The following is a 143,374-nucleotide window of genomic DNA, read 5'->3' as shown; positions in this document are numbered from 1 at the left end:
GGACATGCAGCATAAGGTGATGACATTATAAGCGCTGCTTTGTTGAAGTACATTCATTCATTCAATCGTACTTATTAAGCACTTACTGTGTGCAGAGCACTGTACTAAGCGCTTGGGAAAGTACAATAATGAACAGTGATATTCTCTGCCTGCACTGAATTTACTCAAATCTAGGGTGTTTTTCTTGGGAGGTGATTCCCCCCCCCCCCCCACTTGCTCCAAAGCCTTTGGGTTTCCCACACAGACTCCTCTGACCATTGAACACTCCTTTCTTCTTCTCCTCCCACTCCCTTCTGCATGGCCCTGACTTGCTCCCTTGATTCATCCCCCCTACTCCCAGTCCCACAGCACTTACTGGTTCCTTCCCCTCTGCCTTCAAACATGCCCATGTCTCTCCCATCCTAAAAAAACCCTCTCTTGACCCCACCTCACCTTCTAGTTATCTCCCCATCTCCCTCCTACCATTCCTTTCCAAACTCCTTGAACGAGTCGTCTACACGTGCTGCCTTGAATTCCTCAACACCAACTCTCCCCTCGACCCCCTCCAGTCTGGCTTCCGTCCCCTACATTCCATGGAAACTGCCCTCTCAAAGGTCACCAATGACCTCCTGCTTGCCAAATCCAAAGGCTCATAATCTGTTCTAATCCTCCTCGACCTCTCAGCTGCCTTCGACACTGTGGACTACCCCCTTCTCCTCAACACGCTATCCAACCTTGGCTTCACAGACTCCGTCGTCTCCTGGTTCTCCTCATCTCTCTGGTCATTCATTCTCAGTCTCTTTTGCAGGCTCCTCCTCCCCCTCTCTATCCAAACCGCAACCTTGCTCATTCAAGCTCTCATCCTATCCCGTCTGGATTACTGCATCAGCCTCCTCTCTGATCTCCCATCCTCGTGTCTCTCCCCACTTCAATCCATACTTCGTGCCGCTGCCCAGATTGTCTTTGTCCAGAAACGCTCTGGGCATGTTACTCCCCTCCTCAAAAATCTCCAGTGGCTACCAATCAACCTACGCATCAGGCAGAAACTCCTCACCCTTGGCTTCAAGGCTCTCCATCACCTCACCCCCTCCTACCTCACCTCCCTTCTCTCCTTCTCCAGCCCAGCCCGCACCCTCCGCTCCTCTGCCACTAATCTCCTCACCGTGCCTCGTTCTCGCCTGTCCCACCGTCGACCCCCGGTCCACGTCATCCCCCTGGCTTGGAATGCCCTCCCTCCCCACATCTGCCAAGCTAGCTCTCTTCCTCCCTTCAAGGCCCTACTGAGAGCTCACCTCCTCCAGGAGGCCTTCCCAGACTTAGCCCCCTGCTTCCTCTCCCCCTCCTCCCCACCCCGCCGCCTTACCTCCTTCCCTTCCCCACAGCACCTGTATATATGTATATATGTTTGTACGTATTTATTACTCTATTTATTTATTTATTTTACTTGTACATTTTTATTCTACTTATTTTATTTTGTTAATATGTTTTGTTTTGTTCTCTGTCTCCCCCTTCTAGACTGTGAGCCCACTGTTGGGTAGGGACCGTCTCTATATGTTGCCAACTTGTACTTCCTAAGCGCTTAGTACAGTGCTCTGCACACAGTAAGCGCTCAATAAATACGATTGATTGATTATGCACATATCTGTAATTTACTTATTTACATTAATGTCTGCCCCCCCCCCCCCCCGCCAGACTGTAAGTTCTTTGTGGACAGGGAATGTTTCTGTTATATTGTTCTATTGTACTCTCCCAAGCACTTAGTACAGTGTTCTACATACAGTAAATGCTCAATAAATACGATTGAATGAATGAATGAATGAGAATGAAAGCAGCCAGTGCATGCAACTTGTTGGAAGAGTTTGGACAGAAATAAGAAGAGGGAGATGGGATGATAGCTGGTAGTGTGAGGCTACCGTGAGATCCAGAGAAGGGTTTTGGGTTTGTTTTGGGTTTTTTTCCGGGATAGGGGTGGGCTTGTTTGAAGGGAATAGAAATCAGTATACCTGATCCCTGTCCTCGAGGAGGTTACAAAGGAGCAGGGGAAATAGACTCTTAAATAGAGGCTTAAGTGCTCAAGTGGTGGAGAAGTACTGAAGTGGCAGTTGGGAAATTTAGAGAGGGAAGATTGCAGATTAATCAGGGAAGCATTCTAGAGGGTGTCCCAAGCTGATCCAGAGCACCCACCATCTCAAGGTCAAACACCATCTCGTGACTGTCTGAGCCAGCAGAGCAGAACTTGGAAGCGCGGGTGGGATACCGAAACTGCTAGATAGACATCCCAGGCCAGAAATACAGAAGGTGTCCCCCGCCCCTGTGCCAAGCAACCTTTTCACTGTACTTCATTCTCATCTCTCCTAGCAGTTGACACCTTAGTCACGAGCAACGTATGTGACGCTTACTTATTTGGTTCTTCCCAAATGCCCAGCACAGTGCACTAGATCAAGTGGGTGATCAATAAATGCTACTATTACTACTACTAGTACATCCTCCTCCATGTCTGGAGCTCCCTCCATCTTCAAATTTGTCAGAACACAGCCCTCTCCACTTTCAAAGCTCTTCTGAAATCATTCATTCAATCTTATTTATTGAGCGCTTACTGTGTGCAGAGCACTGCACTAAGCACTTGGAAAGTACAATTCGGCAACAGAGGCAATCTCTACCCAACAACGGGCTCACATCTCCTCCAGGAAGCCTTCCCCATTTCATTTCAAATCTTCTTTATATCCTCCCACTATCTCTCCCATACTTCTGCACCAGCTAACCACTTAAACACTCGTAACTTCATGAAGTTATATATACCTTACACACCTCATTATGTAAGCCCTAATTTAGATCAACAAATACCATCATTATTATCCACATACACTTTTTCTTTTTCTGCCTTCCTGTAAGGAATTTCCGTGCCTGTCTCCTACTTCATTCTAAACTCGTTTGAGGGCAGGGTTCAGGTCTGATTCAATTTTACTCTCTCGAGTGCTTAATATAGTGCTGTGCACTCAGTGGGCCCTCAATAAATATTGATTGATTCTTATCCAGCTCTCTACTATCCCTGGTAAGAGCCAAACATTAACAGCTGCATGTAGCTCCAGGTTGGATTCCTGAATTCAATCAGCAGTATTTACTGAACACTTCTTCTGGACAGAGCTTTATATTAAGCTCTTCGAGAGTACAACAGAGTTAGTAAACAAGATCCTTGCCCTCAAGGACCTTAGAACCTAGTGGGTAAGACAGATGCTAAAATAAGTTACAGGTAGTGGAAGCAATGGGGTTTAAAGAAATGCACACAAGTTCTCTGGGGGTGGGTGGCGTGAATTTTGAAGTGCATAGTTGAAGGCAAGTGGTAAAATGGTAGTTGGGGGGAGGTGAGAGATTAATCAGGGAAGGCCTCCTGGAGATGTGATTTTTTAGGAGGGCTTGAAGATGGTAAGAGTGATGGTTTGTAGAGGGAAAAGAGCTGCACTTATGTATATATCTGTCATTTTATTTATTTGTATTAATGTCTGTTTCCTCCCCTCTAGATTGTGAGCTCATCATGGGCAGGGAACATCAGTGTTTATTATTGTATTGTACTTTCCCAAGCACTTAGTACAGTGCTCTGCACACAGTAAACACTTAACAATAACGATGATATGGTAAGCGCTTACTACGTGCCAAGCACCGTTCTAAACTTAATAAATACACTTAATTATACGCTTAATAAATACGGTTGAATGAATGAATGCCTTAAAGCTGAGGGTCAGGAGGTTCCGCTTGATGCAGAGCTCACCTCCCCCAGGAGACCTTCCCAGACTGAGCCCACCCTTTATCTTCCCTCCCCATCGCTCCCTCTCCCTCCATCTGCCCTCCCCCTTCCCCTCCCCCACAGCACTTGTATATATTTCTACATATTTCTCTATTTTATTAATGATGTGTATATTACTATAATTCTATTTATTCTGATAGTATTGACACCTGTCTACTTGTTTTGTTGCCGTCTTTATATGTTGCCGATTTGTGCCCTGCACACAATAAGAGCTCAATAAATACGATTGAATGAATGAATGAAGAGGAACAGGCAACAATTGGAGAGTTGATGAATTAGGATTATGACTGTTTATAAGTGCTAAACTCCTGATGCATTAGTAATAATAATGATGATGATGATGGTATTTGTTAAGCGCTTACTATGTGCCAAGCACTGTTCTAAGCGCTGGGGTAGATAGAAGGTAATCAGGTTGTCTCACGTGGGGTTTACAGTCTTAAACCCCATTTTCCAGATGAGGTCACTGAGGCCCACAGAAGTCAAGTGACTTGCCCAAAGTCACACAGTTGATCAGTGGTAGAGCGGGATTAGGACCCACAGCCTCTGACTCCCCAGCCCGGGCTCTTTCCCCTAAGCCACACTGCTTCTCTCTGCTGTTAACTTTTGTGGAAATGAGCTAATTCCCCTTACAAAATGAATACCACAATTTAACGCCAAATATTTTATGCGCGTGGCCAAGCAATTCCTCACCCGTTTTATGGCCTTCTATATGATGTGTGGTCCCTAACGGCACCCGCCGCCTAAAGCGACTCTCGCGCTTTCGTCCCCAACCCGCTCCCCTCTTTGAGGGCGGGGGAGGGGGGCGGTGGACGGCGCGAGCGTATTCTGAATGACGCAAAGCCCCGCCCCCTTCCCTCGCGGAGCGCCGCCTGCGTGATGACGTAGGCGGGCGGTTGATTCTGGCTGTGTCACCATGGCGGCCTTGAGGGGCCTGGTGTCCGCCCTGGAGTCCTATCGGGAGCGCGATCGGCTGGTGAGGCTCGGTCCCCTCCGTGCCCCCTCGCCGCTTCCCGTCGGAGGAGGGGACGGTTGCGAGAAACGAGGGGTCTTGCTGCCGACCCCCGGCCCACGTCCTACCTCTGGCCCGGAATGCCCTCCGTCTTCACATCCCGCAGACAATCGATCTTCTCCCCCTTCCACGTCCTGCTGAAGGCGCACCTCGTCCAAGAGGCCTTCCCAGACTAAGCACCCTCCTTTCCTCAGCTCTCCCTCCCTTCCTCGTCACCTCAGTTCGTTCTCTTTGCTGTACCCCCGCCTCCCCTCCCCACAGCACTTGTGTGCCTCAATTACCTCATCTGTAAAATGGAGATTAAGATTGTGAGCCCCACATGGGACAACCTGATCACCTCGTACCCTCCCCAGCGCTTAGAACTGTGCTTTGCACATAGCGCTTAACAAATACCAAAATTATTATTATATATGGACATATCTATAATTCTATATAATATTGAAGCCCGTTTACTTGTTTTGGGGTCTTGCCCCCCCCCCCCCCACCCCCAGACTGTAAACCCGTTGTGGGCAGGGATTGTCTCTTGCTGTGTTGCAATTTCCAAGCGTTTAGTGCACTGCTCTACACACAGTAAGCACTCAGTAAATAGGATTGAATGAGTTTAAAGGAGGAAGTAGTCGTTCCTCCTCAGCCTCCTTCGTGCTCCAGGGCCCCGTCTACCGTTGCCCTCGGCAATTCAGAGAAACAGGGTGGCTTAGTGGCAAGAGCCCTGGTTTAGGAGTCAGAGGACTTGGTTTCTAATCCCATCTCTGCCATTTATCAGCTGTGTGACTTTGGGCAAGTCACTTCATTTTCTGGTCCTCAGTGACCTCATCTGGAAAATGGGGATTAAGACTGCGCCCCATGTGGGATAACCCCAGTGCTTAGAACAGTGCTTGGCACATACTAAGTGCTTAACACACACCCTCATTATTTATTATTGGTCGGTTCTGCATTCCCCCTTGGCCAATCGGCCCCCCTCTGGCCCCACTATTTCCACTCGCCCCCTCCCCAATTTGGAGTGGCTTAGACCAACACTTTTAGTCTAAAGCATGAACTTCCACTATGAAGAACCCCTTTTACAGCAGGGCCTAGTGGAAAGAGCATGAGCCAGGTTGTCAGAGGTAATGGGTTCTAATCCAGACTCCACCACTTGTCTACTGTGTGACCTTGGGCAAGTCACTTTGCTCTCTGGGCCTCAGTTACCTCATCTGGAAAATGGGGATTGAGTGTGAGCCCCACGTCGGACAACCTGATTACCTTTTTTCTACCCCAGCGCTTAGAACAGTGGTTGGCACATAGTAAGCGCTTAACAAATACCAGAATTTTTTTTCCCACTAGGGTCTGTAGCCCTGCCGTCCAGCCCACTCTCGACTAGGGCAGCCACCTCGGCCCCTAATTATAATTCTGGTATTTAAGCACCTACTATGTGCCAAGCACTGTACTAAGCGCTGGGTGGATACAAGCACATCGGGTTGGACAAAATCCTTGTCCCACCTGGCGCTGATAGTCTCAATCCCCATTTTACAGATGAGGTAATTAAGGCCCAGAGAAGTGAAGTGACTTACCCAAGGTCACACAGCAGACAAGTGGTGGAGCCAGGATTAGAACCCATGATCTCTGACAGCCAGGCTCGTGCTCTTTCCACTAGGCTCTCCTGTAAAAGGGGTTCTTCATAGGGGAAGTTCAGGCTTTAGACCAAAAATATTTCATGGTCTTTATTATCAATAATAATAATATGGTACTCAATAAGTCCTTACTATATGCGAAGCACTGTTCTAAGCACTGGGGTAGATACAAGTTAGGTTGAACACAGTGCCTGTCCCACATAGGGCTCACACTCAATCCCCATTTTACAGATGAGGTAACAGGCCCAGAGGAGGGAAGTGACTGCCCAAAGTCACACAGTAGACATGTGGTGGAGCTGGGATTAGAACCCATGGCCTTCTGGTTCCCTGGTCTGTACTCTATTCATTAAGCCATGCTGCTTCTTTTGAGACTTGCAACTGTTAGCCATGTTGTTAAATAACATCAATAATTGGGATTTATACAGCCTCTTTTCTCCAGAGACCCCCCAAACCCCAAATGATAGACTGGGTAATGATCTCGAGTATATACATAAGTTTAGACTTGCATATTGCATATGCTGAGCAAGGAATGATCATTTTCATTGCACAAAGTGAGAAATGAAGGTGCAGTGATTTGCTCAAATTCCTGACTCACTGAGTAACCCAGCATTGTGTTCAAATTTGAGAAAGGGTTACCCGTAACTGTGGGAAGCCATAAATTTGAGCTGAAGGATTCCTGGAAAAAAAATGACCCAAATGATGTTTTGTTTTTTTAAAAATAATTATTGTGGATTATTGTTTAAAAGGTATTTAATTCTAAATTGTAATCACATAATAGTAGAGATAACATAACAGTTGGGGCAATAAAACTTCCCTCTAAACAGGAGAGGAAGTGAGTAAGGAACATACTTATTCCTAAATTTTATGCTTTTTTATCTAATGCTGTCTTTGGTTTGTTCCAGATCAGGACTTTGGGTTATGGCTGTCAGCTTATTGGCGGTATCTTGCTCGAGAAGTCTCATGCCAAATCTGAAGTGGGGAAAAGTCTCCTGGTTTTCTCCGAGCAGCTCAGCCACTGTAGGACAGTACTGCGCTTGTTTGATGACCTGTCCATGCTGGCTTATACCAAGCGGTATGGCCTGGGCACTAAGGTAACTATGTCACTATTAACCAAGAAAAACTGGGCTGGGCAGGGTTTTAGTCATTCTCTACTTCTGGGAAAAATCCTAGAGATTCAGGAAAGGTGTTTATGTCTGAGTATCAGTTTGGAAGCTCTCTTCCCTTGAGCTGTTATGCAGTGTCAGATTTTCTTAACCCCTTGAGAAAAAACTGTAACTGAATCATGAGCTTGAATTTTTGTATGGTATTTGTTGAGCTCTTACTATGTATCAGGCACTGGGGTGGGGGTAGATACAAGGTCATCAGGTTGGACACAGTCCCTGTCCCATGTGGGGCTCACGGTCTTAATTCCCATTTTACAGGGGAGGTCACTGAGGCACAGAGAAATAATAATAATAATAATGGCATTTGTTAAGCGCTTACTATTTGCAAAGCACTGTTCTAAGCTCTGGGGAGGAAACAAGGTGATCAGTTTGTCCCACGTGGGGCTCACAGTCTTAATCCCCATTTTGCAGATGAGGTCACTGAGGCACAGAGAAGTTTAGTGACTTGCCCGAAGTCACACAGCTGACAACTGGCAGAGCTGGGATTTGAACCTTTGACTCCTAAGCCCGTGCTCTTTCCACTGAGCCATGCTGCTTCTCTTGCAAAATGAAATTTCTCTTTCTTGAGAAATGAAGTGACTTGCCCAAGGTCATACAGCAGACAAGCGGTGGAGCCAGGATTAGAGCCCAGATCCTTCCGACTCCCAGGCCCTGACAAACGGCTGCTTCTTTGCAGCCATTTAAACAGCAATTCACATTAAAAGATTGGGATTAAAAAGTGCTTAGTACAGTGCTTTGCACACAGTAAGGGCTCAATAAATATGACAGGTTGATTGAAAAATCCCATAGCACATGTAGCTCCTTTTGGTTCTAGAGGCCGGCCATATTGAGGAGATGACAAGCATAATGCTTGCTACACTGTGCATGATGAAGTGGATAGAGCATAGGCCTGGGACTCAGGAGGTAATGGGTTCTAATCCTAGCTCCGCCATTTGTCTGCTGGGTGACCTTGGGCAAGTCACTTCCCTTCCTCTGTGCCTGAGTTACACCATCTGTAAAAGGAGGATTGAGACTGTCAGCCCCACTTGAGACAGGGGCTGGATCCAACCCTATTTGCTTGTATCCACCCCAGCGCTTAGTACAGTGCCTGGCACATAGTAAGCGTGGGTAAAAATAAACAAGATGGAGGAGTGTGGGAGGAAGAGTTGCTGTGCGTTGTCTAGGCAGAGTCCTATACTAGAGGGACCTGGTCAGGGCCAGTGAATCACAAAAGTTTCTTTTGCCACTGCTTCAGCTAGACTCCCACATTGATAAAGAGAGGTGAGAACTGTGTCAGTAAAATAAGCCACTCTTTATTTGATAGTACACCTGGTTCTCCTGTTCATGGGGAGGGTGGGGGTGTGTTGCATTCTCGCAGAAACCCACATTAAGGAAAACGCACCTCGCTGCACTCACCTGTGCCCGATGTCATGCTCTGCTATTTCCATACAGGCGCCTGTTTTCGGAAGAACCCTCCCTAATTCTGCCATCACGTTCTACCCAAAAAGCGTAGTGAACCCTGCGTTCTGGTAAAATGGAGCGTAGTGTATTAACCGTATCCTCGGTTGTGGCGCGATTCAATTAGTGGTTCGCTGCAGTTTTCATTTCCATCTCCATCCTGAAGAATCGGCTTATTTGGCTGTGGAAAAGAGAAGTGTGCTCCCTGGAGATGGTAGAGTTTACCATCGAGGAGAACATGGGAGAGGTCCTGGTATTGACATCTCTGGCAGCAGCATAGAAGCAGTGTGGCCTGGTGGAGAGGTCACAGGCCTGGGAGTCAGAGGACCTGGGTTCTAATCCCGGCTCTGAAACTTGCCTGCTATGTGACCTTGGGCAGGTCACTTCACTTCCCTGTTCCTCAGTTCCTCATCTGTAAAATGGGGATTCAGTACCTGTTCTCCTTCCCCTTTAGACTGTGAGCCCCTTGTGGGACAAGGACATTATTATTGTATTTGTTAAGCACTTATTATGTGCCAGACGCTGTACTAAGCTTTGAGGTGCATACAACCTAATCGTGTTGGACACAGTTCCTGTTTCACATGGGGCTCACAGACTCAATCCTCATTTTACAGATGAGGCAACTGAGGCCTAGAGAAGTGAAGTGACTCGCCCAAGGTCACACAGCGGACAAGTGGCGGAGCTAGGATTAGAGCCCATGACTTTCTGGCACCCAGGCCTGTGCTCTATCCAGTACGCCATGCTGCAATCACTACACCTGATTGCTTGCTTCTGCCTCAGTGCTGAGTACAGTGCTTGGCACTTAACGTGTGTTATCATTATTATTATTATCATCATCATCTGGCTCCCTATTATCGGTGCTGTAGGAAGAAGATGCCATCCTACGTTGGATGTCTGTTTTCAATAACCTGGCCGATCAGCTCTACTATCCCTGTGAACATGTTGCATGGGCTGCTGACGCTAAAATTATTTGCACAAACTCTGCCAAGTGGTGGACATTTACCACCTCTCTCTGGGGTATTTCTCTTCTCCTAGGAATCGGACGGTAAGAACCATTTGGATCAGATTATTGTCTGTCCTTGTGTTTTTCCGCTTTGATTTGCCCTGACTAGAGCAAATATTAAGAAATATGATTTAATAATGGTGATGATGCATTTAGAATCATAGATTTATTTTTGGGTTTTTTTGCCTCCCCAAAGAAGAACAGTCCAGTTTGCCTCAATGCTGGGGCTACAACTTGAACCATATGCTGGTACATTTTCAGGTTTCTTTCTTCTCGGCCAAACCTGTGGGTCTCAAGGGAAATGATTTTTCTGAGCGTCAACAATTGAGTTGACAATTTCTGTGAGTGAGACCACTCGGTGAGGGGTGAGCCGCATGGAACCAGAGCCCAATCTTTCTCCCATTGTCCGGGTCCAACTAGTAGATCTCGTTACCCCAGCAGGACTTCAGGACTAGATTTGTAGGTGGCCAAGTGTACCCCCAGCTTTCCCATCTGGGGACTGCAGTTAGTGGATCATTTGCTTGCTTGCTTCCGGGGGTAAGAAAATCAGCCTGCTACTTTTGTACCCCATGGATGAGAAACCACCCCCCGAAACCTGCTGGGGATTTGGTTCAGAAATGGATTGTGCCAAAGAAGAACTTTGTTTTTTTCCAAGTTGCTTGCTCCTTAGTCCTGAAATTGGTTTTTCATTGCTAATTGCCCCATCTGGAACTCATTCATCAGGGTATTATTTTTGAAATGACTGTTGGAGAAGGGGAGAAAATCATTTAATAGTCGAGATCAGAGGATTTTTGCCAGAAAGACATTTGGTCTAACAAGGGAACAATCTCCTATAAAACTAATGACGCTTTTTACGGACACATGCACAGCCTTTTATCCCAGGTCTTGGGGAGCTTTACAGATATTCACTTCTTAATCCAGGCACTGCTTCTGTGAGACAGGGTCTGGCAGCGTCCCAACATGTTCAGTGCTATCCTTTTGCCTCTTTGAACAAAGTGGATTTCATCATTGTCTTTCTGTTTTTTTCAGATCTCTGAGGACTGTGCTTAAGCTGAGAAGAAAGCTGAGGAGCCCAGAGGGAAACTTCACTGGGTACGATTTCATCCCACTTCACGTAGTCCTTTAGGGTTCCTCTCCCAGGGAAATGAGTATTTCTCTAAGTAGCCCATCTGCCATTCCAACACATTTCTCATTTCAAATGAGAGGAGCCAATGGAGACGGAGGTAATTATAAGAGCAGTTAAAAGTTCTGGAGGTAAAAGAGGAGGAGGAGGAGGTAAGTCTTAGAGCCCTTAGAAGATAATCGTTTGCCAGGACTCCATGATGGGGGATGTTCATTCTGTAAGTGTTTGGGAAGGCCTTCAAAGTTATTTTAATGCAGCACCTACCCAAGGAATGATGGTGATAGTGCAGGCATAGTGAAAGTGAAACCACAGGCTTCTAAGTCCAGGAAACTCCTAAACTCCCAGGGGCACCATTGCTGGGGCCAGGCTGGGTTGTGAAGAGGTGGAGCGGTTTGGCCTCATTGGCTGTGTGGAAGAGGAAGCAACTGATCTTTGAACTCTTTTTGTTTTCTCTGAAGGATGGGAGACCCTTGCTTTTCATTTTCAGAAGGTTAACACCTTCCCAGCTCTGCTGCTCGCCTGCTGTGTGACCTTGGGCAAGTCACTTACCTTCTCAGGGCCTCAGTTCCCTCATCTGTAAAAGGGGGATTAAGACTGTGAGCCCCATGTGGGACACGGACCGTGTCCAATCTGATTAACTTGTATCTACCCCAGAGCTTTGTACAGTGCATTGGCACATGGCTGAACAAGTATCATAAAAAAAAAGACATCTTCCATTTCATATGGGAAGATTGGTGATGGAGAGATCCATCTGCCCCGGTTTTTGTCGAATGTCAGTCCGTTGCTCGTTAGCACCCAGCCTCTGATTGTGCCACTAACATGATGTCAAACATGTTCTTTGGTGTATTCATGGACCTGTGACATGCCCAGGCCACGATCTTGCGCTGAATTTCAGGGGTTGCCCAGGGCTCTTTCTGTGATTATATGACTGCGCTTTTCTAAAGTATGAAAGACTGAGCAATTAGTATCTCTCTATATTCCTCCTTTCACAGCCAACCTTCCAAGAGGGATCAAAAGGCTATTGAAGGTCAGATGAAGTCAGAAGTTCTAAATCTTCTCAGCAATTTGGCCGATCTGTGCAATGCGGTCCACTGGTTGCCACCAGGGTTTCTTTGGGCTGGAAGATTTCCTCCGTGGTTGGTGGGTCTGATGGGCACCCTCTCCTCCCTGATTGGTCTGTACCGAGTATCCGATGGAGGAAATGCTGGCACTCTCTGAAATGGCCACACCTGGACACTGATGATTCGGAAGTTTAAGGTGCAATACTAGAGTCACCGGAGCAGGAACGAAGGCTCTCGGAAAAAGTAGAAGTTAAGGGGATCTTAAGCTTTCAGGCAGGGACCTGCTCTCTGCTTTGCACAGAGCAGGCTTTCAATAAATACTGTTAATTTGATTAGTACTGAAATTATTCCTGACAGGGAAAATGCTCCCTACAAGTCTGTGAAGCAAAATAAGAGGTGTAATAAATGTGGAAAAGTAAGATTAAAAGATGAAAAGGATGGACTCTGTGGTATTTTCAAATTGATGGCAAAAGTGGGGCCAGGTAGAGTCATCCTATCCATCTCATTACCTGAGCCCAAACACCTGATGTCAATGGAGTGCTTTGCTTGAGCTCACGCTGATGCCGGCCACCAGAGGAAAGTGCCCCGGAGCCCATTACTGGAGAGAGAAGAAAGAGAGGTGGTGACATAAGTGTGACATAGGGATTTGGCTTGGTGAATGGTTGGAATATTTTGCAGAGAGAGAAAGAAAGGGAACAGCCACCGTTGCTTAACCTTTCTTTAAATGGAGAGCATTACTATATCATGGTAGACTTGCTCTATAGGGACAGGCAGTCCAGTGATTTTGTGATGAGAGCCTTCTCTCTGCATTTTCTGGCTTGTGAATGATTCCCCCAGCCTCTGTCCTTTGGGGAGGAGAGACAGAGGGACAGGGGATGTTTTTGTCAGTTTGGTCACTGTGTAATCTAATCATCATAAAGGGATATGAATATCATTCCACAGTGAAAACTATTTAACCTGGCCATGACCTCCTGAGACTTTTCCCCAATTTCCCATTTTCTGCCCCTTTTCATGCATTGTCGTATTTACTGAGCGCTTACTGGGTGCAGAGCACTGTACTAAGCACTTGGGAGAGTACAGTAGAACAATAGACATGTTCCTTGCCCACAATGACCCGACAGTCTAGAGGGGGCTCACTTAGTGACCTGAATCCCACCCTGAGCCTCAGGATGGGCAGGCCACCATCTTTGGGGATGATTCACTCTAATTAGGTGCTCTCAAAGGGGAGGTGTCAGGGTGGATAAATTGGGACCTGAGCCCCTCCACCATCCCTTCTCTTCTGGCCTGGGCCCCAATCACCCTAAAGTTTGGATGGGGAGGAATCAGAGACTAACTGGTTTTTGATGTCTTTGTCCAGAAATGCTCTGGGCATGTTACTCCCCTCCTCAAAAATCTCCAGTGGCTACCAATCGATCTGCGCATCAGGCAGAAACTCCTCACCCTCGGCTTCAAGGCTCTCCATCACCTCGCCCCCTCCTACCTCACCTCCCTTCTCTCCTCCTACAGCCCAGCTTGCACCCTCCGCTCCTCTGCCGCTAATCTCCTCACCGTGCCTCGTTCTCGCCTGTCCCGCCATCGACCCCCAGCCCACATCATCCCCCTGGCCTGGAATGCCCTCCCTCTGCCCATCCGCCAAGCTAGCTCTCTTCCCCCCTTCAAGGCCCTACTGAGAACTCAGCTCCTCCAGGAGGCCTTCCCAGACTGATCCCCTTCCTTCCTCTCCCCCTCGTCCCCCTCTCCACCCGCCCGTCTTACCTCCTTCCCTTCCCCACAGCACCTGTATATATGTATATATGTTTGTACATATTTATTACTCTATTTATTTATTTATTTATTTTACTTGTACATATCTATTCTATTTTATTTTGTTAATATGTTTGGTTTGTTCTCTGTCTCCCCCTTCTAGACTGTGAGCCCAATGTTGGGTAGGGACGGCCTCTATATGTTGCCAACTTGTACTTCCCAAGCGCTTAGTACAGTGCTCTGCACACTGTAAGCGCTCAATAAATATGATTGATTGATTGATTCTGACCTCAACTACAGGGTAAGTTTGGGCCGCCCCTTGGAGGTTGTGGTGAAAGTGACCTCAGAGATTGAGGTCAGAAGCGGGACATGTGGCATTGCTGAATGAGCAGCAGGGAAGGCATGGACATGACATAATAATAATAGCAGTTAACAATTATAATAATATCTATTAAGTGCTTATTATGTGCTAAACTCTGGGATATAGATACTATATACATAATAGAAGCGAAGCATTCATTCATTCAATGGTATTTATTGAGCACTTACTGTATGCAGAGCACTGTACTAAATGCTTGGGAAGTACAAGTCGGCAACATATAGATATGGACGGTCCCTACCCAACAACGGGCTCACAGTCTAGAAGGGGGAGACAGACAACAAAACAAAACATGTAGACAGATGTCAAAATCGTCAAAATCATGCTGTCAAAAGCAGCATGGCCTAGTGGAAAGAGCATGGGCCTGGGAGTCAGAGGCTTTAGGTTTTCATCCCGACTCTTCCACTTAGCTGCTGCATGACCTGGGGCAAGTCACTTCACTTCTCTGTGTCCTAGTTCCCTCATCTGCAAAATGGGGATTCCATACCTGTTCTTCCTCCCACCTTAGACTGTGAGCTCCATGTAGGATCTGATGATCTTGTATCTACCCCAGTGCTTAGTACAGTTCTTGGCACGTAGTAAGTGCTTAGCAAATACCATTATTATTATTATTATTATTATTTTGGATAGAGCCCCTGTTCCATACAGGGCTCACAGTCTAAGAGGGAGTGAGAACAGGCATTTTATCCCCTTTTTGCAGATGAGAAGCAGCATGGCTCAGTGGAAAGAGCACGGGCTTTGGAGTCAGAGGTCATGGGTTCAAATCCCGGCTCCGCCAATTGTCAGATGTGTAACTTTGGGCAAGTCACTTAACTTCTCTGGGCCTCAGTTCCCTCATTTGGAAAATGGGGATTAAGATTGTGAGCCCCACATGGGACAACCTGATCACCTTGTATCCCCCCAGCGCTTAGAACAGTGCTTTGCATTCATTCATTCAATCGTATTTATTGAGCGCTTACTGTGTGCAGAGCACTGTACTAAGCGCTTGGGAAGTACAAGTTGGCAACATATAGAGACGGTCCCTACCCAAAAGTGGGCTCACACATAGTAAGCGCTTAACAAATGCCATCGTTATTATTATTATGAGGAAAGTGAGGCCCAGAGAGGTCAAGTGACTTGTCCAACGTCACACAACAGGCAATTGGCTGATCGGGCACTAGAACCCAGGTGTCTGACTCCTAGTCCCAGTCATTTTCTACTAGGCCACACTGTCTCCCATGCAACCCTGGCCAAAGTGGGATGTAATTCGGGTGATGGAGGGAGTCACTGTAACTTAGCAAGCAGGCCTAAGCTTCCCAGGACTGTTTCTGTTTTAACTATTGTCTATGTAATGCTGCTTAACAGTCTCAGTTGCCTCATGGCTCCATCTGCAGGCCAATCAAGGCAAGAGAAGACCAAACCTAGGCATATAATTTTTAGGTGATAAATGCCCAAAGCAGGGGATAGCCCCAGGGATCCAATTTGTGATCATTCAATTAAATTCTCTGGGATCTTTGGGAGGGCAAATTGGGAAAGGGGGTAGGGCTGTATTGGCTAAAATGAGGAAAATGTACAGAGGAAGAAAGACAGAAAATGACAAGACAGAGACATGGAGAGGGCAGGAGAGAGATGGCTGGGGGGGGGCGGGGCGGGAGGAGGGGACGGGACATAAAAGAGGAATGAGGCAGATGGGGGTGACACAGCTACAGTGACAGCTACAGGCGCGTGAACTCAGGAAGAAGAAGGGAAATAGGTAAACAGTCCTGTCAGTAGAGTTCTCCACCCCCAAGAAGCAGCATGACCTGGTGGAAAGAGTAATAATAATAATATAGTATTTGTTAAATGCTTACTATGTGCCAAGCACTGTTCTAAGCGTTAGGGTAGATATAAGGTAATCAGATTGTCCCACGTGGAGCTCACAGTCTTAAGTCTTAATCTTAATAACAGTCTTAATTGTAAAATGGGGACGAAGACTGTGAGCCCCCCGTGGGACAACCTGATCACCTTGTAATCTCCCCAGTGCTTAGAACAGTGCTTTGCACATAGTAAGCACTTAATAAATGCAATCCCCATTTTCCAGATGAGGTAACTGAGGCACAGAGAAGTTAAGTGACTTGCCCAAAGTCACACAGCTGACAAGTGGCGGAGTCAGGATTAGAACAAGTACAGGTCTGGGTCTGGGTCAGAGGACCTGGGTTCTAATCCCAACTCTGCCACATACCCTCTGTGTGACCTTGTGCAAGTCACAAACCTTCTGTGTGCCTCACTTGCCTCATTTGTAAAATGGAAATGAAAAACTTGTTCTCCCTCTTAGACTGTAAGCCTCACAAGGAACAGGGACTGTGTCTGACCTGGCTATCTTGTATCTACTCCGGTGCTTAGCAAAATGCTGGGCACACAGATGCTGGCGGCAATGTCAGCCATCTGGCCACCCTTCGATGCCAGGGATGGTCCCTGGGATGGGAGAAGCAGTGTGGCTTAGTGGATAGAGCCCGGGCCTGGGAGTCAGAAGGACCTTGGTTCTAATTCCGGCTCTGCCTTGCCTGCTGTGCGACCATGGGCATGTCACTTCACTTCTCGGGGCCTCAGTTACCTCAACTGTAAAAGGGGGATTAAGAACGGGAGCTCCATGGGGGACAGGGAGTCTGTCCCACCTGATTAACTTGTAACTATGCTAGTGCTTGGCACATAATAAGGGCTTAACGAGCATCAAAGTTATTTTCTGTTTCCAGCCATGCCAGCACCATGCCTACAGTGACCGTTGCCACCATCGTTACCACCACAGCAGAGGGGTTCTGTTCTACCACCCCAGGCAAATGAGGGGCCAGAATGTGTCTGACCTTAGAGGTGACAGGACAGAACCCCAAGAAGCAACACAACTGATCACCTTAGTTAGATTCAACCTGCCCCTGTCTTCTCCTCTGAAATGTATTTTGTGTGGGCACATGGAGTCTGAGGTTTGGCCTGGAATAGATAGCACAGCCCCTAGGCTTGTGCTCCCAGAAATGCTGGCTGGTCCACACTAATAGTAATAATAATAATAATTGTGGTGTTTGTTAGGTACTGACTATGTGCCAGGCACCATACTTGGAAGCAGCATGGCTTAGGGTTAGAGCACGGGCTTGGGAGTCAGAAGGTTGTGGGTTTTAATTCCGGCTCTGCCAGTTGTCTGCTTTGTGACTTTGGGCAAGTCACTTCTGTTCTCTGGGCCTCTGTTCCCTCATTGGTAAAATGGGGATTAAGACTGTGAGCCCCATGTGGGACAGGGGCTGTGTCCAACATGATTTGCTTGCATCCACCCCAGTGCTTAGAACAGAGCATGGCACAAGCGTTTAACAAATACCAGAATTATTATTATTATTATTATTATTATTATTATTATTATTATTATTACTAAGCGTTGGGGTGGATACTTGTACATATCTATTCTATTTTATTTTGTTAGTATGTTTGGTTTTGTTCTCTGTCTCCCCCTTTTAGACTGTGAGCCCACTGTTGGGTAGGGACTGTCTCTATATGTTGCCAACTTGTACTTCCCAAGCGCTTAGTACAGTGCTCTGCACACAGTAAGCGCTCAATAAATACGATTGATGATGATGATGATGGATACAAGCAAATCAGGTTGAACACAGGTCCTGTCCCACGTGGGGCTCACAGTCTCAATCCCCATGCTGAGAAGTGGATAGAGCACGGGCCTGGGAGTCAGGAGGTCATAGATTCGAATCCCTCCTCCACCATGTGTAGGCTGTGTGACTTTGGGCTTCTCTGTGCCTCAGTTGCCTCATCTGTAAAGTAGGGATTGAGACTGTGAGCCCCACATGGGGCAGGGACTGTGTCCCACTCGATTTAGTTGTATCCACCCCAGCGCTTAGTACAATGCCTGGCACATAGTAAGCGCTTAACAAATACCACAGTTATTACTAGTATTTTACAGATGAGAGAACTGGGGCTCAGAGAAGTGAAGTGACTTGCCCAAGGTCACACAGCAGATAAGTGGTAGAGCCAAGATTAGAACCCTTGACCTTGTGAGTCCCAGGCTGGTGCTCTGTCCACTATGCCAATCACTCCTTACCTACCCAACTCTCTGTACATTAACCAGAAACCCGCTTAGCCTTCTCAGGATGGCGTACATTCCATAGGGCCTGAGTAGGGTTGCTGGAAGCTCCATCTGGCCTTCCCTTGTATTGCTGGACAACATCCAATTGGTGGCATTTATTGAGCATTTAAATGTATGCAGAGCACTGTATTGTTTGGGAGAGGACAGCACAATGGAGTGGGGAGACACGATCTCTACCTCAAAGGAGCTTACAGTCTACAGGGGGGAGATGGACGTTAAAATAGATTCTTGCCTTATGCCGTCAAATCGTCGCTGACCCATAGTGATGCCATGGACGCATCTCTCCCAGAACGCCCCACCTCCATCTGCAATTGTTCTGGTAGTGAATCCATAGAGTTTTCTTGGTAAGAATACGGAAGTGGTTTGCCATCGCCTCCTTCCGCACAGTGAACTCAAGTCTCCACTCTCGACTCTCTTCCATGTTGCTGCTACCCAGCATAGGGGAGTTTTGACTTGTAGCAAATTGCCTTCCACTTGCTAGCCACTGCCCAAGCTAGGAATGGAATGGATATGCTTCTACTTGACTCTCCCTCCCATAGTCAAGACTGGTAGAGTACTGGAAACTCTCCAGGTGCGACCCTGAGGGGTAAAATAGATTAGGGATAGAGGAAATAGTAGGAAATCAACAAGAAAGAAAGAATGGGAAGCAATCAGGATACAAAGCCTTATTGAAGGCACTTTTCCTCCAAGAGACCTTCCCTGACTAAGCCCTCCTTTCCTCTTCTCCCACTCCCTTCTGTGCCACTCTGACTTGCTCCCTTTATTCATCCCCCCCAGCCCCACAGCACTTTATGTCTATATCTGTAATTTTATTCATTTATATTAATGTCTGTCTCCCTCTCTAGACTGTAAGCTTATTGTGGAAAGTGTCTTATTTTGTTATATTGTACTCTCCCAAGAGTTTAGTACAGCGCTCTACACACAGTAAGAACTCAATAAATACGATGAACTGACTGACAACTGAAGTGCTGCAGAGCCAGTGGGTCAGAGGCCTTTGGGGCCCCCCTCCCCATTCTCTCTCATTTTCCCTACCAGGAGAGGGGCAGAGATGTACCTCCTTGGGCCTGATAGAAAGTCATGGGTTCTAATCCCGACTCCACCACCTGTCTGCTGTGTGACCTTGGGCAAGTTACTTAACTTTTCTGTGCCTTAATTCCCTCATCTGTAAAATGGGGATTAAGACTGTGAGCTCTGTGTGGGACAGGGACTGTGTCCACCCCAATTATCTTGTATCTACCCCAGTGCTTAGAACTGTGCTCCGCACACAGTAAGCACTTAACAAATACCATTATTATTATTATTATTGTTATTATTATTATCCTAGCTCCCCTGCAGGGATGTCCCATGAGGTAGCAGTGGTCGGGTGGGCCAATCTCCACCCTGGAGCCCTAGAGAAAGGGCATGGAAGGTGTCCCCATATACCTCTTTAAGACAATCTTCCCCCATCTCTCAGCCTGTCTCACAAACCTATAACCTTGGCATTATCCTCGACTCGTCTTTCTCATGCAACCCACGTATTCAATGTCACCAAATTATCTCCATTCTACCTTCACAACATCGCTAAAATCTGCCCTTTCCTCTCCATCGACATTGCTATTCCACTGACCCAAGCACTTAGCTTATCCTATCCCACCTTTACTGCATCTTTCGCCTCTCCCTTCTCCAGTCCATACTTCACTCTGCTGCCTGCATCAGTTTTGCTAAAAAAAACCATTCAGTCCAGGTGTCCCCACTCCTCAATAACTTCCAATGGTCGTTCATCTACCTCCATGTCAAACAAACTCCTTACCATTGGTTTAAAAGCACTCAATCAGTTCACCTCTTCCTAAGTTACTTCCCCCACCGCCTACTCACTTCGCTCTTCTAATATCAGCTTACTCACTGTGCCTCACTTTCATCTAACCTCTTTCCCACATCCTCCTTCTGGCCTGGAACTCCCTCCCCCTCCTTATTCCCCAGATCACCAGTCTCCGCACCTTCAAAGCTTTATTCATTCATTTGTTCGTTCATTCAATCATATTTATTGAGCACTTACTGTGTGCGGAGCCCTGTACTAATCGTTTGGGACCTTAGTACAATCAACAGACACATTCCCTGCCCACATTCCCTGGGATCTCTTCCCAAAGCCTCCGACCATCTTGCACCAGTCCAAAACCAAAAACAAACCCAAACCCAGAAATCTTGGCAAGTCACTTACCCTCTCTTGGCCTCAGTTCCCTCAGTGTAAAATGGGGTTTAAATACCTGTTCTCTCTCCCACTTAGGCTCCGAGGCCAATGTGGGATGGGGATTGTATCCAACCTGAAGATCTTGTATCTACCCCAGAGAAGGAGCATGGCTCAGTGGAAAGAGCACGGGCTTTGGAGTCAGAGGTCATAGGTTCGAATCCCGACTCCACAACGTTTGCTGTGTGACCTTGGGCAAGTCACTTAACCTCTCTGAGCCTCAGTTACCTCATCTGTAAAATGTGGATTAAGACTGTGAGCCCCACGTGGGACAACTTCATCACCTTGTATCCCCCCCCAGCGCTTAGAACAGTGCTCTGCACATAGTAAGCACTTAACAAATGCTATCATTATTATTATTATTACCCCAGGATTTACCACAGGGCTTGTCACATAGTAAGCACTTAATACTATAATGATTAACAAATACCGTAACAATTGTGGTATTTGTTAAGCAGTTGCTAAGTGCCAAGCACTGTGCTAAGCTCGAGGGGAGATATAAAATAAATCAGGTTGGACACGGTCCCTGTCTCACATGGTGATCACAGTCTAAGTAGGAGGGAGTAGTATTTAATCCCCATTTTACAGATGAGGAAACTGAAGCTCTTACCCAAGGTCACACACCAGCAAGCGGCAGAGTCGGAATTAGAACCCAAGTCCTCTGACTCTAAGGCCCCTGCTCTTTCCACTAGGCCACACTGCTTCACTAGTATTGTTGTTATTATTATTATAAGAATAAATGGGAAGTAAGTCTTCTATATTTTTCTACATTGGCCAGACCTTTATTAGAGGTCCCCACATTATTTAAAAAATCCTTAAATAATTTGAAGAGAACCAAGAGAGGGACTTCAAATACGAGAAAAGGTGGACATGATTAGAGTTGTTGAGCCTGTAGAAGAGACGACTAAGACTGATAATAATTCTCCAAATATATGAAGGATCTTTATGAAAAGGAGGCTGACCAATTGGTTCTCCATCTCCACTTAGGCTCAAACAAGAGAAAATTGGTTCAAATTGCAGGAAGAGAGAATTCCTGATAGTCAAAGTGGTTAAATGTGGAATGGGCTACTCTGGGAGGTTGGGAAATCTTCTTCAGTAGATCTTTTTTTAAAGGAAAAGGATAAATACCTTTCTGCCTTGGAAGGAGTATTCATGCGCCTGCCTGGAGACAGGAGGTTTGACCAGATGACCTCTTGATGACCTTTCTAGCTTTTGTGTTCTATATTAGCAAGGGTGTTTTGGCCCTTGGTTTTGGCTTGGCTGAAAAAAAAGCCGAACCGTTAACTCTGCAGTCAAATATGCAGTCAGAGGCCAACTTTTCTTACTTCAGTGTTTCTGAATTTTGTTTTAAAAATATTTGAGTTAATGTTAACCATTCAGAGGAGCATATCACAGGGATATTAAGGAGTAGATGATACTAGTAAAATGGAAAATAGAAAAAACTAGTATGCCTGATTAGTGTGACTGATGACCTCCAAATTTCAAACTCCCCCTCTAGAATGCAAGCTCATTGTGAGCAAGGAACTTGTCTACCAACTCTGTTGTATTGTACTCTCCCAAGTGCTTAGTCAGTGGAAAGAATGCGGGCTTGGGAGTCAGAGGTCATGGGTTCAAATCCCGGCTCCGCCAAAATTGTCAGCTGTGTGACTTCGGGCAAGTCACTTAACTTCTCTGTGCCTCAATTCCCTCATCTGGAAAATGGGGATTAAGACTGTGAGCCCCATGTGGGATAACCTGATTACCATGTATCTCCCCCAGCGCTTAGAACAGTGCTTGGCACATAGTAAGTGCTTAACAAATACCAAAATTATTATTATTATTATAGTGCTCTGCACACAGTAAGTGCTCAAAGCAGCATGGCCTAGTGGATAGAGCACGGGCCTGAGAGGCAGAAGGTCATGGGTTCTAATCCTGGCTCTGTCACTCGTCGGCTATGTGACCTTATACTTCTCTTAAGATTGGGGTTCTAATTCCAACTGTGGCTCATGGATGATTATTTGACTGTAGGCAAATCACTTAACTCTTCAATTTCCTCATCTGCAAAATGTGGATTCCATACCTGTAACTTCCTTCTTAGACGGAGAGCCCCCATCCCCCTGCCCCGCCTCACATTCCACCACCTCTTTCTCCCTAATCTCCTCCTCCCAGCTACTCCTACCCGCTTCCTCCACCTCCCCATCTCCTCCACACCTCCCCCTGCCTCTTTCCTCCACCTCCTTCTCCCCCATCTCCTTCCTCCTCTACACTTAGCCCCTTCCTCCCACTTCCTCCTTGCCTCACTTCTGCCTCCCCATTTCCTTTCCATCCATGGAGAAGCAGTGTGGCTCAGTGGAAAGAACACGGGCTTTGGAGTCAGAGGTCAGGGGTTCAAATCCCGGCTCCACCAATTGTCAGCTGTGTAACTTTGGGCAAGTCACTTCACTTCTCTGTGCCTCAGTTACCTCATCTGTAAAATGGGGATTAAGACTATGAGCCCCCTGTGGGACAACCTGATCTCCTTGCAATCTCCCCAGTGCTTAGAACAGTGCTTTGCACATAATAAGAGCTTAATAAATGCCATCATTATTATTATTATTATTATTGTTACCTTGGGCAAGTGACTTCACTTCTCTGTGCCTCAGTTTCCTCATCTGTAAAATGGGGATGAAGACTGTAAGCCCTATGTGGGATAGGGACTGTGTCCAACCTGACAATCTTGTATCTACCCCAGCGCTTAGAACAGTGCCTGGCACATAGTAAAACCTTAACAAATACCACTGTTATTAATAAGTACCACGGATTGATTGATGGTTGGATTCTAACTGACCATGTGGCGTTTGCAGTAATGTCCACCAGATGGCAGCATTGGAAGCACCCAAACTTAGGCATTACTTTATAGTTGGGCCAATATGCTTATTGTATTTTTAAAAAAAGGTCATTTTTTGGTCATCATTTCACTGAAAAGTGATGAAGCTAATAATGAGGGTGGAATTATAGTTCCCTTTGAGAGGTTTCACTCACCCAAAGGACACTGTCCAATCTTTAAAGTCACTGCTGGACTGTAAGCTCATTGTGGCAGGAAACATGCCTAACCAACTCTCTTGTACTCTCCCAAGTGCTTAGTTCAGTGCCCTTCATACAGTAAGCACTCAATAAATATGATTGATTGAATGCCTCTGGGTCATGGGAATGAAGAAAAGGCCACACCTCTTGGTGGTTTGAATACTTAGTGGAAGCAGCACAGCATAGTAGACAGAGCATGAGCCTGGGACTCAGAAGGTTCTAATCCCGGCTCCACTACGTGTCTGCTGCGTGGCCTTAGGCAAGTGACTTCCACTTCTCTGTGCCTCAGTTCCCTCATCCGTAAAATGGGGACTAAGCCCTGTGTAGGACAGGGACTAAGTCCGATCCAATTTGCTTGTATTGACCCCAGTGCTTAGTACAGTGCCTGGCACATAGTAAGTGCTTAACAAATACCAGAATTATTATTATTATTATTATTATTATTATTATTACTTTGAGTGTGTCTTATTTGTCCCCCCTGCTTGGATAAACTGCTGTTTGTGGCCATCTAGCAAGCAGCTCCAAGAAGTTTCACTCTATTTCATTATTGTCTCCCCTTCAAGTCCCCCATCACAGACCCCTTGCTCACTCCCTCCCCCCTGCCTGGAACTCCCTCCCCTTTCATATCCTACAGACCACCACTCTCCCCATCTTCAAAACCCTTCTGAAGTTCCAGCTCTGATTAATCTCTTATCTCTCCACTTTCTACCCCCCAAATGCCACTTCAGCCCTTCTGGGCCACCTAAAGCCTAAGCAATTAAAGTACTGATGGGGGTCATGAGTGCTTATATGCTGGATTACTTCCTCCTATCTGCGATATATTTCAGCGCAAGTCCCTCCCCTGGAAGACTGCCAACTCCTTGAGGGGAGGGATCGTGTGTACTGATTTCTGTTATATTTTCCCAAGCCATTCATACAGTACTCTGCACCCACTCAGTAACTGCTATTGATTGATCCTGAAGCAAGCCCAGGTGCTGTTTTGTACTGGCTACACAGCTAGGCCCACACGGAGGGTGGAGCCCAGGGCCTCCAGAAGGAGCAAAGGGCATTATGGGAGGGATGGTGGCTCAGCTTCTCTTCTCTGTGCTTGGGTCAGAAACTCCTGGAATTGCCTCAATTAAACTCTCCAAAAGGCTCACACCCATGCAATGCCAAAGCTATCTACTCCTGGCTGGCACAAGCCTGACCTTTCCCCTAGCCTTAACAGCCAAAGCTTGTGAAAATGCCAGGGCCTTCCACCTTCCACGCTCCTTCACTTAATTCAATCGTATTAATTGAGCGCATACTGTGTGCAGACATTCCCTGCCCCTAATGAGTTTACAGTCTGTGGGGAATGTTTCCCAGTGAGAGCACCTCAAAGTAACTCAGGTAAATTGCCATCACTCATCCCATTGAAAGTTTACTTCCCTTGGCCTCCTCTCCATCCTGCCACCCCTGAACCACCCTATAGCCCTGCTGGCAACCAGAGCAAAATCAAAAGACTAGGAATTCAAGACCAGTCACAAAATGCAAACCTTCCCTGGTGGTATCCTTTCTCCCTGAGCTTGAGTTTAGGTTCTTCAAGCTTTTGTTAATTCATTAATTCATTCAATGGTATTTATTGAGTGCTTACTGTGTGCAAAGCACTGTACTAAGCACTTGGGAGAGTACAATATAACAGCAAGCAGATATATTCCTGCCCACAGTGAGCTCGCAGTCTAGAGGGGGAGACAGACATTAATATAAATAAATAAATTACAGATATATACATATGTGCAGTGGGTATGGGAAGGAGGATGAATGAAGGAGCAAGTAAGAGCTGTGCAGAAGGAAGTAGGAGAAGAGGAGAGGAGGGCTTAGTTAGGAAAGGCCTCCTGGAGGAGATGTGCCTTCAATAAGGCTTTGAAGGAGGGGAGAGTCATTGTCTGTCTGATATTAGGAGGGAGGGCGTTCCAGGCCAGAGGCAGGATGTGGGCGAGAGGTCAGAGGTGAGATAGATGAGGTCGAGGTACACTGAGAAGGTTAGCTTTAGAGGAACAAAGTGTGCCGGCTGGGTTGTAGCAGGAGAGCAGTGAGGTGAGGTAGGTGGGGGCGAGGTGATTAAGTGCTTTAAAGCCAATGGTGAGGAGTTTTTGTTTGATGTGGAGGTGGATGGGCAATCACTGGAATTTTCTGAAAAGTGGGGAAACGTGGTCTGAACATTTCTGAAGGAAGATGATTCAGGCAGCAGAATGGAGTAAGGACTGGAGTGGGGAGAGACAGGAGGCAGGGAGGTCAGCAAGGAGGCTGATACAATAATCAAGGTGGGATAGGCTAAGTGCTTGCATTAATACTGTAACAGTTTGGACAGAGACAAAGGAGTGGATTTTGGTGATGTTGTGAAGGTAGAACTGACAGGATTTAGTTTTTGCTTGATTTGTAGGTTGACAGGCAGCCACTGAAGATTTTTGAGGAGGGGAGTTATATGCCCAGAGCGTTTCTGCACAAAGATGATCCAGGCAGCAGTGTGAAGTATAGATTGAAGTGGGGAGAGACAGGAGGACAGGAGATCAGAGAGGAGGCTGATACAGTAATCCAGTTGTGATACAAAGAGAGATTGAACCAGCAAGGTAGCGGTTTGGTCGGAGAGGAAAGGGTGGATCTTGGCATGGGGCTCTCAGTCTCAATTCCCATTTTATAGATGAGATAACTGAGGCACAGAGAACTGAAGTGACTTACCCAAGGTCACAGAGAAGACAAGTAGCAGAGCCGGGTTTAGAACCTATGTCCTTCTGACTCCCAGGCCCGTGCTCTATCCGCTACGCCATGTGGCTCTCTGTCTGAACTTCAAGAAGGCCGAAATTCTGCTCTCCTAACCACAGTACCCAACAGCTTTTATTGTATTTTATTTTTGCATTTATCTCCATCCTCATCTTTTACGTCGATTGCATGTCCTTTTCAAGAGGCCTGTCCCCATTTAAAAGTCCAGTTCAGATCTTACAGTTCACATATTTTAGAGCTATTGGCGCAAAGCTCGAATTTTAGCTCCAAAAGCTCCAGTCCCTCTCGTGGGGTGTTGATTAGAACATGCTGTTTGTTCAGAAAGTGGTAAAAATCCAGAAGGGCTCTCTTGATGAGTTGGTGGGAGGGGAGGGGAGGGGAGGAGGGAGGAAGTGTTCTTTTTTCAACTCTTAGTTATGTCCATATGGTGGCAGCAACGCAGCTTAGATTTCAGTCTTTTTGAAGCAGGCAAACAGAACAGGATGTATAATTCGTTTTGAAAAATTTTCCGGAGTTGACCGGAATCAAAATTGAATTTCAGCATGAGGCAAATTTGGAAGAGGGATTCAGGCCTGAAGACAAAAAAAAAACAACCTCAAAAGGATGAGAAGACCTGGGTCAGTAGCAGGAAAGGGAGAGAAGGGGAAGGGGTGAGTCTTACGGTACAATCGTTGAGTTAAGTTATTGTGCATGTGGAGGAGCCAAGTGGCCTAGTGGAACGAGTCTGGGCTTGGGAGTAATAATAATAATAATAATAATAATAATGGTATTTATTAAGCGCTTACTATGTGCCAAGCACTGTTCCAAGTGCTGGGGTAGATACAAGGTAATGAGGTTGTCCCATGTGGGGTTCACAGTCTTAATCCCCATTTTACAGATGAGGCAACTGAGGCACAGAGAAGTTAAGCTGACAAGTGGCAGAGCAGGATTCAAACCCACAACCTCTGATTCCCAAGCCCGTGCTCTTTCCACTAAGCCATGCTGACCTGGGTTCTAATCCTGTCCCTGCCAGTTATCTGCCATGTGACCTTGGGCAAGTCACTTAGCTTCTCTGGGCCTCAGTTTCCTCAAATGTAAAATGGGGATTCAATGCTCGTTTTCCCTCTTATTAAGACTGTGAGCCCCATGCGGGACAGGGACGGTGTCCGATCCAAAATACTTGTGTCTACCCCAACACTTTTTTTTATGGTATTTGTTAAGCGCTTACTATGTGCCAAGCACTGTTGTAAGAGCTGGAGATAAAAATAATAATAATGTTGGTATTTGTTAAGCACTTACTATGTGCCAAACACTGTTCTAAGCACTGGGGCAGATGCAAGGTAATCAGGTTGACCCACATGGGGCTTACAGTCTCAATCCCCATTTTACAGATGAGGTCACTGAGGCACAGAGAAGTTAAGCGACTTGCCCAAGGTCACACAGCTAAGTGATGGAGTTGGCATTAGAACCCATGACCTCGGACTCCCAAGTCTGTGCTCTTTCCACTAATCCAGTAGATACAAAACAATCAGGTGGGACACAGTCCAGGTCCCACATGGGGCTTACAGTTTTAATCCCCATTTTACAGATGAGGTAACAGGCACAGAGAAGTTAAGTGACTTGCCCTAGGCCACACAGCAGACAGGTGAAGGAGCCAGTATTAGAACCCAGGTCCTTCTGACTCCCAGGCTTGTGTTCCATCCACTAGGCCATGCTGTTCTCTAGAACAGTGCTTGGCACAGAGTGTTTAACAAATGCCATCATTATTACAGTACTCTGCACACAGTAAGTGCGACTGAATGAATGAAAGGTCGTCTGTTGATTATTTTCCCAATGAGCGGATCACATCAGGACTTGAAAATGAAAGTCCTCAGACTGTCAATGTGTTTCCACCCCTAATTTAGAGCTATTCAAATCTGATGCTTTCTGGTCTTCACATAACTGTCTGTCAGTTACTCATCCAGGCCTCATGACGGTAGTATTAGCTACTGCAAGGAACAGATAGCTCATCACTTCCTGGAACTGCCATAGTCTTATTCTACCATCCAAGTCCTCACCAGTCCCTGGCGACTGAGCTGTGAGTGAGCCCATTGTTGGGTAGTGACCGTCTCTATATGTTGCCGACTTGTACTTCCCAAGCACTTAGTACAGTGCTTTGCACACAGTAAGCGCTCAATAAATATGATTGAATGAACGAATGAATGAGTCTCTCCCTATAAACCTGGTCTCAGTGGGGTTTTGAATTTTGTTTTATAATTCAGGAGGCATTTTACAAATCAGCTGACCACTGGTGCTCAAACCTTTTTTTTGTTGTTGTTTTCTGCTTCATGCAATGGACAAGGAGGGTACAAAGAATGAAAGTCAGAGTCCTTTGATGTGCTTGACCTAAGCAAGCAAGAGGATATAAAATAAGGAGGTGAATTTGATGCTAAAATGTCAGCAGGCATGGATAGGATCCCTAGCCCCAGGCCTCACCCCACCCCACTTAGGCTTCCTTCTTAAGGATCTTAAATCTTGGTCTTTCATGTAGTCAGCCCCAGGGAAACCAAACAGTCATATCCCTTAGCTTTAATAACTCCTATCATCCAAGAACATCAAAGTGGTGGTGAAATTTGAACTTTGGTTTGATCCAAAAAAACCTCAGCACTCCAGGATTGTGACAGGTAATTTCCTGAGTCGAGACCTAGCTAGAGCTGACTCTTCTGTTCAGCTCAGCAAAGAGGTATGATAATTTTCCCACAACTATGTCAAGGGTGTGACCACCCAGAAAGGGAATAATGGATGGTGAAGAAAAGAGGGAGCAGATTGAAGAGCCCGGTTTTGAGGGCCAGACATTCTCTGCAGAGGGTAATTGTTGGCTCCGGTTAATGGATTTCTTAATCCAAATCAGTGGAGTGATTTGGGGTCAGGGACAACTTCCTGCTCAGTGAGCATTTTAGTCTGTAGTTGGACCATTTCAAAGCTGGGCCTGGGAGTCAGAAGGACCTGGGTTCTAATCCCAGCTCGAACACTTGTCTGCTGTGTGACCTTGGGCAAGTCACTTTTTAGAGAAGCAGCGTGGCTTAGTGGAAAGAGCATGGACTTGGGAGTCAGAGGTTGTGGGTTCTAATCCCGGGTCCGCCATTTATCAGCTGTGTGACTTTGGTCAAATCACTTACCTTCTGTGTGTCTCAGTTACCCCATCTGTAAAATGGGGATTATGACTGTGAGCCCTACGTGGGACAACCTGATTACCTTGTATCTACGCCAGCACTTAGAACAGTGCTTGGCACATAGTAAATGCTTAACAAATACCATTATTATTATTATTATTACTTTACTTCTCTGTGCCTCAGTTACCTCATCTGTAAAATGGGGATTAAGATTGTGAGCCCCATGTGGAACTATGTGCAACCTAATTAGTTTGTATCTACCTCAGCACTTAGAACAGCACTTGACACATAGTGTTTAACAAATACCATCATTAAAGACCAAAAGCTTTGGCTCCATCCAGCCCAATCCAAGGTGACCAGGGCTTGGGTCTGACCCAACCCCACCTTTGAGTTCCATCCCAGCCAGAAAGAGACCTGACCAGATTTTGGAGGGGTGCGGGGATAGGAAGCAGCATGGCCTAGTGGATACAGTGCGGGCCTGGGAGTCAAAGGGATCTGGGTTCTAATCCTAGCTCCACCACTTGACTGCTGTGTGACGCTGGGCAAGTCACTTCACTTCTCTAGGCCTCAATTCCTTCATTTGTAAAATGGGGATTAAGACTGTGAGCCCTCTGTGGGACAGGGACTGTGTCCAACCTTATTATCCTGTATCTACCCCAGCACTTAGAACAGTGTCTGGCAACTAGTAAGTGCTTAACAAATACCATAATTATTCATTATTATTATTAAGTAGCAGGAGCCAGGGCTATGAGGCCATGGCCAGCCTGAGCTGCCAGTGGAAATCAGAACAGACTACAGTGGTCCAGAGGGTGGAGTGCTGGGCTGGTCTTCTGAGGAGAGGGCAGGGCAGATGGAAGATGAAGCAAGAGGGTCCTAGAGAAGCTAGGACAGGCAGTGGGGGGAATGAGGACCCCACAGTAAGTCAATAGGAGCTAGCAGAAATGAGAACACAGTCTAGTGGAAAAAGCATCGTCTAGTGCCTCTGGGAGACAGAGGACATGGGTTCTAATCCCGACTCTGTCTGCTACGTGACCTTGGGCAAATCACTTTACTTCTCTGGGCCTCAGTTACCTCATATGTAAAATGGGGATTAAGACTGTGAGCCCCTTGTGAGACAGTGACTATGTCTAACCTGACAAATGCTACAATTATTATTATTATTGTTGATAATAATATTGCCAAATTGTACTTTCCAAGTGCTTAGTACAGTGCTCTGCACACAGTAAGCGCTCAATAAATATGACTGATTGATTGATTGAATGAATGAATAATAATCAATCAGCCCCATCTGGGACAGGGACTATATCCAACCTGATTAACTTGTATCTGCCCCAGTGCTTAGAACAGTGCTTGACACATAATAAGCATGTCCTAGTGGGTAAAACATGGGCCTGGGAGTCAGAACGAGCTGAGTTCTAATCCTGCTTCTGCTACTTGTCTGCTGTGCAACCTTGGGGAAGCCACTTCTCTTCTCTGTACCTCAATTCCCTTGGCTGTAACATGGGGATTAAGACTGTGAGCCCCGTGTGGGACACAGACCATGTCCAACCTGATTAGCTTGTATCTAACCCAGTGCTTGCCGAATTGTACTTTCCAAGAGCTTAGTACAGTACTTTGCACAAAGTAATCGCTCAATAAATATGATTGAATGAATGAATGATTGAATGAATGAATGAACAGTGCCTGGCAGATAGTAAGCACCTAACAAATACCAAAAAAAACCAACCAAAAAAATTCTCCCAAATAAATACCATAATTCTAATAATGATCACCATCATCGTCATCATCAATGGTATTTATTGAGCACTTCCTGTTTGCTGAGTACTTGCTAGGCAGAGAAGCAGAGTGGCTCTGGAAAGAGCATGGGCTTGGAAGTCAGAGGTCATGGGTTCAAATCCTGCCTCCACCGCTTGTCAGCTGTGTGACTTTGGGGAAGTCACTTAATCAATCAATCAATCAATCGTATTTATTGAGCGCTTACTGTGTGCAAAGTACTTACTACTGTGTACTAAGCGCTTGGGAAGTCCAAGTTGGCAACATATAGAGACAGTCCCTACCCAACAGTGGGCTCACAGTCTAAAAGGGGGAGGCAGAGAACAAAACCAAACATACTAACAAAATAAAATAAATAGAATAGATATGTACAAGTAAAATAAATAAATAAATAGAGTAATAAATATGTACAAACATATATACATATATACAGGTGCTGTGGGGAAGGGAAGGAGGTAAGATGGGGGGATGGAAAGGGGGACGAGGGGGAGAGGAGGGAAGGGGCTCAGTCTGGGAAGGCCTCCTGGAGGAGGTGAGCTCTCAGTAGGGCCTTGAATGGAGGAAGAGAGCTAGCTTGGCGGATGGGCAGAGGGAGGGCATTCCAGGCCCGGGGGATGACGTGGGCCGGGGGTCGACGGCGGGACAGGCGAGAACGAGGTACAGTGAGGAGATTAGCGGTGGAGGAGCGGAGGTTGCGGGCTGGGCAGTAGAAGGAGAGAAGGGAGGTGAGGTAGGAGGGGGCGAGGTGATGGAGAGCCTTGAAGCCCAGGGTGAGGAGTTTCTGCCTGATGTGCAGATTGATTGGTAGCCACTTGAGATTTTTGAGGAGGGGAGTAATATGCCCAGAGCGTTTCTGGACAAAGACAATCCGGGCAGCAGCATGAAGTATGGATTGAAGTGGGGAGAGACACAAGGATGGGAGATCAGAGAGAAGGCTGATGCAGTAGTCCAGACGGGATAGGATGAGAGCTTGAAGGAGCAGGGTAGCAGTATGGATGGAGAGGAAAGGGCAGATCTTGGCAATGTTGCGGAGCTGTGACCAGCAGGTTTTGGTGATGGCTTGGATGTGAGGGGTGAAAGAGAGAGCGGAGTCGAGGATGACACCAAGGTTGCGGGCTTGTGAGACGGGAAGGATGGTAGTGCCGTCAACAGAGATGGGAAAGTCAGGGAGAGGGCAGGGTTTGGGAGGGAAGACAAGGAGTTCAGTCTTGGACATGTTGAGTTTTAGGTGGCGGGCAGACATCCAGATGGAGATGTCCTGAAGGCAGGAGGAGATGTGAGCCTGGAGAGAGGGGGAGAGAGCAGGGGCAGAGATGTAGATCTGGGTGTCATCAGCGTAGAGATGATAGTTGAAGCCGTGGGAGCGAATGAGGTCACCAAGGGAGTGCGTGTAGATTAACTTCTCTGTGCCTCAGTTACCTCATCTGTAAAATGGGGATTAAGATTGTGAGCCCCATGTGGGACAACCTGATCACCTTGTACCCTCTCCAGCCCTTAGAACAGTGCTTTGCACATAGTAAGTGCTTAACAAATACCAAAATTATTATTATTATTATTATTTGAGAGAATACAATACAGTAGAGTTGGTAGACATGTTCCCTGCCCACAAGGAGCTTACAGTCTGGAGGGGGAGACAGATGGGAAAATCAATTAGAGAAAAGAGAAATGGGAGAGTAAAAGGATATGGATATAAGTGCTGTGGGGCTTGGGGGAGGGTTGAATATCAAGTGCTTAAGAGGTCCAGACCCAAGGGCAGAGACAAGGAAGAAAGTAGAAGGAAGGGTGAAGGCCTTTTGGAGGAGTGTTAAAAGGCCTTTTGGAGGAGTGTTAAAAGGCCTAACCTGGGAGCTCATTCTAGGACTTGGATGAAGTTTTTCTTTATCTGAGTGTTACAAAGGTCATCCTAAAATAGTTCATCAACTACTCAGGAGTCTTTTAAAATACAACTCCATTATTTCCCCTCCTCCCTGATGGCTCTCCTCCATTGTTCTTTTTATTGCTCCTAGCCCATCTTCCCATCTCCCCCAATACAAACAACTCTGAATTGTTGTTTTCCCCTAAAATGTGAAGCCTAATAGCTATTTTCCTCTGCAGTTCTGTTTTCAAAACATCATTCAGCCTTTCACTTTGCACAGTGCTTGGAAAAGAGTCAGGGCTTTACAGATACCACAGTGAATTAATGATCCAATAAGTCTTGGACAGGTTTTTCTACTCTGCCTCTGACTTTCCTATTTTCTCTTCCCTTCATTTCTCCATGCATTCCAAGCATATCCCATATAGCATCTTTCTGTCTCCCCACCCTCACCCCCAATCAATTCATTATCTTTAAATTAACAAAAGTTTCTTTGATTTCCTCTTCCCTACATCCTTCCCATCCGTCTCAATGTGGCTGCTTCTTTCACATTTCTTTATTATAAAGTCTCTTTTCTTTGAGCATACAGTCGGACCTCATTATTGGCCAGTGCATTATTCTCTTGGCGGTTTCTCAGCCACAGCTGCCTGTTCCTGTTTCCTGTTCCCCTTCTCCTTTTCAACAGTGAAAAGTCTTCCCACCACTTTTCCCACTGTGGGAGGCATGTCTTAACCCTCTCTCCCCTGGTCACTTTCATTGCACCTTTCAGGAAGTGCAAATGCATATAAATGAAACCATAAAACCATAAAACCCTTCCAGATTAATCATTTCCAATCCCTTCTCCTTCTCATCCCGTCATTATTTGTCTTTTCACAATGTCAATCCCCTGTTCCTACAGGACATTAAAAAAGGCCTTAACCAGCCACTATCAGATTCTCAGGCGTTATCCATACAAAACATACATGTGAAAACATGGGGATTAAAAATGGCTCAACCGCTCTTCACCCTGCGCTCTGGTGGTAAGTGCCACAGTTCCCACGGTTTTATTCTTTCTTCATACTTCCTCCTGTTTTCTACCCCAGTTGTCTTTCACATCATTCCATCGTACCTTAGACTGTGAAGCCCATGTGGAACAGGGACTGTGTGTGATCTGATTATTCATTCATTCATTCAATCATATTTATTGAGCGCTTACTGTGTGCACAGCACTGTACTAAGTGCTTGGAAAGTACAATTCAGCAACAAATAGAGACAATCCCTACCCAACAACAGGCTCACAGTCCTTGTATCTATCCCAGTGCTCAACACAGTGTTTGGCACATAGAAAGCACTCAACTATTATCATCATCATTATTAATAATAAAATCAATATTATGATGATGATGATGATAATAATAATGGTATTTGTTAAGCGCTTACTATGTGTCAAGCACTGTTCTAAGCACTGGGGTAGATACAAGGTAATCAGGTTGTCCCATGTGGGGCTCACAGTCTTAATCAGAGAAGCAGCGTGGCTCAGTGGAAAGAGCATGGGCTTTGGAGTCAGAGGTCATGGGTTTGAAGCCCAGCTCTGCCACATGTCTGCTGTGTGACCTTGGGCAAGTCACTTAACTTCTCTGAGCTTCAGTTACCTCATCTATAAAATGTGGATTAAGATTGTGAGCCCCACGTGGGACAACTTGATCACCTTGTATCCCCCCCAGTGCTTAGAACAGTGCTTTGCACATAGTAAGTGCTTAACAAATGCCATTATTATTATTATTATTATCATTAATCCCCATTTTACAGATGAGGTAACTGAGGCACAAAGAAGTTAAATGGCTTGCCCAATGTCACCCAGCAGACAGTGGCGGAGCCGAGATTAGAATCCACGTCATCTGACTCCCAAGCCCATGCTCTTTCCACTAAACCATGCTGCTTCTCCCTTGCCAAGTGAACCTCCTTCTGTTTTTAGCCTATTCATTAATTCAATCATATTTATTGAGCACTTACTGTGTGCGGAGCACTGTACTAAGCGCTTGGGAGAGTACAATACATTGATAAACAGTCTACTGCTTGGCTTTTTGGATTGCTGTCCCTCCCAGCTTATTACTGGTGATCCTTTGCCATCAACAGCATGGTCTAGTGAATAGAGCACGGTCCTGGGAGTCAGAAGGACCTGGGTTCTAATAGCCGACTCCGCCACTTGTCTGCTGTGTGACCTTGGGCAAATCACTTCACTTATCTGTACCTCATCTGCAAAATGGGGATTAAGACTGTGAGCCCTATGTGGAACAAAGACTGTGTCCAACTGGATTATCTTGTACTTACCTCAGCGCTTAGTACAGTGCCTGGCGCATAGTAAATGCTTAACAAATAAAGGAATTATTATTAACTAGAAGAAGCACCCAACTTCTTGCACCTCTACTATTATTATAAATAGACTGTTCCTGGCTCCACCTGGCATCTTTTCCTACCATCCTCTAGACTGTGAGCCCGTTGTTGGGTAGGGATTGTCTCTATTTGTTGCCGAATTGTACTTCCCAAGTGCTTAGTACAGTGCTCTGCATACATTAACCGCTCAATAAATATGATTGAATGAATGAATCCTCCGCTTCGCCCATGACAATACTTACAGTGATACTCCACATTCTTTGATCAAGGGTAGAGGGGTGGACTGAATGGACCCCCCCCGCCCCACCTTTCAACCCTCCTTCTCCCCTCTCCCAACCTCAACCTCCACTCCAATCTACTATTTTCCTTGGGGTCGCTCATTCAATCAACCAGTGGTATTTACTGAGCTCTGACGGTGTGCAGAGCACTGTACTGAGCACTTGGAGGAGGACAGTACAGCAGAGTTGCTCATAATGTATCACTTTTATAGCTCTTCGGCTCCACTGAGGGACAACATAGGCCTCCAGAACTTTCAGTAGAAAGCCTTGGCTCACTGTTGAAAGCTTTCTCCTTGTCCAAGTTTAGGAGATACCCATTCCAGCTAATTTCTTCCTCAAGATTTCCCTCACAAGCACCACGGAATCCATAATCTTTCTTCCTCTTCAACATTTCTCTAACCTTCTATGCATCAGCTCATCTGCCACAATCTCCAACCTCCTTCGCAGCATGATTCCATAGATCTTGAAGCAGCATGGCCTAGTGGAAAGAGGAGCATGGACCTGGGAGACAGAGGACCTGAGTTTTGATCCTGGCTCTGCCACTTCCCTGCCATGTGACCTTGGACAAGTCACTTCGTTTCTCTGCGCCTCAGTTCCCTCATATGGAGATTCAATCCCTGTTCTCCCTCCTACTTAGACTGTGAGCCCTCTGAGGGACCTGATTATCTTGTATCTACCCCAGCACTTAGTACAGTGCTTGGCACATAGTAAACACTTACCAAATACCATTATTATTATCATCATCTTTGAACTGGAATTTAAAATGAGGGCTCATTAAGCCTCCAATTCTTAATATCCTCTTTTTTCCCTTCTCTTATTCAGCAGAGTGAGGTTCCTTTTGGCTCATTGTTTTGACCATCTTGCTCTCCGTTATGAGATCAATATCAATCAATCAATCCTGTTTATTGAGTGCTTACCGTGTGCAGACCACTTGGGAGAGAACACATATAGTAAGCGCTTAACAAATACCACAGTGATTATTATTACATGATGACTTGAGAAAATCGGATGGGGTCCAAAGATCGGCAGTCTCTGTAGGGGAAATGGGACAGATTTGCGGGGAGGAGATGCGTGGGAGGGAAGGTAGGTGAGAAGGTTATGGTCGGATAGAGGGATTTCAGAGTTCATTCATTCAGTCATTCAATCGTATTTATTGAGCGCTTACTGTGTGCAGAGCACTGTACTAAGCACTTGGGAAGTACAAGTTGGCAACATATAGAGACGGTCCCTACCCAACAGCGGGCTCACAGTCTACAAGGGGGAGACAGACAACAAAACAACATATATTAACAAAATAAAATAAATAGAATAGTAAATATGTACAAGTAAAATAAATAGAGTAATAAATCTGTGCAAACATATATACAGGTGTTGTGGGGAGGGGAAGGAGGTAGGGCAGGGGGATGGGGAGAGAGGAAGGAGAGGGAAGGGGGCTCAGTAGAGATTGTACAATGACTAGAGATCGAGTGTGTATCTCATTTGGTGAGTGGGTCAGTTAGGGAAGCAGCATGGATTAGTGGAAAGAGCACGGGCTTGGAAGTCAGATGTCATGGGTTCTAATCCCGGCTCCGCCACTTATCAGCTGTGTGACTTTGGGCAAGTCACAACTTCTCTGTGCCTCAGTTACCTCATCTGTAAAATGCAGATTAATAATAATAATAATGGCATTTATTAAGCACTTACTATGTGCAAAGCACTGTTCTAAGTGCTGGGGAGGTTACAAGGCGATCAGGTTGTCCCACATGGGGCTCACCGTCTTAATCCTCATTTTCCAGATGAGGTAACTGAGGCACAGAGAAATGAAGTGACGTTTGGCAATTGGCAGAGTCAGGATTTGAACCCATGACCTCTGACTCCAAAGCCCGGGCTCTTTCCACTGAGCCACACTGCTTCTCTAAGACTGTGAGCCCCACATAAGACATCCTGATTACCTTATATCTACCCCAGCACTTAGAAACAGTGCTTGGCACATAGTAAGCACTTAGCAAATACCATCATTATTATAGCATTTAGCAGGAGGTCAGTGGAGTTGAGGAGTGATAGAAAGTGGGCAGCAGAAAGGTGGCCAGGAACATCCACATGGATACTGAAGTCCCTAGAGATCATTGTAGGGCTGAAGAAAGAGAGAAGGAATGTGAGAAAGGCATCGAAATGGTTCAGAAAGCTGGAGCAGGGGCCTGGGGGGAGGGGTGGGTAGATGGCGTGACTAGTATCCAGAGTGGGCGGTAGAGGCAGATGATAAGGGCTTCAAAGGAAGGGAAAGAGAGCCCGCACACTCTGCTACCCTGGCACCAGTTTACTTGCTGTTCCCCCAACTCCTCTATCTCGCCGCCGACCTCTTTCCCCCACCCTCCCCTTAGCCTGGAACTCCCTCCCCCTCCATATATGCCAAACCACCATTCTCTCCACCTTCAAAATATTATTAAGGTCACATTTCCTCCAAGAGGCCTTCCCCAATTAGCCTTCCTTCCCCCCCGCCCCCAGCCTACTCTCCCTTCTGCATCATCTGAGCACTTGGATCTGTGACCTTTGGACATTTGATATTCACTCCAACCCCAAACCCACAGCACTTATGTACATACTATAAATTACTTATGGGAAGCAGTATGGTGTAGTGGATAGAGAACGGGCCTGGGAGTCAGAAGGTCATGGCTTCTAATCCTGGCTCTGTCACTTGTCTGCTGTGTGACCTTGGACAAGTCACTTAACTTCTCTGGGCCTCAGTTCCTTCATTTGTAAAATGGGGATTAAGACTGTGAGCCCCATGTGGGACAGGGATTTGTGCCCAACCTGATTAACTTGTATCTACCTCAGTGCTTAGAACAGTGCCTGATGCATAGTGAGCACTTAATACCATAAAAACAAACCCAAATCAAAACAAAAAATTTCTCTGTGCCTGAGTTCCCTCATCGCAAAATGGGGATTCAATGCCTCTTCTGCCTTCTACTTAGACTGTGAGCCCGATGAGGGACCTAATTAACTCATATCTACCCCAGTGCTTAGTACAGTGCTTGACACATAGTAAGCACTTCAATATTATTATTATTATTATTGAGCACCTACTGTTTTGCAGAGCATTGCATGGTGTAGGGGATAGAGCGCCGACCTGGAAGTCAAAAGGTCACTCATTCATTCAATCGTATTTATTGAGCGCTTACTGTGTGCAGAGCACTGTACTAAGCACTTGGGAAGTACAAGTTGGCAACATAACTTCTAATGGGTTTTAATCTCAACTCTGCCATTTGTGTACTGTGTGGCCTTGGCCAAGTCACTTCACTTCTCTGTGCCTCAGTTACCTCATTTGTAAAATGGGGATTTAGACTGTGAGCCACAAGCAGGACAGGGACTGTGTCCAACCCGATTTCCTTGTATCCACCCCAGTACTTAGTACATTACCTGGCACGTAGTAAACACTTAACAAATACTACAATTATTATTTTAATGAGTGCTTGGGAGGGAATGATGGAATTAGCAGACACAAACCCTGCCCTCAAAGAGCTCACAGTCTCTTCTTTTTTTTTTTTTTAAAAAAAAAGATATTTGTTAAGCAACGTGGCTCAGTGGATAGAGCATGGGCTTGGGAGTCAGAGGTCATGGGTTCAAATCCCAGCTCCACCAATTGTCAGCTGTGTGACTTTGGGCAAGTCACTTAACTTCTCTGGGCCTCAGTTACCTTATCTGTAAAATGGGGATTAAGACTGTGAGCCCCACGTGGGATAACCTGATCATCTTGTACCCTCCCCAGCGCTTAGAACAGTGCTTTGCACATAGTAAGCACTTAACAAATGCCATCATTATTATTATTATTACTATTATTAAGCACTTACTATGTGTCAAACACTGTTCTAAGCACTGGGGTCTTGTCTTATGCCATCGAGTCATCTTAGACCCATAGGAGAATGCCAGATTTCTCCCAGAATGCCCCACCTCCATCTGGTAGTGTATCCATAGAGTTTTCTTGGTAAAAATATGGAAGTGGTTTACCATTGCCTCTTTCCACGCAGTAAATTTGAGTCTTCACCCTTGATTCTCTCCCATGCCACTGCTGCCCAGCACAGATGAGTTTTGACTTGTAGCAGACTGCCTTCCACTCACTAGCCATTGCCCAAGCTAGGAATGGAATGGGTATGCCTCTGCCTGGCTCTCCCTCCTGAAGTGGAGACTGGTAGGGTACTGGAAACTCTCCAGGTGTGACCCTGAGAGGGGAAGCACTGGGGTAGATACAAGTGAATTAGGTTGGACACAGTCCCTGTCCCACATGGGGCTCACAGTCTTAGTAGGAGGGAGAAAAGGAGAACTGAGGCACAGAGAAATTAAAATTAATTGACTTGCCCAAGATCACACAGCAAGCATTTGGCAGAGCCAGGATTAGACCCAGGTCTTCTGACTCCCAGGCCCATGCTCTTTCCACTAGACCATGCTGTTTCTCTTCTTCAAAGAAAACCCTACATGGCCATCAGAAATCACTCCATAGCTAGCAAATGTCCTGAGTTTTCCCACTCCTTAAGAAACTCCAGTTGTTGCCCTTCCACCTCCTCAAACAGAAACTCCTCACCATTGGCTTCAAAGCACTCAATCATCTTGCCCCCTCCTACCTCACTTCGCTACTCTGCTACTACAACTCAGCCCCCATATTTTGCTCTTCTAATGCTAACCTTCTCACTGTACCTCCACCTCTTCTATCTCACTGCCACCTCCTCATCCATGTCCTGTCTCTGGCCTGGGACACCCTCCCTCCTCAAATCTGAACAATTACTCTTCCCACCTTCAAAGTCTTATGGAAGGCACATCTCCTCCAAGAGGCCTTCCCTGACTAAGCCCTCCTTTCCTCTTCTCCCACTCCCTTCTGCATAGCCCTGACTTACTCCCTTTATTCATCCCCCCTCCCAGCCCCACAGCAGTTAAGTACATGTCCATAATTTATTCATTTATATTACTGTCTGTCTCCCCCTCTAGACTGTAAGAATGTTGTGGGCAAGGTAATGTGTCTGTTTATTGTTCTATCATACTCTCCCAAGTGCTTAATACAGTGCTCTGCACACAGTAAGCGCTTAATAAATACAATTGAATGAATGAATGAATGAAAGGTGGAGTTCCTGGTTGAGAACAAATAGACTTAACTTTTCCCTGCTTCAATTCCCTTTCAATGTTTAGTGAGCACTGACTGTGTTAGGGACTTCAGGAGGACAATGTGGCGATCGGAGAATGTGTAAGCTTGTTTTTAAGAAACAGCATGGCCTAGTGGAAAGAGCTTAGGCCTGGGAGTCCTCTCACTCTCTAGGACCTGGGTTCTAATACTGGCTCTGCCACTTGTTTGACATTGGGCAAATCACTTAACTTCTATTTTTATGCTATTTGTTAAGTGTTTATTATCTGCCAGGCACTGTACTAAGTGTTGGGGTAAATACAAGCTAATCAGGTTGTACACAGTCCCTGTCCCACATGGGGCTCACAGTAGCAATCCCCATTTTACAGATGAGGTAACAGAGGCACAGAGAAAGAAATGAAGTGACTTGCCTGAGGTCACACAGCCAACAAATGGCGTAGTCAGGATTAGAAATCAGGTCCTTCTGACTCCTGGGCCCGTGCTCTGTCCACTAGGTCACTCTGCAGTTTCCTCTTCTGTAAAATGGGGATTAAATCCACTCCTTCCTACCTAAATTGTGAGGCCCATGTGGGACAGGGACTGTGTCCAACCTGATCAACTTGTATCTACCCCAGATCTTAGAACAGTGCTTGTCCCATAGTAAGCACTTTACAAATACCTTAAAGAAAAAAAAACCAAACCCTACATCTTCAATGGATTGCTGTGAGGATTAATGAAACTAGCTCCAAGTACACTGGGATCCTCATGTGGAAGGTGGTATTTGAGAACAAAGTTCAGCTTTTATTATGAAATAGAACATATTAGAAAGCTTCACCCATTAAGACCTTAAATAAATATTGTCACCAGCCAGATACCAACAAATCTGCAATTTAAGCTAATTTCATCATAAAACTAATGAGGGCTAGGAAGTTTGTATAATAAATACAGAGAGTGCTTAGACTGAGTGAGTCGGGGCTGGCTGGATTTTAAACCTTGTGAAGAGATAATTCTCCCGGCAGAGGGATCTTATCTAATATTGTCCAGGCAATGGCATGACTTGTTGAACCACTTTTCCCTCTCTGTGTGGTGTGCTTTTCAGAAAAAAAAAAGAAGTTGAAGTAATTGTTTTGAAAAATGTGCACAGTACATGCAGTGCTTGAACTGTACCCGCCATGCCGTCTGGAAAGAGCACAGCCAGCATCCCAGCCTTGACAGTGACCCCGTTAAGATAATTGTCCAATCTCTGTCTGTGGACAACTAGCCCGAGGAAATGTAATACCCAGCTGTACCTTTCCCTCCCCGGGCCTCAGCTTGTTCCAAGTCTGGCAAGTTGTTAATTAGGGTCAGAGTGATTTGTACCCTTTCAAAAGCATATAAATAATAAAAGGAAGATTCCATAGGCTCCTTCTTGCCAAAGACAGCCTGCTGGCTGTTCTACTGGAGGCGAGCTAAACACATTTTTAAAGCTTGGTCCCTCTCTTCTTGGCCCTTTCGAGTTCAGCTTGGGAAATGTAGGGCCAGGACCCTGGGGAGAGAAGTTTGATTTATGGAAAAGAGCCTTAAGCAGCGTGACCTGGTGGGAAGAGCACTGGCCTGGGAGTCAGAGGATTAGAACCCAGCTCTGCCACTGGCCTGCTGCATGACTTTGGACGAGGGCCCTCATTTCTCTGGGACTCAGTTTCCTCATCTGTAAAATGGGGCTTAAATCATCCTCCCTCTGATTTAAACTGTGAGCCCCATGCTGGGCAGGGACTGTGTCCAACCTGATGATCTGGTATCTATCCCAGTGCTCAGAACAGTGCTTGAAACATAGTAAGCCCTTAAAAAGTACCATGATTGTTAAATTATTATTAGATGTGCTCTGCTTACTGGGATTTAGCTCCAGCTGGCCTGACACATCAGCTCAACTGATAAAGGGACTGAGGGGCAGGGGAGTGCTATAATAATAATAACTGTGGTACTTGTTAAGGACTTACTATGTGCCAAGCACTATTCTAAACGCTGGGGTAGATATAAGGTAATCAGGTTGGACACAGTTGTTGTCCTTCATGGGGCTCTCAGTCTTGACCCCCATTTTGCAGATGAGGTAACTGAGGTACAGAGAAGTTAAATGACTTGCCCAAGTTCACACAGCAGACATGTGGCTGAGCCGGGATTAGAACCCACGACCTCTGACTCCCAGGCCCGTACTCTTTCCACTAGGCCACGCTGCTGTGCTTCCTACCCTTGGGAGATGTTTCCCCTCTCCAAACCTTGCCTAATACAAGACCCTGAGAGCTGGGCTCACAGAAGTCTGTCTTTCAAAAGGGAAACCAGTTTTTTGAAATGCCGGAGAAATGATTCATTCATGAACAGAGAAAACACCACCCAGTGCATTGGGTTCTTTGATGTTATCATTTCCCAAGCCTGCTTAATGCCAATGACATGTATCATTACCTTTTTATATAGCAACAGGCTCCTCCCAGCTCAGGTCTGGACAGTTTCCTCACTCCGGTAGGTGAACTGCTTCCAGGTCAACGTAGGACGGCTGTTGATAAGGGTCTGATGCATTCAGTTTCTCTTACCATAAAAATGGGTATCGATATCCCAGAATGTCCTACCGCTCAACTATGTCCCATTACGTCCAGCCTGCTCTCACTTCTAAGTAGGAGTGATAGTATTTCCTAAGTGCTTACTATGTGCAAAGCACTGAACTAAGCACTGGGAAAGAAATACACAGATAATAATAATGTTAATAATAATGTTGGTATTTGTTAAGCACTTACCATGTGCAAAGCACTGTTCTAAGCACTGGGGTAGATACAAGGTAATCAGGTTGTCCCACGTGGGCTCACAGTCTTAATCCCCATTTTCCAGATGAGGTAACTGAGGCCCAGACAAGTGAAGTGACTTGCCCAAAGTCATACAGCTGACAAGTGGCGGAGCAGGGATTAGAACCCACAACCTCTGACTCCCAAGCCCGTGCTCTTTCCATTAAGCCACCCTGCAAAATGAAGTAGAGACGTGATCTCTGGCCCCCAAGGGGCACCCGATCTAAGAATGAGCAGGGAGAGAGAGGCAGTTGGTGACAGACACATAAGGAGAGACAAACTAGAAGAAGCAACTTGGAAAGAGCACAGGCCTGGGAGTCTGAAGGACCTGAGTTCTAATCCCAGCTCCATCATTCATTCATTCATTGTTATCCAATTGTATTTATTGAGCGCTTACTGGGTGCAGAGCACTGTACTATGCACTTGGGCGAGTACAATATAACAATAAACAGACACATTCTCTGCCCACAGTAAGCTTATAGTCCAGAGGGGGAGATAGACATTAACATAAATAAATTACAGATAATAATAATTGTGGTATTTGTTAAGTGCTTACTATGTGCCAAGCACTGTTTTAAGCACTAAGGTAGATACAAGGTAATCAGGTTGTCCCATGTGGGGCTCACAGTCTTAATCCCCATTTTACAGATGAGGTAACTGAGGCACAGAGAAGTTAAATGACTTGTCCAAAGTCACCCAGCTGACAAGTGGCAGAGTCGGGATTCAAACCCATGACCTCTGACTCCCAAGCCCGTGCTCTTTCCACTGGTACTGTGGGGCTGAGAAGGATGAATAAAGGGATCAAGTCTGGCTGATGCAGAAGGGAGTGGGAAAAGTGGAAAGGGGGGTTTAGGGAAGGCCTCTTGGTGGAGATGTGCTTTGAAGGGTGGGGAGGGTAATTTTCTGTTGGTTTTGAGGAAGGAGGGCATTCCAGGCCAGAGGCAGGACGTGGGTGAGGGATTGGCGGTGAGATAGACAAGAGTGAGGTACAGTGAGAAGGTTAGCATTTGAGGGGTGAAGTGTGCGGGTTAGCATTTGAGGGGTGAAGTGTGCGGGCTGGGTTGTAGTAGGAGAGTAGTGAGGTGAAGTAGGAGGGGGCAAGGTGATTGAGTGCTTTAAAACCAATGGTGAGGAGTTTTTGTTGGATGCAGAGGTGGAAGGGCAACTACTGGAGTTTCTTGAGGAGTGAGAAACATGTCCTGAAATGTTTTCTGTAGAAAATTGATCCGGGCAGCAGAGTGAGGTATGGACTGGAGGAGGCAGGGAGGTCAGCTAGGAGGCTGATAGAGTAATCAAGGTGGGATAGGATAAGTGATTGGATTAATGTGGTAGTAGTTTAGATGGACAGGAAAGGATGGATTTTAGTGATGTCGTGAAAGTGGAACAGACAGGATTTAGTGGATTGAATATGGGGGTTGAATGAGAGGAGGCGAGGTTAACGCCAAGGTTACGGGCTTGTGATTCAGGAAGGATGGTGTTGCCACCTACGGTGATGGGAAAATCACGGGGAGGACAGAATTTGGGAGGGAAGATAAGTAGCTCTGTTTTAGACCTGTTAACTCGAGGTGACTAGAGGACATCCAAGAAGAGATGTCTTGAAGGCAGGAGGAAATGTGACACTGGAGAGAGGGAGAGAGGGAGAGAGCTCAGGGCTGGAGATATAGATTTGGGTGTCATCTGCATAGAGGTGGCAGTTGAAGCCCTGGGAGCAAATGAGTTCATCACTTGCCTGTCAATTCAATTGTATCTATTGAGCGCTTACTGTGTGCAAAACACTGTACTAAGCGCTTGGGAGAGTACAATATAACAACAAACATCAAATATAGCATTGCTAAAATCTGGCCTTTCCTCTCCGTCCAAACTGCTACCATGGTAACACAATCACTCATCCTATCCCACCTAGATTACTGCTGACCTCCTTGCTGACCTCTCAACCTCCTGTCTCTCCCCACTCCAGTCCACACTTCATTCCCGTTGCCTGGATCAGGATGTGTCACCGCCCCCCCCCGCCCCACCCTAGAAAATCTCCAGTGGTTGCCTATCCACCTCTGTATCAAATAAAAACTCTTCACTATTGGCTTTAAAGCACTCCATCACCTTGCCCCCTCCTACCTCACCTCGCTTCTCTCCTTCTACAATCCAGCCTGCACACTTCGCTCCTCTACTGCTAACCTTCTCACTGTGGACCCCTCACCCATTTCCTGCCTCTGGCCTGGAACACCTTCCCCTCAAATTTGCCAAAGACTCTCCCCCTCTTCCAAGCCTTATTCAAGGTCCATCTCCTCCAAGAGGCCTTCCCAGACTAAGCCCCACTTTTCGTCATCTCCCACTCCCTTCTGTGTCACCCAGACTTGCTTCCTTTGCTCTCCCCCAGCCCCATAGCATATATGCATATATATATATATATATATATCTGTAATTTTATTAATTGTATTGATACGAATCAAGCAAGAACTCCTCACTCTCGGCTTCAAGGCTCTCCATCACCTCACCCCTCCTACCTCACCTCCCTTCTCTCCTTCTACAGCCCAGCCCGCACCCTCCGCTCCTCTGTCGCTAACCTCCTCACTGTGCCTCATTCTCACTTGTCCCGCCTTCGACCCCTGGTCCATGTCCTCCCCTTGGCCTGGAATGCCCTCCCTCTGCACATCCGCCAAGCTAGCTCTCTTCCTCCCTTCAAAGCCCTACTGAGAGCTCACCTCCACCAGGAGGCCTTCCAGACTGAGCCCCCTCTTTCCTCTCCTCCTCCCCATCCCCACCCCCTGCCCTACCTCCTTCCCCTCCCCACAGTACTTGTATATATTCGTACAGATTTATTACGCTATTTATTTTACTTGTACATATTTACTATTCATTTTGTTAATGATGTGCATATAGCTTTAATTCTATTTGTTCTGACGATTTTGACACCTGTCTACATGTTTTGTTTTGTTGTCTGCCTCCCCCATCTAGACTATGAGCCCGTTATTGGGTAGGGACCGTTTCTATATGTTGCTGACTTGTACTTCCCAAGCGTTTAGTACAGTGCTCTGCACACAGTAAGCGCTCAATAAATATGAATGAATGAATGAATAAAAGGGGGATTCAGGCTGTGAGCCCCATGTGGGACAGGGACTGTGTACATACAACCCAATTAGTTTGGATCTATTCCAGCGCTTGGTAGAGTGCCTGGCGTCGAGTAAGCCTTAACGAATACTCTTAAAGCAACCAAAAAAACTCCACTTGGCATCCGGGCCGGGGGGCGGGGGGGGGGGAGGAGAGGATGCCTTTCTTTCTGCCCAGCAGGGGTTGAGAGCGAACACATGGCGTAGTGGATAGAGCACGGGCCTGGGGGTCAGAAGATCATGGGTTTCTAGTCCCAGCTCCACCACTTGTCTGCTGTGTGACCTTGGGGAAGTCATTTCATTTCTCTGTGCCTCAGTTACCCCAGCTGGGAGATGGGGATTGAGACTTTGAGGTCCAGGTGGGGCAGGGACAGGGGCAATTTGCACGCATCCACCCGAGGGCTTAGAACAGTGGCTGGCACATAGTAACAGCTTACCAAATGGCGTAATTATTACTACTGTCCTTATCTTTCCAGGCTCCGGCCCAGGTTAAGGGCGGAAGGGCGAGCCGGAGGCCCGGCCCCATGAAGGAAATCAACTGGCAGCCGCCCAGGGGCTTTCCGCCCACCTCTTCAAACTTTTCGCCCGGGGCGGTGTCTCGCTCGGCGGGCAGCAGGAAGGGGGGGGGGGCCTAGCGCGCCTGCCGCACCGTGATTGGGCCTCGTGGGGGTGGGCGGGGCCGAGGGCGGAGACGCTCACGGTGCCAGGCCAGTCGGGCGGCTTCCCCTTAAGTTGCCGAGCGGAACCGGAGTCGCCGGAGTGGTGGTAATGGATGAGGCGGGGGTCCGGGCGCGAGTTTAGCGGGGCGGGGGAGTGGGACCTTGCTGCTGGATCCCGGGCCGGGTCTCCCAGGGGCGTCTCCGGGGAGCCGGGATCAAGGCCGGTGCGGCCCCGCCCGGCCCGGCGAGTTTGGGAGGAGGAGGAGGAGGAGCAGGGGGACGGGCCGAGCTCATCTCACCCCTGTCGCCTCCCCGGGGCTCAGCAGTGCCAGCCCGCAGCTTTTGTCCACCCCCCGGGGACCGGTGAACCGATCAACCTGGGCTCGTCCCTCTTAGGATCGTATCCCCGGGACTTTTCGGGGGACGCCAAGTAGGAGGAGGCCTCGAAAAGCGAATTACCCCAAAGTCCTTTCCGCCTGCCTCTCTTACTTTTTAATCGGAGTGAAGCCCGTCTTGCCGCCCTAGTTGCCCGTCCGAAGACTGATTGGAGCTCGTGAGTTTCAAAGCTAGCCCCCGCTGTCCGTTCTGGCTAGCGGCAACCGACTGCCGCCAAGTTAACTATTACACTGGGCATGGAGAGTGGCCTTTTCTGGTTGCCGTTTGGGTTTTAACCCACCTTATCAGTGTTTATAAGGGGACGTTCCCATGGCAGCAAAATCCTTTCTGTGCTCCTCGGAAACTGCCCGAACTTTATGCTTTAAAGATTGGCCTGATGACGATGAACTGTGTAGAAAGGGAAACTAGATTCCTCCTCCTAAGAGCCGTCCTCCCCCCCTTGCCTCCCCCCACAAGTGGAGTCAACACTTCTCCTAGTTGGTAGGGACAAGCCCAGAATGATCAGAAAACGGAATTATGATCCATTAAAGTGGCCTACCGCCTTTCTTCTCCCCGGTACCCAGAACCTCTTGAGCTTTTTCTGAGGAACATCTCAAGCCACGAGGACGGGTGTCTAAGGAGATCAGCTACTCTAGATTTCCTCCAAGCTTTCTCTGGAGCCATTGCCCGACACAGAATCCCGAGCCACACCCAGCGTGACATTTCTTTCCTCGTGCATCTTAATATAAGAACGCAAGCCGAGAAACTTTAGGGTAAGCATTGAGTTCTCTCTCACCATTCCCCCCATCTTTTTTTTCTCTCCCTTCAGAGAAGGCCTCAAAGATGTCCGTCACCAGCCACGAGAACCGAAAATCCCGCTCCAGCTCCGGATCCATGAACATCCAGCTGTTCCACAAGCCGGGCCACGCCGACAGCCTCCTGACCCACCTGAACCTGCTGCGCCAGAAGCACCTCTTCACCGATGTGGTGCTCCGGGCCGGCAACGGGGCCTTCCCCTGTCACCGGGCCGTGCTGGCCTCTTGCAGCCGCTATTTTGAGGCCATGTTTGCCGGGGGCCTGAAGGAGAGCAGGGATGCCGAAGTCCACTTCCACGACACGCTACACCCTGAAGTGCTGGAGCTGCTCTTGGACTACGCCTATTCCGCCAGGGTGCTGATTAATGAGGAGAACGCAGAGTCGCTCTTGGAGGCCGGGGACATGCTGCAGTTCCAAGATATCCGGGATGCTGCGGCGGGCTTCCTGGAGAGGAATCTGCACCAGGCCAACTGCCTCAATATGCTGCTCCTGTCAGACGCCTATTCCTGCGAGCGTCTCCTCGAGCTGTCCTGGAGAATGGCTCTGGCCAACTTCACCTCCTTGTACCAGACAGAAGACTTTCTCAAGCTTCCCAAGGGCAAAGTGCTGGAGCTGGTGCGCAGCGAAGAGCTGGAGGTGGAGGACGAAAGCCTCGTGTACGAGGCCGTCATCGGGTGGATCGAGTACGACCTGGCGGGCCGGCATGGGGACCTCCCGGAGCTCCTCGGGGCCGTGCGGCTGGCGCTCCTGCCCGAGTCCTACCTGCGCCAGCGGGTGGCGCTGGAGAAGGTGGTGACCAGCCACGAGCTGGGAGGAGAGATTGTGGCCGAGGCCGTGCGCTGCAAGATGAAGATCCTGCAGAACGATGGGCTGGTGACGGGCTTCTGTGCCAGGCCTCGCAAGGTCAGCCAGGCGCTCCTCCTGCTCGGCGGCCAGACCTTCATGTGCGACACCATCTACACCCTCGACCGCAAGACCAGCGACATCATCCCCCGCACAGACATCCCAAGCCCCCGCAAAGAATGCAGCGCCTGCGCCATCGGTTGCAAAGTGTACGTCACGGGTGGGAAGGGCGCCGAGAACAGCGCCTCGAAGGACGTCTGGGTGTACGACACACTGCACGACGAGTGGGCCAAGGCGGCCCCCATGCTGGTGGCCAGGTTCGGCCACGGCTCGGCCGAGCTGGCCCATGGCCTCTACGTGGTGGGCGGCCACACGGCTGGGAGCGGCTCCTTCCCGGCATCCCCCTCGGTCTCCCTGAAGCAAGTGGAGCACTACGATCCCCAGGCGGACAAGTGGACCCTGGTGGCCCCACTCCGGGAGGGGGTGAGCAATGCTGCTGTGGTCGGGGCCAAGATGAAGCTCTTCGTTTTCGGCGGCACCAGCGTCAGCCAAGAGAAGCTCCCCAAAGTGCAGTGCTTTGACCCCTGCCAGAACCGCTGGACGGTGCCCGCCGGCTGCCCTCAGCCGTGGCGCTACACAGCGGCCGCCGTGGTCGGCAACCAAGTGATTGTGATCGGCGGGGACACGGAGTTCTCGGCCAGCTCCGCTTACCGCTTTCACAGCGACACCTACCAGTGGTCCAAGTTCGGGGACGTGACCGCCAAACGCATCAGCTGCCGAGCCGTGACCTCGGGCAACAAACTCTACGTTGTGGGGGGCTACTGCGGAACTCAGCGCGGTAAAACCCTCGACTGCTACGACCCCTCATCCGATTCCTGGAGCAGCGTCACTTCGGTTCCCTATTCCCTCATCCCCACAGCGTTCGTGAGCACCTGGAAATACCTGGCCGCTTGAGGTTCGGGCCTCTCCTGCTCAGAAGCTGGAAAGGTAAATGGCGGTTTCGGGCCGCTCTGCCCCCTTCCCCTCTTAAAGCCTTCCCCTGCCTGCCGGACATGGAATTCTGGCTCTGAGATGGGAGCACTTGAAGGTTGAAGTGGAGTCCCTCTTCTCTCCAGCCTGACTCCCTGTCTAGTAAGCTGGGTTCTGAGGGCTCGGGGTGGGCCTGTTTGGCCCGTTCTGCGGTTGGCTTGGAGGATGGATCGTCTGCACAACTGAGGCCACTTTGCAAGGCCCCATGTGCACAGGGGCGAGTCAGGCCGTCTGCAACCTGAAACCTTGGAGAGAGACTCTGTGAAGCTTCTGGCTCTTTATGGGGATGAGGGACAGGAGAGAGGCCCCCCCGCAAAAAAAATGCCTGAAGGGGGAGGTGGCCTCCATGGGACGGGTGACGGGACCAGAGTCTGCCACCACAGAACTAGGACGGGGTCGGCACAGTCGAGGTAGAATAGGGTGGGTTGGGGCAGACCAGAGCGGCTGTCTCGTCGTCGCCTTTTGGAATCTTGGCAGCAGGCGCAAGTCAAGACAGTTTGTGGTTTCACAATTTAGAGTCACTTGAAAAATAATAGTGATTTAAAAACCAGAAGCATTGTCTGTGCACTGCCTTCTGGTTACTGTGGGCTGGAGCCTGGAGCCGATCTACTGCTTCTTCTGGCCCCGTAGACAGGCTGTTGACTGAGATTCGTGGCTGGGGGGAGAACGGTGCCAATGGTCGCCAGCCCAGCTGGCTAACGGAGACTCAGGGCTTTGGGCCGAATGATGAGTCCGGTTCATTTCTTGGAAGGGGTCCAGCCGTGGAAGAGAAGTGGGGAGCTAAAGCAACTCCTTCTAGAAGTTATTTTGTCAGACTTGTTCCATTGCAGCCTCGGGGTCTTGACTCCATTTCTAGTGACAGCCCAACAATCTGATCAAAGCTGCTCTTTGAACACACACACACACACACACACACACACACACAATGAATGTGTATGTATATATATAGATATGTATACACATATCTCTCTCTCTCTATATATATATAAATAAAGCAGGCTTTCTGTAAGCCATGCAGAGCTTTGCGGTGAGGTTATACAAGAAGTTCTTAGGATAAAAGAGCAAGGCAATTAAACCCAATCGAAAAGTTAATGTACCATGAGGGAGCAGAAAACTGCCCAGAAAATACACTGAGGCCTTGCGGACCCACTGCAAAATGAGGTGACGTGTGTTAGTTTGTTCTGTCCCGCACAGAGGTGGGTTGGATTAGACAAATGCTGGTAAGACTGCTTACAGGGCCACTGGTCACATTAACTGTTTTTCAGAAAGAGGGAGGTGCCGACACAGTGCAAACCCACTGGAAAAGTTGCTTGTATAATTAAGGGAAGATTATAGGTGGAATATCATCTACCCAGAGTTTATAATTGCCTCTGTAAGGCAAGACCCGGGCTGCGTGTAGACACACTTCACATCTGTCCCTTCTAATTATCCTGCAACCGACCAGCACTAGGCAGCGGGGAGCTAGTGTCGATGCGTCTCATCCCTGTGGCTTCCTGCCCACGAGAGGTTGGTGGTAAGGCAGCAGCAGCAGCGGGTGTCTGTCCTCTCCTGCCACCAGAGCATCGCCAACATGCCCAGGGGGTCCAACAGCCTCACCCTCAAACAGCTGCCTGCCCGGTGGAGGAGTTCTGGGGATGGAAGGAAGCGTCCAGCTGAGGGGGATGGAGGAGGCTCCTCACTAAAGGGGGCGGATTCGTCTCGACTGGACACCAGGCCGTACTCTGCACCCCCTGGTACAGGAGGGGCTCGGATGCCGGGGAGGACTGTTTCCCTGACTCGAACCGAAGTCGGAAAGCGAGCAGTAAGCTGCCAGCACCAACTGCTGTTCACACCGTCTGCACCTTGTTCGCGTGGCTCTAGCACAAACTCGTAGGGCTGAGGAAGTGGGGTTGGCAGGTTACAGTCGTGAAATATTTTTATGAAGGTTTTCTCATTGTGAGTGGACGTTGATGTTTAGCTTTGAAGTTTTGAGTATGCGCTGATTAATTGGGAAGAGGCTTCCTCTCCTTTGTCTTTCCAGTCAGCCTGGAGCTGCCTCAATAAAAAGCCTGGGAAGCACTCAGATGGTGTCACTCTTCATTATATCCTTCCTCACTGCATCAGTTCAGTGGCTCCGCTGAAGAATGCGGAGCTCCATGGAGGCCCGGAGAGGTGTTCTGACTCGTCCGGGGCTCAGAGCGAGGCTGGGCCATAGCCCAGTTGTGGATGTCACCTGAGAGCCAAGTTCCTGTTCCCCGAGACTAGCGACCTGATCCAGAAGTAAGCAGAAGAGCCTGGCAAAGCTGCCCAGTGTCCACTGGATCCCAGAGTGGGCCGAGGCAGAATGAGTCCCAGGGGAGGGTTGTGGGCTTGCAGCCGTGACAGGGCTGTGCAGGAAGCAGGGCGGGGAAGAGCTGCCGCCGCCCCACCCCCAGCCATCCATCTGCTCCAGCATCAGGACCCTTCCTCTAACTTGGGAAGCAGCGTAGTCTAGTGGAAAGAGCACGGGCCTGCGAGTCGGAGGACCTGGGCTTTAATCCAGCTCTGCTGATTGCTTGCTGCATGACCTTGGGTGAGATATTTAACTTCTCTCTGCCTCAGTTTCCTTAACTGCAAAATGGGGATTCAATACCCATTCTCCCTCCTACTTCAGATGGTGAGCCCCATGCAGGACAGAGACTGTCGACCTAATTGACTTGTACCTACCCCAACTCTTAGAATAGTGTTTGACACATAGTACTCACTCACCAAATACCACAGAGCACGGGCCTGGGATTCAGAAGGACCTGGGGTCTGATCCCTCTCCACTTGTCTGCTGCGTGACCTCGGGCAAGTCACTTCACTTCTTTTAGACTGTGAGCCCACTGCTGGGTAGGGACTGTCTCTATGTGATGCCAATTTGTACTTCCCAAGCGCTTAGTACAGTGCTCTGCACATAGTAAGCGCTCAATAAATACAATTGATTGATTGATTCTCTATGCCTCAGTTTTATCTGAAAAATGAAGATTAAGACTGTGAGCCCGAGGTACGACAGGGACTGTGTCCAAACCAATCTGCTTGTATCTGCCCAGTGCTTAGTACACTGCCTGGCACATAGTAAGTGCTTAACAGATACTGCAATTGTTGTTATTAAAAAACTGGCCAGGACAAGCCATGGTAGTAGAATCAGCTCAACCCCAACCTGTCCGCTTCCCGCCTACCCCTGCTTTAGCCCTAGGGGTCTGCTGGGGCTCACCTTCAATTTCCTCTGGAGTCAGACCCAAGCAGTGGTAGGGCTTGTCACGGCGGGGGAAGGGGCAAACTCGAAGGTGGTGGAAAGGGTCACTAGGTCAAAACGTGGCGGGGACTGGCTCTACTCAGGCAACAGCCACTACTTAGTAGCCGCCCCCCATCAGTTTCTCCTTTCCCGCAAGAAGCATTTTCATTCTTTTCTCTGGGATCTCTTGCTTTTCCTCCCGGGGATCTCTTTCTTTTCCTCCCGTGCTCTTTGGGGGAGATTGTTCTTTGCTGTCTTTACCATGGCTGCTGCTTTTCTTACAGGCAGCTCAAGTGCATCACTTCACGTTCCAGCCCACAGCGACTGATTCAGGCGAGGTCGAAGAGGCTCCAGTTCTCCCCCTGACTCAGCTGGGAGCAGCTGCTGCTTTCTTCCACCAGAGTCAGACACAAAGCCCCCATTCAGCTCTTGCCGCTGACCCCTGGGTCCCATTAATAACAAAACCTTTAACCGATGGGGCTTGGGCATTCTCTGTGTGCAGGTTGCAGAGGCGGGTGGGGTGGGGGGAGGTAGAGGTATAACAGCTACCCCCCTGCCTTGTTCTTTCACAGTTGAATGCTTCTTCCCTCCCCACTTTCTCCTACAGGGTGGAGATGCTTAGGGCCTTTTGCACAACCCAAAAGCTTACCCCTTGCAGTAAGATGGCTTCATGCCATTAACTACCACACTATTCTGGGGAGGGCTTTCAAATCTCTTGCTTCCCAGGGATACTCAATAGCATTTATTGAGCAGTTACTGTGTCCAGAGCACTGTACTAAGTGCTTGAGAGAGGACAGCAGAATTGGAACAGATGATCCCTGCTCTCGAAGAGTCTACAATCGAGTGGGGGGTGGCGAGACACAAATTACAGATAGGAGGATGTAATAGATGCACACAAGTGTTAACGCAATTGTAATTCATTCATTCATTCAATCGTATTTATTGAGCGCTTACTGTGTGCAGAGCATGTACTAAGCGCTTGGGACGTACAAGTCGGCAACATATAGAGACGGTTCCTACCCAACAACAGGCTCACAGCCTAGAAGGGGGAGACAGACAACAAAACATGTAGACAGGTGTCAAAATCATCAGAACAAGTAGAATTATAGCTATATGCCCATCATTAACAAAATAAATATGTACAAGTAAAATAATCTGTACAAATATATATAAGTGCTTTGGGGAGGGGAAGGAGGTAGGGCAGGGGGTGGACGGGGAGGAGGAGAGGAAAAAGGGGGTTCAGTCTGGGAAGGCCTCCTGGAGGAGGTGAGCTCTCAGTAGGGCTTTGAAGGGAGGAAGAGAGCTAGCTTGGCGATGTGTGAATGGAGGTCATTCCAAGCCGGGGGAAGGACGTGGGCTGGGGGTCAACAGCGGGACAGGTGAGAACGAGGCACAGCGAGGAGGTTAGTGGCAGAGGAGTGGAGGGTGCAGGCTGGGCTGTAGAAGGAGGGAAGGGAGGCTAGGTAGGAGGGGCGAAGTGACACAGAAGGGTTGGAGTAGTAGTTAGGGAATGTAAAGTGGAGAGGTGAGATGAATCAGGGAGGGCCTCCTGGAGATGATGTGATTTCAAAAGGGCTTTGAGGAGGGGGAGAGTGGTGATCTGTCAGATCTGACAATCGACGGCATGTGAGCGCTTACTGTGTGCCAGGCACTGTACTAAGGGCTTGGGAGAGTACAACAGGTGTGGTAGGCTTGTTACCTGCCTTTGAGGAGTTAATGGTCTAGAGGGGAAGAGAGATGTTCAAAAGGGATATGTACATGAGTGCTACAGGGCTGAGGGTGGGGTGAATATCAAGTGCTTAAAGGGAACGGATCTAACAGGGGTGACATACTGGAGCAGGAATAGGAGAAATTAGGGTTTAGCTAGGGAAGGCCTCTTAGAGGAGATAGGATTTTAATAGGGCTTTGAAGGTGGGGAGAGTGGTGGTCTGTCATATGTGAAGAGGGGAGAGAGTTCCAGGCCAGAGGGAGGATATAGGCAAGGGGTTGATGGCGAGATAGACGAGATCATTGTACAGTGGTGTTAGAGGAACAGAATGCACGGTCTGGGTTGTAGTAGGAAATCAGTGAGGTAAGATAGGAGGGAGTGAGCTGGTTGAGTGCTTTAAAGAGTGCTTTTGGTTGTGGGTTTGAATCCCGGCTCCACCATTTAGCTGTGTGACCTTGGGCAAGTCACTTAACTTCTCTTTGCCTCAGTTACCTCATCTGTAAAATGGGGATTAAGACTGTGAGCCCCACGTGGGACAACCTGATCACCTTGTATCCCCCCTAGCGCCTAGAAGAGTGCTTCACACATAGTAAGCGCTTAACAAATACCATCATTAAAGTCAACGCTAAGGAGTTTTGGTTTGATGTGGAAGTGGATAGACAACCACCGGAGGTTCTTGAGGAGTGGGGAGACATAGGCTGAGCAGCAGAGTGGGGTATGGAGAGACAGGAGGCAGAGAGGTCAGCAAGGAAGCTGATGAAGTAGTCAAGGCAGAAAATGATGAGTGCTTGGCTCAGTGTGGCAGAAGCTTAGATGGAAAAGAAAGGGCAGATTTTAGCAATGTTCTGAAGGTAGAACAGACAGAATTTCATTGCAGTTTGAATATGTGGATTGAAAGAAAGCTGAGCCAAGGCTAATCAATCAATCAATTGTATTTATTGAGCGCTTACTGTGTGCAGAGCACTGTACTAAGCGCTTGGGAAGTACAAGTTTGCAACATATAGAGACAGTCCCTACCCAACGGTGGGCTCACAGTCTAGAAGGGGGAGACAGAGAGCAAAACCAAACAAATTAACAAAATAAAATAAATAGAATAGATATGTACAAGTAAAATCAATAAATAGAGTAATAAATATGTACAAACATATATACATATATACAGGTGCTGTGGGGAAGGGAAGGAGGTAAGACGGGGGGATGGAGAGGGGGATGAGGGGGAGAAGAAGGAAGGGGCTCAGTCTGGGAAGGCCTCCTGGAGGAGGTGAGCTCTCTGTAGGGCCTTGAAGGGAGGAGGAGAGCTAGCTTGGCGGATGGGCAGAGGGAGGGCATTCCAGGCCCGGGGGATGACGTGGGCCGGGGGTCGACGGCGGGACAGGCGAGAACGAGGCACCGTGAGGAGATTAGCGGCAGAGGAGTGGAGGGAGTGGGCTGGGCTGTAGAAGGAGAGAAGGGAGGTGAGGTAGGAGGGGGCGAGGTGATGGAGAGCCTTGAAGCCGAGGGTGAGGAGTTTCCACCTGATGCGCAGATTGGCAGCCACTGGAGATTTTTGAGGAGGGGAGTAACATGCCCAGAGCGTTTCTGGACAAAGACAATCCGGGCAGCAGCATGAAGTATGGGTTGAAGTGGAGAGAGACACGAGGATGGGAGATCAGAGAGAAGGCTGATGCAGCAGTCCAGACGGGATAGGATGAGAGCTTGAACGAGAAGGGTAGTGGTTTGGATGGAGAGGAAAGGGCGGATATTGGCAATGTTGTGGAGCTGAGACCGGTTGGTTTTGGTGACGGCTTGGATGTGAGGGGTGAATAAGAGAGCGGAGTCGAGGATGACACCAAGGTTGCGGGCTTGTGAGATGGGAAGGATGGTAGTGCCGTCAACAGTGATGGGAAAGTCAGGGAGAGGGCAGGGTTTGGGAGGGAAGACAAGGAGTTCAGTCTTGGACATGTTGAGTTTTAGGTGGCGGGCAGACATCCAGACAGAGATTTCCTGAAGGCAGGAGGAGATGCGAGCCTGGAGGGAGGGGGAGAGAGCAGGGGCAGAGATGTAGATCTGGGTGTCATCAGCGTAGAGATGAAAGTTGAAGCCGTGGGAGCGAATGAGGTCACCAAGGGAGTGAATGTAGATTGAGAACAGAAGGGGACCAAGAACTGAGTCTTGGGGAACCCCCACAGTAAGGGGATGGGGGGGAGGAGGAGCCTGCAAATGAGACTGAGAATGAATGGCCGGAGAGATAAGAGGAGAACCAGGAGAGGACGGAGTCTGTGAAGCCAAGGTTGGATAGGGTGCTGAGGAGAAGGGGGTGGTCCACAGTGTCGAAGGCAGCTGAGAGGTCGAGGAGGATTAGGATAGAGTATGAGCCGTTGGATTTGTTGTGGAATGTAGGGGACGGAAGCCAGACTGGAGGGGGTCGAGGGGAGAGTTGGTGTTGAGGAATTTGAGGCAGTGCGTGTAGACAACTCGTTCAAGGAGTTTGGAAAGGAATGGTAGGAGGGATATGGGGCGATAACTAGAAGGTGAGGTGGGGTCAAGAGAGGGTTTTTTTAGGATGGGAGAGACATGGGCATGTTTGAAGGCAGAGGGGAAGGAACCAGTGGCTAATGCCATAGTTACAGGCTTGTGAGACAGAGAAGATAGTGACCTTGTCTACAGTGATGGGAAAGACATGGGGGTTGGGGAGACAGGGTGTGGGTGAAGGTGAGTTCTGTTTTGGACTTGGAGAGACCAAGTGGTTAGTCAATTGGATTTACTGAGCACTTACTGTGCAGAGCACTATACTGAGCACTTGGGAGAGTACGATACAACAATGAACTGACATATTCCCCACCCACGACAAGCTTACAGTTTAGAGGGACTGTTAGTGGGGGCGGCAGATGATCAGACCCAATGAACAGGTTAGCTTGCAAGAAATGTGCAAATGGACAAAGAGAGTTAATAAATAGGAGGGAGAGAGCTGGTGGCTTTAGTGGCAGTCGTCAGGAGTTTGTTGGATGCAGAGAAGACTGGGCAATCCTGGAGGTTTTGAGAAGTGAGGAGATATGGATTGAATGGTTTTTCAGAAAAATGATCCAGGCAACAGAGTGATGTATGAATGGGAGAGGGAAGAGACTAGAGGCAGGGAGGTCAACGAGAAGGCTGATACAATTATCAAGCTGGAATACAGCATGTACCTGGACTAGGGTGGCTGTTTGGATGGAAACGAAGAGCGAATTCTGGAGATGCTGGGGAGAAAGGAACGACAAGATTTGATGACGGAGTGAAAATGAGGGTTGAAAGAGAGGGAGGAGTAAGAGATAATGCCAAGCTTGTGGGCTTTGGAGAAGGGAGGATGGTGGTGTCAACTGTGATGGAAAATATGTGGAGGAGAGAATTTGGAACAGAAGACGAGGAGTTCAGTTTTGGACATATTGAGTTTGAGGTCTCAGTTGGAAAGCCATGTAGAGATGTCCTGGTAGCAGGTGGGGATATGAGACTGCAGATGAGACTTCCCATGCCATTTTTTTGCAGCTGACTACCAATTCTACCTCACTAGCCCAACTTTTTTATGGTATTTGTTAAGTGCTACTTGCCCAGGCACTGTTTTAATCACTGGAGTAGATACAAGCTAATCAGGTTGGATACAGTCCCTGTCCCACATGGGGCTCACAGCCTTAATCATCATTTTACAGATGAGGGAACTGAAGCACAAAGAAGTTGAGATTGCCCAAGGTCACACAGCAGACAGGAGGAGCCGGGATTAGAACCCAGGTCCTTTTGATTCCCCGGCCTGTGCTCTATTCATTAAACCACACTTCTTCTCACTAGTCCTGACTTCTCTCAGAAAAGACAAGGTTAAGTAGTGGTCCAGTGTCAAAGACGGGCGAGAAGGTCGAGAAGGATTAGCTTTGGCAATTGAATCGATTGCTAGCTTTGGCAAGAAGGTCATTGGTGAGCCTGGAGAGAGCTGCTTTAGTAGAGTGGAGGGGGAAGAAACCACTTTGTAGATTGTTAAGAGGAAATTTGGTTTTTTGGAGACAGTTATATTTATAACCTGCTCGAGGAGTTTGGACAGGAATGTGAGAAGGGAGATGAGGTGATAGCTGAATGGTTCACTGGGATCCCAGAAAGGTTTTATTTTGTTTGTTTGTTTTTTTGAGGAGCCACATGGGTGCATTTGAAGGCAGAGGGGAAGGAAGCACCAGAAAGATGAGTCTTTGAAAATGACCACCTGGAAGGAAGATTGGGTGCAAAGTGGTTGTAGAAGATGAGAGGGGATGAGGGTGGAAGCCCTGGTGGAGGGGGTTGAAAGCAGGCAGGGGAATCTCTATCAACATTCATTCATTTATTCAATCATTTATTAAGTGCTTACTGTGTGCAAAGCACTGTACTAAGCACTTGGGAAGGTACAACAATTAACAGTGACATTTCCTGCCCACAGCGAACTCACAGTCTAGAGAGGGAGAGACAGACATCAATACAAATAAACATTCAATCATATTTATTGAGTGCTTACTGTGTGCAGAGCACTGTACTAAGCACTTGGGAAGTACAAGTTGGCAACATATAGAGAGACGGTCCCTACCCAACAGTGGGCTCACAGTCTATAAGGGGGAGACAGAGAACAAAACAAACCATATTAAGATAAAATAAATAGAATAAACATGTACAAATAAAATAGAGTAATAAATATGTACAATCACAAACATATATACATATATACAGGTGCTGTGGGGAGGGGAAGGAGGTAAGGCGGGGGGGTGGGGAGGGGGAAGAGGGGGAGAGGAAGGAGGGGGCTCAGTCTGGGAAGGCCTCCTGGAGGAGGTGAGCTCTCAGTAGGGCCTTGAAGGGAGGAAGAGAGCTAGCTTGGCGGATGTGCAGAGGGAGGGCATTCCAGGCCAGGGGGATGATGTGGCTGGGGGTCGATGGCGGGACAGGCAAGAACGAGGCACGGTGAGGAGATTAACGGCAGAGGAGCAGAGGGTGCAGGCTGGGCTGTAGAAGGAGAGAAGGGAGGTGAGGTAGGAGGGGGCGAGGTGATGGAGAGCCTTGAAGCCGAGGGTGAAGAGTTTTTGCCTGATGTGTAGGTTGATTGGTAGCCACTGGAGATTTTTGAGGAAGGGAGTAACATGCCCAGAGAGTTTCTGGACAAAGACAATCCGGGCAGCGGTGTGAAGTATGGATTGAAGTGGGGAGAGACAGGAGGATGGGAGATCGGAGAGGAGGCTGATTCAGTAATCCAGACGGGATAGGATGAGAGCTTGTTGCCAACTTGTACTTCCCAAGCGCTTAGTACAGTGCTCTGCACACAGTAAGCACTCAATAAATACGATTGATTGATTGATTGATTGATTGAACGAGCAGGGTAGCAGTTTGGATGGAGAGGAAAGGGCAGATCTTGGCAATGTTGCGGAGGTGAGACCGGCAGGTTTTGTTGATGGATTGGATGTGAGGGGTGAACGAGACAGCGGAGTCGAGGATGACACCAAGGTTGCGGGCTTGTGAGACGGGAAGGATGGTAGTGCCGTCAACAGTGATGGGAAAGTCAGGGAGAGGGCAGGGTTTGGGAGGGAAGACAAGGAGTTCAGTCTTGAACATGTTGAGTTTTAGGTGGCGGGCAGACATCCAGATGGAGATGTCCTGAAGTCAGGAGCAGATGAGAGCCTGGAGGGAGGGAGAGAGAGCAGGGGCAGAGATGTAGATTTGGGTGTCATCAGCATAGAGATGATAGTTGAAGCTGTGGGAGCGAATGAGGTCACCAAGGAAGTGAGTGTAGATCAAGAACAGAAGGGAACGAAGAACTGAACCTTGACAAACTCCTACAGTAAGGGGATGGGAGGGGGAGGAGGAGCCTGCAAAAGAGACTGAGAATGAACAGCCGGAGAGATAAGAGGAGAACCAGGAGAGGACGTAGTCTGTGAAGCCAAGGTTGGATAGTGTGTTGAGGAGAAGGGGGTGGTCCACAGTGTCAAAGGCAGCTGAGAGGTCGAGGAGGATTAGGATAGAGTATGAGCAGTTGGATTTGGCAAGCTGGAGGTCATTGGTGACATATGACAAATGACAGATATGTACTTCAGTGCTATGGGGCTGGGAGGGGGTGGTAAGAGCAAAGGGAGCAAGTCAGGGCGATGCAAAGGGGAGTAGGAGATGAGGAAAAGTGGTGGCTTAGAAGGCCTCTAGGAGGAGTTGGCTGAGAAGGAGCACAGAGTGGATGTGAGTGAGAGAGAGCAGCGAAGGTGAGGTGAAAAATTTAGAGAGTTCATGCCTGGTGGTTTCTGTTTTGTCAAAGTAGTTGGCAATGTGATCCGGGTGAGTGCCAAAGGGGCTGGGGGGCCCTGGGGTTTCAGGAGGAAGCTTATGGCTGGATTAATTGGTGGGGACAATGGGAATGGGAGTCAAGGAGGGAGGAGAAGTGTGAAAAAGAGGGCAGAATTATAGCCAGTGAAGTTGAAGTGGCTGAAATTGGCCTGATAACTGCATTTGCTCCCCAGTTAAAGCCCCGGGTGAGGAGGAAACACACTGGAGAGGTGATCCAGGGCTCTGCCTTGGTGGTTCAAGACCTACCAAAGGGCAGAGGGGAGAGAGTCGAGTTTAGGGGAAGAGGGTGGAGTTGAGGGTGTGGATTCTGCATTAAGGGAAGGGAAGGGAAGTCTAGAGATCAGAGGTCTCTGTCATGGGAGAGAACAGTTTTGAGGGGAAGGGGTTGTGGGAGAAAAGGCAGGTTTGGAGGCTGTGGTCGGAGAGTGGAATTTCAGAGTTGTCAAGGTTAGAAAGGTACGATGAATAGTGATGAGGGTGGGGTGATGAGGGTGGGGTGGAGCACGTTAGTGGACTTGAGGAGTAGAGGAAGAGGTGGTGGGGGGAGCTGGGTTGGGTACAGGTAAAGGATGAGGGGGAGTTTGCCTATGATGGGGTGGGGGGCTTCCACAGTCCGCATTTAGTTGGAAAGCTGGAGAGGGGACAGATTGGATATGGGTTGGGTGGGAGTGAGCTGACAGGGCATGTTGCCTTTCAGGTTATTCAGTAAAGCAGAAGACAGCGTGACCTGACAACCTATTCAAAAACCTTCCAATACCTCTCAAGCCAGTCTGAGAGAGAGAAGCAGCATGGCGTCGTGGATAGAGACAAGCCTGGGAGTCAGAAGGTCATGGGTTCTAATCCCGGATCTGCCACTTGTCAGCTGTGTGACTTTAGGCAAGTCACTTCACTTCTCTGGGCCACAGTTACCTCATCTGGAAAATGGGGATTAAGACTGGGAGGCCCACGTGGGACAGGGACTGTCCAACCCGATTGGCCCGTATCCACCTCAGCACTTAGTAATAATAATAATGATGGTATTTATTAAGTGCTATGTGCAAAGCACTGTTCTAAGCATTAGGGAGGTTACAAGGTGATCAGGTTGTCCCTCGGTGGGCTCACAGTCTTAATCCCCATTTTACAGATGAGGTAACTGAGGCTCAGAGAAGTTAAGTGACTTGCCCAAGGTCACACAGCAGACATGTGGGGGAGCCGGGATTCGAACCCATGACCTCTGAGTCCAAAGCCCGTGCTCTTTCCATTGAGCCACGCTGCTTCTCTAGAAGTAATGGCATTTATTAAGCGCTTACTATGTGCCAAGCACTGTTCTAAGCGCTGGGGAAGTTACAAGGTGATCAGGTTGTCCCACGGCTGCCTCACAGTCTTAATCCCCATTTTACAGATGAGGTTACTGAGGCACAGAGAAGTGAAGTGACTTGCCCAAAGTCACACAGCTGACACTTGGCAGAGCCGGGATTCGAACCCATGACCTCTGACTCCAAAGCCCAGGCTCTTCCCATTGCGCCACGCTGCTTAGTACAGTGCCTGGCGCATAGTAACTGCTTAACAAATACCACAATCATTATTATTTCTGTCCACTATGGATATATGTGTCTATATATCCACACACATATATGGATCATATTTGAGTGCTTACTGAGTGCAGAACACTGTACTAAATCCTTGGGAGAGTACAATGTAACAGAGACAGAAGGCATGTTCCTTGCCCACAGTGAGTTTACCGTCGAGAGGTAATGTAAAATATATGATTGTGTGTGCATGTTCATTAAGCAAGTTCATTACTGTGTCAGACCAATGATTCACCCATCCCAGCGTCCTTGCCTCGGACAGACAACAGGGTGCCTGATGTTTCTTTCGGATCCTTTTAAAACAGACAACTCCATTTGCTGAAACAAATTTATGGTCCCTGGCCACCTGTATGCTCTTGGCTCAGTGTCAGCCCAAGGCACAGAAAGACAATTCTATTCTTTTGGCAGCCCCTTGAGCCCTGCACAAAATGCTAAAGGTGCACTCTGAAGTCCCAGTCAGAGCAGGGCTAGGAGCAAAGGCTGAAGCCAGGCAACCTTGCCAGCTGCACGGCTAGGGCTCCTTGCCAGAGTCAGGCAGTTTGGCCAATTTGGAGAGTTACAGATTAGGATCAAGGCAAGAAAATCTAAAGGCTGTGGAGTCATTAACTTGCCCTGGGTGACGTGTCTTTTCTGCTTTGCAGGAAGAGGATGTTTATAGTTTATGTTAAACAAGTTCTCCCTTCTTCTCTCTCATGGAATTCCCTCTTTCCCAGATAATAATTTATGTTTTCTTTGAACGAATGTTGGAGGCAGCCAGGGGAGATTGAGGAGAGACTGCCGACGGGTGCCTCAGGGGATTGGCCACGAGTATAAGGGGAGGGGTGGGGGGATGAGCAACAGAGGTGCTGAAGGTGCAGCTGAGAGTGGAGAGGTGGGAAAGGGTTTGAACGTCAAAAGCCCAGGTAGGGAGTTGAGGTGGTAGTATTGCAGCAGAGTAGAAAATTGAAGGCAGCCCAAAACGTTACCTGCCCCCAGAGAGAGAATGGGATAAATGCCTACTAATTTAGACTGTAAACTCCCCGAGGGCAGGTATTGTACCTATTAATTCTATTTACTCCCAGGTGCTTAATACAGTGCTCCTCCCCCTCTAGATTATATTCATTCATTCGATCATATTTGAGAATTGTCAGCTGTGTGACTTTGGGCAAGTGACTTCTCTGTGCCTGTTACCTCATCTGTAAAATGGGGATTAAGACTGTGAGCCCCACGTAGGACAAGCTGATCACCTTGTAACCTCCCCAGCGCTTAGAACAGTGCTTTGCACATAGTAAGCACTTAATAAATGCCATCATTATTATTACTACGTAAGATCGTTGTGGGCAGGGAATGTGTCTACCAACTGTTATACTGTACTCTCCCAAGTGCTTAGTACAGTGCTCTGTATGCAGTAAGCACTCAATAAATATGATTATCTCGGGGGTGGTGGTGGTGCTTGGAAACTGTATTCCTTCTTTTAGGCCACTACTTCCTCATTCAGGTTCTCTAAACAATAAGCTCGTCTCTAGACTGTAGTCTTGTTGTAGACTTTTTTAAAAAAAATATTTGTTAAGCACTTACTGTGTGCCAGACACTATACTGAGCTGGGGGAAATACAAGCTAATGATATTGGACATTGTCCATGTCCCACATGGGGCTCATTGTCATTCAATATTTACTGAGCACTTACTCTGTGCATAGCACTGTATTAAGAGGCTGGGAGAGTACAATATAACAAGAGACACATTCTCTGCCCACGATGAGCTTATAGTCTAGTGGGGGAGACAGACAATATAGATATATAAATTACAGTTATGCACATAAATGCTGTGGGGCTGGGAGGGGGGATGAATAAAAGGAGCAAGTCAGGGCAACACAGAAGGGAGTGGAAGAGGAATGGAGGGCTTAGTCAGGGAAGGCCTCTAGGAGATGTGTTTTTAATAAGGCTTTGAAGAAGGGGAGCGTAATTGTCTGTCAGATTAGAGGAGGGAGGGCATTCCAGGCCAGAGGCAGGAAGTGGGCGAGGGGTCAACAGTGAGATAGATGAGTTTGAAGTACAGTGAGGAGGTTAGCATTAGAGAAGTGAAGTGCGTGGGCTGGGTTGTAGCAGGAGAGTAGCAAGGTGATTTAGGAGGGGGCAAGGTGACTGAGTGCTTTAAAGCCAATGGTGAGGAGTTTTTGTTGGATGTGGAAGTGGATGGGCAACCACTGGTTTCTTGAGGAGCAGGGAAACATGGCCTGGACATTTTTGTAGAAAAATGATCTGGGCAGCAGAGTGAAGTATGGACTGAAATGGGGGGAGGAGGCTGGGAGGTCAGCAAGGAGGCTGATACAGTAATCAAGGTGGGATAGGCTAAGAGATTGGATGAACGTGATAGTTTGGATGGAGAGGAAAGGGCGGGTTTTAGCCATGTCGAGAAGGTGGAGCTAACAGGATTTACTGATGGACTGAATATGTGGGTTGAATGAGAGAACAGTCAAGGATGATGCCAAGGTTATGGGCTTGTGAGACAGGGAGGGCGGTGTTGCCATCTACAGTGATGGGAAAGTCAGGAAGAGGACAGGGCTTGGGTGGGAAGATAATAATAATGGCATTTATTAAGCGCTTACTATGTGCAAAGCACTGTTCTAAGTGCTGGGGAGGTTAACAAGGAGATCAGGTTGTCCTATGGGGGGCTCACAGTCTTAATCCCCATTTTACAGATGAGGGAACTGAGGTCCAGAGAAGTGCAGTGATTTGCCCCACAGCTGACAAGTGGCGGAGCTGGGATTTGAACCCACGACCTCTGACTCCAAGCCCGGGCTCTTTCCATTGAGCCACGCTGCTTCTCTTAAGATAAGGAGCTCTGTTTAGACACGTTAAGCTTGAGGTGATGGGAGGGCATCCCAGTAGAGATGTCTTGAAGGCAGGAGGAAATGCAAGACTGCAGAGAGGGAGAGAGATCAGGGCTGGAGATGTAGATTTGGGTATCATCCGTATAGAGGTTTTAATCCCAATTTTACAGATGAGGGAACTGAAGTAGAGAAGTGAAGTGACTTGCCCAAGGTTACACAGCAGACAAGTGGCAGAGCCAGGATTAAAACCCAGGTCCTTCCGACTCCCCAGCCCTCACTCTATCCACTAGGCCACGCTTTGGGAGAGCACAAGCTGAGCACAGCAAGTGATCAATAAGTACTAATACTAATAGTAATTAATAATTATGGTATTTGCTAAGCACTTACTTTGTGCCAGGCACTGTACTAAGCGCTGGGGTGGATACAAGCAAATCAGGTTGGACACAGTCCCTGTCCCTCATGGGGCTCACAGTCTCAATCCCCATTTTCCAGATGAGGGAACTGAGGCCCAGCAGAGTTAAGTGACTTGCCCAAGGTCACACAGCAGACAAGTGGCGGAGCTGGGATTAGAACCCATGACCTTCTGACTCCCAGGCCTGTGCTCTATCCACTATGCCATGCTGCTTCTCATGCTACTACTGATCGACTGCCAGAGCAAATCAGCCCGAAGAGAGGGCAGAAGTTCAGGGAGAGACCCACGAGGTCAGGAGGTGCCTGCGTGCCCAGAAAGTCCAACCCTGAGGACCTTTAACCTTAGGTAAGTTGAATCTCATCAGTACACTGGACTTTGTTCTCATTGCAAACTCAGGACCAAGTGCATGCCCTCAATCACTCATCAGCTTGAACCTAACGTTCTTAATATGTGATCATTAGAACGTAGCCACGTGGGACTTCAAAGAAAGGAACAAGATAAAAACTGAAGTTTTTCACAACACTTGCTATCTAGGGTCCATTCAAGACCTGCTGACAAGTCAGATCCTCTGGAAGAAATAAGGGTTTCTGGTTTGCTCAGGAGCTGTCACCAGAAACCTTTACAAGGCTCTGGACAGGAAGCAGTCCTGAACTTAAACCTGTCCTGTCCACATTTAGTCTTTCCCCACACCAGGGTCCCAGCCATTAACCAGCTGCCTGCCCTTCCCCTCCCCCAGCTAAGTCTGCAGAAATGTTCTCCCTCCTACTTGGACTGAGAGCCTCTTGTGGGACCTGATTATCTTGTACCTACCCCAGTGCTTAGTACAGTGTTTGGCACATAGTAAGCACTTAAATACCACAAAGATGATTATTTTTATTATTTTCTCTAGGGACTTGGAAGTATAAGGAGAGATGAATAGAAGGGCCGCATTGTTGATTGAGAGGGGAAACCAGTTAAAGGTATGTAAACCTGCTAGGGCCCAAATTTTCCACCTTGAAAAATTTACCCACGAGTCCATCTTGAGAGGCCAGCGTCTCAGGCAGGTTTTACTCATGAGGGCCTATCCCAGTGTCTCAGCCTGGCCCTTAACTGGGGTGAGGTTGGACCCACCCCCCAGTCTCCTGCTCAGCAGGAGCCCCAGTGCCTGGCAGCAGAGGAGGGGTGTCCTCGGGCTCCTGCAGTAGTCAGGCAGTTCATCTTTCTGAAGGGAGCAAGCCGGGCAGACCGAAGGCTGCCCTTGCTGAAAGCACACACAGCGAAATGCCCCTTTCACAGCAGCTGCTGAGCACACTTCCCAGGTCTCTCCTGCTTGGGATCAGAGACTTGGCCATCAGACAGAGAAACGCAGAACTCGCCCACTTGTGACTTCCACCCCCACAAGCCACAAGGCACCAGGCTGAGGCAGCCGGCCCCCACCCCCCCGTTCTTTCAAGGCCAAGCGACAGACGGTTGACACTCATTCCTCCAAGGGCAGCTGAGGCTCGTTCCTGGCATCTGCCACGGCTCTTGGCGCCCTCTAGTGGGATGCCACGCAGCTAAGCGGGGGCCGTCGCCTGCGCCCAAGAGGAAGACATTTTCCCAACTTTAATGCCAGAGACTCGACTGATTTTTAGATGGATTTTTATTGCTAGAATCAGGACTTAGCACTAAGGCAGCTCTGAAATCCCGCAGTAGAGAAGCTGCACAATCATGGTAAAAGTAACTGGTTGGTGTACTAAGATTAGGACCACAATTAACAAAGAAGTGCACAACTCAACGGCAATATTAACAATTGTTTTACCACCAATTTTACAAATAAAATTAGACACTACAAAGTCACTCATATGCCTGGCAGGAGAAGAATTATTTACAACGTTGCCATTTCTTCGGAAACCACCGAGAAAGCTCCCCAACTACATGGCCCATTTTCAATCCCATGACCCCTTTGGTCGTGATCATCTGAGAAATCGCTGGAGCTCACGGGATCGATAAACCAGATCTAAGACTAGACAGCATCCAACTATCACAGCTCAGTGAGATGCACTCGGGGGGTTGATACCGACAATTACTGTGTGAGATTTTTCCTTCTTCGATCCAACAAAACCAGAATTTAAAGTAAACTTATCTAAAGTGCTCCAATACTTTTCAGTACAAAAATATAAAACACTGATTAGAAGAAACATGGCACAAATGAAATTGAGTGTGTAATACATATACTCCGAGGACAAATAACGGCTACCGCTGAACAGCGACTGGATTTTTCCTAAAGAAACTTCTCCTCCTTAGCACATCCCTGATCTACGAGCACATCCCTGGGGAAAATGGGAACTCTGGCGGCAGCAGAAATGCCGCTCTGAGAGGAGGATGGAGATGGGACCGGGGGCACCAAGAACGCCCAGGAAAATACCCAAAGGACTTTTCCAGAGAGATACAGATGGCTTCCCCCATTGGGAGAGGGGCTTTCAAGCTTCCAGTCTCTTCTGCTAGTTCACGGGAATGTCCGGATGCTAATTCAGTTCACCTCAGTACATTGTAATACACTATAATTTATAGTTACTTTTGCTCCACTGACACCAGGGGCAGCAAGAAGTCACAGGACAACAGGGAAAGCAACGCCCCCGAGTTGAGAGGGTCTGGCCTCGCAGAACGATCGCTGGTCCACAAAGCCCATGGGACACTGCTGCTAGGAGCACTCCGTCCTACGGGGTAGGCGGCGGACACTGGAAGTCGGGGACAGACCAAATCGGAATCTACAGTGTCAGAGGGCAAAGAAAGACTCCTATTTACTTCAAGGAACCAAGGTGCTCAATAGTCTAGAAAAGAAAAACTTCTCAGGACAGGCAACTTCTCTCCAAAGTTGGAAGGTCAGACTTCCTATTCCCACAGGTCACGGGCACGTTCACCTGAAGCTAAACACAAACACTTAGCCTACATTCTACGTTTAGTTAAGTAGAGAATCAGAGAGTAAGAGAGCTGGAAGAGACTTCAAAAGTCATCTGGTCCAGTCCCCTGCCTCCAAGCTGGCCAGTGACTAAGCCACCCAGGCCAGATGCTTGTCTATTTTTTTTCTTACCCTTAAGTCAAAACTGTAGTTACGCCTAATATCAATCTGCCACAATAAATGAAATGACCAGAATTTAAACTTGCAAAATAAAAGCAGCAAAACATTCACTCCTGATCTCTAAATGGAATTCAGAGTAAAATACAAATCTCATTTCAAAGTTACTATGGTTACGTTCCAAAAAGATACATAATAGAATAGAAAGCCTGTGACAGGCGTTGAGGAAGAATAAGGAACTTCCACAAGGAAACTGAGTCTGTCAGGGGACCGAGAGTAAAGCCCTCCACTCCACACTCGTGGCAGGAAGGTGGGCTGGGCTGCCCACTGCTTCCCTTGGTTAGCTTTGCAGTAACCAAGTCAGTTTCCCACCGCGTTTGAAGTACGACAGCCCACAGGACGTACAAGGCACCTGGTTCGTTTGGGGCAGGAATGGCTTCCTTTGGGATTCTTCTAGCTGGCTTGGGCCACTCAACTGCTCTGAACCGCTTCCAACCCACACTCTCCCCTGCTCATTGCCCCTCCGTCACCACACAGCGCCTGGTGGAGGCTGCTATCTTCCCCAGTGCCCCAGAGCCTATGCTTTTGCCGCTGCCACCCCACCGGACAGCCAAAGGAGAGCCCTGCAGATCTGATTTCCGAGACCACCCCCTCACCCCCGGCAATAGAATGCCTCAACGCCCCTTGGTTTGAGAAATGCCGGTTTGGTCAATGACATTTTTACACCTGGGGCGCAACAGCAGCACACCAGGTGTTTTGCTATTGCCCCTGGACACCACTAACCGGCCCTCAATCGTGAATCATTCGGCCATGCGTCTGGGTGCTTAAAATGGGGCCCCATCCTTAGCCGATCCACTCTCCACTCAACACACAGGTGAGGTCCACTGAACCTCAAGGACAATTCCAACGAGGGAATCAAGTCCTAATATCAGGATCCAACTTTTCATTTGAAAGCTGGTGGGTCAGGTCATTCTGGAACTGGCAGTCACTGGCCACCAAGAGCCCGAGGTCCTGGAAAGTGAAGTGGTGGAGGCTCTTCCCTTGACACCTCGGGTTCGAAGTCCCAAGCACTAAAATACCATTACAGCAAACGGGCTCCCAGCTTTCAGAGTTTCACCAGGTGGCCAAAAACAGAATGACCCCCTCACCGTCCCCTGCTGGAGCAGGGGGCCAGAGACAGAGGCTGGAAGCTGCCAGGCCCCAGCTGAAGCCAAGACACCAACAGGTCAAGACGGGGCCCTCAACGGGGATTGGTTGGCTGACCAGAGATTAGGGAACCCTAGATCAGCCAGTCCCTCCGGCTCCCGCACAAATCCTCTTCTTTAAATTAAACAACATTTCATGCAGAGCCGTAGGAAAATCAATTTAGCTCCAGCTATTTCCCCCACCAGAAAGGCAAAGAATGTTTACAGGATTCTTGCCCCTTCCCCCACCTCCACACAATAAGATTTCTTTTTGCTTCTGGCCCTCGTCAGGGTTCGACTGCTGCCAAAATAACAGGTAACAGGTTAGCCTCTATTCCTCTCGGGAAATTCTATGGGTCAATCTACGACACCTCCATCTCTTTCTTGCTGAACACCACAGAGCCCAGGGCTGGTGGTACCTTTAACTTGTTACACCTACTTGCAACCCATTTAACTGCCCCATTTCAGTCGATAACAACCAGCCCACTGGTCAACAGCCACCGAAAACTGGCCCAAAAGATTCCCTGCCTATAGCTGAGTTCAGTCAGTCTGGATAGCAAGCCTCTAAGAAACACTTTTCCCAAAGGGGGGGTGGGGGAGAGGTTTCCTTCACCTTTGAGTCTTGAGGCTTCATTCACTTCCTCCCCCTGGCACTACTGCCCTATGGCCTGCAGAGTGGTGAAGCTGAGCTCATGTGAAAGCCAGCCTGACGGCTCAAGAGACCGCACGTGGCCAACTTGATTTCGCATATCCAACCTGTGCCGGGTTCCATGACAATCCAAAGTCCTGCATATTCCCAGTATGGGTGAGAACCGAGAGCATGACAGGATTACGTAGAAAACAAAATTCGCAATACCAATGACAGCCCTTTTCTGCCTCTCAGAGATGTTGTGAGGACAAAATGAGATAACTGACGTGAAAGCACTTTGGAAAATACAAATTCAAGGCATTACTAATTACGAATGGACACATTTCCATAAAAACGCATTGTTTTTGAACGTCAGAATGATTTTCTTTTCACCATATTAAAACAATTTGTGAAAAGTCAATCTCATATAACCAGAGGTTTCAAATCAATGGCTAAACAGTTTGGTCCATGGTCACTGATTTCTTTCTTTCACTTTTTTTTTCAAACCTGCCCTTTTCCCCTTTGTTCCTGATGTGTTTCTGCGGATCAGTCCCCGCTCGGAGAACGCCCGCTTTGGCGCACTCTCTATTTTATGCCAACACCTCAGAGAACAGGGTGGTCACAATCTAGAAGACAAAGGATTATAGAAGACAGTAACCTATTGCACTCGGCTTGCTTTTTTTTTTATACTTAGCATCTTCATCAACGATCGGGAAAACTTCCCTGATCTTGAGGTTCACTATGAACCAACATATGATTTGCTTTTGGAAATTTGTACCACACCCAGTTATGCCTCAAAAGTGTTTAAGGCGCCATTTCTGAAGATGGACATTGTATCGCTTGCAAATCCGTGTGATGGCCAAGAGAGCGGGTTGCTAGTACGGCCCTTCACCCCGCTATGAGGTGGAATCACATTCCAAACGTTGGCTTTTTGTGGGCCAGGTAGGGCTCGGAGCACCTAGGCTCCCTAGCAGTTTAAAGGCCCAAACCACCTGGCACCCCAAGGACATGTTCTAACTCACTCACTCACTAAAAGGAATGGGAGTTCCATGTCCCTGGCAGAAGCAGGTAGCTCATGTCTATCTTGCTGTTGCTGATAAGTCCGCACCTTAAGGTGCTGGCTTGTCCTCTGGCTGGTTATTTGTCTGAAATCCCATTCAGTGGCCACTGCTCTATAAAAACAGATTTAAAATAGTTTTCTTTTTTACCCAAATGGGATTTTTCCCCTCTTAAAACAGCTCGCAGCTCACCTCTGTATGGTTCACCTTCCAATTAAAACATTTTTTTCTTAAAAAGAGGTTTAAAAAAACCCCAAAAAACAACTCAACCAGGAACCACTGTACTGCAGATTCCCCAAAAAGGGCAAAACGACAGCAGATGGCAAAATACCAATAGAATCTAAGCCATGTTAAAGTCAATGGTCATCCTACTTGGAAAGAGTAAAGGAAATAACGTTGTCATGATGACCCCTTTAGAGTTCTCAGTAGAACGTTAACTTGCCGCAAGTTAACATTCTACTCCAGTCCTGATGGGTGACGCTGAAGGTATCAGTGTTGCACTGGAGTTTGCCTTTTGGTTCATTCAGAGAGGATGGCATCAGGCACCTCTTCATCATTTAGAAAAAGATGACATCTTCCTTGTTGGCATCATCGTCGGAAGAGACCTGGGATGGGGCAGGGGCCGCCACCGTAGGTTGAAAGGGGACGCTACTCAGCTTAAACGCATTCCCGGGGCCGGAAGGAAACTGCTCTGGCAGAATGTCAGTCGGCGCAGAGGACTCTAGAGAACAAGAGAGTCACAAAGAGCCCGAGATCGGCAGGAAGGTTCGCGGTGCATGGACCCACTTAAACCACCTCCCGCTCCTGGTCAGCAGAGGTCCCCACGAGGCGCTTACCTGGATGCGCGGGAGCAGGCTGGCTGTTTGGCAGGACTGGGCTCACGGACCTGCGGTTCTTCAGGGTGTTTTCATCTCTGCCCATGAGCTTAGTGAGCAGCAGTTGCTGTTTCAGGTCGAATGAGACTGAAAGCAAAAGACACACATGCACTGAGCCATTTGGCCTCATTCGGGAGCCTGCTTTCTGACCTCGGCCCCAAGCGTCCCCTGCTTCCGGCAGCCAGAGGAGGGCTGATCTTATTGATCGGAGCTTCGGCACAGAGACCTTTTCAAATGCTCCCTTAGGAGAAAAAGACTTCAGAGTCCCATTCACCGCCTCACCCGCCCCAACACTCCAATTCATAGCCTCAATTCAGAAGATGTTGCCTATCTCAATCAAGAGATTGAGAAGTAGTGTGGTCCAGTGGATAGAGCATGGGAATCAGAAGGACCTGAGTTCTAATCCTGATCCTCTGCTTGTCTGCAGTGGGCCCTTAGGCAAGTCACAAACTTCTCTGTGCCTCAATTACCTCATCTGTAAAATGGGGATTAAGACCGTGAGCCCCATGTGGGACATGAACTGTGTCCAACCTGACTGGTTTTCTATCTACCCCAGTACTTAGTGCCTGGCACAGAGTAGGCGCTTAGCATTAAAAAAACCCAACCAATCAATATTATTTACATCAGTCTGGCTTGCTACAGAGGAGGCACACGTGCTGGGCATAAACACTGTGATAAACAGCTAGCTAGAACACAGAATCAAAGGGTTTCCCCAAGAAAATGAACCCCTTACTTGGACAAGAATTTAAAACAGGAATAGCTGAAATGCGGAACAGTGCAAGGTGGAGGACCTGCTGGAGAACATCTCTCCCACCCGATAAAGTGATTCAACAGCCAAGACATAGAAGCTGCTCATCTCTAATAATAATAATAATGATGTTGGTATTTGTTAAGTGCTTACTATGTGCAAAGCACTGTTCTAAGCGCTGGGGGGAAACACAAGGAGATGAGGTTGTCCCATGTGGGGCTCACAGTCTTAATCCCCATTTTACAGATGAGGGAACTGAGGCACAGAGAAGTGAAGTGACTTGCCCAAGGTCACACAGCAGACATGTGGGGGAGGTGGGATTCGAACCCATGACCTCTGACTTCCAAGTCCGCACTCTTTCCACTGAGCCATGCTGCTTCTCTAGACCGTAAACTCACTGTGGGCAGGGAATGTGTCTGTTGTACTCTCCCAAGTGCTCAGTACAGTGCTCTGTACACAGCAAGCACTCAATAAATATGACTGACTGCCATTTCCCCAGGATATACCTGCCCCACTTGGCCTCCCTTGACATTGCCCCAATCTCCCTTCTCACCCTGTAAAGGCAAGCGCTGTTATCCGGTAAGATGCCAGACTGACTAGCCCAGTGGAAGGCTTGGAAGGGTTTTTCCTTTCCCTGCTGCCCAAATGAACCAGCTGAAGCATCTTGGGACCCCAGAGAGTTTTAGGCCTGAACTTTGATCCACTCAGGGGATGGCCAGCGCAAGCCAGTTTTCTTTCTCACATTTTGTAACATTCTTCAGACCCACAGCGGGCACAGTTTGGTTAATCAGCCTAAGATCGTTATGGGCAATTTTACTCCACATGACCCAGCTGAAGGCACTGAAATCATCAAGTCAGAATCTGAGCTAATGGATCATTTTCTCACATCAGCACTTTTTCATTCCATCCTGTGTCATACACAAGACTCCGTTCCTTTTAGGAAAGCATGAAAAGGTTGCTACAGGCCTGCCAAACCCCAGGGAGACAGCAGACGGAAGATGATTACATGTGGCAGAACCAATTCCAGGGTGGCCAGAGCTTGTAAACCTACTTGCATGGACACAATGTCTGTGGTTCCCCAGAATTTACATCTGGAGTGGAGCTAAAAAAAGAACCATGTAGCTCCAAAATAAATGGGCCACTACTCTCAAGACTACGCTTTTAAGTGGCAGGCAACAGTGGCTTTAGTTGAATCTGTCATCGGCAAAGACCACAGCTTTAAAAGAGCTAAACTGCAATGATCCCTCTCACCACATGCTTCTATTTCGGCTTTTTTAGCTGTGTTTTCTATTTTTAAACCTCGCCGACCGCTAGCATGACTCCAGCACTGAGGTTCTCGGGGGAAAAACCCTGGAGAGATTTGGACAGGAAAATCCCTTCTTAGCTCAGCTGCTGTGGACGCAAGTCTACCACACCCTTGGGCACCAGAACACTGATGCCAGAAAGAAGCAGGTCTCGTTTGTCTTTGGACTTGTTGCTAGAAAGAAGCGAAGTTCTGAGGACAGCCACAGGACTGTTAGCTTAAACGGTTCCAATTTTCTCTTCAAGGCTTGAAACCGAGGTCTGTATTGGCGTTACCAGACTTGGAAGACAGTGCCTATCTAGTTTCTGAACAGGAACGTTTGCTTTCTTACACTGTGGTCATACCCTGTGCTACTCAGGGTGAAACCGTTGAAAGAACTGTCTGTGGGGTTGAGTCACCTTTTCCCTCTCATTTCATTTTTCATGAGTGCCTTAGCCGTGCACTATGCCACAGCTGCCGAGTTTAATTTGCACCATTGGTTATCAGCACCCGGGTCACAGAGTGTTAATTACAGCTCGTGTCCTTTGAACGGGCTCAGTTCCTGCAGCACATGCAAATGTTTGTATTTTAAAATCATGCGGCCGAAATACTTCTTTGCAGGGAATTAGACCCTGCCTCCCCGCATCAAAACCCGCTCCCCTGCCCCCATTTTGAAGCCTGGCCTCAGGCAGCCAGAAATGTAGAAGTCAGTTCTAATGGGGGATTTTGGAGACGTGGGTTGGCTTTCCCGTTACTTTCCCAACACCCCACTTTCCCGCTGATTCTGAAGTGGAGACGTACTTTTGAAAACCCACCCCCAGTCTTGCTTACGAACTCGCACCCAATCCCAATGAACTAAATTTCCAAACAAAAGAGTCTTACTCACCCACCCACATCAACTCCAGGCTCCTTAACCCTAGAAGGTGTCTGCTTGTTTTCAAGACTTCTCTAAGCCATCCAGACCCTCAAACTCAAGTAGCTTTCCCATGGTGGCACAGGGAAGTGGGCTGGGTGAGTATGCACAGGGTTCCCTAGGAAACATAAGGACTTCGGGGCAGAATTCCCGAGGATGAGGCAGGGCCCCCCCGGACTCTCCCCCATGACAGACTGCACTGCCCTCGAGCTGGAGCTGAAGAGAGTGCTTCAGCTCCTTGTTACCTGAGCTGTCTGTCCTTTGGGAGGCTTTGCTCTTCCCGCCCTTCTCTTTGCTTCCTTTGGTGAACACAGCAAGCTTCGTGGGGATCTGCTGCTGAACGGCAGCCTGCTTCTGGATCTGGTTGGTGGCACTCAACAGCTGAATCGGCACATCATTCTTCACGGGGCGGCCCTCCAATGTGGTGCTGTCCCGGCGGATTACCTCGGGGCGCTCAATGTAATCTGTCCCAGACAACAGCACACTTGTTCTTGGGGTGGCTCTCGCCAGCTGCACGGACCCTTCCATCCCTTCTCCATTGAAGCTGGAAGAATGACTCAGACTTTGGCTCTAGAGGGAGAAAAAAAGAAAAAGAAAGAGAGGGAAAGAGAGGGAGGGAAAGAAAGAGAGGGAGGGAAGGAAAGAGAGGGAGGGAAGGATATATTCAACCATCTCCTCTGGACTGTAAGCTCATTGTGGGCAGGGAATGTGTCAGTTCACTGTTGTATTGTACTCTCCCAAGCGCTTAGTACAAGTGCTCTGCATATAGTAAGCACTCAATAAATAGGACTGAATAAATGAAAAGGCGATAATTCTAGAATACCATGTTCAATTATTTCCTTTTGTGGCCCCACTGATCCCCCTCCATTCCCGAGGGGGCCCCACTCATTAGAAAGCTTTCCTTTATCTAGCAGAGTCCAAACACCTGTTGGCCATTTTTAGCTCCCAGAAGGCTGTTCCTCCTTTCCAGCTCTGCTCTCCATCCCCTGGTTCCCCGCTTCAGGCTCAGTGCCTTTTCTGACACTGCCTCCCCAGAGTAATTTCTGCTGCCGGAATAGACACTCTTGTCCTCGGGCAAGAAAATGCCAAAGACACAGCCAAATATCATTACAGAGAGCAGCGTCAAAAGAACAGCCACGTTCTCACCTCTCCGATTTCAGTCGGTCCGGTGCCCGAGACAGTGTTTTGCTTTTTCAGCCTCTTCAGCTGCTCGAGCCGCTCCTTTTCCTTTTCCACAGCCCGCTGCGACTCCCGGAGCCTCTCCAGATCATGCTGGTAGGCCTCTCGTTGCCGATCCAACTCTTCCCTTTCTTGGTTCAAGCGTTCCCTGAGCTGGCGGGATTCGCTCTCTTGTTCCTTTAGCCGGGCCTCTGTGTATTCCAATTCCTTCTGCTGCCGATCCCGCTCGCGTTCCCAACGCTGCTGCTCCTGTTTGAGCTGGTTCTGAATCTTCTGCATGTTCGCCAGCTCTTCTCGCTGCTTCTCAAAGTTGCGCTGCTTCTCTTGTTCCAAGAGGAAGTTTCCACGTGTTGACTGCAGCCGGTACAGCTTCTCTCGCTCTATTGTGATGGCCCGCTGGTTTTCAATGTAACTATCCTGATGAACTATCACTGCCTGAAAGAGCACAACAAGCCTCTATTTGCGTGACATTTTAGGAAAAAAAAAGCTACAACGGGTCGGGGGTGGGGCAGTAGCGGGAACATTAGGAATCACACTCAAATGAAATGAATAAGCAGCCTGGCCTAGTGGGTAAAGCACAGGCCTGGGAGTCAGAAAGACCTGGTTCTAATCCCTGTTCCACCACTTGTCTGATAGGTGACCTTGGGCAAGTCACTTCACTTCTCTCAGTTACCTCATCTGTAAAATGGGGATTAAGGCTGTGAGCTCCCTCATGGGCAGGGAATGTGTCTGCTTACTGTTGTACTCTCCCAAGTGCTTAGTACAGTGCTCTGCACATAGTAAGCGCTCAATAAATACAACTGAATGAATGAATGACAGGGACTGTGTCCAACCTGATTACCTGTATCTACCCGTGCTTAGAACAGTGCTTAGCACATAGTGCTTAACAAATACCACCAAAAAAAAGAAGAAAAAAAAAAGAAAAGAAAAGATGAGGAAAAAAAAATCCCAGAAAGTCTCTGGGATCTGGTAGACCTTAATGAACATTTAGGTTGGAAACAAAAAACAAAACCACAGATAGCTGTTTTCACGTGCAGGAGCTGGACTCAGGTATAGCCAATGGTTTTAAATCACCTGATGTTCCCCTTCCATGAAGGAAGAGTCCAACTAGTAACTTTCTGATAAATCCGGTCATTACCTGGAGATTGAGGAGCAACTGCAGTAGAGTCTGTATTCTCTGGACAAGCTAAGGAGAAAAAACACCCGTTTAAGACACCATATTTTTCAGAAAGTATTTTGGCGGGGGGGAGAAGGGAAACAGGGCAAGGTTGGAAGGCTGACAATGTTCGGGGGTGGGCTACATTTAACTTGGCACCACAAGGCTCGGAAAGCAACAGGGAAACAATCCATTTGTGTACCTCAGATTCCAAGGTGGCCGGCAAACTGCTGCTATAATCCGGTCTGGTTATGTCGGCCTGAAACGGTCACAAATTCACTTCTAATCAACAATCCAAAATTATGAATTAACAACAGACATTTACCATAGGTTTTCAACTAGTCCAATCCGCCCCATCTCAAAGGACAAATCCTAATGGAGTAAGGATCTCCTCAAATCCTGACAGATCAAGAGCTGGCAGCATGATTTTGAAAATGGACTTTTCCACCCCATTAGGCTGCTCTGAACTGAATGGACCCCAAAACCTGTTTAGAACCCAAACCAAGACCAACATACTGTGCTCAATCCTTCTTCAGAGTCCCCTGGAAGGTCACAGGGCTGCGAGTCCGAACTGGTCAAAGGGCCTCTCCAGTCTTTCAATCGGGGGTCACTGCTGCAGACTTTTTTCTTAAAGCTGCCATCTAAAAGTCCAAGAAACCCACCTTAGGGTATTCGTGATGCCATTTCTGCCAAGGATTATTAGCAGTCAGAAACTTTCAAGGCCAGAGATCAGGAGAGGATGCACTGTTCATCGAGTGTCATCCGAGTGCTTGGCCCCGAACCGAGTGCTTAGGAGAGCTCGACAGAAGTAGGATGCGTGTTTCCTGCCCTCGAGGAGCTTACAATCCAATGCGGGTGGGGAGAGAGGCAGGTAAAAATTATTTACAAACAGTGGGAGCAGGAGGAAGTCCAAAGATGTATACACCTCCACTGATCTGACACGATGAAGTAAAAAGAAAGCACTCTTCTCCTAGGGAGTTTGGTCTCTTACTTTTATTTGTGTTTGTGGTGCTGTCATATCCTCCAAAGGTTTCTGCTCTCCTTGGTAATAAGGAATAGCCAGAGCCGTCTTCAGAATGATAATTGGCATTAGCCAAATGTTTACATATTAGGTTCTGGAGATACTCAACTGCGAAGAGGGGGGAAAAGAAAAAAAAAAGTTTGCAGGGTTATCACCCTCATGCAACAAGGTCAGCAAGGTACACAGACTATTTTTGTGGTTTGTTGAAAGATTACTTCTCTGACCAATAAAGTTTTGTGTTTTCCCTCAAGTCCATTCTTACTAATGCCAAAACAGGAAGCTATCTAGTGCTGCTTTAAAAGTCAATCTATCAAACCCAGGAGTCACATCCTGAAATGAACATCACAGAGGAATTGTGAGGGGGTGGACGGAAAAGGGAGAGGGAGAGAGAGACAGAGAGAGAGAGAGAGAGACAGAGAGAGAGAGAGAGAGAAATAAAAGGAGTTAGAAGCAGGCAAAATGAGATCCGAGGGGCAAGGCAAAATTCAGGCCGAGTCATCTCGAGAAACCTTCCACCAGTGAGGCCTATGGGAAAAATCCGGCATAGAACCTTGGGGAAAGGGCATAAATTCCATCTCGTGAAGAAGGCTGGCTGACAGCTTCCTGAAACGAAATGTGGACCTCATGGGAACTCACCACTAACTCCAATGGACAACAAGTCCTGGATCATGAGCAGGAAATGACCCTACCCAGAGTATCACTGGGGTTTTTTTCTACCTACTTTCTGTCACTGCAGATTTCAGGATCATCTCGCCTTGCAGGTTTTCTAGAGGTTCCCCGCTTCGGAAAAGGAGCTTAGATCTGGGCCCCTGGGGGGGATCTTCAAATCCACTCATCTCAAGCATTTCCACATAAATCTGCTGCTTCTCATATAGGCTTTGAGCAATCGCGTTATCTTTCACGCTTAAACGCTCTAGAATGAAATCAGTTAAAAACCATTACAGATCTGTGTGTGAAGAATTCCAGCAACATCTTGGGCTGACAAAGCCCACGACGTCCGAGGCGTTCAAAGTACTTAGCCCTTGAGGTCATTTATTCCCGAGCATCTCCTTGAGGGAAGGTATTTACAGTCTCCACATCACCAATATGAAAATGGAGGCATATAAAGGTAAATGGGTAAGGGCCACAAGTTGATGCACTTCGAATGTTTCCGGTTGCAAACTCTCTTAAGACGCCAGAAGCGTAAAACGACTGGCAGGTTTACCACCCTCACGAAACAGGCTGGGTGCATGTGTGCTTGCATAGAGGAGTGAAATCACATCCTGTATACATCCATGTACATATGAATGGATGGATGTAGAAGCTTCATATTTTCAGGGTGTTTCAGGTGAGTTGCTCCATGCCGAGCTGCTTTGCGGATCCTCTTACCAATGTTTCCCCTGCTTACTTCGATGCAGAGGCTCAACAAGGAGCAACCCACCTCCGGCACATGTTGAAAATATGAAACCTATTTTGGGCTGTGGAAAAAAAAATCCTATGCAACACCACTTTATAGAAAATACCACAGAAGAAAGGGCCGCTCCGTTAAACTAACTCCTGTAATACAGCCAAGGACTGGGGCACTTTCGTTTACTGCTAAAAGAATTTTTCCCTTTCAGTACCAATAGGGTCAACCGGCAAGCTGCAAATCTAGGATTGTCACTTATTTTCACTGCTTTTCCCCATTTTCCCGGGAGATTTGTCAGGAGGGTCCCCAAGTCATCCCTTATTGGAGTTACATAAGCTTTGTCTCCCCGCAGGGACTGAGGGTGGCAAAAGTCGGGAGGTCCTAGCCGGTGCTCCAGTTTCTCTGAACTGAAACCCGGTAACTCAAAATAGAAAAGTGTAGGTGAAGGGGGTGGGGTGGGGGGGGTGGCGAGGAGAAAGGTAATAAAATGGAAGAACTTGTTGGGTCTTTACGTCAAAGCTCCAAGGTCAACGCAAACATCAAGGATGACGAGCATTCCGACAGTCCGACAAGACCAAAACGGTCTTGCTCTTGCCCTGGGTCAGACTGATATTGTGAGAGACAGCTCACTTGGACTGATTCGTAATTAGCTGTTTAAGGTGGGCTCCCAGAGTTGAACTGAAGTCTAAACCACATGCCCACCGTCACTCACAGGATCTGGTGCTGGTTTCCCAGATAGCTCACTTGGTCCAGTGACTTTTTCTCGCTGCAGTTACATAACTTGCCCGAGAAATCTTGGGATTCTAAACGCATGAGATGAATCCTACAAGGCTAAATATTCTGGGATCAAATGTTCAGCTGTGCCCCTTACCTTGGAATTCTTTTAATTTAGCAGCTCGCATTTCAGCTATCTTTCTTTCTTCTTCGAGTCCAGCAAGTGGCCCTTCCTCCTCAATAGGGCAGCTAGAGGAAGATGTGAAGGAGGAAAATTTGGTTGTTTTTGGTAAACTTTCTAGCTAGCTCAATTACTTTCTCAGCACCTTTAAAAACAGGCATCGCTCTCTTCGCATGGGTCTTGTGGCTTAAGATCCTAAGAATACGTGCCACCCCTTCTTAATTGATTTTCAAAACTGAAGGAGGAACGAGATGGAGTAAGAGGGAAAGGAAGGCTGTGTTTGCCTTGTTCCTGTTCCATAGCTCGACATGGTTGAACAAGACCCAGACTGGAACACAGGTCTTGTCCTGTCACCTTGCCCTGAAGCTCCTTACAAAAGGTAGAACTTACAGGGAATGTTCAAGGATTTGGACTGCCGGTTCCCAGCCTCTTCTGCCTCACTGGCACACAGTTTTTTTTTCTTTTTAAAGCCTGGATGAGGTTGAGCCAAGGCAATGGAAAGCCTATTTTCATCTCCAATTTATGAGGTGGGGAGAGCAATTCATCTCGGATAAGGAAACGCACAGCACAAAGATGATGTGGAAAACAAGAGAAAAGGGGGAGAGCCAGAATGGCCACCTAACAAACTCAAAGGAATCACCTGGATTTTTTTTTTTTAAGCACAAATACCCTGTCTTCATCTGGGCGAGAGAATGTGATTCTCATTCTCTCCTCTCTTTCTGTTTGCCTGTCTTCATTTTTCTCCTAGTATTTTATCTCTGAGGCCACTGTTCTCTGGGCCTTTACACAATTACTCCATCTCATGTTCTTGTAGGCCTGTGTGTGCTCATACATGGGTCGCTGGGTGTGTGTGTCCACTTGGATGGGGGAGGGGGGAGAGGGAGGGAGGGAGGGAGGGAGAGAGAGAGAGAGAAAGAGAGAGGGAGAGAGGGAAAGAGAGAGAAGGTATGGGCCTATGCGGGTGAGGTGGATATGAGGATGGATGTGTGTGTGTGTGTGTGTGTGTGTGTGTGTGTGTGTGTGTGTGTGTGTGTGTGTGTGTGTGTGCTTGAGGTGAGTGTGTAGAGGACCTCAGGGCAGGCACACGGACACACATGCATGATGAGTTTTGGGCAGTGGGTGGCTCTCCATCGATTCCCTCCATCTTCCTTATTGGCTCTCTCCACTCCCCAGCTCACACTCTCCACTCCTCCCGATCTCATCTTCTAATCATACCCTGCTCCTGACTCCTCCCACCTCTGGCCTGGAACTCCCCCGCTCCCACCTCCCAAATATACCAGACCATTTGAAAAGCCCAATCCCACCCCCTCCTGGAAACCTTCCCCAATTAAGTCCCAACATCCCAAATCGTAGGAACCCAGGAGCCAGCCTAAGCGCTGAAGTATTCATACCCACTCTCAGCACTTAGGAATATTCAATTGTATGTGGAATTATTTATTCTAATTTATTCTGATATTGCATCCTGGCATAGCCCCTCTACTTCTTGCCTGATCCTTGTTCTTCCTACCAATCCCACTAGTTGTGAATAACTCTAAATGAGCCTGCCTCCCCGCAATTAGGTTGTAGTTGTAGGAAGGGATTTACTGAGGGCCCACTGGGTGTAGTGATCTGTACTAAGTGCTTGGGAAATGACAAGAGAAACCCTTGCCCACAAAGAGTTTTACACTTTGTCTCTCCTTTACAGGGGAGACAGATATAATAGTGAATTTGGCATGAATAATTATTAGTACGATTGATTATATGTACACATGCACACACACACAAAGGGGAAGAAGCAAATTCATAAGTGCAACATCATAAGTATTACAGAAATATGATTGATAGGGATAAATGCCAAGCCAATATAACTTGGGATATGGTAATTAATCAGGGAGGCCTTTTGGAGGAAGCAGGATTTTAGGAGGGCTTTGAACACGGTGAGGATCTGTAGTCTGTTGAATTTAGGGAGGGAGGGAGTTCCAGTCTGGGTGAACAACATGGGAGAAGGGGTACAGGTGGGAGAGTCAAGCGTGAGGTACAGTCAGAAGATTAGCTTAGAGGTACAAGGAGAGCGAGCTGGGGAATAATGGGTGAAGAGAGCTAGCAATATGGAAGATGGAAAGAGTTGGTGGAGGGCCCTGAAACCAACTGTAAGGAGTCTATTTGATGCAGAAGGAAATGGGAATCCAGAGGAGGTTTTTGAAGTGTGGAAAGAGGCATGCTGAGCAATTTCCTTAAGGTAATCCTTGCAGCAGTGTGTAGTACAGATTGGAGCAGGGAAAGCCTGGAGACAGGAAGTCCAGGGAGGAGGCCAATAAGGTCCAGTTATAATATGACAATCGCCCAGACCAGGATAGTAGCACTTTAAGTGGTGAGGAATGGGCTGGGAATGTGTGTTTTGTTTATATTATATTCTCCTGAGCACTTCATTCCATCAATAGGGCATTCCATCAATACCACTGATTGATTGGAGAGGAGCTCTGTATTTGTATGTGTATGCTTAAATGTACATATGTGATGTAATGAGAAGGTCCTCAGATGAATTCATGGATAGAGTGGTGTGTCAGGAAGGTAAAGATGCATGTCTGTCGGTATATGGATGTGCTCTGAGTGCTGGGGAGGGACTGCGTATGCATGAGTGCAGCGGCATGACCGAGTGGAAAGAACACAGACTTGGAAGTCAGAGAAACTGGGTTCTAATTCCAGCTCTGCTGCCTGCCTGCTGTGTGACCCTGGGCAAGACACTTCACTTCTCTGTGCCTCAGTTTCGTCAGCTGTAAAATGGAGATTAAATTCCCGTTCTCCCTCTCCTTAGAATGTGAGCCCTCTGTGGGACAGGGACTGTATCTGACTGGATTCTCTTGTGCTTAATCCAGTGCTTAGTCTAGTGCTTAGAGAAGCAGCATGGCTCTGTGGAAAGAGCATGGGCTTTGGAGTCAGAGGTCATGGGTTCAAATCCCAGCTCCGCCAATTGTCAGCTGTGTGACTTTGGGCAAATCACTTAACTTCTCTGTGCCTCAGTTACCTCATCTATAAAATAGGGATTAAGACTGTGAGCCCCCCGTGGGACAACCTGATCACCTTGTAACCTCCCAGAGCGCTCAGAAAAGTGCTTTGCACATAGTGCTTAATAAACACCATTATTATTATTATTAATAAGCACTTAAATATCACAATTACTATCATCTGTATTGAGGGGGAGAGAAGATATATTTGTAGGAATGTGGGGAGTCTTTTGGGGTCTGTGTGTATTTAATAATAATAATAATAATAATAGTAATAGTACTTGTTAAGTGTTTACTATATGCCAAGCACTGTTCTAAGCGCTGGGGTAGATACAAGGTAATCAGGTTGTCCCATGTGGGGCTCACAGTCTTAATCCCCATTTTACAGATGAGGTAACAGGCACAGAGGAGTTAAGTGGCTTGCCCAGGGTCACACAGCAGACAAGTGGCAGAGGTGGCATAAATGGTATAATTGGATGTGTGTATGTTTGGTGGGTGGTAGGCATGGATTGGGATCTGTAAACTTGTGGGGTAGCAGAAGGTACAGATAGGCAAGTGAGTGTCTACAGTTCTTGCTGGCCAAGTTTCTGTAGTGCCAGCAGACACAGGCCTAGAAATGTAGTCTTGAGATTTTGAGGTTAGCAGCAAAAGCCATCTCTCAGTGTCCAGTAGTGGTCAGGAGGCAGAGGGACATGTCCATGTGGGCCAATGTCCTTACTGCTGGGGTACAGAGCATGTACCTGCCGTTTCAACCAATCACAGACTCGGGACTAGCAACCCACAAAGTAACCCCAGCCTATCATTATAAATATATATATTTATACATATAAATATATATACACATATATGTGTACACACACACACACACACACACACACACACACACACACACACACACACACACACACACACACACAGCCATCCCCCCCCAGGCCCAACCTACCTGAATAGGAGATGGGAGGGAAAGCTAGAGGACAGAGCTGTTCAAATTTCTCCTGGACACAGAGAAAATGCGCATTCACAGGGGAGGGGGCAAATGCATGCAATGGGAAGAAAATCCTTTACGTTATCTACCTTTCTACGGCTCTGCGAATGAGAGCCATCCACGAATTCCGCTCTTCTTTGGAGCTAGTGTAAATTTCATACATCTCCGGTCCTTTTAAGGATGCACTAATCAGGAACATTGCTTTTTCCTCATTAGCTACTTCTCTTACAATTAATTTTTGTAAAGAAATGACTGGTGGCTTTGCATCCTGAAAAACAAAATGCGTTAGAAAAGGTGTTATAGAGTCTCGCCGAATCTCAAAGCACTGATGAATCAATAATATTCATTTATCAGTGTACTGAGCAGTCAAGAGAATACAATAGTGAGTTATTAGACATGATCTCTAGCTTCTAGGAGATTACAGTCTCGTGGAGCAACAAAGTCACTAGAATGGGGGGAAACAGACACACACACACACACAGGCACAGGGAATGAGCCTTCCAACTCTGCTATATTGTACTCTCCCAAGCACTTAGTAGAGTGCTCTGCACACAGTAAGCCATCAATAAATACAATTAAGTTCCCTTTGGACATGTTGAGCTTGAGGTACCTCCTCCTGGAGGCTGGAGGAGCAGCAAGACTGCAAAGAAGGAGAGAGGTTAGGGTCAGTGAGGTAGGTTTAAGAGCCATTCATGTAGGTGGTAGTTGAAACCCTGAGAGCAGATAAACTCCTCAAAGGAGTGAGGGTAAACAATGTAGAAGGGGACCTAGAACTGAGCCTTGAGGGGCACCCGCAGTTAAGAGACTTATAAGGAGCAGTCAGAGAGGTAGGAGGACCAGGAGAGGACTATATCCGAGAATCAATCAATGGTATTTACTGAGCGTATGTGCAACACCATAGTAAGCACTTGGGAGAGTACAATACGAGTTGGTTGACACATGCTTGCCCACAAGGAGCTTCCAAACCGGGGGGGGGGGGACAGACATTAAAATATATTACAGAGATGGGGAGATGTACCTAAATGCTCTGGGGCGAATATTAATGTGCTTAATAATAATTATAATAATCATGGTATTTGTTAAGCACTTACTCCGTGCCAAGCATTGTTTCAAGTGCCAGGGTACAAACAAGGTAATCAGGTTGGACACAGTCCCTGTCCCACATGGGGCTCACAGTCTTAATCCCCATTTTACAGATGAGGTAGCTCAGGCAAAGAGAAGTGAAGTGACTTGCCCGAGGTCACACAGCAGGCAAGTGGCGGATCCGGGATTAGAACCCACCTCTTCTGACTCCCAAGCCTGGGCTCTTGCCGCTAGGCCATGCTGCTTCTCTAAGGGGTACAGCCCCAAGTGCATAGGCGATACAGAAGGGAGGGCGAATAGGGGAAGTGAAGGCTTAGTTAGGGAAGGCCTCTTGGAGGTGATATGATAGAGAAACCAAGATTAGACAGTGTTTCCAGGAGAAGAGGGTGGCCCACAGTGCCAAGGCAGTCAAGAGGTCAAAGAGGATTAGGACGGAGTAGAGTCCATTGGATTTTGCAAGAGGGAGGCCACTGGTGACCTTGAAGAGGGCAGTTTCAGTGGAGTGAGGGAGGTGGAAGCCAGACTGTACAGGGTCAAGGAGCAAGTTAACAGAAAGGAACCGGAGGCAGTGGGCTCTTTAGTTCTTCTGAGGAGTTTGGACAGTAATGGTAGGATGTGGTGATAGCTGCAGGGTAGAGTGGGATCCAGAGAAGGTTTCTGACGACAGGGGAGACACGGGCGTAAACACAAAAACAAAGGGGAAGGAGCAATCAGAGAGTGATCGGTTTGATGACGGTCATGGAGAGGAGGAGGAAAGAAAAACACTCTATACGTACTTTTATAAGGTGTGAACGGATGGGGTTGGAGACACAGGTGGAGGGGGTAGGCTGTAAAAGCAGGCTGATCTCTTAAGAGATGGCCAGGAGTGTGGATGGGGGGGATAAAAGGATTTGGGGAAGATGAGGGGGAAATTTTAGGGAGTTCTTGCTTGATGTCTTTCACTTTGTCTACAAAGTAATAATAATAATTACGGTATTTGTTAAGCGCTTACTATGTCCAGGCACTTTACTAAGCGCTGGGGTGGATACAAACAAAAAGGGGTGGAAACAACCCCATCCCACGTGGGGCTCACAGTCTCGCTCCCCATTTTACAAAGGAGGTAAATGAGGCCCAGAGAAGTGAAGTGACTTGCCCGAGGTCACACAGCAGACAAGTGGTGGAGTCAGGATTAGAACCCATGATCTTCTGACTCCCAGGCCCAGGCTCTATCCACTAAACCAAAGTAATAATAATGATGGCATTTTTTAAGTGCTTACTATGTGCAGAGCACTGTTCTAAGCACTGGGTGATCAAGTTGTCCCACGTGGGGCTCACAGTCTTAATCCCCATTTTCGGATTGGCTAGATCATCAGGGGCGAGAAATGGGGGCACTGGGAGTTTAAGGAAGGAGTTAAAATCAGAAGAAAGATGAGGAGTTATCCCCTGGTGCTCACACGATTGGGCGTGATCACTACAGGTAGAAATAATGTGACTTCGTTATGTATCACATGAAAAATATCCAACTGAATTTTTTTTAAAAGTGGTATTTGCTAAGTGCTTACTTTGTGCCAGGCACTGTATTAAGCGCTGGGGTAGATACAAGCTAATCAGGTTGGACATGGAATCTGTCCCACGTGGGGCTCACAGTCTTAATCCCCATTTTAGTTAGTCAATCGTATTTATTGAGAACTTACTGTGTGCAGAGAACTGTACTAAGCATTTGGGAGAGTACAATATAACACTGTCCACAGTGAGCTTACAGTCTAGAGGGGGAGACAGACATTAATATACAGATTTTACATATGAGGTAACTGAGGCCCAGAAGTAAAGTGACTTGCTCGAGGTCACACAGCAGACAAGTGGCGGAGCCAGGATTAGAATCCGGGTCCTTCTGGCTCCCAGGTCCATGCTCTATCCAGTAGGCCACGCTGTTTCTCAATTTTCCGTCCCTGCCCTTTGAACACCTTAGTCAGCAGCCTGAGAGCAAAGGTATTATGGGAGCAATTGCACACCCTTTATATTTTCCTCCAAAGGGGGAAAAACTCCCAATTCTAGACACAAAAAAATTGCTGTAGAACAATTTTATATGCTGGATCTCAATCAAATGATTCCTAGGGTGAATGCAGTAAGAGTAGGCTAAACATAATTACTAAGCACCCTTCCTCCTGCCCCTCAGAAATTTGAGAAATTATATACGATGCATTTCAATGAAGGATGATGAAAAAGTGTGGACATCAACTAAAGTCAGGCCAGTCAACTGTTGAGTGCCTTAAAGGACCCTGAGGCTATTGTTGGAAAAACTGTAGGACCGTTCTCTCCTTACATTGATCCTATTTAGCTTCCCTGAAGTGTTCTTTTATTCTCCCCTTAGGTGAAGATACTCTAACTGGGCTTAAATAAAAACCTAGTAATAATAATAATAGTATTTGTTAAGCACTTACTATGTGCCAGGCACTGTACTAAGCGCTGGGGTGGATACAAGCAAATTGGGTTGGACACAGTCCCTGTGCCACATGGGGCTCATAGTCCCAATCCCCATTTTACACAAGGTAACTGAGGCCCAGAAGTGAAGTGACTTGCCCAAGGTCACAGCAGACAAGCGGCAGAGCCAACATTAGAACCCATGACCCTTTGACTCCCAGACCCATGCTCTATCTACTACATCATGCTAAGATGCATAAAGTGTGGCCACTATATGCATCAGACTATAGGAGAGAGTGTGTGCATGCATGCACACCCTATGCATTTTACTAGGTGAGGGCAACATCTGAAAGGCAAAGCAAGGGTTAATTTAGCCAAAAAAACACACTTGGAGCTTCATAATATATCTGGGTAAGTCAGAACCTGGCATTTGAGAAGCAGCATGGCCTAGGGGATAGAGTGCGGGCCTGGGAGTCAGAAGGACCTGGGTTCTAATTCCAGCTCTGCCACTTGTCCGCTGTGTGACCCTGGGCAAGTCACTTCACTGGGCCTCAGTTACCTTATCTGAAAAATGGGGCTTAAGACTGTGAGGGACTGTGTCCAACCCAATTATCTTGTATCTTCCTCAGTGCTTAGTCCATAATAAGTGTTTAAATACAATTATTATTATTATTGTTATTAATTTTCAAAAAAATCAAGCAGCAAATCGAAAGGCACAAATCCCCCCAAAAAGGCAGAAGACTGCCAGCTAGCACAAGAGAGCGAAGACGGCAGAACAGCAGAATCAATCAATCAATCGTATTTATTGAGCGCTTACTGTAGGCAGAGCACTGTACTAAGCACTTGGGAAGTACAAGCTGGCAACACATAGAGACGGTCCCTACCCAACAGCGGGCTCACAGTCTAGAAGGGGGAGACAGACAACATGTCGACGGGTATCAAGTCACCAGAATAAGTAAAAATAAGAAAAGAAAGGAAGGAAAAGCCTAGGGAGGGATGGGCAAGGCTTTTCCCAACCCTAACCCCGCTATTACTGGCATCTAATGACAGCTTTGTGGAGGCGAGATCCGGGGTTAAGACTCAACCCACCCCATGTGATACCGGGTAAGCAGCCCAAAATAAATGTGAAGACACACAAGCCCACAAATTACTTCTGAGCACACACTAAAGTCTCCGCCTGGAATCAAGACAGCATCGATGGGCCAGCTGAGGATGGCAACACGTGGACGCAATTCTCAATCCGTATTCCAACTGCAGCCGAAGAGGCTGCTTTAGTTCAATAATAATAATAATAATAATGGTATTTATTAAGCGCTTACTATGGGCCAAGGACTGTTCTAAGCGTTGGGTAGATACAAGGTAATCAGGTTGACCCACGTGGGGCTCACAGTCATAATCCCCATTTCACAGATGAGGTAACAAGACACAGAGAAGTGAAGTGACTTGCCCAAAGTGACACAGCTGACAAGTGGCGGAGCCGGGATTAGAACCTACGGCCTCTGACTCCCAAGCCTGGGCTCTTTCCTCTAAGCCGTACTCTTTCTGAGGCATAAAGGTCAAGGCAAGCGGGAACACAGTACAGCGTATAGCAGAGGGAGTGGTACAGATTTTGGAAGGGCACCTGCTGACCTAGGAATGACCTAACAAATCCATTCAAAAGGCCAGTGAGTAAAGTGAAGCCTTGAACCTGAAGGTGCTGTGGTAATTACTCTGAGGCTTAATGCTCATTACCTCTGCTTGAAGAAAGCCCTAATCTTCCAGCACCCAACAGGCTGTAAGGTTACCATGGTCACAGCTTCAAGGCAGAATGACTTATACCATTTCCCTGGGTGATAAGGCGCATTATTCTCCCCCCACCCCATTGGGCCACGAATTAACACACTGCTAACCACAGAGCCCTTATGTCTCAAAGGGCTATTTCCATGAGCTTCAGGGAGAGTTGTTCTAGCACCACCACCTACACAAACCGCCACACACAATGCAGCTGGTGACATGGAGGGTGGAAAGAATACAGAACAACCTGAGACCAAAATGCTGTGACTGGACAAGCTGGATCTGGGACTGCTGAAGAAAATGTTAATTTTGCAAACACGATGGCTAAACTGGCTTTCAAACCGCTCTCCTTTGCATTACCTCACTCTCTTATAGGCTCATTTGACTGCTATCTGTTGTTTGGTTTGTAAATTGATTGACTACATTTCAGAAAATGCCCCTGACCTCCAAAGATTTATGCACCATTATAAATTCGTTTTTTCAATTTCAAAAGGCAGGGACACACCCACCCACCCACTCACACCCATCCCCTCCCCCGCACCATCCACCAAAAAAACCTTTCCATCTTAATTCCTACCCATCAGTCTAAAGGGGAATGTGACAATCTCAGGGGATGGCTGTCTGGAACCTTCTATCTCTATTTGGGTGCAAATTATTTTCACAGTTTGGCCGCCAGAGCCCCATTATAATCAATCCCCTGCAACCTCAGATAGACACACCTGACACTATGCCTTAAAGGCAAGAGTCCTACCAGTCTCTGGTTCTAACCACTATACTACATTCTCCATATCTTCAGAAGGTGAAGGCATATACAACTTTCTGGGGGTATAGTGGCTTTCAATAAATCATCAAGTGTGGGGCACGGGGGGTGGGGGGAGTAGGGCAGAAAAGACTCAAAGTTGAGTGATGCTAGATGGTACATACCACAGATGCAAAAGTATATTTCTGGTCCTTTTCTTGCAGCAGCAGAAGTACATCCGTCAACAGGACAGCAAGAATATCTAACAAGAAAGGAGGAGAGGCAAGAGTAAAACACTGTACCACTTCTAAGTTTGGGTCAAAAATCTCAAATTGTACACTTGAATGGGCTCGTTTGTCAACCCACCTTACTCTAGGGGAAATCTCAGGAAAATGCGAAACAAACTGCCCATGGGAGCAACAGTTTTACAAAACTTTGTTGGTGTGTGATTTTTTTTTTAATAAGAAAAAGAAGCAAAATAAAGAAGATGTGGAAAGATGGCCATTTCCCAATTCGAGCACCACTCAAAAAGCACATCAGATATAGACACTATTTTGTTGTCGCCAAGCACTTGTCATTTGGTTCATAACCTCAAAATAAAAATTTTGAATCTCTTCCTAAAACAAAGTCTTAAAGTCCCCAGTAAGAGGCAAGTCAGAATGGTTCGACCATTATGCAAAGAGAAGTGCCGGCAGATCCGTCCACTCATGAATGGGACACGATGTGTAAAGGTCACTGAAGTTCACTCCGAGTCAAGAGTCCTGGGTTCTGGTCCTGGCTCTGCCGCTTGCCTGTTGGGTAACCTTGGGTGAGTCACTTGACTTTTCTGTGCCTCAGTTCCCTCCTCTGTAAAATGGGGATTAAGTACCTATTCTCCCTCCCTTTTAATCTGTGATTCTCATGTGGGGCAAGACAGTCTGATACGACTGCCTTGTATCTGATTACTTTGTATCTACCCCAGAGCTTAAAACAGTGCCTGGCACATAGTGGGCGCTTAACAAATACCATAAAAAAAGAGCCACCTGGAAGTTACTCACAGTCAGTGAGTCAATCGTATTTATTGAGCACTTATAGTGTGCACAGCATTGTAGTAAGTGCTTGGGAGAGTGCACTGTAACTATATAACAGACATTTCCTGACCACAATGAACTTACAGTCTAGAGGACGAGCTTACAGTTGCTGTAGTAGCTTCGCTTCACAGTATACTGGACATTGAGATGGCATTACTTTTGTAGCCAAAAGACCCCAACTGGGAAAAAGTTTGTTGCCATGAGGGAGCAGGAGCCCTTCCCCCAACCTGCTTAGCTAGGTGTTTTTTGTAAAAGGATTTTGATGCTGATTTTTACAGCCACATATTAATGGAGCTGATACTCTTGTGAGCGGAGCTGGCTGATGAAAATGCAGTGGGAGGGAAGAATCAATCTGATGACCTTATTTCTAAATTCACCATGTAGCTGCTCGGCACTTAGTAAGGGCTCAAAACCCACCATTTTTATAATTACCCTTGACATTATCAATCTCTCCTGCTTTCTTTTTCTCTCCTCTTCCTCTCTCTGGAGCGGCTCTAACTGAGGGAGGGCTGCTGCTTTTTTTTTTTTAATGGTTTTTGTTAAGCACTTCCTATGTACCAGGCACTGTACTAAGCACTGGGGGGATACAAGCAGGTTGAGTTGGACACAGTCCCTGTTCCACTTGGGGCTCACAGTCTTAATCCCCATTTTACAGATGAGGTAACTGAGACCCAGAGAAGTGAAGTGACTTGCCCAAGGTCACACTGTCTACCAACTCTGTTATACTGTACTCTTCCGGGTGCTCAGTCCCAGTGCCCTGCATATAGTAAGTCCTCAATGAATGCCACTGACTGTTTGATTTGAAGGCAGAGCTATTGCTTGTGAGTGGCATAGAGTGGATCTGAAAGTAAATCATGCAGTAAGAACCGCACTACACCACATATATCACATCTTCAAAAACAAATGAACAAAAACACCAACACTGAGGGTTTTCCAGGTCACCCGGTAGCATCCAGTTTTACATCTCTGGTTGGGAAGCTGGGGACGACAGGGTGGAACTTCTGCCCCGGTAAACAGCTCGGCTCCTTTAATACCTCCTCTCCCCGCACCCCACCAATCGGAAGCGATGTAAATCGGACACAAGACCTGCCCCAACCAATGTGAGCCCTGGCCGTAGGGTTGACAGGATACATTCTTTTTCTAAAGGTGAAGCAGAGGGGTTTATTCATTCGATCATATTTATTGAGGGCTTACTGTGTGCAAAGCACTGTACTAAGCAAGTCACTTCACTTCTCTGTGCCTCAGTTCCCTCAGCTGTAAAATGGGGACTGAGACTGTGAGCCCTACGTGGGATAAGGACCCTATTTGCTTGTATCCACCCCAGTGCTTAGTACAGTGCCTGGCACATAGTAAGCACTTAAATACCACAACTATTATTATTATTAATATTCATTTATTCAATCGTATTTATTGAGCACTTACTGTGTGCAGAGCACTGTATTAAGCGCTTGGGAGAGTACGATACAACAATAAGCAGGCACATTCCCTGCCCACAGCGAGCTTATAGTTTGGGCTACAGGGTGAGGTACAGCTTACCCCAGTGCTTGACACAGAGTAAGCACTTAAATACCATCATCGTCAGAGAGCTCATAAAACACTTACCACACCAGGGAACCCGAGGTTTTGTGTCTGATGAGTTTTTCTCATGAAACCAGTCAGATCGGTGGCAGATACAGTCTGTTATTGGCCAAGAGAAAACAAATGGCTCCCGCAGCCCCCTCCACCCGCATGAGGAACTTCACCTTTCAGGCGGCCGGATGCGGTTTTCCAGCACAGCATCCCATCCAGGTGCAGCTGCCTCCGCAGCACATCCTCCCTCCGGAACGTGAGCCCGTTCTTCAGCTTGCCGGAGGACTTGAGGTCTATCTTGCTGGCGATCTCGCGGAGACGCTGCCCTTTCTCACGCTCGTTCACCTTGGCGTCAACTTGGGTGATGGTGTCTTTTATTAAGCTGAGAGCCTGAGTTAGCTCTTCGTAATCTTCAGTGCCAGCTACGAAAGACACGGCAGAGTTATCTGGGCCCTGTAACAGCTTGGGTAGCGCACACAAAAATGGCCCACCCACCAGTCCCAAACCCCTTCCCTCCAGCTTCCGGCTGCAGGGAGCCTGCCTAAAGAACAAAAAAAAAGGAAGGAAAAAAAACTCTCTCAACTTTTAATCGCACGAGACACAACGTTTCTCAGCCAAAAATCAATACCACCACATGAACTACATCTGCTTCCGACAGAGCCTGGAATCTTGCCTTTCACGCACAAAGACACCTGCACTCCAAACAGAGAAGAGAGGGCACAATCAAGCCGGTCCAGTCCACTAGTATGAAAAGAAGGAGCAAGGAGGGAAAGGAGAGCAACATGGAGCCACAAATATGGGAAATACAGACTGAAAGAGGGGGGAAAAAAGAGGGGGGGTGGGAAATCGAGTCACAGGACTCCAGTGAATAGTAGGCCACTGCCCGGAGAGAAAAATTGCAAAAGCACACTGTACCTTCAGTATTGTGAAGGATGCGTTCCACCAAAACCGGGTACTTGGTAATGCGTTGAGTAACTAGGAGAATACATTCCTGAACCCCAAGCCGCCTCACAATTGAGAAGTTGCCTATTTTCTATGGAATGAAAAAGCCACACACACGCACACACACACGCGCGTGCACACACACACGCGCACACACACACGCACATCTGGGAGTTAACTATTCCGTTACCAAAATTCAGACCCATCAATACAGGTCAATTTACCCCACTGTCATTTTCGATCACTCAATCCACAACATTTATTGAGCGCTTCTGTGCACCTCACTGTACAGAACCTTCAGGAGTGTACAACTGAGTGAGAGACATGGATACAACCTAATGGTGGGGAGGCGTGGAGGGGGAAGGAGAGAGAATGACAGACACGAGCCATTCACAAATGCTACAGCTCTGGATAGCAAAAGTATGGAAGGAAAAATAGCTAGGCCTGAATTATGCATATACTTACCCTAAAGCAAGTGCTAAGGCATATGAATGTAAGTGCCAAGGGTGGCTGCTGGATGCATGCAGCTTGTGAGGGTGGAGTTTAACCAGGGAATGCCTCTGGGAGAAGGTAAGATTACACACAGGGTTTTAAGATGGGGGAGTGCTATGGCTTGGAGTTAACCGAAGCAAGAGGGAGGAGGGGCATGAGCAAAGGATCCAAGGAGAGAGAAGTGAGAAAGGCACAGCAAGGAGGTGAGAAGAGCGTGCAATGGAGTGTAGTCGGAGAGAGCTGATGATGTGTTTAAAAACCAGTGTTCGGTGGTTTTTGCTCGGTGCAGAGAGGAAAGTTTGGTGGCAGAGTAGATTTGGAAGGAACTATGAATTCCGTTTTAGACATACTGAGTTTAAGGTGACCCTGGGACCCCCATGAGGAGATGCCTTAGAGTCAAGCACTGAGGGGGAGTAAAATACAGAGGAGCTAGTCGTGATCCTGCCCACAAGGAGCTTGCAATCTAGAGGGGGAGACAGATGTTAAGACAAATTAGGGATAAGCACATAAGTGCTGTGGGGCAAATATCAAGTGCTCAAAGGGTACAGATCTAAGTGCATAGGTGAAACAAAAGGGAGGAGAAGTAAGGGTTTAGACAGGGAAGGCCTCTTGGAGATGTGACTTTAGAAGGACTTTGAAGGTGGGGAGAGTGGTAGTCTGTCATACATGTAGGGGGAGGGAGTTCCAGGCTAGAGTGTGGGTTAGGGGCAGGAGAAGTAGTGTGGCCTAGTAGAAAGAGCACAGGCTTTCTAATCGCAGCTCTGCCAACTGCTTGCTGTGTGACCTTGGGCAGGTCACTTCTTTTAGACTGTGAGCCCACTCTTTTAGACTGTGAGCCCACTGTTGGGTAGGGACTGTCTCTATATGTTGCCAACTTGTACTTCCCAAGCGCTTAGTACAGTGCTCTGCACACAGTAAGTGCTCAATAAATACGATTGATTGATTGATTCTCTGTGCCTCAGTTTCAACTGTAAAATGGGGATTCAGTACCTGTTTTCCATGTGGGACAGGGACTGCGTCTGACCTAACTGACCTGTACCTACCCCAGCACTTAGAACAGTGTTTGACACATAGTAAGCGCTTAACAGATTCCATAAGAAAGGGTCAGCAATGAGACTGAGGTACAGTGAGCAGGCTGGCATTTGAGGAGTGAAAGGTGCGAGCTGGGTTGTTATAGGAGAAAGGAGTGGTCCATGGGATTAAAGGCAGCCAAGAGGTCAAGGGGGATTAGGATAGAGTGGAGTCCATTAGACTTGGCAAGAAGGAGGCCATTTGATCTTGAGAGGCTTTGCCTGACTAAGCCCTCATTTTCCCTACTTCTCCCTTCTGCGTAGCCTATGCACTTGGATCTGTACCCTTTAAGCATGAGAAGCAGCTTGGAATAGTGGATATAGCATGGGTCAGAGTCAGAAGGTCATGAGTTCTAATCCTGGCTCCGCCACTTGCCTGCTGTGTGACCTTAGGCAAGTCACTTAACTTCTCTGGGCCTCAGGTACCTCATCTGTAAAATGGGGATCGAGACCATGAGCCCCACGTGGGACAGGGACTGTGTCCAACCCAATTTGGTTGTATCCATCCCAGCGCTTAGTACAGTGCCTGGCACATAGTAAGCACTTAACAACTACCATTATTATTAGGATATTCACCTCACAGCATTTAAGTACATATCCATAACTGATTTGAATGTCTACCCCTCTAGACTGTAAACTCCTTATGGGGAAGGAATGTGTCTACTAACTCTGTTGTACTGTACTCTCCCAGTGTTTAGTACAGTGCTCTCCACACAGTGAGCGTTGAATAAATACCACTGATTGATTGAAGAGTGGAGTCTCCATGGAATGAAGGGGCAGAAGTCAGATTATGTTGGATTAAGAAAGGAGTTGGAAGAGAGGAAGTGAAGGCAGCAGGAGTTTATGACCTGTTTGAGAAGTTTGGACATGAAAAGGAGGTGACAGGGTGCAGCTGGAAGGGGCAGTGGGCACCACAGAAGACTTTGAAAAAAAACACGGGAAATTTGGGCAAAGGCAAAGAGTGAGAAGTTGAGGATGGCAATAAGGAAGGGAAGAAGAATGGGCACAAGTGTTTTAGAAAGTGGGAGGGGGATCAGAGGCACAAATTTAAAAGGGTAGATTTTGGAAAGAGGAAGACGACCTTGAGAGACGGTTGAGTAGGATGAGTGAAGGGATGTAGTGGTAACAGGGAGTTGGAAAGGTGAGGGGAAACTTTCAATTTTCTTGACATATCTATCTTTTAATTCTTTTGCTATCAACAGCTGTAGCATTCTGTGTTTATTTCTTGGCTGTCTCCTTTGATTCTAAGCTGCATGAAGGCAGGGACTATTTCTTACTCAAATGAAGCCTCCCCAGCACTTAGTACAGTGCTCTGCAAACACTGGGCACTCAACAAATACTATCAATCAATGGCATTTACTGAGCTCTTCCTATGTGCAGAACACTGTACTAAGCCCTTAAGAGAGGACAATATAACAGAATTAGTTGACAGGTTCCCTGCCCACAAAGAAGCTTACAGCCTGGAGGGGGAAAGAGGCATTACAAGAGGCATTCCTCGGCCCAGGTCATCCCCCTGGTCTGGAATGCCCTCCCTCTCCACATCCGCCAAGCTAGCTCTCTTCCTCCCTTCAAGGCCCTACTGAGAGCTCACCTCCTCCAGGAGGCCTTCCCAGACTGAGCCCCCTCCTTCCTCTCCCCCTCCTCCTCCTCTCCATCCCCCCCCCCACCTCCTTCCCTTCCCCACAGCACCTGTATATATGTTTGTACGTATTTATTACTCTATTTATTTATTTTACTTGTACATATCTATTCTATTTATTTTGTTAATATGTTTTGTTTTGTTCTCTGTCTCCCCCTTCTAGACTGTGAGCCCACTGTTGGGTAGGGACCGTCTCTATATGTTGCCAACTTGTACTTCCCAAGCGCTTAGTACAGTGCTCTGCACACAGTAAGTGCTCAATAAATACGATTGATTGATTGATTGGTTGATTACAATAAATTAAAGATATGTACTTAAGTGCCGAATATCAAGTGTTTAAAGGGTACAGATCCAAGTGCATAGGTGATGCAGAAGGGAGATCAAGTAGGGGAAAATGAGGATTTAGTCAGGGAAGGCCTCTTGGAGGAGATGTGATTTTAGTAGGGCTTTGAAGGTGGGGAGAGTGGTGGTCTGTCTGATATGAAGGAGGAGGGAGTTCCTGGTCAGAGAGAGGACGTGGACAAGGGGTCGGCATCGAGATAGGCAAGATCGAGGTACAGTGAGTAGGTTGGTGTTAGAGGAGTGGAATGTGTGGGTTGGGTTGCAGTAGGAAATCAGCGAGTGAAGGTAGGAGGGGGGAGAGCTGACTGAGTGCTTTATATACTAATGATATAGTATATTGAGTGTATATATATATATATATATATACTATATATATATAGTAATATTGAGAAGCGGCGTGGCTCAGTGGAAAGAGCCCGGGCTTTGGAGTCAGAGGTCATGGGTTCAAATCCCTGCTCCGCCAACTGTCAGCTGTGTGACTTTGGGCAAATCACTTCACTTCTCTGTGCCTCAGTTCCCTCATCTGTAAAATGGGGATTAAAACTGTGAGCCCCCCGGGGGACAACCTGATCACCTCGTCACCTCCTCAGTGCTTAGAACAGTGCTTTGCACATAGTAAGCGCTTAATAAATGCCATTATTATTATTATTATTATTATTATTATTATTATTATTATTATTAATGATTGAATGGATGTTGAGGTCTCCAAGGAGCAGAGTAGGGGAAGAAAATAAAGTGAAGGAGAGAAAGTTGCTCTTGCCAATCTCGCCGCCAACCTCTCATCCGTGTTCTGCCTCTGGCCTGGAACACCCTCCCTCTTCATATCTGGCGGGCAGATACTCTCCCCACCTTTAGAGCCTTACTGAAGGCACATCTCCTTCAAGAGGCCTTCCCTGACTAAACCCTCATTTCCTTTTCTCCCACTCCCTTCTCTGTCACCCTGAATTGCTCCCTTTATTCACATCCGTACATATCCGTAATTGATTTATATTAACATCTATCTCCCCCTCTAGACTGTAAGCTCGTTATGGGCAGGGAATGTGTCAACCAACTCCGTTATAGTGTTCTCTCCCAAGCTCTTAGTACAGTATTCTGCACACAGTAAGCACCCAATAAATACGACTGATTTATAAGGACAGCGGGGACCAAGGGGGTAGTAGACAACAACGAGTAGCTTCATTTTCACTTCTGTTTCACCATCTGTCTTCTCATTTCCAGGAATGCAATTTCTGGACAGCTACACCCAGACTTGCTTCATTAGTTGAGAGGGGTTTGTTTGTGCCTGGGTATATCAGTACACAAACTCTTCAGAGAGAAACAAAGAAAAAAATGCTCAACTAGTCACAGAAAGAGGGAGAGTTGGACCTTCAGTTGCCACCACTTTAAGTCAAAAGCCTAGTTTGTTGGAACGTGTCTACCAACTCTGTTATACTGTCCTCTCCCAAGCATTTACTACAGTGCTCTGCACACAGTAGGCACTCAATAAATACCACTGATTGATTGATGGTTTCTAAAGTACTAACATAACAATCATTTTAAGCCATTCGCTGCACTTTTCCTCTGGTCAGATGTTTTCACTCTGAACCAAATTTGCAATAGAAATACTAGCACAGTTACTGCGTATTTTCCAGTTATCAGAACAGAGGCCTTTCCTTATTACTGGGCTACAGAGGACAGACTATTCTAAGAATTCACAGGACTCTCCTTTATAAAGCATGACAAACTTGGGGAAAAAAAACCCTTCCAAAACTGGACAGTGGGATTTTAAAATTCCTTAGAGGAAAAAATTAGCTCTTTTTTTAAAGCAAACCTAGAAAAACTGATTTACAAAAGAACTGTGAACCCCAGACAATTAACTGTATTATGGGACATGGAAAACATTTCGCTGAATGGCCCACATTCAGTAAAACTCCCAAGTGATCCCTATTCTCTTGTTTTTTTGTCAGACGAGGTAGCACATTTCCTATCAGATAAGTACCGACCCTCTTTTTCATTGTGGGATCTTTGAGGACGAAACAAGAATATTTCCTGTGAAATGCCCAAACTGGACCTGAATATGTCTCTTCCAACAGAAGCAGCGTGGCCTAGTGGAAAGGGCCTGGGAGTGAAGGGACCTGGGTTCCAATCCTAGCTCCGCCACCTGTCTGCTGTATGACCTTGGGCAAGTCACTTACCTTCTCTGTGCCTCAGTTTCCTCATCTGTAAAATAGGGATTAAATACCTGCGCTCTTCTACTTATACTGTGAGCCCCACGTGGGCCAAGGATTGTGTCTGACTTGATTATTTTGTATGTACCTTAGCACTCAGCACACAGTAGGAGTTTAACAAATACCACACTTCTTATTAATAATAAGCAGGGTACAATATGCAGGTTATGATTTAAGTCTCCCTGAACTAAAAATTTAGAGTTTTTCCAACAATGCCATCAAAGGAGTCACGTTATTATTTCTTACCTTTATCAGGTTTTGAAATTTCTTGTTTTGCTGCAGAAGCTCTTTATAGTGACTGACAGCTTCATTATGTCCACAACAGAAGACACCATATTTTTCTTTCATCCTCTCTCCATTTTCACCAGAAAACTAAAGGCAAAAAATGTCACTAAAAGTCTACTGTTCAAAACTGTCAAGTAAAGAGCATAACCCCAGCCTTAGCCCTTTATGTATATAATTATTTATCCTGATATTTCACCCTGACATATTCACTGCTACTGATATCCTTGCTCTTCCCCCTGCTGCTACTATTTGTATGTAGTTTTTGTCTGCCTGTCTCCTCCATTAGATTGTAAGCTTCCAAAGGATCCTATATGTACAGTACTTATGTACATGTTTGTAATTTAATGTCTGTTTCCCCCTCTAGACTGCAAGCTCTTTGAGGGCAGGGAACAGGCCTACCAACTCTGTGGTACTGTACTCTCCCAAAAGCTTAGTATAGTGCTCTGCACACAGTAAGCACTCAAGAAGTCAACTTAACCAGCAGCATGGCCTCGTGGAAAGAGCATGGGTTTAGAGGAGTCAGAAGATCTGGGTTCATTCATTCAATCGTACTTATTGAGCACTTACTGTGTGAGGGTTCTAATCTCAGCTCTGCCAACTGCTTGTTGTGTCACCTTGGGCAAGTCAGTTAACTTCTCTGTGCCTCAGTTTCCTCAACTGTAAAATGGGGATTAAATACCTATTCCCCCTCTTACTTAATAATGATGATAATAATAATAATGATCATTATGGCATTTCTTAAGCACTTAATGTGCCAGGCACTCTTCTAAGCACTGGGGCAGATACAAGATAACAGGGTTGGACACAGCCCCTGTCCCACATAGGGCTCATGGTCTTAACTCCCATTTCATAGATGAGGGAACAGACACAGGAGATAAGCGACTTGCCCAAGGTCACAAAGCAGACAAGTGGCAGAGCCGGAATTAGAACCTATAACCTTCTGACTGCCAGACCCATGTTCTATCCACTAGGCCATGCTGCTTCTACTTAGACTGTGAGTGTGAGCCCCATGTGGGACGGAGACTGTGTCCAACCAGATTAACTTGTATCTACTCTAATGTTTAGAAGTGCTTGGCACATAGTAACCACTTAACAAATACCATAATGATGATGATGATAATGATAATAACAATAATTAGAAATACATTGATTGATTCTGCTTATGTTAACACTGAGTGCTTAGCTCTGCACTCAGTAGGAGCTCAATACAATAGAATGCTTATTGTTTTATCTCTATTTTAAGTCATGCTCAGTGATACTCCAACCCACATGCCCCTCAAAAACGAATATGAATCCTTCTAGAACCCAGGATATTGAAATTGGCTCTATTTGAAAGCTCTCCTCTGATGTTATTAGCTTTCACTATATGTTAGTTTGGGGGCTTTTAACACATAATAATTCTCACCTGTTGTACTAAAAGGTCGCCAATTTTCTGGATGACATAATTCCGGTCGCTCTCTTCTTCCAAGGACTCTTTCCGGCGCTCCTTTAATCGGAACAGAAATTGTCCATGCATCTCCAGCAAGTCATCCACACACGGGAAGATTCGATTGATGACTTTACTGCTGAACTGCATTTCTTCTTTCAGTGCTTTCGAGTAGACTTTCAGCATGATTTTCAGCGTTCGGACATGATGCATTTCTGTCTGCATCAGCTCTGCAGGGAAAAATGGCAATGGCAATGCGATCCCTTACTAACATTAACCCCAAATTCTAGAGTATGATGAAAAGGTAAGATAGCAGGTGAGCAGCCCAAAAATTAAATGGTCTCATTTTCTGAAGTGACATATTCAGACCATACCACTATCAAGCCATTCGAGAACTCTCCCAGCACGATAAGGGGAAGTGCTTGGCACATAGTAAGTGCTTAACAAATACCATTATCATTATTATTAACAAAATAAGGACATGTAAAGACCTTTTTTAAAAAAATGTTCATTCAGTTGTATTTATTGAGAACTTACTGTGTGCAAAGCACTGTACTAAGCGCTTGGGAGAGTACAATATAACAATAAACGGACACATTCCCTGCCCAGATGAGTTTACAGTCTAGAGGACGAGCTTATGTTAAGTGCTTACTATGTGCCAGGCACTGTACTAAGCGCTGGGGTACATACAAGTGAATCAGGTTAGACAGTCCCTGTCCCACACGGGGCTCACAGTCCTAAACCCCATTTTACAGATGAGGTAACTGAGGCACAGAAGTGACTTGCCTAAGGTCACCCAGCAGACACGTGGTAGAGCCGGGATTAGAACACAGGTCTTTCCATCTCTCAGGCCCATGCTCTATCCACAAGGCCACGCTGCTTCTGCTCGCTTCAGGACCATTACAATACAAGGGGCTCCAATCTCTCAGAGTCTCCAGAGCGGCCACCGATCCGGGATTCTCCTTTCTTTTCCCCTTATGCCCTCCTCATCTCCCTCCCTCTATCACACCCTTCCAGTTTAAGGCACCAAACTGATCTGGAGTGTAAATGGGAGCTACATACGAAGGGACTGCCAAAGGGCTCTCGACTGCATAAAGAGTCACAGATAGCTTTCTGGCTTCCCAATTAGTTCTTGCGGTGCATTTAACACCCCCTCACCTTTCCTGTCCACACTCTGACAAAGAAACCACAGAAGTTTCATACTGTTACTTCCCTGGGTAAGTTCAAAGAGCGGCAGAAAGGACAGACAACACCCACACTGACACACTCCTTAAAATTACCACAGAATTTGTTACCCCATTTACGAGTCTTCTATGTTTGCTCAGTTATACCTGCGGCGATCAGTCTGAACTCTATTCCGGGAGAAACTGTCCTCTACCCATACTAATAATAATACTAATAATTATGATATTTGTTAATACTCGATATTTGAGAAGCAGCGTGGCTCAGTGGAAAGAGCACGGGCTTTGGAGTCAGAGGTCATGGGTTCAAATCCCACCTCCACCATTTGTCAGCTGTGTGACTTTGGGCAAGTCACTTAACTTCTCTGTGCCTGAGTTACCTCAGCTGGAAAATGAGGATTAAGACTGTGAGCCCCCTATGGGACAACCTGATTACCTTGTAACCTCCCCAGCGCTTAGATCAGTGCTTTGCACATAGTAAGCACTTAATAAATGCCATTATTATTATTATTATTATTAGGTGCTTATTGTGCGTAGGTGCTGTACTAAGCACCGGGGTGGATACAAGCAAATCGGGTTGGACATGGTCCCTGTCCCACATGGGGCTCACAGTCTCAATCCCCATTTTACACTGAAGTAACTGAGGTACAGAGAAGTAAGGTGACTTGCCCAAGATCACCCAGCAGACAAGTAGCAGAGCCAGGATTAGAACCCATGACCTTCTGACTCCCAGGTCTGTGCTCGATCCATTACGCCACGCTGCTAAGCAATATTACAATCCCTTACCACCCTGTCTTGTAATCAGGGTTGGAATCAATAGCTGTTTCGCACCAGCGACAATCCCTGATCAACTGTGTACCTCATCCAGTTGAAACCACAAGAGAAATACTGGGAAGATAGAATTCATCATCTTCTAATCTACATAGGATTCTGGAGCTGCCAGCTACCCTATTAAAAATCATGTCGATGTCTTTGTAAATCAAACAAAAATGGGTTAAGATATGAATTTAAGACAATCAAAATACAGTATAGTAATGGCACAAACACAGTTTCCCCCTGTCATGGCAATGGGAAATGGGAGTCAGTACCAAACCAGAGGAAGGAATACCACTTCAAGTCATCAAAGCCTTTCACTTCAGTAAATGGATTTATCTTGGCAAACTGTCCCCAGAATTACAACCTGGTCTAATCCCGCTTGTATTTGGAGACCGGGGCTGGTATTACAGGATTTTAGCTAGTGTCAACATGGATTTTTAAAAAGAGAGAAAAAAATATTAATCTGGAAAAATAAGTCAAAAAGCAGAACCCAAGCTCGAGCCATATCTAGAGGCTGAAAATGAAGGAAGCTTGCAAACTGGGGTGGTTGCATCGGGAATGCAAATATACAGCTAAGGTCAGCCCAGGAAAACAATTCTGTACAGGAATTGAAGGAGCACAGTCACAGACACGGAATTGAAGTAGTCAATTCTTACCATAGATAACATCTTGCCTTTTCACTACTTCCCTTTTTTGTTTTTTTGCATACGGTGGCTCTACTGAGAGACTCCAGGACTCAGCCTCAAACTCAAGGGCATCTGTTTCTAACTCGCTTCTTAGGGAGGCAGAATAAGAATCTAAAACAAAAAAGGACACAAACAATTTGATTCTCCAGGACTAGGACTTGTAATCCTCTTCATTCCACCTTTTCATGTGGTCTTTGAATTCATAAACTGACTCAATTCACTAGAGGCAACCCAATAAATTTGCTTCAAAAGGGGGCAACTGAGGAGAAATAAAAAGTCCAATACCCTCCACAAAAATCGTCTCGGTTGCCGAAGACACAAGCGAAAGAGAATCATCTGCTGCCTGCTTGAGTTTTATAAGTCCTGAATCTGCTTCATCCATCTCTCCTGTGATTGGTCTAAATAGAGAGGAAAACAAAAAAAAAAAACAAAAACAAAAAACCACACAATTCTATTATTACAACATAGACTGATAACCCATTGGAGGAGTAGAACAGGACAATCGATCAGTTTCAATACTAATCATTTCCCTTTATTACAGAGATGTACTATTACCTGAATAAAACATTAAACATACATTTTAAAATTGGGAGCTCAATAGAAAGTTATTTTTCTGTCTAGTTCTTGGAACGCAATGTAGTCCCGGGACCAGGTACCAGAGTAAGAGAGGTGCGTGTATTTACCAGCGACAGGGACTGAACACCAGTCAACATTTTCAGCTTCGAGAATGGAGTTCGCTCTCAGGGGCCCAGTGCGGGATAACCCAAAAAGCCACCCCCCCACCCCCCCCGCCCCACCACAACATAACAAGTACTTCAACTACCCAACAGCTTTAAACACTGTCCGAGATTTCAATCCGAGGTTACTGAAATGGAAACTGACCTAGCTTTTAAACAGCTGGGCATTTAGTTATAAAAACCACTCCTGATGTGCAATGCCTGGAATCAAATCACCCACTTTTAAAGAAGACCCAGAACTCAAAATCCTGATTCAAACCGGGATCTCTCAGTTCGGCCAGAAGAACTAAGAGAATATGCAGCTTCCCGGAGACCCGGGCCACTGGTTTTTAGACATCACTTTAACATGAATTCCTCTCAAGTGGCACCTGGTATAAACATTCAAAGAGCGAAAGAAGGATAATGAAACATGAAGGTTTTCTGCAACGAGGTAACTCACCCAAATCTATTTACAGTCCCAGTGGCGTTCGACGCAGATTGAGGACTTCCTCTCTGAGAGACAGTCATGCCGACATTCCGCGACACACCTGGGGTGCCATCGGAGCGCAAGAGGCTGCCTCGGGGCTGCTCCTTCAGAGAGGCGGCTACGGAGGCAAAGACAGAGTTGGTACTCAGAAAGTGAGCAGGACAGTGAAGATTTCCTGCTCTTAAGTCCCTTTCTGAATGTGGACGCAGCACATTCAAGATCTTGGACGTCAAGAGCTCGTTATCCAAAAAGACATTCTCGTTCCATTTCCTTGAAAAAGAGCCATAAAATGACAGCTCGGGATGACCCGGGATTGCGTTGTTTCTGCAACTGCTTTTTGAACTTGTATTCCCCATGTTCACACCTGGGTCTCCTAAGACTCAGCCAAGTGAGGTCCAGAGATGCACTGTTTTTATACTACCTAGTGATCCTTCTAGAAATGTAAAGCTGTCACTTATCTTACTGTATTGGCTAAATCAGCAGGTCTGAAGGGCAGGAAATTGGTCCCTACTGTGCCCATTTAGTGTGGAAATTGCACAGTATTTTCTCCCTCGGTAAAACACCAAAGCCTGCATATATGACGGCTCATACGTGACACACAGCAAAGAACATTTTAGATTCAATATAAGTTCAGAAAATGAAGAGGTCTTGAAACATTCACTTTCTACTCATTTCCATAAAAACCACAGAACCGCAGACAACACAATTAAACGACGTTTGAATGATTTTTGAAACAATGGGAGCTAATCCGCCCAAATGACAATATGCTTTTGTAAAACTTGGGCAATGCTGGCTGAATAAACTGACAATCTGTTATGGTTCCAGTTGATATGCTAAGAGTTACCTGTAAAACGCTCAGCATGCACGTTTAGAAGAAATGTTTCTGCTGAATGAAAATGCAAGTTTGGAAATACCCCCCAAAAAATTAAAAAATAAAAAAAATCCACTAGCAGATAGAATTTTCCTTAAAGTGTTTCCCTGAATAAACCATTTCAAGGTTGTGCTCCAGACAGGAAAAATACACACTGAGGATTAAACTAAATCTGCTGTGTGTCTGGTGGCTTAGTGGTTTAAGCAAGTGTTCTTCCATCTGACTCTAATTGTCAGCTACACCTAAGGGTTATCTGAAGGAAAGCAATAAGTTTGTTAGTCCTCAGCAGTCTCTGGTATCTGCAGACTGCTGAATCTAAGCAAAGCAAACACACTGTTAACCTTTATTTAATAACTTTCCATTTAAGAGTTGGGAATTCAGAGTTGCTAGTGGGCTTAGTTTAGATAGAATCTAAGATTATTCCAAGGGAGTCCTCTTCATTGGGTGTGTTTGGGGTGGGGGGGAGAAGGGAAGTGAAGAGAGGGAGGTGAATTACGAGAGATCATTTCTCATTGAGGGCAGAAGGAAGGGAGTTTTCCATGTGAGTCTGACAGCTTGGATATTGCCCTTTAAACTACCAGTCGTGTGGTGACAGGCCACACAAGCTATGCATTAAGGAACAATTTAAACAGAGGTTAAATTCATTCACTGACCTGTAGCCCCATCTCTTTTGGCATTATTATTACCACTATAAACACTGACACAATACCAAGTTAATAAGGAATATTAATCTGTACAGCACAATCAACTACTTTACATCACACTGAACCCCACCCAGGTAATTATGATTTCAAAATAGTGTTGGAAATCCAACAGATAATAAGTGTAAAGTTCATAAGTTGGGCCACATACAGAGAAAAACAACTGGCAGCAGAAATCATGTCAATTTAATTGCATTACCCAAGTCTTGTAAATACAAGTACAAAATATTTATCCACATCTGGCCACCTTCTCCTTCATGGGAAAGTGAGAGAAACCCAAACATTCTTTTCTATTTGGGCAGCATAAATTGTTCCTGGCAGGTGAGTGTCTATTTTGAAGGCTACATTACAGACAGGTTCACAGCCAGAATCTTTGAGTGCAATCAGAAAACAGCAAATCTATCAGGTTCATGAAAATATAAAGTATGCTCAACTGGAAGTTTGCCTTCCCTCCTTGACAACTCAACATGAAGCAGACCTCACTCATTCCTTTACGTACTGAGGATTTAGTTTTTCGAATGATTAGGTGATTTTTCTTGGAAAAAAATACCTATTTGTTATAAACATAAGGCAAACAAAATCCGTTTTAGAAGTTCTGAACTCCGGACTTAAAAATATAACTGCTCGACCTTGTGGCATATTTTTCCTTGATTTTTTTTTAAAGGAGGTACAACATGATAGTTTAGTACAGCGATGCACACAAACAGTACTGAATCTTCCTTTCTTTAGGGTATTCTACTTTCAAAACCATTGTTGCTATTAAAAAATATCCATATATAGGCACATGTTTTTCTGGGACCGTATACGGTGTGAAAATAAATTTCCTGAAGGCAGATGGGACATGCAACGGACTGGTATCTCCTGGGCTGTAAATTGGATTGTGCGGCTAATTGGCTGGTGCTCCTTGTGTGAGTCAGTTATCCTCTCCTTCCTCAACCCTCAGACCCACAACTGGGATAGTAACAATGAGAGCCCTACCCCAGAGAGTTCACGGGAAGGATCGATCTCCCAAAGCACAGAAACAGCAAAACACATTCAACTGTGGGCTCGATCTCCAAACATTTTTGCCTCTGGATCTCCAACGGATTTTAGGAGGGAGAGAATACTGGATTCTGTTTTGACGAAAACAGACAACCGAGGAGAGGCGAGTCGGCAATCTCTCCCCAGAACTTGGACCCATTTACACAGTCAAGTACAACAAGACCATCACTAACCAAAGAGTCATCTTCAGAGTTTAATTAGCACTGTCTGCACACTGCTGAGATTTCATATCGATTGTTGTTAGCCTCTCACACTAAACTAGACTGGATACCACAGAGCTGTTTCTATAAAACAACTCAGGGCAAATAACTTTTCTATTTTCACTATTCCTTGGTTCTTATTTTAGTTTCGGTTCCTTCCCCCAAGAAGAAAGACACACCCAAGCTTGGGAGCAACAACTCCTCTCACAGTTAATGCTCTTGTATTATCTCCTTTTTTGCTTTTGAAAAAAAAATAATAATCTTGTTAGGAGTAAACTTGACAACAGCCAACACAGAAGTGTCCAGTACTGCTGTAAATTCTCAAGTGCCTTTTCTGGCAAGAAACCCATCTGAATAGGGGCCTGTATCATGTTATACAACATAATTTGGCCCTTTTTGTGTTCCTTACAAGTCCCTTACTGGTAACACCACTCCCTCAATACATTTGCATAGCTCCCATTAATTCTTGTCAGAGACATTCAGGCCAATCAGGCCAAGATGCGAATAAGGTTAAGGAAGTCATTAACCTATCATTAATGGCATCTTTAGAGACAGCCAAAATGAAAGATTAAACTATGACCATTTAAATTTGCTGAAAACAGCAGCACTCCTCTAGAAATACCAACTTTTAAGAAAGCACCTTATGTACTAAATGTGCAGGCTCCTAATACCCCTGTATGGTCAGAGAAATCATAAAGACGTCTCAAAAAATAAAAAAGATGTGTGTACTCATTTCCACTGGGCAAAATTCCTGGAGTCTCATATCATACAATAAATAAATAAATAAATAAATAAATAAACAAACAAACAAACAAACAAATAAATAAATAAATAAAATGCCCCATTCCAAAAAAGTCTCGAGGAATAACAGCATCTGAAAACTGGAAAATCTTGTCCATGACAGCTCTAGAGGCTGTTTCAAAAGCTCTGCTTCAGAAATAACTGGTCCCTTTTCATATTATTTTCATTTCCCTCCTCCTTCCCCCACCCCTCCAAATTATTCCTTGTTTCAATGAGGACTTTTCTTTCAGATTTAGAATGTCTGCTGTCTCTGGAGACTTCTAGCAAGTTTTAAATAGACAATTAAGCAAACCTGATGTCAAATGAAGTTTTCAGTTCACAGTTCTAGTTTTTTCCAAGGACTGAGAATAGACATAATCGATAATAAGCTCACTCATTGATTTCTCTTCCCTACCTCATTTTGATGTTTGCACAGCAAGAAATTATAAAACAGAATAAAAATATATTTTAAAAAGGCCCCACTCCTTAGGGTAAAATCAAGTCATCTTACTGCTCAGTGAACTGTAAATAATCAGAAATGTTATAAATCAGAATCATTGCCCTTTTCGAACATGCTACACCACCATTTTTTTAAAACATGTATAAGCCATTTTAAAATTGAAAAATAATTCAAGAACGAACCTTGATAAAATCTTTGGGTTGAACTTGGTGGAGACCCAGGAGGTCTCTGCTGTGGGTAAAAAGGTTTTAAAACAATGAAAGTTAATGAATGGACAGATGGGTGGCTTGTACAATTCCCCCAGGAACATGTTTTTTTAAAAGTCAATTTCATTACTTTCTATGGAAGATTTTGAAAAATTAAAATAGGAAGCTCAAAGATCATTGCAACTGTTTTTAAAATTTCACGACAAAAATCAAATGCTTCCAAAGTAGCTTAAATTAGGTCTCGCTCTTGGCTTACAAAAAAGAATTTAAATTCTGATTCTTTAGTAATAGTTGAAAACTTTAATACCAAATCTAGCATTTTTATGGTAATATGAAACACTTACTACGTGCCAGGCACTGCACTAAGCGATGGGGTTGATACAAGCTCATCAGGTTAGACCCAGCCCACGTCCCACATAGGGATCACGGTCTTAATCTCCATTTTACAGATGAGGGAACCAAGGCACAGACAAGCAAAGTGACTTGCCCAACGTCACCCAGAAGACAAGTGGCAGAGTCGGGATTAAAGCCCAGGTCCTTCTGACTCCCAGACCCGTGGTGGGAGTCAGCATTTGGAGGACTAGAAAACAATCCTGGTTTTCCCCTAAGAATCTAAGATCACTAAGATGAAACACAGAGCCTTGAAATAGGGCTGGGGCCGGGAAGGGCAGGAGACCCTTTCTTTTCAAGAATATTTGTCATTCTTACATCCATGAACTTGAAGCCAGCCTCGTGGAAAGAGGAAGGGCTTGAGAGACAAGGGACTGATCAATCCATCAATCACCGGTATTTATTGAACACTTACTATGTGCACAGCAGTGTACGGAACACTTGGGGAAGTATAATACAACAGAGTTGGTAGACCTAGGCTCTAATCCCAGCTCCACCAACTGCCTCCTGTGACCTTGGGTGAGTCATTTAAGCAATCATCCAATCAATGGCATTTATTGAGTGCTTACTGTGTGCAGAGCACTGCACTAAGCACTTGGGAGAGTTGGTAGACAAGTTCCCTGCCCACAACGAGTTTACGGGCTCTGCCACATGTCTGCTGTGTGACCTTAGGCAAGTCACTTCACTTCTGTGTGCCTCAGTTACCTCATCTGTAAAACGGAGATCAAGGCTGTGAGCCCCACGTGGGACAGGGACCGTGTCCAACCTGATTACCTTGTATTTACCCTAGCGCTTTGAAAAGTGCTTGGCACGTGGTAACTGCTTAACAAATACCAAAATTATTATTATTATTTCCTCATTTGTAAAGTGAGGATTAAATACCTGTGCTACCCCTCCTCTGGACTGAGTGCCCCATGTGAGACAGAGACTATGTCCGGCCTGATTAATTTTATATTCACTCCAGCAGTCGGTACAGTGCTTGGCATAAAGTGAGTGTTTAACACATACAATTATCATCACTATCACTTTGCAATTTTCACTGAGGAGTAAATAAGCAGGAAAGAACACTGCTTTCTTGGAAGGCCAATAGACAAAATTGTAAGGCCCAGAAAAAAAGAAATCTGGCGCATTTTTCTCTGGAAAATTACAAGCCTAAGCTAGTAAAAAGGACACCAAATTTTAAGTAGGTCCTCTACTAGTATGTAACATAAGGTAGTCTAGTTTTATTAAGGCCAGGTACTTAATATCCAATTGGGTCATTGTCTACCAAGCTGCAGGTTTTAATTAAGCATGAAAAGTCAATGCCATCAGAGAAACTCAATCTTATTTAAAATAATCTCTTGGCCTCTATGAAATTTCCCTCAGATTTCCTTTTATCTGGCATTTACCTGAAAATGCAAAAAGCCCATGATTTTTTGGGGGGCGGGGGATTATCTACATTATAAAACCATAAAATTACAGAATCACAGAACTCAAGAGTTTGAGTGGCTTTAAGAGGTCACTTAGTCCATCCACCCCAAGTTGTAGACAAATGACACTTACACTATTTCAAACAGGTGGATATCTATTTTAAACTTCAAGAGCTCTGGTAAACAATTTTGGCTTTTAGTTCTGAATCACCAAACATGCCTCAAATATCTAATACATAAATTAAAATTATGTCATTTTTCCTCAAGTGGGGGAGAAAGGGGAGAGGGAGAGGGTCTAAAAATCCTACCTTGGGTTTATTGCTATTACTGCACTCTGCCAGTAAATTCTTACAATTCTTATGAACATTCACCGCACAGTCTGAAAGTGAAACAAAAGCACAGTCTTAATTATTACGTTACTTCCTCCAGAGAGCCAATGCTGTAAACAGGGGAAGAGGGGAAAAAAAAAAGAATTAGGCTTAATTTTTAATCTGTTTTACAACAAAAATCCACAATCTTGTATAATAAAGATAAGAAAAATTCCTACAATTGAGTCATACTAGAAATAAGAGCAGCAAAAAACAACATTCTGGACACGAAACCAGCTAGTGATTTAAAAAGACAAGTTACTCTTCACGTACAAGGATTACTGGTTGATAAGGAATACCCTTGGCTTATAGGGAGTGATTTCAATGTTTTCATCAGTCCTAGCCCAAGTAGTTTGTGGTGTTTGGGGCTTTCCCCCAAAAGCTCATTCTTTTACATTAGATTGATCTCTCTCAATTGATGGGATGTCTATTGCCTTCAGGCCATACCTCTGAGGAGGCCTTCCCAGACTGAGCCCCCTCCTTCCTCTCCCCCTTCCATCCCCCCCCCCGCCCTACCTCCTTCCCCTCCCCACAGCACCTGTATATATGTTTGTACAGATTTATTACTTTATTTTACTTGTACATATTTACTATTCTATTTATTTTATTTTGTTAATATGTTTTGTTGTCTGTCTCCCCCTTCTAGACTGTGAGCCTGTTGTTGGGTAGGGCCCGTCTCTATATGTTGCCAACTTGTACTTCCCAAGCGCTTAGTACAGTGCTCTGCACACAGTAAGCGCTCAATAAATACGATTGAATGAATGAATGACGATGTCCCACCAGCACATTAAACTGATCTCTTCCTCTTCCCTCTTAAAACTTACTCCTCCTAATTTATTCATCTCTGTGGACACCACCACCCTCCCTGTCCCAGAAGCCCACACCCTTGGGCTCATCTTTGATTCCTCACTATATTCTAACCCTCATATTCAGTCTGTCACTAAATCCTGCCAGTTCTTTCTCCAAAATGTTTCTCAGGTCCACTACTTTCTTCCACCTAAATAACCACCACCCTGATTCAAGTTGTTTTTTTTAAATGGTACTTGGTAATGATAATAATTGTGGTCTTTGTTTAAATGCTTACTATGTGCCAGGCACTGTATTAAGTGCTGGGGTGGAAACAAGTTAATCAGGTTGGACACAGTCCCTGTCCCACATGGGGCTCAGTCTTAATCCCTATTTCTCAGATAAGGTAATTGAAGCACAGAGAAGTGAAGTGACTTGCCCAAGGTCACATAGCAGACAAGTGGCAGAGCCACGATTAAAACCCAGGTCCTTGTGACTCCCAAGCCCATGCTCTATCCACACTGCTTCCCATACTGTTAAGCTCCTTGTGCCAGGCACTGTACCACGCACTGAGGTAGATACAAGCTTATCAGGTTGGACACAGTCCTTGTCCCACATGGGGCTCACAGTCATAATCCCCATTTCACAGATGAGGTTACTCAAACCCAGAGAAGTGAAGTGACTTACCCACAGCCACACAGCAGACTAGTGGCGGAGCCCGGATTAGAACCCAGGTCCTTCTGGCTCCCAAGCCCATGCTCTATCCACTAGATATCATCTCTCAATGCAAATATTACATCAGCCTCCTCACTGGTTTCCCTGCCTCCAACATCTCCCCCTTCAGTCTCTACTACACCCCACAACCCAGATTGCCTTCCTAAAATATTGTTCTACTTCCATCTCACTCCTCCTCAAAAATCTCCATTGGCTACCCATTCCCTTAAGAACAGTAAAGTAATACTGATGGTATGAAACACATATAGGTATTAAATTCTGAGCTAAGTGCTGGAGCATAATGAGGATGACAATAATAACAATAATAATATTTGTTCAGCACTATATGATTAATACTGAACTAAGCACTGGGGTAGCTACAAGATAAGCAGATTGGACACAGTCCCTGTCCCTCACAAGGCTCATAGTCCATGAGGGAACACAGCATTTTTTCCACATTTTATCCTCAAATATTCGATAACTGCCAAATTGAGTTCTACCATCGCATCACGAAAATCCACCATTTCCTCTCCATCCATGTTACTACTACCCTGATCCAAGCACTTCAACCTATTCTGCCTTGACTACTGCATCTTCCTCCTTGATGCCCCTTCCTGCCCCTCCCCACTCCAGGCTTAACTTCACTCTGTTTGCTTTCCAGATGATTTTTCTTTAAAAAACACAACAAAAAACCCCACAACAACAACAAAAAATGGCTGAGTTCTTATCTCCCCACTCCTCAAGAACTTCCCATGGTTGCTTAACCACCTCCACAACAAACCCAAACTCCTCACCTATGCACTTGGTTGTACCCCTTAAGCACGCTAATACTCACCCCACAGCACTTACGTATATATCCCTATATAGGGACTCTACTACTTCCCCTAATTAATTTATTTTAATGCCTCTCCCCCTTGTAGACTGCAAGGTCCTTGTGGGCAGGGATTGCACCTGCCAACTCTATTGTATCATCCTCTCCCAAGCGATTAGTACAGTCTGCTGCACACAGTAAGTGCTCAACCAATACCATCAATTGAGTGATAGCGGAGCTGGAACTAGAAGCCGGGGCTCCTGACTCCCAGTTCCGTGCTCTTTTCAGTGGGTCACTGCCTCTGATTGGCTTCAAACTTCTCCACCCACTCTCTCTTTACTAATCTGCCCCCTTCACCAGCTATTCTCCATTTGGCACCCTATGTATGCTCCTCCCGAGCAAACTTTCTTATCGTTCCTCACTCTCACTTTTCCCACCAATACGTTGCTCATCCCCTCCCCACTTCAATTCCACCAGACCCCATCACCATAGCCCTCCTGAAATCCCCCCTTCCCCGATTCATTTTCTCCTCCTATCTGGCGCCTCATTTTTAGCCTCTTTCGTGGGCTCATTCATTCAATCGTATTTATGGAGTGCTTACTGTATGCAGAGCACTGTACTAAGTGCTTGGAAAGTACAATTAGGCAACAGAGACAATCCCTACCCAACAATGAAGCAGTACAGTGTACAATGAAGAGAATACAGTGTAGCAGAGTTGATAGGCAGAGTAGTTGTATCCCTACCCAACAAGAAGCAGCGTGGCTCAGTGGAAAGAGCACGGACTTTGGAGTCAGAGGTCATGGGTTTGAATCCTTGCTCTGCCACTTGTCAGCTGTGTCACTTTGGGCAAGTCACTTAACTTCTCTGGGCCTCAGTTACCTCATCTGTAAAATGGGGATGAAGACTGTGAACCCCCTGTGGGACAACCTGATCACCTTGTATAACCCCAGCGCTTAGAACAGTGCCTTGCACATAGTAAGCGTCTAATAAATGCCATTATAAAAAAAAAAACAATGGGCTCACAGTCCTCCTCTGCCTTCCACCCCCTAACTGTGGGAGTCCCTCAGCGCTCAGTTCTGGGGCCACTTCTAGTCTCCATCTACAGCCACTCCCTCGAAGAATTCAATCGCTCCAGTGGCTTCAACTACCACCTCTATGTGGATGATGCCCAAATTTACATCTCCGGCCCTGATCTCTCTCCTTCTCTGCAGTCTCGAATTTTCCCTTGCCTCCAGGGGACATTCATTCATTCATTCAATTGTATTTATTGAGCGCTTACTGTGTGCAGAGCACTATACTAAGAGCTTGGGAAGTACAAGTCGGCAACATATAGAGACGGTCCCGACCCAATAACGGGCTCACAGTCTAGAAGGGGGACATAGACAACAAAACAAAACATGTGTTATTCCAGGTATTTTAAAACATCACAGTTAAGAGGCTTTCCAATGCTCATTTATCAACTGAGTAAAAAAATACTATCCATTTTCACATAAACCTCACAAGAAGAATAATGGCTTACCCAACATAACCACACTGTTTGGGCTTATTCAAATTATTCTGGATAAGTTTAAACTTTATTCAATGGCCTCATTATATTTATAAACTACCTTTCCTACAAAATGAAATAACGCCCCTATTTGGGACCACCCTGGGTTGAACTTTCATTCATTCATTCATTCAATTGTATTTATTGAGCGCTTACTGTGTGCAGAGCACTGTACTAAGCGTCTCTCCTTGGATGCCTCACCGACATGACATCTCAAACAATGTGTCCAAAACAGAACCCCTGCCTTTCCTGCCATTGTAGACAGCATCACCACCCTCCCTGTCTCCCAGGCCTTGGAGTTATCCTCGGCTGATCTTTCTCATTCAACTCACTTATTCAATCTGTCACCAAATCCTGTCGGTTCAACCTCTACAACACTGCTAAAAATCCACCCTTTCCTCTCCAAACTGCTATCACGTTAATACAAGCACTTGTACTACATCACCTTGATTAGTACATCAACCTATTCGCTAACCTCCCTGCCTTTTCCCACTCCAGCCCATATTTCACTCTGCTGTCTGGATCATTTTTCTACAAAAACGTTCAGTCAATATTTCCCCACTCCTCTAGAACCTCCTGTGGTTGCCCATCCACCTCTGCATCAAAGAGGAACTTCTTACCATAGGCTTTAAAAGCAATCACCTTGCCCCCTCCTATCTTACCTCTCTCATTTCCTACTACAACCCAGCCGGCACGCTTTGCTCCTCCAGTATCAACCTACTCACTCGATCTCGTCTATCTCGCCGGCAACCCCTTGCCCATGTCCTGCGTCTGGTCTGGAATACCTTCCTTCTTCATATTGACAGATGATCACTCACCCCACCTTAAAGTCTTATTAAAAGCACATCTCCCTCAATCAATCAATTGTATTTATTGAGCGCTTACTGTGCGCAGAGCACTGTACTAAGCGCTTGGGAAGTACATGCTGGCAACATATAGAGACAGTCCCTACCCAACAGTGGGCTCACAGTCTAGAAGGGGGAGACAGAGAACAAAACCAAACATATTAACAAAATAAAATAAATAGAATAGATACGTACAAGTAAAATAAGTAGAGTAATAAATATATACAAACATATATACATATATACAGGTGCTGTGGGGAAGGGAAGGAGGTAAGACGGGGGGGATGGAGAGGGGAACGAGGGGGAGAGGAAGGAGGGGGCTCAGTTTGGGAAGGCCTCCTGGAGGAAGTGAGCTCTCAGTAGGGCCTTGAAGGGAGGAAGAGAGCTAGCTTTGCGGATGTTGGGAGGGAGGGCATTCCAGGCCAGGGGGATGACGTGGGCCGGGGGTCGACGGCGGGACAGGCGAGAACGAGGCACGGTGAGGAGATTAGTGGCAGAGGAGCGGAGGGTGTGGGCTGAGCTGTAGAAGGAGAGAAGGGAGGTGAGGTAGGAGGGGGCGAGGTGATGGAGAGCCTTGAAGCCGAGGGTGAGGAGTTTCTGCCTGATGCGCAGATTGATTGGTAGCCACTGGAGATTTTTGAGGACAATATAACAATAGAACAGACACAATCCCTACCCACAATGAGCTTAAAGTCTAGAGGGGGAGATAGACATTAATATAAATAAAATTACATATATGTATATAAGTGCTGTGGGTCTGGGAGAGGGGTGAATAAAGGGAGCAAGTCAGGGCGACACAGAAGGGAGTGGGAAAAGAGGAAAGGAGAGCTTAGTCAGGGAAGGCCTCTTGGAGGAGACATATCTTCGATAAGGCTTTGGGGGGGGGAGGTGGAAGGAAAGTGTCTGTCAGATATGAAGAGGGAGGGAGTTCCAGTTCCAGTCCAGAGGCAGGAGGTGGGTGATATATGTATCAATTTATGTACTTGACTACTTAAGCATTTATTCATCTATCTTTCAAATATCTTTTTCCACCTACCTGTAGATAAGTTTGCGCCTGTCTCCCTTGCTGAAGGCAAGGATTATGCATTTTTACCTCTATTATATTCTTCCTCAGGCTACGAACAGTGCTCTGAAAGCAGTACACTCTCAATAAATGCTATGGATTAACTGATGTCTTCTACCTCTTATATGCTCTCAAGCTCCTAGTGCAGTGCTCTGCACATAGCAGGTGCTCAATAAATATGGACTGAAAGGGCAGCTGCCATCTTGTGTTAGTTTAAAAACAACATTTATAACATTAACCGATGGTGGTGTTAAGTGCTAAATCATTTGTGCAAAGGTCTTCTAGAGTCTTAAAATGTCATGTTGCTTAAGGTTTGGTTTCAGGGCAACAGTTTCCTGTGCTCCCAGGATAACTAAAGAAAAGGGCAATATGTATCAGGAAAATTACAAAACCTCAAAAAAAAAACCACCTCTCCTCTCCATTAGTATTCTACTTACAACTGCAGGGTGGCTCAGTGGAAAGAGCATGGGCTTTGAAGTCAGAGGTCATGGGCTCAAATCCCAGCTCTGCCAATTGTCAGCTGGGTGACTTTGGGCAAGTCACTTCACTTCTCTGGGCCTCAGTTACCTCATCTGTAAAATGGGGATTAAGACTGTGAGCCCCCCGTGGGACAACCTGATCACCTTGTAACCTCCCCAGCACTTAGAACAGTGCTTTGCACATAGTAAGTGCTTAATAAATGCTATCATTATTATTATTATTACCATGAACTTAAACAGAGCTCCTATTTCAGCAACAAATAGTAGGACAGTATGACAGGAGATTGAAAAGGGGATTTAAAAAAAGTCAATGACCTTTCTTTCCTTGGGGCAAATTTTAAGACTACGCATCCCTAATTTTCTTTTCATAGTTATAGAACAACAGCTGACCATTACTCAATGGCATTTATTGAGCACTTACTGTGTGCAGAACACTGTACTAAGCACTCAGGAGAGTACAATACAGAGTTGCTAAACCTGTTCCTTGCCCTCAATGAGCTTACAGTCTAGAAGGGTAGGCAGGCATGAGTACAATTAAATGTTATGGATATGTACGGAAGTGCTGTGAGGTGGAGGGTGGGGTGAACATCAAGTGCTCAAAGGGTATGGATCCAAGCGCACAGACAAAGTAGGACAGAGAGGGCTTAATTGAGGATGGCCTCTTGGAAGAGATGTGACCTTAATTTGGCTTAGAAGGCGAAGAGAGTGGTGATCTGGCATATATGGAAGGGGAGGGAGTTCCAGGCCAGAGGGAGGACACAGGAAAAAGCTCAGTGGCGAGATAGCTAAGACTGGGTCACAGTGAGTAAGTTGGGGCTAGAGGAGTGAAGTGTGCTGGCTGGGCTGAAGTAGGACATCAGTGAGGTAAGATAGGAGGGGGCGAGCCGATTGAGTTCTTTAAAGCCAATGGTAAGGACTTTTTGTTTGACATGAAGGTGGATGGGCAATCACTGGAAGTTCTTGAGGAGTGGGGAAACATGAGCTGATTTTTTTTTAAGAAAAAATGATCTAGGTGGCAGAGTGAGGGATGAAGTGGGGAGAGACAGGCGGCAGGGAGGTCAGCAAGAAAGCAGATGCAGTAGTCAAGGCAGGATAGGTAGGATAAGTGCTTGGGATCAGCATAATGGTTTGGATGGAGAGGAAAGGGCGGATTTTAGCGATGCTGTGCGGGGAGAACCGACAGGATTTGGTGACAGAGTGAATATGTGGGTTGAATGAGAGATGAGTTTACGATGCCAGACCATGAATTCTGATGATCAAAAGCCAGCATTGCTCTGCTCTGACTTTCAATGGAGATATGTAATTACATAATTCCTCTTGCTTTTTACCAGACTGGACCATGCTTATTGCTATATATTTAAAGGGGTCTGTTTAAAACAAAAAATGATGGCATTTGTTAGGCATTTACTATGTGCAAAGTGCTGTTCTAAGCGCTGAGGAGGATACAAAGTGATCACGTTGTCCCATGTGGGGCTCACAGTCTTAATCCCCATTTTACTGATAAGGTAACTGAGGCTCAGAGAAGTTAAGTGACTTGCCCCAAGTCACACAGTAGACATGTGGGGGATCCGGGATTAGAACCCATGACCTTTGACTCCCAAGCCCGTGCTCTTTCCGCTGAGCCAGGCTGCTTCTCTAACCAAGTGAAGGTATGATGATGATGATGGTATTTGTTAAGCGCTTACTATGTGCAAAGCACTGTTCTAAGCACTGAACAATAACAACCACAAAACAGCATCTAAAAGCTCTCAACCTAAAATAAACATCATTATAAACACTGAGCTCAAGTCTCCCTATTTTGAAGGCTACACAGATTCAGCCCTGAGGTTTTGCATGGAATGTAAAGTATTGTGAACGTGTGTGAATCACCATGATCTGGTTTATGACATACAACTCTACATGTCCACAGTTACACTCTTCAATTAAACAGTGGCATTTACTGAAAACTTACTGTGGGTGGAGTTTTATTGTTATATTGTACTCTCCTAAGTGCTCAGAACAGTGCTCTGCACATAGTAAGCATTCAATAAATACGACTGAACAAATGCATGAGTCTACTAAGCACTTGGGAGAGTGCAACATCATCATCATCATCATCATCAATCGCATTTATTGAGCGCTTACTGTGTTCAGAGCACTGTACTAAGCGCTTGGGAAGTACAAGTTGGCAACATATAGAGACAGTCCCTACCCAACAGTGGGCTCACAGTCTAAAAGGGGGAGACAGAGAACAAAACCAAACATACTAACAAAATAAAATAAATAGAATAGATATGTACAAGTAAAATAAATAAATAGAGTAACAAATATGTACAAACACATACACATATATACAGGTGCAGTGGGGAAGGGAAGGAGGTAAGATGGGGGGATGGAGAGGGGGACGAGGGGGAGAGGAAGGAAGGGGCTCAGTCTGGGAAGGCCTCCTGGAGGAGGTGAGCTCTCAGTAGGGCCTTGAGGGGAGGAAGAGAGCTAGCTTGGCAGATGGGCAGAGGGAAGGCATTCCAGGCCCGGGGGATGACGTGGGCCGGGGGTCGATGGCGGGACAGGCGAGAACGAGGTACGGTGAGGAGATTAGACTTTTAGACTGTGAGCCCACTGTTGGGTAGGAACTGTCTCTATATGTTGCCAATTTGTACTTCCCAAGCGCTTAGTACAGTGCTTTGCACATAGTAAGCGCTCAATAAATACGATTGATGATGATGATGATGATTAGCGGCAGAGGAGCGGAGGGTGCGGGGTGGGCTGTAGAAGGAGAGAAGGGAGGTGAGGTAGGAGGGGGCGAGGTGATGGAGAGCCTTGAAGCCCAGGGTGAGGAGTTTCTGCCTGATGCGCAGATTGATTGGTAGCCACTGGAGATTTTTGAGGAGGGGAGTAACATGCCCAGAGCGTTTCTGGACAAAGACAATCCGGGCAGCAGCATGAAGTATGGATTGAAGTGGGGAGAGACACGAGTATGGGAGATCAGAGAGAAGGCTGATGCAGTAGTCCAGACAGGATAGGATGAGAGCTTGAACGAGAAGGGTAGCGGTGTGGATGGAGAGGAAAGGGCGGATCTTGGCAATGTTGCGGAGCTGAGACCGGCAGGTTTTGGTGACGGCCTTGGATGTGAGGGGTGAACGAGAGAGTGAAGTCAAGGATGACACCAAGGTTGCGGGCTTGTGAGACGGGAAGGATGGTAGTGCCGTCAACAGAGATGGGAAAGTCAGGGAGAGGGCAGGGTTTGGGAGGGAAGACAAGGAGTTCAGTCTTGGACATGTTGAGTTTTAGGTGGCGGGCAGACATCCAGATGGAGATGTCCTGAAGGCAGGAGGAGATGTGAGCCTGGAGAGAGGGGGAGAGAGCAGGGGCAGAGATGTAGATCTGGGTGTCCTCAGCGTAGAGATGATAGTTGAAGCCGTGGGAGCGAATGAGATCACCAAGGGAGTGCGTGTAGATTGAGAACAGGAGGGGACCAAGCACTGAACCTCGGGGAACCCCCACAGTAAGGGGATGGGAGGGGGAGGAGGAGCCTGCAAAAGAGACTGAGAATGAACGACCGGAGAGATAAGAGGAGAACCAGGAGATGACGGAGTCTGTGAAGCCAAAGTCAGATAGCGTGTTGAGGAGAAGGGGATGGTCCACAGTGTAACCAACCAACAGAATTGGTTGACAGCTCCCCAGCCCTCAAGGGCCTGGGTTCTAATCTTGCCTCCGCCCCATCAGCTGTGTGACCTTGGGCAAGTCACTTCTCTGGGCTTCAGTTCCCCCATCTGCAAAATGGGGATTCAATACCTGTTCTCCCTCCCATTTAGACTGTGAGTCCCAAGTGGGACCTGATTATCTTACTGATGACCAGCATTTAGTACAGTACTTGGCACATAGTAAGTACTTAACAAATACCACAATTATTATCATTATAATACTAGTAGTAGGAAATCAGCGAGGTGAGGAGACTGCTTTAAAGCTGACGGTAAGGCGTTTTCATTTGATGCAAAGGTGGATGGGCAACCACTGGAAGTTCTTGAAGGGCGGGGAGACAGTGTTTAGAACAGTGCTTGGCACATAGTAAGCGCTTAACAAATACCATCATTATTATGTGGACTTAATTTTTCTGCAGAAAAATGATCCGTGCAGCAGAGTGAAGTATGGACTGGAGAGACAGAAGGCAGGAAGGTTAGCGAGGAGGCAGAATAGGATAAATTCTTGGATCAGCTTAGTAGCAGTGAAGATGGAGAGGAAAGGGCAAAATTTGGCAATGTGGTGTAGGCAGAACCTATGGGATTTAGTGACATATTGAATATGTGGACTGAATGAGAGAGATAAGTTGAGGATGATGCCAAAGTTACAGGTTTGTGAGAGGGAGGATAGTGGCATTGTCTGTAGTGATGGAAAAGACACTTGAAAAATTTTGTTCTAATGTGCTTCTTTTAAAAAAATATGAAAAACCTGGGATGTTGAGAACATTATCCCTCAATTCCTATTGATGTTTTCCAAATTATATTCAACTACAGTGGTATTTGAGATTTTCCTGCACACTGCTAACGTTCAGCTTTCGGTCTAAGCTGGGGATTAAGACTGTGAGCCCCACTGATCACCTTGTAACCTCCCCAGTGCTTAGAAAAGTGCTTTGCACATAGTAAGTGCTTAATAAATGCCATTATTATTATTATTACTCTGAATGCCTAGTCAAGAGGTTTTTCTACTCAACTAGTGCTGATCCAGTTTTACTCTCAGTTTTGTGTATGCTTAACCCAAGACAACCTAGAAAACGTGATGATGATGATGATGATTATGGTATTTGTTAAGCGCTTACTATGTGCCAAGCACTGTTTTAAGCGCTGGGGTAGATACAAAGGTAATCAGGTTGTCCCATGTGGGGCTCATAGTCTTAATCCCCATTTTACAGATGAGGTAACTGAGGCACAGAGAAATTAAGTGGCTTGCCCAAGGTCACACAGCAGACAAGTGGCAGAGCTGGAATTAGAACCCAAGTCTTCTGACTCCCATGGCCATGCTCTTGCCACTAAGCCATGCTGCTTCTCTTTTCCCATAGACTGAAATGACCTGGGGCAGAATCACTGAAAGTCTCTGTGCCTCAGCTCCCTCATCTGTAAAATGGGGATTATCCCTGTAAGCCCCATGTGGGGACATGGACTGTGACCAACCTGATTATCTTGTAGCTACCCCAGAGTTTACAGTAGTGCCTGGCACACAGTAAGCGCTTAACAAATACCATTAAAAAAATGAATAAATAAAGCACACTAGTTAGGATCTGTTCTGGAACCAGCCCCAATATGACAGCCTGAAGTGCAGGTAAGTAAAAACACATTTTAAATCTTTTCCTGCCAATCACTCTCTTCCCCCTGCTTCCCACACCCTGAACTCACCATCTCCCCTTCCTTTATCTCCCAGGTCCCCCCTTAAAGCTCAAGTATTTATTTTTTAAGCTTTAACCAGTGCTGCAGTTGCTTCCACAGCAGCACCTCAGGCCCCACTTCCTGGTTTGAACCCAGTTTTATCTGCACCAGCGAAAGCTCTGGGACTGGGGACAGGGAGAGACCAGAGTGAGCTATGAGTTGTGAAAGGGGGCGTGGTGACTGCCTCAGTAAGTGTTGCTAGAGTTAAAATATAAGGGGGGAAAGAAAAACAGAGGATTTAGAAATGGGGGTGAGGCGGCGGGGAGACGAGGAGGAAATTGATGTACCTGTAGCCATTGATAATAACTATAGTGGTTGGGCGGATATAGTAGAAGGTGGTTGTAATGCTTCTGTTCCATATTTAAATAACGAATTGATAAGTGTTTATTGAGCCCCTACTAGGTGCAGAGCACCGTACTAAGCACTTGGGAGAGCCCTTATATTAATCGATTGTAATAATTGAGCTCTTACTGTGTGCAGAGCACTGTACTAAGCACTTAGTAGAGTACAGTATAACCGAGTTGGTAGACACATTCCCTGCCTACAATGAGCTTAGACTCTAGACGGGGAGACAGACATTAAGATAAGTAAATTATGGCTATGGACATAAATGCTGATGAAGGGGTGAATAAAGGGAGCCAATCCAAGTGCAAGGGTGACACAGAAGGGAGTAGGAGAAGAGGAAATGAGGGCTTAGTCAGGGAAGGCCTCTTGGAGGAGATGTGCATTCAATAAGGCGGGAGAGTAATATTCCATCTTGGCTACTGCATCAGTCTCCTTGCTGACCTCCCAGCCTCTTGTCTCTCTCTACTCCAGTCCCTACCACTGCCTAGACCATTTTTATAAGACTGCTCAGTCCATAGAGTCCCTGCTCCTCAAGAACCTCCAGCGGTTGCCCATCCACCTCTGCATCAAACAGAAACTCCGTACCATCGGCTTTTAAGGCACTCGATCAGCTCTCCCCTCACCAAACTCCTACTACAACCCAACCTGCAAACTCCGCTCCCCTCCCACCTACTCTTTACCTCGATCTCATCTATCTCACTGTTGATCTTGTATCTACCCCAATGCTTTGAACAGTGCTTGATACATTGTAAGTCCTTAAGAAATACCATTATTATTACAATATAACAGAATTGGTAGACATGTAGACGTGGTAGAGCTTGCAGTTTGGGGGGGGGGGATAGACATGTAAATCAGTTACACGTACATAAGTGTTGTGAGGCTAAGAGTAAGATGAAGAAAGGGTAGAAATCCCAAGTGCAAACCAAAGCAGAAGGGAGGGGGAGTAGGGGAAATGAGGGCTTAGTCAGGGAAGGCTCTTGAAGGAGGTGTTTCCTCTCTATCCAAACTGCTATCACGTTAATCCAAGCACATATCCTATCCCACCTCAACTACTGCATCCGCCTCCTCTGCTGCCTGGATCATTTTTCTACAAAACCGCTCAGTCCCTGTTTCTTCACTCCTCAAGAATCTCCAGTGGTTGCCCATCCACCCTCATCAAGCAGAAACTTCTTACCACTGGCTTTAAAGCACTCAATCACCTTGCTTCCTCCTACCTTACCTCTCTTGTTTTCTTACTACAACCCAGCACCTACACTTCACTCCTCTACCTCGATCTCGTTGCTGACCTCTCACCCACGTTCTGCCTCTAGCCTGAAATTCCCTCACTCTTCATATCCCACAGCCAATCACTCTCTCCATCTCCAGCTAATTAAAAGCATATCTCCTCCAAAAGGACTTGCCTGACTAAGCCCTCATTTCCCCTTTTAATTCTCATTTCTATGTTGTCCTTAGATTGGTACCCTTTATTTATCCTACAGCACTTATGTATATATATCCATAATTTATATTAATTCTGTCTCCCCCTCTAGATTCTACGGTCACGTTGGGCAGGGAATATGTCTACGAATTCTGTTATAAGGTATGCTCCCTAGCATTTAGTACAATGCCCTGTACACAGTAAGCACTCAATAAATACAACTGATTGACTGGGAAAGTGATGGTCAGAAATGGGGGCGTAGGGGTTTCCAGGCCAGAAGAAGGATGAGGGGGTGGGGTCAGCAGCAAAATAGATGAGATCAAGGTAGGTTGGTCTTAGATGAGTGAAGTGAGCATACTGGGTTATAGTAGGAAATCAACAAGATAGGCAGGGGCAAGGGTAAAGAGTTTCTCTCTGATGCAGATGTGGATGGGCAACCACTGGAGGTCCTTGAGGAGTGGGGAAACATGGATTAAACCTTTTTTAGAAAAACAATCCAAGCAGCAGAGGGAAATATAGACTGGAGTGGAGAGAGACAGGAGGCAGGGAGGCTGATGCTATAGTCTAGGTGGGATGCGACAAGTGCTTGGATCAACATAGTAGCTGTTCAGATTTCATTCACTCATTCAATCGTATTTACTGAGCGCTTACTGTGTGCAGAGCACTGTACTAAGCATTTGGTACACAGAAGCAGCGTGGCTCAGTGGAAAAGAGCATCGGCTTTGGAGTCAGAGGTCATGGGTTCAAACCCCAGCTCCGCCAATTGTCAGCTGTGTGACTTTGGGCAAGTCACTTAACTTCTCTGTGCCTCAGTTACCTCATCTGTCAAATGGGGATTAAGACTGTGAGCCCCACGTGGGACAACCTGATCACCTTGTAACCTCCCCAGCGCTTAGAACAGTGCTTTGCACATAGTAAGTGCTTAATAAATGCCATTATTATTATTATTACAAATTGGCTTGGAGAGAAAAGGGCAGTTTGTAGCGATGTTGTGAAGGTAGAACTGATAGGATTTGGTGACACTGAATATTTGGATAGAATGAGAGAGATGAGTTGAGAATCATGCCTAGGTTATGGGCTTGTGGGACAGGAGGGGGAACAGATATTGATTCCCCACTTTACAGATGAGGAAACTCAGGCCCAGAGATGTTAAGTGACTTGCCCAAGGTCACACAGCAGGAAAGTGGCAGAACTAAGATTAGAACCCAGGTCTTCTGACTCCCAGGCCCACTGTTGCTCAGTATGTGATAACTGGGAGTCTGATCATTTAAAAAATGGAACAAAATTATTTTCTGGAGGATTTTCCTTCTCCTCGGTGGGTCAAGTCTGGAGTTTCCTTGGGTAATGGGACATATGACCAGTTTTTGCTTCCCTTTTGTGTGCATCTCATCTTTCTTCTCAGTTCACTATCCAACTGCCTCATCAAAAATACTGTTATAATCACTAACATTTAGCAAGTGCTTACTATGTGTAAAGCACTGTACTGTGCTGGGAGAAACAGAAGGTAATCACTTAAACACACAGTCCCTATCCACTGTCTAAAAGGGAGAAAGACACAAAGAATAAGAATATATTGAGAGCTCACCTCCTCCAGGAGGCCTTCCCAGATTGAGCCCCCTTTTTCCTCTCCTCCTCCCCATCCCCCTGCCCTACCTCCTTCCCCTCCCCACTGCACCTGTATATGTTTGTACAGATTTATTACTCTATTTATTTTACTTGTACATATTTACTATTCTATTTATTTTGTTAATGATGTGCATCTAGCTTTATTTCTATTTATTCTGATGACTTGACACCTGTCCACATGTTTTGTTTTGTTGTCTGTCTCCCCCTTCTAGACTGTGAGCCAGTTGCTGGGTAGACACTGTCTCTCTATGTCGCCAACTTGTACTTCCTAAGTGCTTAGTACAGTGCTCTGCACACAGTAAGCGCTCAATACAACTGAATGAATGAATATATTACAAACAACAATTAGATAAACTTAACATTGGATTCTGGACTGCTTAATTTTATTAAAAATAGGCAAGTAAAACAATATTTGGAGGACACAGTTCTCTGCCACTTGACTGCACCTGGCAGTGTGGCTTAATGGAAAGAGCACGGGCTGGGGAGTCAGAGAACCTGGGTTCTAACCTCAGGTTTTGCCAGTTACGGCATCTATGCACTTATTCACCCCAGCGTCAGCTTTACAGTACTATGTTCAGAGCTGTAATTAATTTAAATGTCTGTCTCCCCCTCTAGAATGGAAGCTCCTAAGAGGCAAGGAACGTGTCTACCAAGGAACACTGCTTAGAGAAGCAGCGTGGCTCAGTGGAAAGAGCCCGGGCTTTGGAGTCAGAGGCCATGGGTTCAAATCCCGGCTCCACCAATTGTCAGCTGTGTGACTTTAGGCAAGTCACTTAACTTCTCTGTGCCTCAATTACCTCATCTGTAAAATGGGGATTAAGACTGTGAGCGCCCCCCGTGGGACAACCTGATCCCCTTGTAACCGCCCCAGCGCTTAGAACAGTGCTTTACATATAGTAAGCACTTAATAAATGCCATCATTATTATTATTATTACCAACTCTGCAGTGTTGTACTCTCCCATGCACTTAGTATAGTGCTCTGCCCATAGTAAACTTTCAATAAATATCATTGATTACTCAACTGCTGGGTGACCTCTATATCATTGCTTAACTACTGTGTGACCTTGGCCAAGTCACAACTTCTCTGTGACTCTATTTCCTCATCTGTAAAATGGGGATTCAAGACCTGTTCTCCCTTTCCCTTAGACCGTGAACCCCATGTGGGACAGGGACTGTGTGCGACAATTATCTCTTATTGGTTCTCTCATATCAATTATCTCATATCAATGGCATTTATTGAACATTTACTGTTGGCAGAGCACTGTACAGAGTTGGTAGCCTTGTTCCCTGCCCACAATCTACCCCAGCGTTTAGTACAACATTTGGTACAGAGTAAGCACTTATTTACTACAATTCCCTTCCCGTCAGTTTCTCTGGAGATCTCCTGCCTCCTCTCAAAAGTCACCCTCTCCACCTGTGTATCTGACCCCATTCCTTCACACCTTATCAAAACTCTCACCCCCTCCCTTCTTCCCTCCCTAATAGCCATCTTCAACCGTTTGCTCTCCAATGGCTTCTTTCCCACTGCTTCCAAACACGCCCACATCTCCCCATTCTAAAAAAACCCTCCCTTGACCCCACAGCTCCCTCGTTATTGCCCTATCTCCCTCTGACCTTTCCTCTCCAAACGCCTAGAGTGAGTTGTCTACATCCATTGTCTCAAATTCCTCTCCTCCAATTCTCTCCTCGACCCCCTCCAATCTGCCTTCTGAAGTCTTTACTCCTCAGAAACCGCCCTCTCAAAGGTCACCAATGATTTCCTTCTTGCTCAATCCAATGGCCTCTACTCCAGCCTAATCCTCCTCAACTTCTCAGGTGCCTTCCATACTGTCAACCACCCCCTTTCTCCTGGAAATGTTATCCAACCTTGGCTTCACTGACTCTGTCCTCTCCTGGTTCACCTCATTTCTCTGGCCATTCATTCTCAGTCTCCTTTGCGGGCTCCTCCTCTGCCTTCCACCCCCTAATTGTGGGGGTCTCTTCAGGTTCAGTTCTGGGTCCCCTTCTGTTCTCCATCTACACCCACTTCCATGGAGAACTCATTTGCTCCCATGGCTTCAACTACCACCTTTATGCCAATGATTCCCAAATCTACATCTCCAGCCCTTATATATCTCTCTATCTCCCTCTCTCTCTTCCCTCCCTCCCCTCCTTTCAGGGCATCTCTTCTTGGATATCCTCCTGTCACCTCAAACTTAACATGTCCAAAACAGAGCTCCTTATCTTCCCACCCAAAACCCTGTCCTCCCCCTGACTTTCCCATCACTGTAGATGTCAACACTATCCTTCCTATCCCACAACCCCTTAACCTTGGCTCCTAACATTCAACCCACATACTCAATCCATCAATCAATCCTTCATAAAAATCGCTAAAATCTGCCCTTTCCTCTCCATCCAAACTGCTACCTCATTAATAAAATCACTCATCCTATCCCACCTGGATGACCACATCAGCCTCCTTGTTGACCTCCCAGCCTCCTATCTCTCTCCTCTCCAGTGCATACTTCACTCTGCTGCCCAGATCATTCTTCTACAAAACCGTTCAGGACACATCATCCCGTTCCTCAAAAAACTCTAGTGGTTGCCCATCCACCTCCAACAAAAACTCCTCACCATTGGCTTTAAAGCACTCAATCACCTTGCCCTCTCCCACCTCACCTCGCTTCTCTCCACCTACAACCCAGCCTGCACACTTCGCTCCTCTAGTGCTAACCTTCTCACTGTGCCTCATTCTTGAATGTCTTCCCGATGACCCCTAGCCCACATCCTGCCTCAGGAATGCCTTCCCTCCTCAAATCTGATGGTTAATTACCACCCCACCCACCCCACCCCTTCAGAGCCTTATTGAAAGCACATCTCCTCCAAGAAGCCTTCCTAGAATAAGCCCCACTTTTCCTCATCTCCCATTCCCTTCTGTGTCACCCTGACAGGCTCCCTTTGCTCTTCCCCTCTCCCAGCCCCACAGCACTTACATACATATCTGTAATTTTATTTTATTTATTTGAATTGATATCTGTCTCTCCGCTCCCCACCTCCAGACTGTAAGCTCATTGTGGGCAGGGAATGTGACTTTATTGTTATAATGTACTCTCCCAAGTGCTTAGTACATTGCTCTGCACATAGTAAGCACTCCATTCAATCATATTTACTGAGCACTTACTGTGTGTAAAGCACTGTACTAAGTGCTTGGGGGAGTACAATATAACAACAGACACTTTCCTGCTCATGACAAGCTCAAAGTCTAGAATCCGACAATGAATGAATGAATGAACAATTATTAAACTGACTGATGAAGACGACAGCCAATGTTCTAACAGCTGGGGGAGACAGGTGTGGCTCCCACAGTGTTCTGCCTGGGAAGGGAAGGGAATCCAGCTAGGTCTGAATTGATGCTGTTGTTGGATATCTCAAATTAAGCAACTTTACCTTAACACTAATAGCTATGTATACCAGCATGTTAATGTGATGTTGAACTTTCATTTAGCCAATTTCATCACTTGCTTGTACTGCAATGTTACTGAACAAATGCTTGCCATGCCTTATTATTTTATGTGAACCATAAATTACTCGAATAAATCAACTCAATAATTACTGCTTGAATCAGATAATAATAATAATAATAATAATGGTATTTTTAAAGTGCTTACCATGTGCCAAACAGTGTTTTAAGCACTGGGGTAGATATAACGTAATCAGGTTGGACAAATCCCTGTCCCACATGGGGCTCACAGTCTCAATCCCCATTTTACAGATGAGGTTACTAGCACAGAGAAGTTAAGTGACTTACCCTAGGTCACACAGCAGACAAGTGGCAGAGCTGGGATTAGAACCCAGGACCTCTGACTCCCAAGCCCAATTTTTTAAACATGAAAAATCCCTACCTGAATTAAGATCTAGGTCACATTTTCCTAGTTTGTTGATCAAAGTGACAGGATTGAGAATATTTGGGGTCTGTCGTATTCTCCCAAGCACTTAGTTCAGTGCTGTGCATGTAGTAAGCACTCAATAGAGAAGTAGTTTGGCCTAGTGGACAGAGCACAGGCCTGGGAGTCAAAAGGACCTGGGTTCTAATCCCAGCACCAACACTTGTCTGCTGTCTGACCTCGGGCAAGTCACTTGATTTCTCTGTGACTCAGTGACCTCAACTGTAAAATGGGGATTAAGACTGTGAGTCCCATATGGGACAGGGACTGTGTCCAACCTGATTATCTTGTATCTACCCCAGCGCTTAGAACAGTGCTTGATGCACAGTGCTTAATATCATTATTATTATTGTCACTAATAAAGACAATAGATTGACATTGAAATCAAATACACCTACCCTTTTACCTCAAAGGTGAGTTTCATCTGACCCTTCAATAAATTTTGGCTCTAACTGCACATCATAATGGTTTAAAACAGATTTAACACTGGCTTTAGGGGCACCCATGCACATGTGATAATTCATTCAACTGGATAGTCTTTACTGAGTGCATGACATTTTATTGATCCAGGAGCAGAAGCAGAAACCTAAACACAGCAAAGGTGCACTTATTCTACTACATCCTGATGTAAATGCAATAATAGAAATTATTGACGGCCACAGACACATCCCTGAAACTTACTTTTAGGCCTGCTTTCAGAAAGGCCGGAATGAACTCCACTCTCACAATATCATAGCTAATAACTTTAGCGACCGTTCCAAAGAAAGTTTCAGCAGAACTGGCCTTCTGATTTTTCTCAAAGTCATGGGGAACAGAGTTCCCCATTCAATCGTTTACTTAGGAAACACAGCTATACTTACTTTGCAACAGAAAAAATATTTCTCTTTGACATAAAATATACTCTCACGATACTTTTTCTTTTGCTCATCAAGGAGCCCCAGAGTCAAGAGTAGAGACGACTTAATTATTTTAGTGCAGACATTAAAAAGTTATTGACATTGGATGAGGGCACTACCATGACATAAGTATCAAAGGTATTCCAAACACGTGGTAGGTAAACATTAAAGAAGGCGTAGCAGGCAAGGGTCTTGATAGCTCCCAGTCTGGTACCACCTGGACAGTGGTTTTGTTCTGTTGTTATTACCACAGTAATCCCTATTTCCCTGTAACATGAAGGAAAAATGATACTAAGTCATGCCCAAAACAAGGAGCGTGAAGACTGCCCAGACAGGACTTTTGCTGCAACTGCACATTGCATTGCTCATTTTCACTTGGGAAATACAGAAAGATATACTCTGTATCTCTTCCAGAAGGCTTTAACAAAATCAGCTGCATGGAATAGATAAAATTAAAACAGGAGTCCAAGTAGTCACGCAGACATATTTCAAAACCCGATTTCTTTGTACCTTACTGTAATTCTGCCTTTACCCTACCCTGTAGGTAAGTGAAAGAACACAAACAAGTGAGTTCTGGGAGAAACTTTGTGGAAACAAGCAAAACAGTGACAGTGTTCTACTCTTCCTACCCATACCCTAATGTTTTACAGGGTGTAGCCCAGGCCCAAATGAAAAAACCACCACCAAAAATACTACAAATTTTTTAGATTTAAAACATTACTTAAAATGTTGGGTTTAAATCCTGTGTTCATGAGGGAAATACCCAGGTAGAGTACCTATAAAACTGCCCCAAATTATTACTTGCTTTTTAACCAGCCAGCTCTGCCACACTAAAAAACCCCTCACAAGACAATTTATGAAGTGACAGCTGCAGCAACAAAGCTTTGCTTGGTCTGGGGGTTTTGTCCTCTCAGCTTTAGGGAGGAGAAAGCATACTGCATTTCATTACAACTTGGTGAAATTATAAATAATCCTTTGGCCTTCCCAGAGCCCCCTTCTCTTTTATAGCCTCCACTTCAGAAATTAGTTGAATTACATGTAGGGAAAACCAACCCAGTACAATTCAAATCTCTTACACATTTCTTATTTAAGAGGGGAAAACACTGCAACATAAAATCAAGTTTAATGTGCAAAGGGCAACTGTGTGGCTCCATAGAAAAAGCCTGGGCTTGGGAGTCAGAGGTCATGGGTTCTAATCCCAGCTCCACCACTTGTCAGCTGTGTGACTTTGGACAAGTCACTTAATTTCTCTGTGACTCGGTTACCTCATCTGTAAAATGGGGATTAAGACTGTGAGCCCCATGTAGGACAACCTGATTACCTTGTATCCCTCCAGCGCTTAGAACAGTGCTTTGCACATAGTGAGCGCTTAACAAATGCCATTATTGTTATTATTATTATAAAGACACTCTTTAGGTGCAAAATCAACGGCCTTCAAGGACAGGGGTTCATATCAAGCACATCCTGACAAGGGCTTTTTGTGGGTGATGGATCCTATGGGTAACTAATATCACCATACTCTTCTGGCCAAAAATCTCATCTGTAAAGAACGCAGCTGCTTAAATAGTTTTCTCTCTTGGAGAGGAATGGTGGAAAGAGGCCCACTGCTATGTATCCCTCTGGAAGTAACAACTAAGATCTGCCTGGCACTTCCTAGATGCAGTCTGCTTGGAGCTTTAATTCCATGTTAGACTACAATAGCTAGACACAAATTTTAATTGGGGTAGCCAAATACATTTGATACATCAGAAGCTTTTGACATACTCAATATAAATTCATTCGATTGTATTTATTAAGCACTTGGGAGAGTACAATATGACAATAATCAGTGACATTCCCTACCCACAACGAGCCCACTTTTTTTAAATATCAGCTTGGCAAAGTGGCTAGAGCATGGGCCTGGGAGTCAAAAGGTCATGGGTTCTAATCCCGGCTCTGCCACTTGTCTGCTGTGTGACCCTGGGCTAGTCACTCCACTGGGCCTCAGTGACCTCATCTGTCAAATGGGGATTGAGACTGTGAGCCCCACACGGAACCCGGACTGTGTCCAACCCGATTTGCTTGTATCCACCCCAGTGCTTAGTACAGTGACTGGCACATAGTAAGTGCTTAAGTACCATAATTATCATTATTATTACTCAAAGAGCATTTATGGATTTTCAGCACCGAGAACCCATCTTCTCTGTAGGTGCATCCTGCAGGTCAGTGGATTTTAAGAAAGTCAGAATCATGTTCAAGTTCTGGCTAAGTTTTACCACCAAGAATCTTCTTAGATCAGGGGCAATAACTGAGAAAAAAACAGTGTAGGGGCCATAATAGTAGTAATTATGGTATTTGTTGAGTGCTTACTACGTGCCAAGTACTGTTCTTCGTGCTAGCCGTCACCTTGAACCAAATTCTCTTTGGGAAATAGGGCTTCTGGTGACATTTACAAGGTTCCCAACCCCCCTCTCCCAACCAAATACCAAGGCCACCGAAGCTTTCTAAAGTTCTTCTGGGTCCCCACCGTTTCTGTCCCTCTAGACTGTGAGCTCATTGCGGGCAGGGGATGCGCCTGTTTCATGTGGTACTGAATTCTCTCAAGCGCTTAGTACAGTCCTGTGCGTAGAGTAAGTAAGCGCTCAATTAAGACGGCTGAGTGAATGCATTTTTAAGCGTGTTTTTGTTGTTGGTTTTGATTTTAATGCAGCCTGAGTTGTCAAATCTGAGGCCAAGGCCTGCAACCTTCCCTCCTCAGACAGGTGCTCTCTCGACGAGAGCAAGTTGGGGAACAAAACGGAGCCCCTCCTCCACCCTGCCTCCCATCGAATGCAAATGACTCTATGTGTGTGTATGTGTGTGTGTTACACATGTGTTCCGGGAGGGGGGAGGAGTGGAGGGGAAACAAGAAATGCCAAGGGCAGCTCCAAGGGCCCCGGCCAAAGGGAATGCGAAGAGCAGCAGCAGGAATGGTACCACCAACAACGGGAAGGAACAGGCCCGACAAACTGCCTAAATACGAGAACTATTCCCCCAGAGAGAGAGAGCTGGGGACGGAAGGGGTCCTGGGGCTTCAGTCCCTTCTTTCCCCCGGGCCCGGTCCCGCTCCGTCCCTCAACCGACCTGTGGGTGGCCGTTCTTACCGCTACCCCGGGGGCCTCAATTTCCGAGTCCGCCGTCTGGCCCGCAGCGCAGCGCCGGCCCCAGCCCCACCACCGGCGGCCCGGATACAGGGCGGGGGAATGGGGCCGGAAGACAACGGGCGGGAGGGAAGGCTCTGCGCAAGCGCCACATTTTTTCGGCCCTTCCCCCTGTCGGTCAGAGAGGGGTGGGGCGAGCAGGCCGGGTTGACCTTTGACCCCGCAGCTGCGCCTCAGACGGAGCGGGTAGGGCTGACGCTGGCCTTCCCTCCGCCGCCCTTCACGCAAATGACTCCCCGAAGGACAACAGGACCACGTTCTCGGAAAACGAACTGGCTAGCTCTTCCGTGGTATTTAATAATAATTAGGGTACTTGTTCACCGCCCTGGTACTCTGTGCCAGAGTATGAGTCAAAGGACCTCCAAAGAGAAGCAGCGTGGCTCAGTGGCAAGAGCCCGGGCTTTGGAGTCAGAGGTCATGGGTTCAAATTCCGGTTCCGCCAATTGTCAGCTGTGTGACTTTGGACAAGTCATTTCACTCTTCTGCGCCTCAGTTACCTCATCTGTAAAATGGGGATGAAGACTGTGAGCACCCCATGGGACAACCTGATCACCTTGTAACCTCCCCAGCGCTTAGAACAGTGCTTTGCACATAGTAAGCGCTTAATAAGTGCCATTATTATTATTATTCTCTGTGCTTCAGCTCCCTCATCTGCAAAATGGGGATTCAGTACCCATTCGATGCCCTACTTGGGCTGGGGGAGATACAAGGGAATCGGGTTGGACACGGTCCCTGTCCCATATGAGACTTCTAGACTGTGAGCCTGTTGTTGGGTAGGAACCGTTTCTATATGTTGCCAACTTGTACTTCCCAAGCGCTTAGTACAGTGCTCTGCACACAGTAAGCGCTCAATAAATACAATTGAATGAATATGAGGCTCACACTTAGATGAGGTAACTGAGGCCCAGAGAAGTTAAGTGACTTGCCCAAGGTCACACAGCAGATCAACTGGGATTAGAACCCATGACTTCTGACTCCCAAGCCCGTGCTCTTGCCACTAGGCTGTTTCCCCTTTGAACCCTTGTTGTGTGTAGACCTTGGCTCCAGATCATGGGTTGCAACCAAGAAGGCCGAAGAAAATTGTTTTTCCTTCCCTGCAGATCAAGCATCTTATCTGTTCTACAGTAGTCGCCTGTCTCTTCTCTGCACCCCCTCCCCACCAACATTCACCATCATAATAATAATAATTATGGTATTTATTAAGCCTATATGCCAGGCACTGCACTAAGTGCCAGATTGGATACAACCAAATCAGATTGGACGCAGTCCCTGTCTCACATGGCACTCACAGTCCCAACCCTCATTTTACAGTTGAGGTAACTGAGGCACAGGGAAGTAAAGTGACTTGCTCAAGGTCATACAACAAATAATGGCAGAGCAGGGATTAGAACCCACAACCTTCTGACTCCCAGGCCTGTGCTCTAACCACTATACCATGGTGCTTCTCATTTCCCCCCCACCCCCCAGATGAGTGTAATAGCATAGGCAGTTCCCGATCTAGCAAATCTTTTCCCTTTCACAGGCCTAACTAGGCCTCTAGAAAGTGCTGCCTAGTATTCAATTATTTACAGACTAAAAAAAAAAAAACTTGGAAATGGGTTAGCCACAGGAGTGAAGTGAGGGGGAAGGACATTGTTTACAGCAAAGGGCTGACAAGAAAGGATCTCCTTGTTTGCCTCAAGACATAACCTGTCTAGCCCAAAATACAGCCTGAGCCAAATTATCTTTCTATCAGGCCTGCCTTTTATCAGCAAGTGCCTTGGACTTGAAAAGCTACCTGGGCCTTTAATTAATGATCTGGTGTTTCAGATGACAATTTTTGTAAGGCGGTTCAAGAGTTTATGAGAACTATCATTTGAGGCATTATGTGTGACTATTTCCATGCTTAATTTGGCTATTATTATATCATTTTCCATTCTGAGCTGACAGTGACCAACTACACTCCAATATCTTTGTTGGTCTGAGTGGCAGCCCACAGGAGCCAAAGAAGGTGGCTCATGCACCAGCTCATCATAGCAGACTGACAGTCCTGGCTTTCCAGGTTGAGCATTTTATAACTTGGCTCAAGATGACTCTTGCCAGTTCAGTTCAGGAGAGAACTTAAAGTTCCAAGGCTTCTCTTTAAAGACCATAAACAGAACTAATGAACACACTCAATCTCCTGCACCTCAAGCTCTTTTTTTTTAATGCTAAAGCAAAGCTTTTGATGACGGTCAAGTTAAGCCCAGTAAGAACTGGAGGAAGTGTTCTCCGGCAGGAGTCCAAAGCTCTGGAACTCTTTGCTTCTTGAGAACTGGCTGAACCTGAAAACCAGGAGTAAATGGGAGAACCTCCCCAAATATATCAGACCACAGCTCTTGCCAGATTCAAAACCCATGTAAAAATCCCAACGAGTCTTCCCCACTTAGTCAGTGTGGCCTAGTGGAAAGAGCATGGGCCTGGGAGTCTCCTCAATCTCTCCTGTCTTGCCGCTGACCGCTAGTCTACATCCTGCCTCTGGCCTGGAATGCCCTCCCTCCTAAAATCTGACAGACAATTACTCTCCCCCTGCTTCAAAGCCTTACTGAAGGCACATCTCCTCCAAGAAACCTTCCCAGACTAAGCCCCACTTTTCCTCATCTCCCACTCCCTTCTTCATCACCATGACTTGCTCCCTTTGCTCATCCCCCCTCCCAGCCCCGCAGCACATACCTGTCATTTTATTTATTTGTATTGATGTCTGTCTCCCCTCCTCTAGACTGCAACCTCTTTGTGATCAGGGAATGTCACTGTTTATTGTTGTATTGTACTTTCCCAAGCACTTAGTACAGTGCTCTGCACACAGTAAGCACTCAATAAATAGAAATGAATGAATGAGTCAAAGGACCTGGGTTCTAATCCCAGCTCTGCCATGTGTCTGCTGTGTGATCTTGGGCAAGTCACTTATCTTCTCTGTGCTTCAGTTTCCTCATCTGCAAAATGGGGATTCAATACCCGTTCAATCTCCTATTTGGGCTGAGCACCGTATGTGGGACCTGATTATCTTGCATATACCCCGGTGCTTAGTACAGTACTTGGCACATAGTAAGTGCTTTACAATACCACAATTAACAATTCACCAAACTTGCTAGTCATTTCTAGGCCTTATGTCTTTCTTTACACCCATCCTCAGCACATAATAATAATTAAAATAATAATAACAATAATAATTATATGTTAAGCACTTACTATATGCCAAATACTGGGGTAGATACGAAGTAATCAGTCAGTCATATTTATTGAGTGCTTACTGTGTGCACAGCACTGTACTAAGCACTTGGGAGAATACACTATAGTAACAGACACATTCTGTGCCCAAAATGAGCTTACAGTCTAGAGGGGAGACAGATACTAATATAAAGTTACAGATATGTACGTAAGTACTGTGGGGCTGGAAGGGGGTATGAGTAAAGGGAACAAGTCAGGGCGATACAGAAGGGAGTAGAAGAAAAGGAAAAGGCTTAGACAGGGAAGGCCTCTTGGAGGAGATGTGCCTTCAATAAGGCTTTGAAGGCAGGGAGAGTAATTGTCTTTCATATTTGAGAAAGGAAGGTGTTCCAGGCCAGAGGCAGCGTGTGGGCGACAGGTCAGTGGCAAGACAGATGAGATGGAGGTACAGTGAGAAGGTTAGCATTAGAGGAGTGAAGTGTGTGGGCCGGGCTGTAGTAGGAGAGTAGCAATGTGAGGTAGGAGGGGTCTAGGTGATGGAGTGCTTTAAAGCCGATGGTAAGGAATTTCTGTTTGATATGGAGGTGGATGGGCAACCACTGGGGCCCACAGCCTAAGTATGAGGGAGAAAAGGAATTGAATCCCCATTTTGCAGATGAGGAAACTGAGGCACAGAGAAGTTAAGTGACTTGCCCAAAGTCACACAGCTGACAAGTGGCAGAGCTGGGATTAGAACCCAGGTCCTCTTATTCATTCAATTGTATTTATTGAGCACTTACTGTGTGCAGAGCACTCCCAGGGCCATGCCTCTACCTCACAGTACTTATGCAAGTATCTTTAAATTATATATTATAAATTATATATTCATATTAATGTCTGTAAACTCATTATGGGCAGGAAACATGCCTGCCAATTCTGTTGCACTATACCCTCCCAAGCACTTAGTACAGTGCTCTGCACATAGGAAGTGCTTAATAAATGTGATTGATTGATTTCCATTAGGCCATGCTGCTTCCCACTTGTGCAAATGTTTATTCAGTTGTACATTCAATTATTTAGTCTGATTCCACTAGTTATAAATATGTTTATGCCTGGCTTCCCATTTTGTTCAGTCCATGTTTCCCCACTCCTCAAGAACCTCCAGCGATTGCCCATCTACCTCTGCATCAAACAGAAACTCCTGACTGAAGGCTTTAAGACACTCAATCAGCTCTCCCCCATCTATCTTACCTCACTGATTTCCTAGTATAATTATTATTATCATGGTATTTGTTAAGTGCTTATTATGTGTCAGGCAGTGTACTAAGTGCTGGAGTGGATACAAGCAAATTGGGTTGGACACACTCCCTGTCCCATGTGAGGCTCAGAGTCTCGCTCCCCATTTTACAGATGAGGTAACTGCAGTCCAGAGAAGTGAAGTGACTTGCCCAAGGTCACACGGCAGACAAGTGGCAGAGCCAGGGTTAGAACCCATGACCTTCTGACTCCCAGACCCATGCTGTATCCACTACAGCATGCTGCTTCCTACTATAACCCGACCTGCACACTTCACTTCTCTAACATCAACCTACTCACTGTACCTCAATCTCTTCTTTCTCACCGCCAGCCTCTTGCTCACATCCTCCCTCTGGCCTGGAACTCCCTCCCGCTTCATATACAACAGACCATCACTCTCCCAACCTTCAAAGCCCTACTAAGATTCATTCATTCAATCGTGTTTATTAAGCACTTCCTGAGCACTGTATTAAGCACTTGGGGAAGTACAATACAACAGTAGTGACAATCCATGCCCACAACGAGCTCACAGTCTAGAGGAGGGGGAGACAGATATCAATACAAATAAATTAAATTACAGATATATACATAAGTGCCATGAGGCTGGCCTTCAAGAGGCCCTCTCCTACTAAGCCCTCAATTCCCCTACTCCCACTCCCTTCTTCATGGCCTACGTACTTGGATCTGTACCCTTTAAGCACTTGATATCCTCCCCATAGTCAGCCCCACAGTACTTAGGCACTTATCCGTAATTTATTTTAATGTCTGTCTGCCCCTCTAGACTGTAAACTCCTTGAGCATGGGGATTGTGTCTACCAGCTCTCCCAAATGCTTAGTACAGTGCCCTGCACAGAGTGAGCACTCGGTAAATACCATCGATGGATCGACTGGGTAGGTAGTGTGTCACTTCTCTGTATTCTACTTTCCCAAGAGCACAGTACAGGGCATTGCACCCAAGTGAGGCTCAACAAATGCTATTACTGTTACTACAGCATTGACTTTTGACCTGCCCTTGGTTGATAATGTAAATATTGCAATATATAACAGCGCAGAAAGAGAGTCTTCTCTTTTCCTTTGTATCGTTCACCCTTGTAAACGTGCTTATCACAACTGGGCCATGGGCCTGGGAGTCAGAGGCCCTGAGTTCTAATCCCAGCTCTGTGTGACCTTGGGCAAGTCATTTCACTTCTCTGTGCCTCAGTTCCCTCATCTGAAAAATGGGGATTCAATACCTGTTCTCCCTCCTACTTAGACTATAAGCCCCATGTGGGTCCTGATTAGCCTGTATCCATCCCAGTGCTTTAGTACAGCACTTGGCACATAGTAAAGTGCTTAACAAATACCACATTCATTATTATTATACCATAAGCTTGTTGTGGGCAGGGGAATGTGCCTGTTATATTGTTGTGTCGTACTCTCCCCAGTGCTTAGTACAGTGCCCTACACACAGTAAGGACTCAATAAATATGAATACCGGAATCAAGGAACTAGCAAAACTCAATTAACTGATGCAGTTGGCTAGGAAGAGCAGTCTGCCATCTAGTGACAAGGTCCATAATTCACTCAAAATTGTTACACTAGGAACAAATGGGAAAGGGTAATGTTCATTTAGATAAAAAGCAAAATAAAAGATTTGGTGGACAACATAGAATTTGGAATACACTCACTGTAGATGTTACTAAAAACAAATGATGCTAAATGATAGCTACTGGAAACGGCAAAATTAAATCATCTTTCTCCACAGGACCCATTCCCATTCCACCACTTCATTTATCCAATCATATTTATTGAGTGCTATGTGCAGAGCACTGTACTAAGCACTTGGGAGAGTACAATATAACAATAAGCGGACACATCCCCTGCCCACAAATAGCTTACAGTTTAGAGGGGGAGAGCTCAGCACTCCTATGCCAATCACACACTCATAGCACTTCCGTATATATCCACTTACATGCCCTACTATTTAATCATTTACTTCTCTATATATCCATTTTTCCTTTATATTCTTTCTTATTTTGTTTGTCTCTCCCACTAGACTGTAAGTTTCTCAAGGGCAGGGATCGTATCTTCTATGCTAGAATTCTCTCCCAAGTGGTTATCACAGTGCTCTGCACAAAGCAGACTCAATCAATACTATTTATTGATTCATCTTTCAAGCACATGGTCCAGTGATCAACGTAGGGAAAGACTCAGAACTGCATTTGTTGCTTATTTGACCCTCAAAACCACTTTTCACTTCATGAGAATCTCAAGACTTGCCAATTTCCTTTTCCGACCTGACTATTGAAATAATCCTCTCCACGAACATCACCAGCTACTTAATATCCTGCCTAGAAATCACTTGTTGCTCTAGGAAAATTAGAATCCAAATTAGGGGAAAAAAACCCAAAACCTGACAGTCAGAGATACCCTCAACTATGTTCCAAAACTCTACTTCAGCTACCACAGGCTGAGACAAGTTTGTGTGCAAAAGAGAAGGAAAATTAGAAGAGAAGGAGAAGTGAAGAAGAAACAAAGAAGTAACCAAGAAGAGGAGGAGGAGGAGGAGCAGGAGTATTGGGCATCTTCTCACAAGACGGCAAAAATAAAAAATAAAAAACCCTAGTGGTGGAGATTACACATTTGCCTCTCCAGTGTGGAGAAC

At 46.4% G+C, this 143,374-nt stretch overlaps 4 protein-coding genes and 2 non-coding genes across 11 annotated transcripts in view; 2 read left to right on the top strand and 4 right to left on the bottom strand.

Annotated features, from left to right (window-relative positions):
* TEX45 (testis expressed 45) overlaps positions 1-4,510 on the bottom strand; it is an 18,135-nt gene extending 13,625 nt beyond the window's left edge. The window contains exon 1 of the mRNA XM_038740223.1: positions 4,472-4,510. The gene's annotated coding sequence lies outside the window, so the exon portion shown is untranslated. The remainder of the gene's footprint in view (positions 1-4,471) is intronic.
* Positions 4,511-4,646: 136 nt separating this feature from the next.
* Positions 4,647-12,622, top strand: PEX11G (peroxisomal biogenesis factor 11 gamma). Its single transcript, XM_038773070.1, has 5 exons — positions 4,647-4,754; positions 7,300-7,488; positions 9,864-10,042; positions 11,030-11,092; positions 12,116-12,622. The coding sequence occupies exons 1-5, from the start codon at positions 4,695-4,697 to the stop codon at positions 12,339-12,341; spliced, it is 717 nt and encodes a 238-aa protein (XP_038628998.1). The 5' UTR covers positions 4,647-4,694; the 3' UTR covers positions 12,342-12,622.
* Positions 11,030-52,591, top strand: LOC119950556 (ectoderm-neural cortex protein 1-like). 3 transcript variants are annotated; one of them, XM_038773067.1, is made up of 2 exons: positions 11,030-11,092; positions 48,678-52,591. In XM_038773067.1, the coding sequence occupies exon 2, from the start codon at positions 48,692-48,694 to the stop codon at positions 50,459-50,461; it is 1,770 nt and encodes a 589-aa protein (XP_038628995.1). In that variant the 5' UTR covers positions 11,030-11,092; positions 48,678-48,691; the 3' UTR covers positions 50,462-52,591. The 3 variants fall into 3 exon arrangements, with proteins under 3 accessions (XP_038628995.1, XP_038628996.1, XP_038628994.1); XM_038773068.1 differs by lacking the exon at positions 11,030-11,092 and adding an exon at positions 47,529-47,579; XM_038773066.1 differs by lacking the exon at positions 11,030-11,092 and adding an exon at positions 47,745-48,026.
* On the bottom strand, positions 18,854-18,991 carry LOC119920481. The gene has a single exon (XR_005448223.1). It is a non-coding gene; the product is annotated as a small nucleolar RNA SNORA7 (small nucleolar RNA).
* On the bottom strand, positions 39,883-40,020 carry LOC119920490. The gene has a single exon (XR_005448232.1). It is a non-coding gene; the product is annotated as a small nucleolar RNA SNORA7 (small nucleolar RNA).
* A 15,570-nt stretch (positions 52,592-68,161) lies between the features above and the next one.
* Positions 68,162-136,293, bottom strand: ARHGEF18 (Rho/Rac guanine nucleotide exchange factor 18). Of its 4 annotated transcripts, none has more exons than XM_038771999.1 (22): positions 136,193-136,293; positions 113,180-113,250; positions 111,049-111,097; positions 106,787-106,931; positions 105,896-106,008; positions 105,581-105,721; positions 102,907-103,157; positions 101,463-101,588; positions 95,440-95,557; positions 94,698-94,946; positions 92,071-92,147; positions 85,980-86,158; positions 81,898-81,989; positions 80,361-80,552; positions 79,610-79,747; positions 79,135-79,259; positions 78,821-78,877; positions 78,601-78,648; positions 77,430-77,897; positions 76,529-76,853; positions 73,302-73,427; positions 68,162-73,186 (listed from the first exon to the last, which is right to left on the bottom strand). In XM_038771999.1, exons 4-22 carry the CDS (start codon positions 106,852-106,854, stop codon positions 73,023-73,025), a joined length of 3,057 nt encoding a protein of 1,018 aa, XP_038627927.1. In that variant the 5' UTR covers positions 106,855-106,931; positions 111,049-111,097; positions 113,180-113,250; positions 136,193-136,293; the 3' UTR covers positions 68,162-73,022. The 4 variants fall into 4 exon arrangements, with proteins under 4 accessions (XP_038627927.1, XP_038627928.1, XP_038627929.1 ...); XM_038772000.1 differs by having other exon boundaries at positions 136,213-136,233; XM_038772001.1 differs by lacking the exon at positions 111,049-111,097.
* Between the last annotated feature and the right edge of the window lie 7,081 nt (positions 136,294-143,374).

Source organism: Tachyglossus aculeatus, chromosome X1, assembly GCF_015852505.1.
Source record: "Tachyglossus aculeatus isolate mTacAcu1 chromosome X1, mTacAcu1.pri, whole genome shotgun sequence".
NCBI lineage: Eukaryota > Metazoa > Chordata > Mammalia > Monotremata > Tachyglossidae > Tachyglossus > Tachyglossus aculeatus.
The sequence above is the reverse complement of the archived record's forward strand: the minus strand, read 5'-3'. Positions and strand labels throughout refer to the sequence as shown.

What these genes read in the sequence shown, in the direction of transcription:
- PEX11G (XM_038773070.1), top strand. Translation starts at nt 4,695, where the DNA reads ATGGCGGCCTTGAGGGGCCTGGTGTCCGCCCTGGAGTCCTATCGGGAG. An exon ending in ATCGGGAGCGCGATCGGCTG is followed by an intron (nt 4,755 to 7,299) that starts GTGAGGCTCGGT and finishes GGTTTGTTCCAG; the next exon opens with ATCAGGACTTTGGGTTATGG. An exon ending in CCAGAGGGAAACTTCACTGG is followed by an intron (nt 11,093 to 12,115) that starts GTACGATTTCAT and finishes CTCCTTTCACAG; the next exon opens with CCAACCTTCCAAGAGGGATC.
- LOC119950556 (XM_038773067.1), top strand. Translation starts at nt 48,692, where the DNA reads ATGTCCGTCACCAGCCACGAGAACCGAAAATCCCGCTCCAGCTCCGGA.
- ARHGEF18 (XM_038771998.1), bottom strand. Translation starts at nt 107,169, where the DNA reads ATGGGGAATACAAGTTCAAAAAGCAGTTGCAGAAACAACGCAATCCCG. An exon ending in GCGACCTTTTAGTACAACAG is followed by an intron (nt 101,589 to 102,906) that starts GTGAGAATTATT and finishes TTTTGCCTTTAG; the next exon opens with TTTTCTGGTGAAAATGGAGA. An exon ending in GACCGACTGAAATCGGAGAG is followed by an intron (nt 76,854 to 77,429) that starts GTGAGAACGTGG and finishes TTCTCCCTCTAG; the next exon opens with AGCCAAAGTCTGAGTCATTC.